The 121,896-nt window shown below is 38.9% G+C and overlaps 3 protein-coding genes across 14 annotated transcripts in view; 1 reads left to right on the top strand and 2 right to left on the bottom strand.

The window, feature by feature from the left end:
- Positions 1-4,291: 4,291 nt before the first annotated feature.
- Positions 4,292-60,542, bottom strand: LOC131438289 (dnaJ homolog subfamily C member 13). Of its 3 annotated transcripts, none has more exons than XM_058608186.1 (18): positions 60,445-60,542; positions 59,534-59,949; positions 59,322-59,462; positions 58,924-59,088; positions 57,660-58,255; positions 57,334-57,586; positions 56,478-57,275; positions 38,793-39,349; positions 38,567-38,735; positions 37,378-38,505; positions 37,116-37,313; positions 31,206-32,524; positions 30,231-31,143; positions 29,617-30,162; positions 29,439-29,561; positions 29,106-29,364; positions 28,916-29,039; positions 4,292-4,507 (listed from the first exon to the last, which is right to left on the bottom strand). In XM_058608186.1, the coding sequence occupies exons 2-18, from the start codon at positions 59,726-59,728 to the stop codon at positions 4,429-4,431; spliced, it is 7,563 nt and encodes a 2,520-aa protein (XP_058464169.1). In that variant the 5' UTR covers positions 59,729-59,949; positions 60,445-60,542; the 3' UTR covers positions 4,292-4,428. The 3 variants fall into 3 exon arrangements, with proteins under 3 accessions (XP_058464169.1, XP_058464171.1, XP_058464170.1); XM_058608187.1 differs by lacking the exon at positions 4,292-4,507 and adding an exon at positions 28,515-28,748; XM_058608188.1 differs by lacking the exon at positions 58,924-59,088.
- Positions 60,543-83,090: 22,548 nt separating this feature from the next.
- On the top strand, positions 83,091-84,614 carry LOC131437973 (cyclin-dependent kinase 5 homolog). 2 transcript variants are annotated; one of them, XM_058607686.1, is made up of 4 exons: positions 83,091-83,244; positions 83,308-83,508; positions 83,565-84,117; positions 84,175-84,614. In XM_058607686.1, exons 2-4 carry the CDS (start codon positions 83,341-83,343, stop codon positions 84,321-84,323), a joined length of 870 nt encoding a protein of 289 aa, XP_058463669.1. In that variant the 5' UTR covers positions 83,091-83,244; positions 83,308-83,340; the 3' UTR covers positions 84,324-84,614. The 2 variants fall into 2 exon arrangements, with proteins under 2 accessions (XP_058463669.1, XP_058463671.1); XM_058607688.1 differs by having other exon boundaries at positions 83,099-83,244; positions 83,311-83,508.
- Positions 84,615-92,065: 7,451 nt separating this feature from the next.
- LOC131438489 (G protein alpha o subunit) overlaps positions 92,066-121,896 on the bottom strand; it is a 146,905-nt gene continuing 117,074 nt past the window's right edge. For all 9 annotated transcript variants that reach the window (XM_058608561.1, XM_058608562.1, XM_058608564.1 and 6 more), the window contains exons 6-9: positions 106,117-106,245; positions 105,924-106,053; positions 96,182-96,335; positions 92,066-96,118 (exon numbers count right to left, since the gene is read on the bottom strand). In XM_058608561.1, the coding sequence (XP_058464544.1) occupies positions 95,931-96,118; positions 96,182-96,335; positions 105,924-106,053; positions 106,117-106,245 (601 nt within the window). In that variant the 3' untranslated portion in view covers positions 92,066-95,930. The remainder of the gene's footprint in view (positions 96,119-96,181; positions 96,336-105,923; positions 106,054-106,116; positions 106,246-121,896) is intronic.

Here is a 121,896-nt window from a genome sequence, read left to right as displayed (position 1 = left end):
AAAACTAACGTTAATCTAGAATGGAGCCATAAATCAAATAAACATAGATTTCCCATTGTACGGAGCCATTAACAGCGCTTCTAGTGAGAAACGGTTGTACTTTTTTCCATTAGCTGCAGTCAAGGGGCAAATCACTCTAAACTCTAGACAATCTAATACTAATAAACTCATGTAATTCCAAAATAATTCTCTCTAATCTCATTTAATCCCAATTAGTCTAGATAAGTTTGGGTAATTTAAAACTAATCCAACCTAGTTTTGCCTAATCTTGTTTGAAGTGTATCTGTCATTCGAGCTCCCACGCAGAGATGCCATTTATACAGATTTATCTGTATTATACAGATTTTTACATGCGCATACAGATTTAATACAGAGTACAGATTTTATACAGATTTCTCAAATTAAATACAGATTTGTACAGATACCACAAAAAGTAAGAAAGAAATAATGAAACTTTTCCGTCTGAGCGTGTTTGGTTGCCCATATTAAAATGAAAATTTTTTTCGTGCAGCTGTTTAATGAAGAACATTTATATCATAATTTGAAACCAATTTGAACTGATGTTCAAGGAAGTCATGGCGTCATGAACCTTTATTGTCAGACTGAAAAGTTGTATGACCTGACTTGACGTTGCGTATTGGACGTTTGAATTCCATGTTTTAATTCCAAGTCATCATTTTCAAAGGAGAAAAGTATATGGATTTACAATTCAATTGTGGTTGATAACAAAAAATATTAAATTTCGTCGTTGAATGTTCTTGTCAGTGCGGCAAGGACTTACGATATAAAGGAATGCTCCTTGCATCTGCCATTCTATAACAACAATCTAATGGAATAACATCTTTAAACATCATTTTATTTCCGAAATTTTCTTTCATTAGTGAATACAGATAAATACAGATTTTTTATACAAAGCAATACTGATGAATCTATGAAAATATCTGGCATCTCTGCTCCCACGTTTACAGCTTCTTATGTCAAAATAATGCTTTTCCAGATCTCGGCTAAACTTCTCTAATCCCATTCTAATCCAGCGAGATCCCTGCTAAACTTTTCTACTCCCGGTAAAACTTGTTTGAGTTCAGACAAAGTTTAGAGTGATTTGCCCCTTGGCTGCAGTCATAAATAAAATAAACCTAGATTCCCCAGTGTAATAGTAGTGTAGTTGAGCAACTCGTGACACCAAATGCGCCGTCTGGTTTAGAATGGGTGCGTAAATGCTCCTAAAATGCATGCAAAAAGTTGTCTGCGCATTTAACACAACCACAGTAGGGTAACAGAGGTATTTTGGCCCACCTTAGGATTGATTTTATTTTGGCCCACTTTATAAAAATATCCACCAAATATTGTAATATCTTTAAAAACCCCTTCCGCAATAGGTAATTTAATGTGATTAGCTTCAAATTGATGCAAAATGGGTTACTTAACATCGATAAAATCCGAAGAAATCGATAAAGTTAGTTAGGTGGACCAAAATATATGAAATGGCCAAAACACCTCTGTTACCCTAGCTAATGGAAAAAAGTACAACCGTTTCTCACTAGAAGCGCTGTTAGTGTCTCCGTACAATGGGAAATCTATGTTTATTTGATTTATGCTGCAGTGGTTGTGTTGAATGCGCAGGTAAATTTATACATGCATTTTAGGAGCATGTATAAACGACGGCGCTTCTGGTGTCACGGGTTGCTCAACTACAGTGCTATTACACTGGGAAATCTAGGTTTATTTTATTTATGATGGAGCATACATGGTTCAATACCATTTTTCAAATGCCCGGGAATAACAAATAAAGTATCCAAAATAAATGGTACTCGATCGATAAACATTTTAGTACTCGAGAAATCAACATCACGCAACGTTTCTGTTTAAAAATAATGTTGGTCCGAAAAAACCTTAACTTACCCAATTTCACACATTTCTGAAGATTTTTCACGTTTAATCGTAGTTTACACTAAAAAAAGTAGTTGTAATCACTATGAAATCCATTTTATTCTACTCAGAGTTTACTTTTATTGCTGATATCTATTTGTACTATTGAATAAACAAAAAAACTTGTTTTAAAACATCTAGTGGTGTAATGATGCCTGTTCTTGCTCTGCGTGATACATTTTTGCAAAATTTTAAGTTTTCTTTAATTTTCATCTGTATCTCATTAGTAGTGATGTGTATAAAATTTAGATATCTTGCTTTTCACCAGAGCTGTTCTAAATGGACTAACTTTAGATATAGGTTATATTTGTAGTGATTTGAATTTATGAACTTAGCAGTTGAAATAAATGTTAAAATATTATCTCAAAATGATTAGTATTTCAACTTTCGCTTTTGTTTGTTGACATCATATATTTTGTTTTGTTTTTAAGAGTGAAATGATTTTTTTCCAAAATAATGTGGAGGGTTGTTATCAGAGATATCCATCTCCTCTGTGTGACGAAGAACAAGCGAAATTTCTCCCCTCGCACTGACAACTTCAACGAGAGCTCTTCTCTTTTACATATATAAACCATTGTTGTATAAAGTGTGCACGCATCATGAGTGCGCGTGTTTATTTTCTTTTACCTCTAGCGCTGAATCGCACCAAAGTTCTAGAATAGAGCTGTCAAATTCTCTGCGGTGGACGCAATATATTCACAGAGGTGAGCACTCTGGTGTATGGTTTGCGTAGAAGAAGCGTGGGCACGCAAAATCAGCAAAATAAAACAATTTATCGTTTAATTTTCGTTTTTCCTTGTAAGTTTTTCATAGCAAGGCCAGATCTACTCTCTATTAATTGAAGTTCACAGAAGTGTTCGCTCACCATCACGCGCCAGTGATCACTTGGGTGTATTTAGGTGAGAGCAGTTCACAGAAGTGTTCGCTCACCATCACGCGCCAGTGATCACTTGGGTGTATTTAGGTGAGAGCACGTGAGAGCGATTCATGCGAAGAGAATGTGGTTCTCTCGCACCAGCTTCTTTCAACACAAGCACACACTCAAAGTCTGTCTAATGGACACTGAGAAGAAGTGCGCTTTCATTTTTGTGTGATGCCCACCAACTGCATCCTCAGTGTAGGAATAAATACCACAATCAAGCCCTGGTATATTAATTTTTATAGTATCCAATGATTCAGTGCCCTTTCCGTCCGGTCAAGATAGCGATATCCTTGATCATTTTTTTTGTAAAGAGAACGTGTTATGTAATGTTAAGCAGTTCATAATATTTTAATTATCAATGTTTACGCTTGGATTTTTTAAAAGCTAAAAGAAAAATAGATAAACATATAAGTTTACTTATAAACCGCATGCACAATTTCATTTTAATTTCATTACCGAGCGAAAAAATGCTCTGGTTTATAAGAAATTAAACTGATACGTTGTATCTTTATACAAATAAGATCATAGAAGCACACAACAACGTGAACCGAATACACAATTGCTAAATTAAAAAAAGATCATTGTTAAATTGTTGTTAAATAAAGAGAAAAAAAAGATCATAGATAAAACAAGTTTTTTTTTTCTTACCATAAAGGTAAAAAAGAATTAGGGTTACCACTTGCACGGGTGGGCAGGTAACAATCAAAAAAAATTATGTAATTCAGGCACGATTCGAATTTTTGTGTTGAACATTAAGACGTTACTGAGTTCTACATCATTTTTGCGAATCAAAGTAACGGTAAGTAAAAGTTTTCCTCAGCTCATTCAGGTTTTTGCTTGCCGGGCAAGAGAAACTAACATGGTGGTAACCCTAAGCAGATTTGAATCAACATAGATAAGCAATAAACAGGTGATTTATTTCAACAATAAAATCAGCTGGAAAAAATATTTTTTACGTTTGGTTAGACCAAAATTTTGATCCACATCAGACAGAGATAATTTTCAATGTGACGGAAGAAATTTCTTATTTTTTTTTTAGTACCGAAGCAATATATTTACTCCGATTTTATCGCCATCCTCTTATTGTAGGTTGAGTAATCAGTAATCATCAGTATAATGCGTATAATGCGAAAGCTCGACTATAAATTACCCGACTAGAAGTATTTATCTCATACAAAATATACAAATTTTAGAATTTGAAAAAAATATCCTACTTACCATATATACAATCCTTTCGCCTGATTCGTTTCCTGTCTCCTGAACCTTTATAAGGTAGACAAATCGTACTGGCATAGTAAATAATTCGTTCCGATGATGATCAGATTCGTTTCTATGTTCTGCATGGTTTTCGTGTACCTTCAAATCAGCGACTATGCTTCTTTTAGGTTTGAAATATCTCGTGCGTTTTTGATCATGATCGGCTGCTTTATCAGACTCTAGTGTGATGGTGTTTAACTGATGATATATTCCGTTTGATTTTCGTGAACTGAGCATATTTGCATTGATTCCTCCTATCAATTGCTGAATTTTTATCACCAAACTGTTGCTATCGCGGCAAATCAATTTAATATGGAAGGTTAAGTCAGAATTTTGCACGAGCTTTGATTCTTGTTTAACAGCATTCTCTGAACAGCCTTTGTAGCATAATTCCAGTGACTAATGAGATAATTAGAAAAAAGGAATTAATTCCATATTATAATGACCGTGACTTCAATCATTTTTAAATATAACAAAGCATCTTTATGAATGATAGACCGTTGAAAAATGAGTAACATAACAAATTTGGTGGAGAAAAGGGAAAACTAAACCGTTAGTGGTTTATGCGAGGAAAACGTGCACATCATTTCCGCAGGAATGATTAAATCAATTTTCTCCTATTCAAATCAAAGCCTGTTCTGGCTTAAAATATACCTTGTACTTTGAGTTTATGATTTAGTAAAAAATGTATTTGCAAATTTTCGCGGTGGAGCTCTAACTGAAGAAATAATTTCCCTCATTTTATTACCAGGTTTGTGAATCAGTAGAATTGAACCCTGATATTGCACATCCGCTCAAAACCAAACTAAAAACGGTTTGGTCTGGATTTGGTATTCAGCAATCAATTAAAAACATTCAGTTAATTTGAAACAATCTGGAACATACGAAATCTCGTGTTCACATTGCGATAAAAAAATACATTGGATAAACGAAAACACTAGGCATCCATTTCAAAGAGCTCTAAATTTATTAGTTGCTAAAGACAATGCAAATTATTATACACAACAAATATAGTGAAAATAATCACTACATCAAAATGTCCCCGCTTTGATACCTCCCCCCTCCCTATTTTACCAAATTTAGTTCCAAATTAAAGGGCTTGTGGTCCCCTAAAAATTTCTGAACTTTGTTTGGATCCAACTTCCGATTCCGGAATATTGGGGTAAAATGTGCAAATTGATGAAAATATGTGTACAAACTTCTCTCGGAGAAGGCTAATCAGTTCAGTAAACACAAATTTAGATTCAAATGACAGGTATTGTGGTACCATGCAAAGTTCCTGAGTTTTATTTGAATCCGACCAATGTAGCAAATATTCTTCATGTAGCTAATTCATTCATTGATCTTCGTCGCGAATATGCTTCTATTACTTACGAGACGGACCAACAACGTTGAACTATTCACTGCACGAAAGAGAGAAGGGTGAAAATGAATAAGCAATAATCGTAGAGAACCCGAATATACTAATACATTCTTCGCTGCTAGAATACATCGTGCATGTTCATTTTATACATTCGTTTGTCATTCGTTCATTTGCTTTACTCTTCGAATTGGTTCGAATTAGGTTTTGCACGAACATGACATAACCTTACAAAAATGAACAGAATGAACTTTTTTTGACAGTCGACGTGTACTTGTTTACAGTTTAAAAGTTCATCAGAAGTTCATCGTTCGAATGTAAAAATTGCTCACACTCAACAGATGCATACATATATCGCTCCTTGATGCTGGAAACACATGCAGGGCAATCTTTTTAGTTATTTTCACTGTGAAATACGTTTTTAACAGGCACTTTTTCGTCATTTTTTTCAATTTTAACTTGCAGTTGCAAAACAAAACAAGTACACGGCAACTGTCAAAGATGAACTTCATTCATTCATCAGTTCATTTGTGTCGTCATCGTGCAAAACCTAATAGCGTCACTGCGATGATTGTTGGTTCCCATTCATCGCGAAGCATTCTTCATCTAATAAATTCATCATATCTCGTGAGGTAGCAGCAATGGGAGAGTGCTGGGATATGGTTCAGCACATACACATGGGAGACTATGGTAACGTCTTAATTTGCTTGTTTCAAAGACGCACGAACGATCATCGCGAATTAGGTTTTGACGATGATCGCTGTATGAATATTCGTTCCATATTAGCGTTAAGTCATTCGGGGGTATGTTTAATGCGAATAACAACTACAAGGAATAGATCTTCGTGCAAGCAACGAAGCAGCGTCGGTTTCGTTCGCACCCGAATATACGGACAAGTCCGAATACCAAAACGATTATCGAACAAAGACGAAGGGAAGCGAACGATGATCATTGGCGTTCGTTGCATTTTTGATATTCGAGCAATATTGAATCCGACTCCCGGTTCCGGAATTATGCGGTAAATTGTGCAAATATATGAAAATAAGTGCCCAACTTTACTTGGAGACGGCTGAACCGGTTTTTACAAACTTAAATTAAAATTAAAGGTCTTATGGTCCCATAATTCTTTTTTAATTTTGTTTGGATCCGACTTCCGGTTCCGGAATTGTGGGGTAAAATGTGCAAATTTATGATTAATTAATTAATGTGTACTAACTTCTCTCGAAGATGCCTGAACCAATTTTTACAATATTAGATTCAAATGAAGATCTTGTGGTTCTATACAAAATTCCTGAATTTCATCTTGATTCGACTTGCGGTTCCGTAATTACAGGGTGATTGATGTAAAAATTCCAATTTCTTTATTCTTACTCACTTTTGTCAGAAATGGCGTGGCCGATTTTTACAAACTGAGAATCAAATGAATAGTCATATGGTTCTACATAGAACTTCTGAATTTCTTCTTAATCCAACTTCCAGTTCCGGAACTACAGGATTAAGAGTGTTGAACATTTCAAGCAGTTTTAAAGAGCTGAAAAAACAAAAACACTGAAAATGGGGTTGATAGGCCTTGTCAGTTGACGACCAAACGTACCCATTTTGTCTATACCAATTCCCGGCTACCGGTTCCGGAATTGCCTGAAACAGTGGTCACAATCTCCAAAATGGAAAGAACTCACTTTTCTCAACGATGGCTTGAACGATTTTTACAATTGAATGTTATCAAATGAAAAGTCTTATAATTTCATACGGAAATCTTGAATTCCATCCGGATCTGACTTCCAGTTCCGGAGTTACAATGTTATGAAACAAGGTCCGAAATTTCAAACCGTCTCATAAAGCAAACCGGTACGCACATGCGTTGGTACGAAAGAAGAAAACAAAACACCGCCTCTACGAACGAAGCACGCTGTACGCGGTATATGCATCGGAATTGCATAAGAAATTTTTACAGCCGGTAGTACAGTAATATCGTACTGGTGGTGTAATGATGTTAATGAAAACTGAAAATAATATTCACATATATGCTGTGACCAAAATTAATTAAAAATCCAATCTCAATACATGGTAACTATACCATATATTTATATAGTTGACGAGATAAAAAAGCACGAAATTTTCAAAACAGATTGAAAAACTATTTGAACTTTTTTGGCCTGGCCGATTGATGACTGTGAAAACTTACTGTCGTCTCCAAGTAAAGTTGGGTACGAATGTTCCTGGATGCCTGTTTCAGAAACAATTATTCGAAATGTCCAATATGAAACATGCATCGATTTCTCGAGAAACGTTAATGAGAATGGCACCATTACACCACTAGGTGGATGAAACAGGTTTTTATTAAATAATATAATTTTTGGGAACACTGCTTAAGCTCTAAGATGCTGAGTGAATTTTCTAATTTTATTTTACTATTTGCTTTAAAACTAGGATAATTTCTTTAACTGTGGTAATGTCGCATTTGATAGTTTTTTTGGCTGAGACAAGTTGCGTCCACTACCAGGTTTATATTCATCATATTATATGAATTCCAGAGGAGCTAAAGCCATTAATAGCAAGTTTATTTCTATTTATTTCCTCTCATACACAACTTAGTTGTTTGTAGCGTTGGTTCATCACACTGTAAAGCGTAGTGTGATATCCTTCATATTTTTTTATATTTCTCAAGCACTGAAGATTACGAGTCGTTTTTAGGTTTTGCAAAGCAAATAGCTTTTGGTAAGGCTTGTTGAGATTCCACTCAAGTCTCCGAGTTTCAAATGCACGATGATGTAACTATTGCATCTTCATCCTATTAGACAGGACCTCATAATATGATGATGATGCAATTGGGTTTTCACTCGCTGTTGAAAATTCGGATGCTGGAAATTGACAGTCATCAACTATCTCGGCCGAGTTGGCTAGAGCTGAAACTACTAGTAAAAGATTTAGCTTTTGTACTGCCTACTAGTTGGAGAAAGCACAGGATTCGTTATAAGGCTGCATCCAAACATGCAAACTACTGGCGCAGCTTGCAAACTTGCGCTCAGACAACAGCATGTGCAGTATTCTGGCCAGAGCTCTGACTAGAAATTGCAAACTCAACTATCACACTATTATAGCTACTATTCAGCGTGCTGAGTGTTATTCGTGTGACTTGCGTGAATGCGATTACGGTACTTCATATCATGTGAAATGCAACTGTCCCGTATTGACGCAACTACGTATCCGGGCTTTTGGTTCTCCATACATGGCTTAATTTGTATATCGAGAGCTAAAATTGAAGGATATACTATCGTTTCTCACCCAATGTGGTTTAACCATTCTTTTAACCTTTAAAGGTTTTAGCAGATTGTTTGGCATCCTCTATGGGGTGCCGAATTTACTTATGCTTATGGGGTGTCGAATTTACTTATGCTCAAACATATTGCGAATCGTTCAGCATTCATCTGTGAGTGCAGAATGGTGTTGCTTTTGTAAAATCTCTAAATCCTCTCGGGGGTTGGAGGTTTTATTGAAAGTGCATTTTGGTACCTACAGATCGTTCAACATTCTTTCTAGGATGCAGAACGATTTTTTTTCTTTTTGATTTGACCTGTCTTTCCACCTCACCCACTTCACAATTCCCTTCCATGTTCCTTTTATTCTTCCCTTCCCATCAGGAAAATGATAAGAAACCACGGCCAGGTACAAATCTCCAAATAACTAGGCCAATTAGTTCTGATTCCTGACCTATACCATTATATCTCCAGAACCAGAAGTGACAGCGATTTGATCTTCGAACCTCAATCCACAATTCAACAGCTAAGCGTGTTAAAATCTGCTCAACCATCTCTGAGACAAGTCAGTAATAAAAAACAACGCATTTTGTCTGTTCGTTGTTGTAAATGATAAACACACATTTTTTTCAATTCGAAAACAGAATATTTAGTATTGGATAATACAGAAATGTTATTTTTAAATAAATTGAAGAGTAATATTGTTTACATTTCAGTGAAATAAAATAGTCAGATTACCAAGAAAAAATGATGGCACGTTTTACACCCAATATATAAATCGGCAAACAGAAATGTAGTATTTTAGCTATTATAATAAATAGATTGTCAACTTTAGATGACTTTAGCCAAGTTATTTTTACCATTGTCATGTTTTGTTTGGCTATGCATTGAGCCGCACATGTCCCAATACGATTGAGATGTAAATCCTCCTGTTCGTGGTGCAATAACAGTTTGTCGCAATTAATGTTATTAGAAAAAAACACCGTGATGCATAGAACCTGCACGTATTTCAGGATAATCACTTGCATTATGGACAAAATATTGGTATTTAACTATTTGTTTTTCATCATCAAACTCACTATCATCACTACTGTTAACACTACACTGAATATTGCATATTTAGAGTAATGATTTCGCTATCACACTGCGTATGACCGGTGAACTAGAACGAATTGTAAATTTTGGATCAACCCGCTCTTATTGTTTTCATTTACTTCTAATCATCAATCTGAAATAGAAACTTTCTGGAGGTTTTGAATTGCAGAACAGTCAGACTGATCACCAAAACTGTTTCAAGACACAATTACTACCGATATTCACACGTTTGATCTATCACAAAAGGTTAATTGATTCCTAATTTTACTATACACTACGTACACATTTTATCACTCACATAGCCGTGATCGTTAAAGAACTCGATCGACCGTCGAGAATTGATTTGAAAGCTATCTTCCACGAACAAACACATATCCTATAATGCCCTTTTTATTCCAATCAGGGTTTTCGAAGGTTCTGGATATTACTCCGATGTTTTCCAATCAAATTGATCGCTTGTGTTATTTCTTCTTTGCTTACTTATATGTTACAGAGAATATATTACAAATGGTAATACCCATCACATTAACATCTATTCACGTAGTATGAAAAGTCTAGCCATCCAGATAGTTACAAAATAAATACTAGCACTCAAGCAGAAAGAATGTAGAGGAACAATTTATTCCAACAATTAATTCAAAAATTGAAATTCAACTTCAACTCTTTTCTTTTGTCCGTCTATAGAGCACCAAATTTGCTCAATTCACTGTCACTAGAAAGTTATCTAAAAGTATCTTCTAGTCATTAGATAGCATGATCACAATGTATTCATAATTCATTATGCTAAACTCCATTCAACATACGCTATGAAATTAATATGCACCTCCAACGGTTAACCTTAAAACAATCGTTAAAAATATCGTGCAACCTTACACAAAGTACTCAGTGTGTTTTGTTTTAAGCCTTTTGACCCGGTCACTTTGATTTCGCGCTCGAGACTGACTTGCTGACTTGATTGTAGCGAGTGTGTGACCAATAGAATATCCGGTTCTGAATAGATTGGTAACTGATACAACTGTAAATCCTGGATACACATCGAAATGACTATACGATGTGATGGTCACAGTACAATAGGAAATACAGTAGCGAGCGAAAAATGACGCGGTTCGTTTTTCTACACATCACATCTACGTATCTATCAGTAAAATGATTGCTGTAAATAGTTCTGCAAAACATGTTTATTTTTAAGAAAAAGTTTTCTAATATAGTAGTTTGACGGAATTTAAAAATAGCGCTGATACAAAAAATTTTAATGAAATGAAAACTTAAGGCTCATTCCAAAGTACGGATTCAATACATTCTACTTTATTTAGATTGAATGCGTTATCCTTTACATCAATAGGGTAACAGTACCCATTTCAGTTTCTTCATTCATCTCATCGATTAAATCCATTAGTTAGAGCGAGATCTACTATCATTGTCAATGCATTGGTTAAACAGATAAAAAGAAAAATGGTGCAACAACAATTAGGGTAAAACCGGTATTTTGGCCCGCTTTAAGAAGTAGTTGCCAATATCGTGAAAATAGTGTTTTAATTCAATACAATATGGTCCAATTACAAACAGAGATTACTAATACATATCTTTTCTACTATATGAAGCATGTTGTGACATAATACTAACGAGATTATGTTTCTAATTGTCGATTCCAAATATCATGGTTTTTGTTTATTTCCGCCACCCCAATTGTATTTTGACCCATGACGAAAATATATTTTCACCAGAGCAAATATAGATCAACTATATTTTTTGGCCCACTTTTTAAAATGCTCTTTTCACTTAACATAAGTTGAATAGATCACTTTGAAATTAACCTATAGCTAGATTGTAAAGCTAACACATGCATCAATAAGTCCCGAGACTAACAATGGAAACAACATTTTTTTGCAAATTTTTTTTTATTCATCAACATAATCACCTTTTAGGGTGATACAATGGTTCCAACGTTTTTCCAATTTTTCAATACCATGTTTATAAGAAAAATTATCTTTCGCTTCAAAATAAGCTTCAGTTTCAGCGATGACCTCCTCATTTGAGCCAAATCTTTTTCCCTGGAGCATTTTTTTAAGATCAGCAAAGAGCCAGTAGTCAATGGGGGCTAAATCTGGCGAGTATGGGGAGTGGGGAAGCAGATCAAAGCCCAATTCGTTCAATTTCGCCATTGTTTTCATCGACTTGTGGCAGGGTGCATTGTCTTGATGAAAAAGGATTCTTTATTCTCTGCATGTGCGGTCGTTTTTTGCGATTTCCTCCTTCAAACGCACCAGTAAGGCCATATAATAATCACTGTTGATCGATTTACCTTTTTCGGGGTAGTCAATGAAAATCACGTCATGCGTATCCCAAAAAACTGACGCCATGACTTTGCCAGCTGACTGCTGCGTTTTCGGACGCTTCGGACGGCTTTCGCCAGCTGTGCGCCATTCAGATGACTGCCGCTTCGACTCTGGAGTGTAGTGATGTATCCATATTTCGTCCATGGTCACGTAACGACGCAAGAAATCTTTTTTGTTACGAGTAAATAGCGATAAACTGCTTTCTGAATCATCGACTCGTTGCTGTTTTTGTTCTATCGAAAGCAATCACGGTACCCACTTGGAAAAAAAACCTTTTTCATGCTCAATTTTTCATGAAGGATAGTAAATACACTTCCATATGATATCTGTGTCATCTCAGCAATCTCACGGAGCTTATCCTTACGATCTTTCATTATAATTTTTGTCACTTCACTCACATTTTCCGGTGTAACGGCTTCCAAAGGTCTACCCGAACGTTCCGTGTCATTTGTGTCGGTACGACCACGTTTAAACTCAGCGAACCCCCGACAAATCGTTGCTTTTGATGGACAAGAGTCCGGATAACATTTTGCAATCCATTGTTTCGCTTGTACGGTGTTTTTACCCATTAAAAAACAATGTTTTATCAAAACACGAAACTCGGTTTTTTCCATTTTTTAAACAAACTACAAAACGACTTTACTCCAACCTCGATAACTCAGCTGTTTCTGGTCGGATCGACTTAAAATTTTGACCCGTTTCAAGCAAATGTTAGTACTCTAGAAAGACGTGGTTACTGGTTTACTATGAACGCCACCTCTGCTTTAGTCTCGGGAGTTATTGATCCATGTGTTATTCTAGCTTTCAATAGAACAATGTCATCTCCAATTCAAATTACTTTGCTCAAAGCGTAATTTTTCAATCTGTCTGCTTAAATGATATCCCTATATGATATGATATCCCTATATGATATTGCAATGTACGAAGTGAAGTAAAAATAGCTGGACTCCGATGTTTAAAAAGTCTTTTTACTGTATTATATGTGGCGTTTCTGGTGACGTTAAACATGTGTTTCGGCAACGATACTCTGAAGAAATCAATTGTTTATCAGTGGCCGGAACGTTTCAGAAGTGACCGTCAGTCTGTGAATGATGATGAGAGTTTGTTATAAAAACATTTGGTCCCTGTTGGGGGGACATTGGTCTCTCAGCCCAAAGCGATAATAACCCACCAATCAATAATAATAACGGTTCATTTAAAAGAGAGGTAAAGTAAAACAAGCCGTGCACTCACCTTTTTCAGCAGATCGCCGTTCTTGCGAGTCACCAATCCGGGTTGCTTTTCGGTCGCCTCGATGATCTCCGCCTCGGCAAATGTGGAGCACGTAAGCAGTCCATCAACGGTGGTTCGTCGTCACAATGCCAAAGTTGTTCCGAGATCGCCGCGCAGCAGGCCGGAGGACCTCTTGGGAGTCACCAATCCACCTTTCCTTATTGTTCAATTGTTCCTTTCTGTGAGGGTTTAATCCCACTGACTGGCGATGTAACTTTACTCCAGCCTGACCGTCTGCTCTCTCCTTCAACTACCGTCGTCTTCCCCTATGAATAAAGGACTCCTCCTGGAGATTCGCGAAGTTCCGCCCGAAGTATCACACAGGCTAAGGGCGATGGACCACTCCACTCGTGATTCTTCCGCCGTGCTGTCGTGCTTCCGTGAAATCGATTCGCCTCCCGAAATCTCCACCTCGAGCACTTCGTTCCGTTTAGCAAACGTGCGACACACGAGCACGGATTTCTCCGGGTGACAATTATTGGCAGAGACCGACCTCACTCCCGACTAAACGGTTTCAATCACTCCGGGGGCCAAGAAGGGTCCCACGCGGTCTCTCTTTATTTTCCTCACCGACGGGTCTCTGCCCGAACGACACGTCCACCGCGTGCGTGTTCACCCAAACAACTGACTTGTCATTTTTTCCCTCCGTCCGGCCGGTGTACTCAAAATAATCATCTGTACCGTTTCGCTCTTCAAGCGAGTAATTTACTATTGTCTCTGCTTTAATGCAGAGTGTTTCGTACACGCTTAACACAAACCCCTCATGAACCTTAAGTTACTAACTTAACTGTAACACAACATTGCCGTTACAGAAAAATTTCTCATGAATCGGCGAAAGCTCGAATCATGAGACATTTATGAGCCAACATCACAAAGAAGTCCCCCGGAGACTATACATCGCATTATGAACGTGATGCTTAAGACAATCAACGCTCGTAACATGTTCCTGTAAGGAACAAGCTTCACAAAACTAAATGACACAAATCCACAAATCTAAATAATACCGCCAGCGAATTCTGGCTAATTCGCGATCACCGCCAACTAACTTATGGCTATCAGTCTCCGGGTAAGTCCTTATACACAAAACACGAAAGTCCTGTTGTAACGGCAGAACATTCAATAAACTCTTAACCTATTTTAGTGCTAAATAGGTTTGAATTAACAATAAAGATATAACTAAACAATGTATTTGTGATAGCTTATTTGGTTTGTAACAAATGGTTGACTGTCGTAGAGGAAAAGAGGTATTTAGTCCCTCGATCGTTATGAGCCCAATGCAAGGGTTTTACCGCGCCCAGAATCGCGTTACTTTTGTACGGATTGTCATAACGACCCCTATTACAACTGTCTACCCGATCCGATTTACGAATCCTGACTGCTCTGGATCTTGCATGACGTCGACACCAATCCAGGAATGGGTAGTTTCTTCCGATCTCGTGTTTTCGTGAAACTTTGTAGCTGGTGTAACTCATAGCTGTTTAAACGACTGTCAGTTTCTCCCGATCTGACCAAACGGCAGGCCTGTGTAGGCTTTAATACTCTCACGATATCCTTCTGTGCGGTTGTATTTACTCCTTATGAACTAAAATTCGCAGCTTGCTAGAAACATGTGCGCTTTGCTTCGTCCTTTTGCAATTATCGTGGTTCCCGATGTTTGCTCCCATGCAATTCCACCTTGCGCCTGTTAGCTGTGTTGTTGCCATTGTCCTGGTTTGCTCGGACTGCTACTTGGTTCTTCCTTTCTCATGATTCGTAACCGATGTGTCTTTCCACAAAACTGCATCCATCGATACGCGTTTTCTCGTTCCGCCAACGGGTTGCCTGCAAAAGGCTCGTCTCGTGGTACTTGGTTGCGTTTCCTCTCGTTTCGCTAACGGTCTGCCTGAAGAAGGCTTGTTTCGTGATACTTGGTTGCGTTTTCTCTCGTTTCGCTAACGGACTGCCTGAAGAAGGCTTGTTTCGTGATACTTGGTTGCGTTTTCTCTCGTTTCGCTAACGGTCTGCCTGAAGAAGGCTTGTTTCGTGATACTTGGTTGCGTTTTCTCTCGTTTCGCTAACGGACTGCCTGAAGAAGGCTTGTTTCGTGATACTTGGTTGCGTTTTCTCTCGTTTCGCTAACGGACTGCCTGCCAAGGCTATTTTCGTCGTACTTGGGTGATTTTTGTGTACGTGGGTTGTCGACATAATTCAAGCTGTTGCTTAGCTTGAATCCGTTTTCTCGCTTAACGGTAACGTGTGGACATCCTCAGTCTTTTCTGGGAGGAAGTCCGATCCCGTCCCTGACGTCTCGACAGCAACTTGCTGCGACTGTCAGTTGTCTTGGGCCTTCCCCGACCAATCTATCCACCCTATGACTCTCTTTCCTCAATCCTATGACTTGAATTGACCAGACTCCTGAGTCTATGTTTCGACCATCCGTTTTCTCCCGTTACGGTAACGGCCGGCCTGCTGAAGGCTTTCTGGTTTCTCGAATCACTCTATGCGTTTTTCTCTCGGCTCGCTACCGGCATGCCTGCAAAGGCTCTGCTTCGCTGAATCGACGAAGGTTCCGATGTGCGTTTTTCTCACGGTCCGCTACCGGCACGCTTTAAAAAAGGCTTTTATGCTTCAATGATCGTACAACTTGGGTGCGTTTTCTCACGATACGCTAATGGTAAGCCTGGCGGGGCTTGCATTACTGCAAGTTGTCCTAACAAGGTGGGGAGGTAGTCTAACCGTTGTTGCTCGCCGCACCCTGATGAAGTGTGATTTATCCCGAACACTTGCGGTGTTTTTGGAGCTTCCAAACTCTTAGTTAACAGACTTGGTCTGCATATATAGCTGTATAAGTTTCCACTAATCTGCCTTGATGTCCTTCGCGTGATACCTGCCCTTCTTTCCAGTTACTACGTCTTCCAGAATGTATAGGTTCACGCCGAGAATCTCCTTCACTATTGCCGGAACGAATTTTGGATCCAGCTTTCTGTTCACATGATCTGCCTTTGAGGAGAGTCCGAACGTTCTGCGCCACACCAAATCTCCGACTTTGAACGATATCATGCGTGTGCGGAGGTTATAACGTTGTTTTGTCCTTTCGTGGTTGTTCTTGATACGTTGCAGTACGAAGTCCTGCATGCGTTGTATGGTTGATAGCCGCAAATCCTGTGCTACTTTTGGATCGTCTGGAGTGTTCAAGTTCTGCTGTGTGTATAGATCTGTATGCAGTATCAAATCTCTTCCGAAATTGGTGAAGTGTGGACTGATTCCGGTTGCTTCATGCTTTGCACTATTTACCGCGGCCGTGATGGCTGGAAGCTGACTATCCCAATCGCGATGATCTCCTTCCAGTAAGGCTCTAATGCAGGTGATTAGCACGCGGTTCACTCGTTCTGCATTGTTGACCATGGGACAGTACTATGCTGTCTTCATGTGAACGATCTTGTGCTTGACTAGAAGAGATTGGAACACCAAAGATTCAAACTGTTTCCCATTGTCCAACAAAACTATCCTTGGTCGCGAATACTTTAGAAAGACCTCTTGTTCCAGAAATTGTGACATCTTTGCTGCATCTGCGGCTTTCATCGGATGTGCGATAACGTACTTTGTAATCCAGTCAACTATGACTAGCATAACTGTGTTTCCTTGTTTTGAACGTGGGAACGGACCGACGAAGTCTATGGAAATTAGTTCCCATGGTAGCTTTGCTGGTTTCAGGTTTCCCATTTGGGGCATCATCTTCCTCGTCTGCTTGCGCGTTCCATCGAAACTTGTTCTTCGTCTTTGTGAGTTCCGTTAATGGTACAGCTAGACGTGAAAAATCCGAAATGAAACGTCGGTACCAATTGCACAAACCTAGAAACCGTTGTACCTCTTTTCTGCTTGTTGGGATGGGAAACTTCACGACACTGCTTATTTTCTCTTCGTCGACCTTCTCGATTTCTCTTCTAACATCACAGAATTCAGATGACGTGCGTCCAAACAAACTCGATATTTTCCCGTTTTCTTTTTCACGGCTACGAGTGGGTTGTTCCATGGGGAGAAGCGCGCTTCTTCGATGACGTCTAATGATAGCATCCTGTCAATCTCGCGGTTTACCTCCTCCAGCACATATGGTGACATCGGGTAATGGCGTTGCTTGCGTGGTGGTGCGTCTCCTACTTCAATACGGTGTTCATACAGTGTTGTTCTTCCCAGTTTTCCTTCCTCTGCCAACGGAAACTTCGCAATTGTTGTTTGAAGACGTCTTTGTTGGTCTCTGCTGAGAGTTTTCATGGACTCATTTTCTTTTGCTTTCGCCTCATTTGTCTCTGCTTCAATGGTGCAACACGTTGCCTTGATTCCGAATTTGTTCCAGAAGTTCATGCCCAAAATTACGCAATCCGGTATCGTCGGAACTAACAACAATTGGATGGTTTCATTGCGACCGTTGAAAACTATGGGAACACGAATGAAATGTGAGATTTTGTGTTGCGTTCCATCCGCCGTTTTGATGCCACCTTCTACCATTCCTTTGCGCAAATTCAGTTGCTCGGCGATTTCTACGTTTACTCCTCCTAACAGTGAACAGTTTGCACCACTGTCCAAAAGCGCTATCATTTCCTTGCCCAGGATATTAATAGTCGCATGTGGGCGGTTGTCTAATCCGGGAATGATTATTGTATTCAAGAGTCCAAAATTGGTGATGTCTGAGGGGTTCTCGACATAATGCGGAGACTCAACACCCTCTATTATAGATTCCCCGCTGTAGCGTTTCCCGCGTCAGTTCGACACGTTATACAGCTTCGCAAGGAGTATCCTTTCCGCCCGCATCTTTAGCAAAAGAGAATTGCTTGAGGTTTCGGACAATCCATGAATCGATGTCCATCTTCATCGCAGTTCCAGCAGATTAATCCATTCCGTTTCTGATCTGGAGCCACTTCTCCGCTTTCTGGTTGCACCTGTCGCTCTCGCCTAATCGACTCGCCTGTAGAGCTTTGTGTGTTTAGATGCTGGTACCTTACCGGCGGTTGATACTGACGACCTTGCGTTTTCAGCTTTTCCTGCGCCAGCCGTGGATGGATTATCGATTGTCTCGCAGCTGGTTGGTTGAGTGACGAACCTTCTGAACTCGATGATGACCTCCAAGCCGGTTTCGCGCTTCTGTTGAACATGTTCAACTTGATTGCATTAACTTGCTCCATTAGTTGATCTATTTTCAGCTGCCAGTATTCGTCTTCTCCCTCTGTTCCTTCCATTCCATCCTCCACTGATGAATCTTGTGCTCGAGACGACATTTCTGTTGCGTTTTGCTCCATCTCAATGGCATGAACTCTGCCATAACGTGATTGAAACTGTGTTGGTGGCGCCGGTTTCGCTACAACCCCAGGTGTCGCGAAGCTTGGTTCTAATAGTGAACTGTGTGGAATTGGAATCCTCCGCTGTCTATTGAGAAGCATCCTTGTTTCGTCGAAGCTGGTGCAGATTTCTACCATTTCCTGCAACGTACGAGGCCTCGCGGCTGTTACGATCGCCGCATAATCGGCGTTCATATTCTTTTTCACGATGAAAAACTTCTCCTCTTCACTCATTGCCGGTGTCACGAAACGGAACAGTGCTGCAATATCACGATAATACTTGGCGAAAGACTCGTTCTGTCCTTGAAAACGGAAACAGGCTTCTAATCGGAGAATCTGTGCGTAACCGCTTGGTAAAAATTCCTTTCTGATCTCTTGCTTGAACGCCTCCCATGAAACTAATGATCGTTGTGCCATTGCTCGCGCATACCAATCCAATGCGTCTTCCTGCAGAAGATGTTCGATCGACGCCAACAGTGTATTGTCGTTCATTCCTTCTGATCTGGCAAACGTCTCGACTCTATCCAGAAAAATGTTCAGTGATGTCGTATCTTTTTCACCCCGGAACTTGAATGGCCAGTTGTGTACTGCCTTCAGCATGCGTCTGTCCTCGCTTCGTTCGTTGGATGGTCCCGCTTCTCGGCGTAGTAAATGATGCAACAAATCGTCCCGCAATTGGTTGTATTTTTCCCATACGTTACGTGTTCCGGTAGCCGCTCGATTGTTACCCACAGGTGTAGGATTGACACCATCATTCTGCAAATTTGAATGAAGATTTTCTCCTCTCCTGCTCGTGTTAAAAGAATCTGGAACCATCGATGGGAATTCCAATGGCGGTGGGGTGTAGTGTGATAGCAGTAAATTGCTTCGCCTTCCGCTGCCTAATGTTGATTGCTGTCCATCAAATCCCGAGCTTAGTGATGTATCCCCTCCGCTCTGCCTTGCTGGAGAACTGGTTGCCGGTAATGTGGAGAGTTGTCCACTGCCTTTGCTGTGCTCCTTCTCAACTTCTCCTGACGTGGATCTAGCCTCCTGTCCGGGCTGCTTTCCGGTCCTTTCCGGTGCTGGTTGGCGCTTATCTATCGGCACTACACTTGCTACCTCATTCACTGGATCTGTCATTACCTTTTGCACATCATCGAATAACACTTTGACAAACGATACGAGCGATTTGTGCGCGTCCACGAGAAACATCGGTGGTTTTATTATTGCCAACCTGTTTCTGTAATGTAACAGTCGCGACCGTATTTGACAGAGGTTTTGTTTGTCGGAGCTGCGAATGGCTGGCTCAACGACTTTTTGAATTTCATAGATTGCCTGCTGGCAAGCTTCTATGTTGACCGTCGGACTCATTACATGATCCGAGCAGTCATGAATTATGTTTTGTTTGCGGTCATCTGCTACCGCCGCCCGCAAACGTTGAACTTTTACTCTATGGGTCATTGCACCCAGATTAACCATGTGGCGTAATGCCATTTCATAGTTGATTTCCTCATCATTCAAATGAGTGAAATCCATTTTGCTTATATATTAAGTATCACGGAACCAAACCCAATCTTAAAATATCACAAATCTTACTTGAACGTTAAACTAACAAATTTTGGCTCAAATACACAAATCAAAAAATTTTCGTGTGGGATTTTTAGTTGGGCGCCAGTGTTATAAAAACATTTGGTCCCTGTTGGGGGGACATTGGTCTCTCAGCCCAAAGCGATAATAACCCACCAATCAATAATAATAACGGTTCATTTAAAAGAGAGGTAAAGTAAAACAAGCCGTGCACTCACCTTTTTCAGCAGATCGCCGTTCTTGCGAGTCACCAATCCGGGTTGCTTTTCGGTCGCCTCGATGATCTCCGCCTCGGCAAATGTGGAGCACGTAAGCAGTCCATCAACGGTGGTTCGTCGTCACAATGCCAAAGTTGTTCCGAGATCGCCGCGCAGCAGGCCGGAGGACCTCTTGGGAGTCACCAATCCACCTTTCCTTATTGTTCAATTGTTCCTTTCTGTGAGGGTTTAATCCCACTGACTGGCGATGTAACTTTACTCCAGCCTGACCGTCTGCTCTCTCCTTCAACTACCGTCGTCTTCCCCAATGAATAAAGGATTCCTCCTGGAGATTCGCGAAGTTCCGCCCGAAGTATCACACAGGCTAAGGGCGATGGACCACTCCACTCGTGATTCTTCCGCCGTGCTGTCGTGCTTCCGTGAAATCGATTCGCCTCCCGAAATCTCCACCTCGAGCACTTCGTTCCGTTTAGCAAACGTGCGACACACGAGCACGGATTTCTCCGGGTGACAATTATTGGCAGAGACCGACCTCACTCCCGACTAAACGGTTTCAATCACTCCGGGGGCCAAGAAGGGTCCCACGCGGTCTCTCTTTATTTTCCTCACCGACGGGTCTCTGCCCGAACGACACGTCCACCGCGTGCGTGTTCACCCAAACAACTGACTTGTCATTTTTTCCCTCCGTCCGGCCGGTGTACTCAAAATAATCATCTGTACCGTTTCGCTCTTCAAGCGAGTAATTTACTATTAGGTTTTGCACGATGACGACACAAATGAACTGCCGATGAATCAAGTTCATCTTTGACAGTTGCAGTGTACTTGTTTTGTTTTGCGACTGCATGTTAAAAATTGAAAAATGACGAAAAAGTGCCTGTTAAAACGGAATCTACAGAGAAAATAAATAAAAAGATTGCCCTGTATGTGTTTCCAGCTTCAAGGAGTGATATATGTATGAATCAGTTGAGTGTGAAGCGACTTGCAATTTTTACATTCCAACGATGAACTTATAAACTGTAAACAAGTACACGTCGACTGTCAAAAAAAGTTCATTTTGTGAGGTTATGGCATGCTCGTGCAAAACCTAATTGTCTCTGCTTTAATGCAGAGTGTTTCGTACACGCTTAACACAAACCCCTCATGAACCTTAAGTTACTAACTTAACTGTAACAAGTTTTCAGTCGAAAAAGAAGGCGATGCTCACAGTTCTCATTGATTACAAGGGTGTTGTGTATCATGAACTTGTTCCATACACGCTCTTTGAACATAACTCATGGCTTGAGTTGTGATCACTCAAATTTATAAACTGGAACAATATGTCAAAATTTGAGTATGGAATTAAGTAAAATTTGCTCAGGCCACGAGTTTCCTCGCATTTATTCATACAATCAATTATGCTAAGTGAGAAGTACAACGTAAGTATACCAACATCGTTCAATTTCGACTCCAAACCGATCAAAAGGAAACGGTTTTGAATCACTTTTCTGGGCTTTCCATTTAAAAGAAAGAAGAATGACTTTGTATATAAACATTTACAAATAAGAATGTTTTTATTTTGAGTGCAAAGAATTCATGTTTTGAGATAAACTCACTCAAATTTAAAAAAAAATATTTTTTCCGTATTTTGAGTAGAAAATACTCAAATTTTGAAAGCATCGTCTCTTAACTCAAACATGAGTAGATAGGTGGTAGCTCAAGTTTAGAGTACGTGCACTTTTGATGCAAGTGGTGTGTCACTCAATTTTACGTTATGTTGAATAAGGGTGTAGTACCAGACCTCCAACAAAGAGTATTATTTGGGTGCTATGAGAAGTTTGCGTTCTGCAATTCACCGAAAAGGACCAGATTTGTGGGCAAACAACTCATGGATCTTGTACCACGATACCGCACCATCACACAATGCCCTCGTTACCCATGAACATTTGGCTAAAAACGAAACGAGTACCATTCAGTAACCACCGAATTCACCTGATTGGGCTCCCGGCGACTTTTTTCTATTCGGTCGACTCAAAAAACTGCTCCGTGGAGCGCGTTTCAGCACCCTACACTGAAATGAAAATCTTATTTATATTCATTAGATTTGTCATATGAATCATATGCAGAATATAATTCATAGAAATTATATGGAAACTTATAATCTTTATTTAATGTGTACGTCAAATCTAAATGGACGTTATCATAATGAAAGTTATAAAAATATCCCATATAATTTATATTGAAATTAGATGAAAGTCGTGAATAGTTGTGTCCTCGATATTCATCAACTGCTCCAGACCATTTTTCAGGAAGTTTCGCATCTCAATGTAATTTTAAATCGCTGACAAGACAGCTCATCCAACTTCGTTCAAGGATATGCGTTAACGGACCATGAAATATATATCCGGTACATTTCATTACTCTATCTGTTTAGTAAGATTCAGTTTTTTTATTTTCAGTCTCGGGATCTCACTTCTCTTTCGCAAATATCATCCCTTACCGAATGGAATACTAGTATAGCTTGAATCCTCAAAGAAAAGTAGTAGTTGGCAATTATCTGCTATCCGTATGACCTCCATTGAAAGTTATATATATATATATATATATATATATATATATATATATATAAATTTTATAAAACTAGTCATAATTATATGAACCTATATAAATAAATTCGAAGTGAATATAATATGCGCTTCATAAATTGTTCCAATGTATGTTGTGCGGATATCTAGTAATGGTTATAAGACGCGCCAATAAATTTCACTTAGACTGGAAATTTCATTCGTTATATGGAAATCTTGTAAAAATAACGTTAAGAAGGGTTTTGTGTTTCATAAGATTATCTCATATATTTGACATGATGTTGAACACATCTTGTAACTATTATTGGAAATGCTAATAGTGCAAAATCATTAGAATATCATATAATCTGAAAAAGAAAATTTAGCTCAGTGTAGATGATATTATGGGAAATTCGCAGATGGCTCTGATGACTATACCGAAAACTGAACTGTCGATGGGGAATACTTTGAAGAGGACAATTTCGATTTTGATAAATAATCTTGTATTTTTAATTTTCCGAATGAATTCCGGGAACTTTTTAAACAAGGGAGTATAAATTTTTTTATACTCCACGTCTATAAATCAGCTGGATCAAGATCGAAGGAAAACTCACTCTCCATTCACTACACCGTTGGTGCTAGTAAAGACTTTAGAGAACTTCTTCTTCCAAAATCGCATTTCCTTGAACCAATTCCGAATATCGAGCTCTGTAACATTGTTGTTGACAATCAATCACCTTACACAATATCGAAAGTCTTATAGTAAAAACGATTTTTTCTTAAAACTTGGAAGATATTTTGAACATTAGATTAGTAATTGTTAATTAAACAATTATGTTTTGCTTTTATTTTCATAGTCCTTTTTTAAGATGTAATATCTTTTGAAAAATGATTGAGAAAATTCAACTTCATCTTAGTTTTTCGTCATCCGTAGGTATCAACTGACTGCCATATTTGAATAAATCATTTTTTGTAAAAATATCTGCCAAATGTTGAAATATCATTGACAAATCCTTCCGCAAAAGGTAATTTAAAGTGATTAGATTCAAATTGATGCAACATTGGTTACTTAACATCGATTAAATCCATAAAGTTTGTTAGGTGGACCAAAATATATGAAGTGGCCAAAATACCTCTGTTACCCGACATAATTTCAAAATAATTTTTTTTTTTTATTTTGATTGCTTATTGGAGCTGAAGCGAAGATTTTGGAATTAATTCGTTGGCTGTATATCGACTATTGAGCAGAATAATAACGTGGCTCGACTAATTAGATAACGATTGGTAACCCTTTTTGAAACATATATTACATTATTCATTAGAGTTAATAAATATCAGGATTGGATTTGGATTTTCGGTTAACATAAGAAATAACTGATTCTCGTTAATTGCAACTTATTTTACGAAAATTGTGCGAATCGTTACGGGACGAGTTGGTTTACAGAATTTTATTTCAAAATATACAGTATTTACGTTAAATTTGAATAGTCTTTTAGTACGAAAAAATGCTGTAATAGATGCTCGTTTGACTTAAAGAAAACGAACAAGTTTATTTAGGCTTCATCTAACGTAATTTATAAATTGAAAGAGTGTTCAGCGAAATTTAGGTGAAATTTTCACGTTTTTTCATCGCTCTAAATTACAGTTTGTAATTCGGATTCGTATTAAATTCATGAGCTCCATATGGAACTTTAAGATTTTTCCTTTGAATCTTACTTACCTTACCTAGCAGCATATGCTTGATGCAGTATGTAGCGTATGCTTGATACAGTAAAGGACACGCCATGACTAGGCGTGTCCTTTACTGTATCAAGCATACGTCTCCATCTAACTAGGCCCATGGCTGCTCGTCGCCAGCCACTCAAGGCACGAAAACTTTGTAGATCGATCCACCTTGCGATCCGGGTCGGACTCAAGAACCATTTTCACGGAACTATCGTCCGGCCTCCTAATCACTCCGTCCGGGTCTTATCACTCCGCCATAGATGGTCACCTATTTTTTGAAAACACTAAGAGTGCGTTGGTTCTCTGCCAACATAGTCCAGGTCTCGTGACCATAGAGAACATCTAGTCTAATAGCGTTTTGTAGATGGTCAATTTTGTGCAGTGGAAAAACCTCATTTGAGCCAAATCTTTTTCCCTGGTGCATTTTTTAAGATCAGCAAAGAGCCAGTGGTCACTGGAGGCTAAATCTATCGAGTATGGGGGGTGGGGAAGCAGATCAAAGCCCAATTCGTTCAATTTCGCCATTGTTTTCATCGACTTGTGGCAGGGTGCATTGTCTTGATGAAAAAGGTTTTTTTCTCTGCATGTGCGGTCGTTTTTTTTGCGATTTCCTCCTTCAAACGCACCAGTAAGTCAATATAATAATCACTGTTGATCGATTTACCTTTTTCGAGGTAGTCAATGAAAATCACGCCATGCGTATCCCAAAAAACTGACGCCATGACTTTGCCAGCTGACTGCTGCGTTTTCGGACGCTTCGGACGGCTTTCGCCAGCTGTGCGCCATTCAGATGACTGCCGCTTCGACTCTGGAGTGTAGTGATGTATCCATGTTTCGTCCATGGTCACGTAACGACGCAAGAAATCTTTTTTGTTGCGATTAAATAGCGATAAACTGCTTTCTGAATCATCGACTCGTTGCTGTTTTTGTTCCATCGAAAGCAATCGCGGCACCCACTTGGAAAAAACCTTTTCCATGCTCAATTTTTCATGAAGGATAGTAAATACACTTCCATATGATATCTGTGTCATCTCAGCAATCTCACGGAGCTTCACTTTACGATCTTTCATTATAATTTTTGTCACTTCACTCACATTTTCCGGTGTGACGGCTTCCAAAGGTCTACCCGAGCGTTCCGCGTCATTTGTGTCGGTACGACCACGTTTAAACTCGGCGAACCACCGACAAATCGTTGCTTTTGATGGACAAGAGTCCGGATAACATTTTTCAATCCATTGTTTCGCTTGCACGGTGTTTTTACCCATTAAAAAACAATGTTTTATCAAAACACGAAACTCGGTTTTTTCCATTTTTTAAACAAACTACAGGGTGATTTTTTAAGAGCTTGAGAACTTTTTTAAACAATAAAACGCATAAAATTTGTAAAATCTCATCGGTTCTTTATTTTAAACGTTAGATTGGTACATGACATTTACTTTTTGAAGATAATTTCATTTAAATGTTGACCGCGGCTGCGTCTTAGGTGGTCCATTCGGAAAATCCGCTTTTTTATCGACAAATTTTGTTCAGCGATGAGGCTCATTTCTGGTTGAATGGCTACGTAAATAAGCAAAATTGCCGCATTTGGAGTGAAGAGCAACCAGAAGCCGTTCAAAAACTGCCCATGCATCCCGAAAAATGCACTGTTTGGTGTGGTTTGTACGCTGGTGGAATCATTGGACCGTATTTTTTCAAAGATGCTGTTGGACGCAACGTTACAGTGAATGGCGATCGCTATCGTTCGATGCTAACAAACTTTTTGTTGCCAAAAATGGAAGAACTGAACTTGGTTGACATGTGGTTTCAACAAGATGGCGCTACATGCCACACAGCTCGCGATTCTATGGCCATTTTGAGGGAAAACTTCGGAGAACAATTCATCTCAAGAAATGGACCGGTAAGTTGGCCACCAAGATCATGCGATTTGACGCCTTTAGACTATTTTTTGTGGGGCTACGTCAAGTCTAAAGTCTACAGAAATAAGCCAGTAACTATTCCAGCTTTGGAAGACAACATTTCCGAAGAAATTCGGGCTATTCCGGCCGAAATGCTCGAAAAAGTTGCCCAAAATTGGACTTTCCGAATGGACCACCTAAGACGCAGCCGCGGTCAACATTTAAATGAAATTATCTTCAAAAAGTAAATGTCATGTACCAATCTAACGTTTAAAATAAAGAACCGATGAGATTTTGCAAATTTTATGCGTTTTATTGTTTAAAAAAGTTCTCAAGCTCTTAAAAAATCACCCGTTACAAAACGACTTTACTCCAACCTCGATAACTCAGCTGTTTCTGGTCGGATCGACTTAAAATTTTGACCCGTTTCTAGAAAGACGTGGTTACTGGTTTACTACGAGCGCCATCTCTGCTTCAGTCTCGGGACTTATTGATCCATGTGTTATGATATGTGCTACTAACACAAGCGTACCGCCCACAACCACCGAATACTCTTACGAATTCCTCGGAGATGGCTTCTTCGAAAGGTTAAAAACGGACATAATGCGAATCCAACTTCCGGTTGTAAAATGATATGATGATTAGTGAAACATCGAAATCTGGTGTGTTTAAAATAAAATTTTAAGAAAATCGAAAATTTTCCAAATGTCTGAGAGTTGACTGTTCGGGATAACACCAGATCTCGACGTTTAATGCATATCTAAGATAAAACCGGATAACTTTGAATATTAGAGTAAAAAAAGGCGTAACTTCTGAAAACGCTTAAAAAACCGCGTAAAAAGTGTATTGAGTGTAATAATTACTTCGTACCGAAACGGCCATGCAAGCTATTTAAATAATGTAGAACGTAGAATGAAGCCTAACCCGTGAGCTTTCTGGAAATATGTTAATAAGCATAGAAAAAAATTTGGTTGGCCATAGCAAATGCAATTCGTAGATCATATTGGTTCGTGTACTCGGGAAATTTTCCAACTGAAAGACAGACCAAATAATTATAGTAAAGTATGGACAATTCGAAGAAAACTGTTAAACATAACTTTGGAATTAACAAACTTCGGAAAGGTTCGCAAGTATTTTCTCTTGCGATTTTCTATCCCAGCAGGAAATAGAACGCACGGCGATTAATTTTCCTGTATCTAATTATGCTTTGCACTCTATCGATATAAACGTGTCCAAGGTCATGTCAAACGGTTTCAGACGGACGTTATCTACACCGATCTTTACTTTGTCTTCGATAAAATTCACCATGACATCACAATTGCAAAATCGGATCGACTTGGTTTGGGTACAATTATATATAAGGAATCGACATCGGGTTTAATTTCCTTTGATGACTTCAATCATAACTCGAGAATCGTCGTTACCATGTTATCGTTGACAACTGCTCGTGTAACATATCGGCTATATTGTCGCTAAAGCGTCTCGCTGCCGTAGAATCGAAAGAATCTAAACAACGAAGATTGGTTCGTTTCACTATTTCGGTGGATATCGTTGAACAATCCTCGCCAACTACCGAGCTATGAAAGTTATGGGTTACTGATTGAACCTCGATACGCTACAAGTACGACGGGATGGGGAAGTCAAAGTCTTGGCATTACATTCCTTTGTGGAATTTGGCATTTCTGTTGAAACAGACTTTGCAGCAGATTCGTATTCTATTGTATTAAAAAAGGGTCGACTTTCGATTAAGACAACTATCATCAACGCAATGTAGGTCTAATAATGATTGTGATATTTAGTGCGCATTCAATAAATAGTAGAAAAATGTTCTAATTTGTAATGATGTTTATCTCTCTTGTAGTTATTGGACTTCACCATATAAATTACATTTTAAAAATATCACATTATAATAAAAATTCATTATCTTAGTTTTTAATATAGTGTACAGTTTACATCTTTAGAAGCTATTTTCTGAAGTTTGTTAATTACGAAGTAATGTTTAACAGTTTTCTCCGAATGGTGCATACTTTACTATAATCATTTGTTCTGTCTTCCTGCTACCTAAAAATATTATATCAGTTCATTTGCAAAACACAAAGTACTAAATAAAACGAGAGCTAGTGGAATAAAAGACTGGCGACTTCTTCTTTCAAGGTAAAACTGGCTTTCCTAATGAAGATTTTGAAAAGTGTGCACGATGAATGATTCCGGTTTTCTGTGGAACTTACGAATCGTTGCTACTGCTACGCACAAACAGTGGGTCGTCGCGATCCATCGGGGGCGGTGAAGTCAGTACTTCAACATTCTTGACTGGCCCCTGTGTCAAATATCCAGCAGTGGTAGTTGGAGCCCCTGAAATATGATACGAAATATAGGAGGATATTTGAAAATTCGGAAAGTGAAGTGATAGCTACTGACCTGTGAGATAGCCTCTCACATTGGTATCGGTAATGAATAGATCATGCTTTTGATCTCGGTACTCTGCCCACACTGGATTTTGATTCAAGATATGGGCTACCCGGTCTCCATAGGTTAAGTTCGATGTCATAGCTTTTAAAGCTGCAACGATTTGTGCTTTCACCATCGCTGGACTTGTTGTAGAATCAATTCGACTTTCAAGAAGACCCAGAAGAAATGGTATTAGCTGACACTCCAATGATTGGCGAATCAACGAATCCTAGCAAACATAAAGGATGTATATTAACAAGAATGTTGTCTACTTCGTGCACGTTTTGCTTAACATTGACCTACATGTTGACATTTAAAAAGTCGACTCAATGTTTCCGATGCTGTAGCTAAAAGCTCTCGATGACCTTCCATACACGACTTTAGTGCTGGTATACAGTCAGTTTGAGAAATGGCACTAACACAGATCTAATCAGATGAAATATGTTAATATTTAGAACTCAAAATTACAAGAATCGAATACCTCTGAAAGGGATAACTGATGCAATACTGTAAGTGCGCTTTTTGGTTGAACAGACAGCTGTCGAAAGAATTTCGGTATATGCCCTAACACCGGTACCGAATCTGAAAGATTTGGTTGGGCATTCAAAAGCAGCACTAGCGCAGTTGTCGAAATATCAAGAATATTTTTATCGACACCATTCCTGCTAATATTATCTACTATGAAATCCAACAAATCTGAAAGGAACTGTTTTGGTTTGCGCAACGTCCACCCTGGATTTGATATGTACAGCCGCAGGTACACACCGGATACAACCAATTCGTTGGAAATGATATCGGGTAAAACTTCGGGGTCACGCCAAAGCGTTTTCGGATTATGTTTCTGCTGAACATAGAAACTGTCCGCCATGTCGTGCACTGCATCTGAAACACTACTTCGTATCCGATCGTTCCAGATCAGTTCCGGATGCTCGTGAGTTGATTCGAACATTTGAACTGCCACAGACGGTGAATCGACCATAGCGTCCAGAAATACTGACGGTAAATACTTGCATACCGTGATACGAATCTGCAATGGATAAGAGAGTTTTTTATTGCGAACTAAATAAACGTTCAGGTAAATTAATGCATATATACCTTCGGTCCACTCAATTTATCCGCGTTCATTTTCGCTAATAGTTCGGCACAGCATTCCCGAATCTGAGGATTGTTGGAATTACAAAACAAATCCAATAAATAGATTACCGTTCCTTTCGAATGTCCCTCTTTGATCATTTTCGGTACGTTCAACAGCCCTGAAAGTGTATCCAACACTTTCTGTTGCATATCTCTTAGATCCTTATCTCTCAATGCTACCAAATATAGGCCAAATATCTCACAGGCAGATATTTCCGTCACGCATTCTTTGTTGCGTGAGACTAAGCACACCACTTCTAGCGCCAATGATTTCAGTATTTTATCCCTGTCACACAAGTTTGAAGAAAGAAACCCGAACAACATTTCAAAATGACCAATACATTGGATTTCAACGTTGCTGTTCGATTTAATGACAGAGATGAGCGCTTTCAAAGCCATTACAATGTGATTAATCGCGTTGGGGTTTGATGCAAAATCATAAATCTTTGTCGAGTCCTCAGCGTTCGACGAATCTGACTTTGCTAATTGACTTCGTTGTTTTGCCCGGCTGTACTCACTTAGCACGGCGCTGATATCCTGCTGTTTTGTATGCTGACCGGCAGTGCTACGGTGGTTGGGGTTATTGTTGTTGTTGTTGTTGTTGTGGTTATTATAGTTCACATTATTGTTCGTTGAGTTGGCCTTGGTAGGGACCAGAGGTTTCCATGTTTTCGTTGGAATTAGAATGCCTTGACTGTTGACGTTTGTTATTGTTGGTGGTGGGATCGGTCGAATATTCTTGGTTGTCAGATAATTGTAAGCTTGCTTAAGAAACTCGAGCAGATCGATCACAAATGTTATTGGATTGACGATGGGGAATGTTGGCATTTCATTGTAGATTCGAATGAAAATTCCTCCAATTTTCAACTCGTCTCTGGCGAAAAATGAAAGAAAAAACAATTAATAATAGTTGATAACGAGAATAAATCGTCTTACTTATGAGCATCAAACGAAAAAATTTTCACGAGTTCGTGAACATCGGCTATATTTTCAAACTGCTCCTTCGTTGCGTTGGATCGCTGAAACTCAAGAAAGTCCAAAAGTTGCGCTCGTGTACCGTTGTCCCAAATGAGATACGGGTTGCGAGTATTTGAATTTATCAGTTTCAATACTTCAGTTTCGTGATCGGTTACCATTTTATTGGCCACATACACCGTCAGCAGTCTATCCAACATATTTTTTACTATTACGTTTGTTGGTGTTGCGCTAGATATTTTATATTTTCTGTTGTTAATGCCCTTCTCGCACTCAACCGGTTCATCTGACTCTGTTACGTTTCCTACAATCTGAGACTCGGTTTTCTCCTGTAATGAGCGATCAATAATAGCAACCGACTGAATCAAGCTCGAATTATTCTGTATTAAGTTTGATGCATTTTGTGTGTACGGTTGCGTTTGTGTGAGAGATTGGCTTCGGACGGCCGTCGGTTGGTGTGGAGAATCACTACGGGAGGTAGGATTGGATTTCGGAACAGTTTTTACTGCACTGTGCTTAGAATCATCCAATAGTGTCATATGATACCCGGCCAACGCTACACAAGCCAGTAATGATAGTTTCGCTAAATTATTACACAGTTGCTGATTGTTTGACTTTTCATCTGTTTTTACTCCACTTTCGTCCAGAGTATAATCGTAATCGAACATGAAAATCATTAAAGACCATATCACACCATTTCGCACGAGGTTACACTGCAGATCGTAGTTGTTGGCAGCTAAACTGGTTACCAAGCATACCGAAAGAGAGTGTTTAAAGTAAACAACCCTACACACATCGACTATTAACTGAGGTAGCTCGAGAATTTTCTTCCGACAATTCTCGAAGCGACAGGCAACTTCGAAGCAACAGGTAATATTCGATATAACTTGATAATGCAAGGAGTCTTTCTGTGAATCGGCACCCATAATAGAGACGCATCGCGAGTAAGCCTCTAGGAGTGCTTCGATACCTTCCTCTCGACGAAGCTCTTCTGCGTTCAGGGCTGAACAATGCACGGTGTGATAGCACAGTTCTGATGCGGCACTTAACAATGGTACCGTTTTCGAAAACAATTGCTCGTCTTTTGTTTCCAGCCGAATCGTTTTAATAAGCTGTGGATATCCGGCGTATTTGTACGGCTGAAGTACGTCAGAGTATCGCTCAAAGAGGATGCTTTGCGTCTGAAGGATGAGAACTATGTTCCCTGGGTTGGGACCATCATTGATGCTTCGGCGCGAGCACAGGAACTCATATGCACGATTGACCCGTTCGAAAATTTCCTGGAAATAGTTATCAATATTATATTCTTTGTTTTTTTATTCATTTGTTTATGTTTATTTTAATCGAAGCAGTAAAAAAAATCTGTAAAATTGCTCTCCAACGGGCATAAAACCACCTTATCTTTTGTATCAACAAATTATGATCTTCCAAATAACATGCTTTTTTAATCTAACTGTGGTTGAATATGCATCACATGCGGCCAAAGAGCTTGTTTCAACTATAATTAGTTCTAAAAGAGGGAATCCGAAGAAAAGAATTGGGTCAAAGTTTACGGCGATGAATCAAGTTGTAACAATTGCTACAAAGTCTGGAGTAATCGATAAGTTGCCCCAAAAGTTGCGATGCAAACGTCGCGACGAGCAGATAACAAATCGATATCAATTAGTTTGCATCAATCATGGTATCAATTCTAAAGCAAATAAAATTGCTTCAATGCGTTGGATACCGTTTACCGTGTACGAAGCAATCGGAATTAGAAAAAATAACATTTTCATTTTGCGGCAGTTGGTGGGGCAATGAGAGCGCAAGTCAGTCCAATGCCGATGGCTAGTCTATGCGGACCACATGAACATCAATGGATGGGTTGGTGTACAAGACGTTATTGAAATGTTGTGGTGGTGTAACGTCCTCGTGTAATCCTATCAAATTGTATTATCGTGTTCAGATTTTTGTCAGTAAACATTTAAAAGTTTCTCATTGTATCCACTTCGGTCTTGGCCCTGCTGTCTTATATCGCCTTTTATGCCTGAAGCTATGAAATGATTATTGCTTGGTGAGTTGGTGTGAACGTTTATTTATATCGTATGGAAGATAAAGATGAAAATGAATTTCAAAATTTGAAATCTAAGCAAATTTTCTTAGTATACATACAACTTACAAAACACTAACTTCGAAGAAAGAACACGGAAGATACGAAACACAATATACACTACCTATTGATCGAATAAATTCTACAAATACATACACTTATGAGAAGGTCTCGTAACTTCGACCAAAGTTGATTCTGCAATCATCACCATGTTGATCGAACAAAACATTGCACTCCTTATGATCATATTCGATGATGTTTGCAATATCGACTAATCTCCTAACCAGTGCAATAATTTCATCTCAGAGAGAAAATCACAGTGAAAGGTACAGTGTACTTATTGGCCGTCACTTAGTTAATTTCATATTTCTTTTTTTTATAGAAATCCGAATCGCATTCGTTTAAATAACATTTATTTTTATGGACTCGGATAACTCGTATCGCTAAGATGCCTAAGTTCGACTCCTCTGGTAGAAGGTAAAAGTTTAGATACGAGAAGCCTTCTGCTTACTTACTAAAATTTAAACAGATTTCTTTGAAAATTCAATTTCTTGCTTTTTTAATATTGATGTAAAATACTTACCAATTTCTGCGGATGATCAACTAAACACAACTTTTTTAGCGTAAATATTTCAAATAACAACTTATATCAAACAATAGGGGGTCGATTTCTAGACCTCGTCGACCCCTATAGTCAGTTTTCGTTTACGTCGCCCCCGCAAAAAAGATATCGACCCCCAGGGGTTTATATCGACCACTTTGGGAATTCCTACTCTACATGTTGTCCAGAATTACATGCTATAAGAACGAAGAAGACTACTCATTGAATTTTACGTACTTACGTACTTGAAGAAAAATGCTATTCTACAATCGAAAACACTGAAGCCTAAAACCAAAATTTCATGTTATACTTGGTGTTTGGATGAAATGGTCCGCGTGAATCGTAACTCTTTAGGGACACATTTAGACACATTGTCAATGTTAGAGCAAAATTGAGGACAACTGAAACTTTCTCGATCCAAACATGTGATCAGCCCTGTACAATTATGTATCGATGCGAATTTATCACCCCTATTCTGAACGTCGATCGATTTGAAATATTCCGATCGAATGTGCAATTTCCATTCTGCATTCCGTTCGAATTGGGTATGAACTCGAATATCATTCGTTCAAGTTGTTCTATTTTCGAACATTACTCTATCGACTTGCGTACTATTACTTCTGTTCGGTTTAGAATCGTTCTAATTCGTTTATACAAGTGTGACGGTTTCGCTTACTAAGAAATGAATAATTTAAATAATATAGAACGTGTAAGTAGTGTTGACAGCTTTGATGGTTAGTGTTCGAAATTTCAAGTGATCTCGACCTAGAGTCGATCGAATAATACAAGCCGAACGGAATAAAGAATGCAAAATTCGAACTCAAACGAAAGTGTAGATTTGTTCGTATCACAAATCCGTCGGATTGCAGAATCGGGGTGTATATCGGACAAGTGTGAAAACAACAATCGCAACACATGGAAGAATAGTTGCACCCGCATCGGATCGGATCGGAAAAGATAGAATAATTCTTAGCGACTCATAGGATATCAAATTACCCTTATTCCTGATAATTATAAGCCTCCTTTTCGAACTAACTTCATCAGTTCAGCAGAACGAATGAATTAATTTAAGATTCATCCTGAACGTCATAAGTCAGTTCGAACTGGTGGCCAATTCCAGGCGCAAGACGACTAGCTTGAAATCACCCGATGACCGATTGTCTTATTCAAGAGTATTCAGTCAAAAGCAAATTTGCAATTGGTCTAGTGTAAAATTAATCGATGATAGGTAAGTCGACGTTCGTTGATATTCAGTTTATGAAAAATACTTTTACTCTGTAACGTTGATTAGAGCTTTCCCTGAGAGATAACTCCATTCTTTGAAAAGATCGGCCACAAAATTTGGCTAACTCCTAAATTACCAAACCTGCATCGATCAGAAAAAAAGTCGGAAACACGTTTTCGTTCGACACGTCAGCAAAGACATTGCACTGAACTGCTCTGCACTGATGGGTCAAAGACGAAACGTAAAAATATGAAATATAATTATCAGTTTGGTTATCGTTTCTACCACATCAAGATACAATCAGGATACAACGAGAAAGCGAAAGAGAAAAACAGAAATCTCGAACCAGCTTCTGATGGAAAAACGGAGTGAACATAAACTTGCGATGCGACATGTAGTGATTGCTTGCGGATAATATGACTATAATTGAACTGCGTGGCACCCGAGCACAGCTGAACATGCTCGGGTCTTCTGTTCAATTCTGCTGTTGCTTTGTGTGTTTCACATGCACATACACACTTAAATTTTTTAGCTGAGTCTCGGCAAAAAAATGCCGAGATTCGCACAGCCGAGTAATCAGCAATCATCTCGGCAAAAATAAAATTACTGAGCGTCTCGGCATCCTAAAATTTGACAAACGTCAAATATTGCCGAAATCGTCAGCATAAGATTTACTGTTTGCTCAGTGAAACGTTCACTGAATATTCGGCAATCCAATAAAACGAAAAAATGAAAAAAATAAATTACCGAATCATCAGTAATTAAAAATCTAGTCAATTAATTTTGTTTGTATTTTCTCAACATTATAAACACGCCATTCAGGATAAAAAATTCATTTTATTACAACTTAAAGGAGGCTTACAAATTTGTTGCCAGTAGTGCTTAAAGCCTACCTGAAAACATGTAGCATAAATAAAAAGCGGCGTTTCCAGATGCGGCCACCTCGAGTCGAGCTGGAAATATGAAAATAAAAATATATATTGATTTTTGGCTTACAAAAATGTTCAATATTTAATGATGCATATACGGTATTGTTCAAAAAATAAACTTACTTTGATCTATTGAATTATTCCATGCATTGGGTTATTTTTTCGCATACCCTTCAAAGTTTTGTCTCGAGAACGCTTTGAGCCCCGTGTTGGGTGTTTTTCCCTTATAATCGCGAGTGCTCTGATAAAGTCGCTTTTTATAAAGCGAAACATGTCACTATATTTATTCAATATTTTTACTTGCAAGTGGTTCTACGCTTCTTCGAAGATTATCCATTTTTTCACTCGAGAATTTTCTTAGAAAATAATCGCACAATGCGAAGCGAAAATGTAACGCGGCAATAAATGACAGCTGTCGTGCTGAATCTCGGAAACAGCTAGCGCATATTCCGAAATCTCGGCAAACGTCTCTGCTGATGTCGGCATATCTGTTGTTTACTGATAAATTCAGCAAGCAATTATGCCAAATTTCAGCAAAGTGAAGCATTTTACCGAAATATCAGTGAATGCATTTAACGAAGCTCAGAAACATGCGTATTGATTACTGAGCAATCAGCAAATTTACGTGTTGCTGATCAGTTTCGGCATTTTATTATGCCGAGCTCAAGAAATGGTTTTAAGTGTGTAGTACATTAATCGGCAAGACGATTTCCTCGCATAGAAGTTAACTAAGGGTCTGTGTCCCGTCGTCTCTGCGGTAGCTTTATCGCTTTTTTCATTTCGTTGTTGTATTCGGATATTATTTTCCCAATCTGTTTTCTTCGTTAGATACTAATCAAATTTAGCCCGAAAGTTTAAAAATTAATTTGAAGAGTAGAGTAATAATGCCTTTCTTAGATTTCTGAGATATTTTTCTGGAATTTGACCATTCTGTCTCAAATCAACAACTAACACACACACACACACACACACACACACACACACACACACACACACACACACACACACACATACCATATGTACTTACCCTTCCTTTCGGGTTTTTATCAGGATGATACATTTGAGCTAATCGGTAGTAGCTTTTCCGGATGATCGATTCATCTGGTTGAGGGATCTTCTTCAGATCAATACCGAGATCTTCATACGCCTTCGTTGCAGTCATTTGTGATGGTTTCTTCTCCACTTCCTTCCGCCAGGCATCTAGTGTGTGTTTCAACAGTTGTACCTTTCAAATAAAGAAAATATCTAACGATGAGAATCGTGTCATTGACATTTTTTTTATAACTTACGGGATCTGGTATTGGCCAGTTCGGGAATTTTCTCGTATCACAAAGATGTCGCAAGTAGAAAATATGACAGAATAGCTCATTCTCGAGTTGAGGATAGCTTATCGCCGGGATGGCTAGGTACGGATATCGTGCCATCGAGTGCCCTTTCAACTTGGGTGTGAAGTCGGCGAGGTGCGCAGAAATTTTTTCAATTAACATGCGACGCATCTCTGAGCTCCAAATAACCTCTGGAGTATCAAACTCTCCGAGGAAAGTTTCGGCAAACTTTTCGGCACTATGGTTCTCCAGAAAACATACCATAGCTTCGGGAAGAAGTTGACCCAGAATGCTACGATGCATAATACCTGACTGCGAACTGGTTTCTTCACTACGAAACGCTTGTTTCATATGAGTCATTTTCAGAAATCTTGCGATCGGAAGGATGTTACTACCAGTGTACATCAACATAAAATAAAATACTCCGGTGAGGTAAACTTTGGACATTTCCGGATTGTCTTCCATAATTTGACAAAGAAGTGATGCAACGCGTTCAAGCAAACCCGGATCATGCGTCAAACAAACTTGTACGATATGAGGCAAACAGATGAACTCAGATAGCTTTCGGGAAAGTCGTGGGCCCGGAATGAGAACCGCCTCACCATCTCGCGCCCGACTGGGAAAGAAGCTAGTACACTTGATGAGTATATCCAGCACATGCTGAGCTAATTCTGTTTCGTTGTACAGTGGCGAACCCTTAGCCATTAAACACCATTTTAATTGTGGAATTTGCTGCAAAGAACGCCATCCATCCATACCAACTGCCCAGCAGCGAGTTCTGGGTGTTAGCAAACCTTTGCTCCACAGCTCTTTGAGCTCAGAGAATGTCACTGGGCCGCATCGTTCAGGCTTTTCGTTCTCTCTTTCCACATTGTAATACCAGTCCTTCTCTTCATGTAGTTTCATATTAGGACCAGCCTCGATTACATTCGTTTTCGTATTTGGCATTGCTCGGCCAGTGTGTAAGTGGGCCAGTGTTACCAAATCAACCAGACAGTTAACATGATCAACCAGTGGACGGCAGTTTGATTTGTGAAGCACTAGATTCTTGATTAACCCAATCAGAGCATCGCGAAGGGCTGGCGAAAGGCACTGAATAGACAGAAGAATAGAAGCATTAATGGAAACTAAATGAAATGAACATTTGTCTTACTCGATCTAGCATTTGTAATATGTACGTTATATCACTAAAATAACCGATCTCTTCGTAATACCGTTTGTAGACTTTTGCTAAAGCCTGCAACGAAGTGACCGTCAGCTGATCGTCGTTCAACCTGTTTCGGCATAAAACTCTCCGGTAAAGGGCATTGAACAATTCGATACTGAAATAAACGTTTTAATCAATGATGATTCACTCAATTTAACTTACTTGAACTTACGGATTTTTCACCAAATTTTGAGGCCAATCATCCCTCTCCAACAACAGCCGAATGTAATAATCTCCAATTTTTATTTCATCTGCCAGGCACTGATAATGAACCTCAAACTCCTCGTAGTTCCATGCTACCAGCATACTTCCAGCCAGATCTTTATCGGCATTAAATTGTCGGATTTCGTTCTCCAGAGCCGCCCTCAGTTCCTCACGAGTCTTGAGATTCCAGATCAGATTTGGCATAGCGTGATTCTTGTTGAACTGATAGAAAAAGAGCGGTAGATTGATCACTTCATCGCCGACTTTTTTACGTTGCCGTCTATTTCGCAATACGATTGGTCGGTTTTTCTGAGATTGCTGAATTTTCTCCTGCCGATCTATCAGATTTAAACCCCAATGTTTGATTCCTTCGAGGTGTTTTTCGATCAGATAATTTAGACGTTTGTTTTTATTGGAATGTAGCACAGCCAGTTTTAGATTATCCCGAAAGTTGAGTTTGTCCTCCTCGATGTCTTCTTTCGGCACTGGATCTTCACTTTCTAAAAACGACAATAAGCCAGCAGGCTGAAATAGAAAATTATATCTGTTTACAATTGCACATAAATTTATTTATTAATACTCTTTATTCAATATAACACTTTAACCCTAGGGTCATTCACAGTTTGAATGAAAAGATTATTCACAATTAATTTAACATTGTCAGTTGGAATAAAATGTTTGAAAAACAATTTAAAAAACTTATCTCTGGAAAGCTATCGAAACCCTAAACCTTAAGTTTTCGAGAATTTTTAAAAGAATTTTAAAACCTTTCATTTGCATCTTAGTTTGTAAATATTGATAGAGAAATTTCCGAGAAAATTGAATGCGCATTTTTTCATAGATTTGCCCATATTGCCAGAACCGGAAATCGGATCGGGATAAAATTCAATGGCGATATATGGGACCATAAGACCTTTCATTTGAATCTGAGAAATGTCACACACACACACACATACACACATACACACACACACACACACACACACACACACACACACACACACACACACACACACACACACCATGGGGCAGCAGGGACTATGTCCAAGGTATTTTTTTTTTTTTCATAGATTTGCCCATATTGCCAGAACCGGAAATCGGATCGGGATAAAATTCAATGGCGATATATGGGACCATAAGACCTTTCATTTGAATCTGAGAAATGTCACACACACACACATACACACATACACACACATACACACACACACACACACACCATGGGGCAGCAGGGACTATGTCCAAGGACTTGACGACCCCTCCCCCGGCAACTGCGAGTTGTAGGGTTTGCCTAGGATGCGGTGGGGTTTGGCTGTGGGCTCTGCTAATCCCCTACAAAAAGCTGCATGTATCCGCAAGCAAGTCCTACCAAAGCGATCGTGTGCCGCTCAAAGTGCACAAGCCCAACGGGAGTGCCGACTCGGCACGTTAGGACTAACGCCAGTGAGGTCCTAACTATGGCATACTGGCTACCATACCATCCATGGATACGATACGGTAGATCGGAATATATAGAGAAACTAGGGCTGACAGCTGCGGTATTCTACTCCTTCAGTAAAGCAGGGTGGAACCGGCTTGAAATGGCGAGTAGGCTAATGCCGCAGCTGCCTTCCGTCCCATAAAACCGTGGCAGGCCTTATGGCACGCCGTCTCACTTTCAGCCACCCGGTTGGGATGACTGGGTGGAAGTAGGTTCAGATGCCCTTTTTCCTGATTTGCGCTGATCCGGCTCTGAGCGTAAAGCCAACCCTCGCATGGCCTCACTGCACCGCATAGGTAACCATGGGATCATGATAGCGACTACTTTCGGCTGGGTTTGACGGTAGCCATAAGGGGGACCCATATAAAACATGAGTTCTACATCAACAACAACATCGGCGTCGAGTAAGGAGGTAAACCCTTTCGCAAGAGGGGGTTTGAGGAGATCTCCATCCAGAACGGGTGCGAGAGAGGAGAGCGAGGCAGTAGCTGAGGAGACGAGTGACAGCAATGTCCATGTCAAACCAGCGAACCAGCCTGAGTCCCAGGAGCAAGGGAAGGAAATAATCAAGCCGAGTATGACAGCGGTCATAGATCAACTCGACGCGATTATTGAATTCGCGCAGGAGAAATCCAACATCAGCAAGGAGCTGAAGGCGAACTTGCTGAAGCTACGTAAAGCCGTGAACGTAGCTATAAGGGACCAAGAGGCATTGATAGTGCGGCTAGAGGGTGGCGGAAAGTCGGAGAAGTGTTCTCAAACAGAGCCCTTCACCTTCGATACCGACAAAAAACAGGAGGCGGTCGACTATGCGCTCCGGCTCACGATTGAGCGGAATAAACAGCGCCGGAAACGCGCCAGGGATTCTCCAGGCAGTAAACGCCTGACTCCCAAGGCCAAAAGGAGCAAAGACCATGGCGGAAATGATGGGGCGAAGGAACGTGGCGAGGGGCTCAACCCAAACCTCGGCACTCGAACCCCGGATCCGAGCCATGTAAGCGAACCCGGCGAGAATCCATGGGTGAAGGTCGCGAAGAAGAAAAAGGTCCCAAAAGAGGCCGGGCCCATTCCCGCGAGGAAGGCTAGGGACAAAGGAGAGGCTTTGTTGGTTAAGGCCGACAAAGAAAAGTACGCCGATGTGCTCAAGGCCATGCGGAGCGAGGCAAAGCTAGCCGAGCTTGGCAAAGAGGTTCGCAGCATCCGTCGTACGAAGACGGGAGAGATGCTGCTCGAGCTTAAAAAGGGAGCTCAGGGCGGAACGGAGCTTGTTGCGCTTGCCCAACAAGTCCTGGGCGATACGGCCGAAGTTAGAGCCCTACGTAACGAGGTTGCACTCCAGTGCAAACTGTTGGACGAAATCGCCACCGCAGAAGAACTTGCCATGGCCATCAAGGAGCAAGGAGGCGTGGATGTCTCACGGGAATCCATCCGCATGAGGAAAGGACCACAGGGCACCCAGATAGCTACATTTAAGCTATCGGCCACGGATGCCAATAAGGTCCTCAAAGTGGGCAGGCTAAAGGTCGGATGGTCGGTATGCCCAGTGACCGCTTACCAACCGCCGGTGGTCGACGTGTGCTTCAGGTGTTTCGAACCTGGCCACAAGTCGTGGAACTGCAAAGGCCCAGACCGGAGCAACCTCTGCAAGCGTTGCGGCGGCGAGGGGCACAAGGCGTATGCATGCGAAAGAACGCCACGTTGCATGCTATGCGCGAGCAAGAAGAAGGCCACAAACCACGTCATGGGCGGACCTACTTGCTCAACAAGTGGAGGGAGTAAAACAGCATGCAAGTAGTACAGCTGAACCTAAATCACTGTGCAGCTGGCCAGCAATTGCTGCACCAGTCAGTGACGGAATGGGGCATTGATGTCGCGATTCTTTCGGATCCCTATCACACACCGGTAGATAACGGGAACTGGGTGTCTGACGAAGCCAAGACGGTGGCGATCTTGACGACTGGTCGATACCCAGTGCAAGAGGTGGTGAAAACACAAGCGGAGGGAGTAGCCATAGCTAAGGTAAACGGAGTTTACTATTGTAGCTGCTACGCACCACCGAGATGGTCAATAGACCAGTTCACTCGGATGGTCGACATGTTGACCGCAGACCTGGTGGGTCGGAAGCCGGTGGTGATAGCCGGAGACTTCAACGCGTGGGCAACGGCTTGGGGCAGCCGCTTCACCAATAGGAGAGGACAGACGTTATTGGAGGCCCTCGCCAAGTTGGACGTCGTGTTAGCGAATGATGGACTGAAAAGTACCTTCCAGCGGAATGGAGTCGAGTCGTTTATCGACCTGACTTTCTGTAGTCCCGGCCTAGCTGGAGATCTTAATTGGAGAGTTGATGATGGCTACACCCAAAGCGACCATCTAGCCATTCGCTACACGATCGGCCAATTGGCGAGAAGCACAAGGAGGAGAAATACTCCCAAAACTCTAGCGTGGAAGGTGGCTAACTTCGACCGCGAAACGTTTTGCGCTGCCCTCGAATTAGAGGAGCACAACGCGAACCTGAGAGGGGACGAGTTGGTCGCTATCTTGTCACGGGCGTGTGACGCGACCATGCCTAGAAAGGCTCAACCGAGGACCAATAGACCACCGGTCTACTGGTGGAACGAGTAAATTGCACGCCTTCGCGCATCCTGCCTCAGGGCTAGAAGAAGGATGCAAAGAGCTCGATCAGCGGAGATGAGGATGGAGAGGAACACGGCGTTCAAAGCGGCGAAGCTAGCACTAAACAAGGCCATCAGCGCAAGCAAAAGAGCCTGTTTCGACAAGCTATGCGAGGGAGCCAACTCCAACCCATGGGGCGATGCCTACAGGATGGTGATGGCCAAAACGAGAGGGGCGCTAGCACCCCCTGAACGTAGTCCGGCGAGGTTGAAGGAAATCATAACGGTTCTCTTTCCCCACCACGACACGTCCCCCTGGCAGCCAGCTCCGCTACCAGCGAATGAAGTCGTAAAGGTGACGAACGAGGAGTTGCTCACTGCGGCGAGATCGCTCGATACAAAGAAAGCCCCGGGGCCAGACGGTATCCCGAACGTGGCTCTAAAGGCGGCTATAATGACAAAACTGGACACGTTCAGGGAGGTCATACAGAGATGTCTGGACGAGCGTATGTTCCCAGACATTTGGAAAAGACAAAGGTTGGTACTATTACCGAAACCTGGGAAACCCCCAGGGGATCCTTCGGCGTATAGACCAATCTGTCTGATAGACACTGTGGGTAAGCTCCTTGAGAAAATCATCCTCAACAGGCTAGCCCCCTTCATAGAGGAGGCAGGAGGACTGTCCAGTCAACAGTACGGGTTCCGCAGAGGCAGGTCGACGGTGGACGCCATAACATCGGTGGTAACCACGGCGGAGGTAGTTATACAGCGCAAACGACGAGGGATCCGCTACTGTGCGGTAGTAACGCTAGACGTCAAGAACGCGTTCAATAGTGCTTGCTGGGCAGACATTGCTGATTCCCTACTTCGACTAGGAGTACCGGAAGGGCTGCACAAGATTCTGGAAAGCTACTTCCAGAACCGAGTATTGCTCTACGAGACCGACGAAGGCACACGTAGCACTCCAATCACGGCTGGAGTACCACAGGGATCTATCTTGGGCCCGATCCTGTGGAATATAATGTACGATGGAGTACTGAGGTTGAGGCTCCCTCCGGGTGTCAAGATAGTCGGGTTCGCGGACGACGTCACGCTGACAGTCTACGGCGAATCCATCGAAGAGGTCGAACTGAGTGCATCACACTCAATTTGCTTGGTGGAGGACTGGCTGCGTAGCAGGAAACTGCAACTCGCGCACCACAAAACAGAGGTGATGGTGGTAAACAACCGCAAATCGGAACAGGAGGCGCTGGTACATGCCGGAGATTGCGTGATCCCCTCCAAGAGATCACTGAAGCAATTGGGTGTGATGCTTGACGACAAACTCAGTTTCAGCAAGCACGTTGAATACGCCTGCAAGCGCGCATCAACAGCGATCGCGGCGCTCTCCCGTTTGATGGCCAACAGCTCGCCTGTGCGCTCCAGTAAACGAAGGTTACTGGCAGGAGTGGCAGTTTCGATCCTCAGGTACGGCAGCCCGGTATGGGCGTCGGCACTAAATGTGGAACGCAACGCACAGATGCTGGAGAGTACGCATAGACTGATGTGTCTTCGCGTAATCAGTGCATACCGCACTGTATCGAGGGATGCGGCCTGCGTGGTTGCAAGCATGATGCCTATCGGTCTGATAGTGAAGGAAGACGCGGAGCGCTACAGCATGCGAGGAGACAGGAACGCCCGTAGGGCCTTCAAAGCCGCTTCTCTACGCAGATGGCAACAAGAGTGGGACAGCTCAACCAAGGGCAGGTGGACACATCGGCTCATACCTAGGGTCTCGAGCTGATTAGATAGACCTCACGGAGAAGTGAACTTCGGCCTGACGCAATTCCTCACAGGCCACGGGTGCTTCAGATGGTACCTCCACAGGTTCGGCCACGCGCATCCCCTGTATGTCCTGGCTGCCCAGACGAGATCGAGACGGCTGAACACGTCTTGTTCGCATGTTCCCGTTTCGCGGCTCAAAGGAGTGAGCTACTGGAGGCATGCGGCAGGGACACCACACCGAAAACCTGATCCAGAGAATGTGCCACTGCGTAGAGAACTGGAACGCAGTGTCGACCGCGGCATCCCAAATTGCGGGCATATTGCAGCGGAAATGGAGTGCGGATCAACGCGTACCGTAGTAGGCTCAAGAGGGATCAGCGAATAAACGTCGGTCCGGGAGAACCTTCTTCGTCGGGAAGCTCTTCGTCGGAGTAGTCTAGATCCATCGTCGGGGACTAGACGAGTAGTACGTAAAACTGCTAGGATCGTCGGGGCGCCAGTGAACCGGAAGCTATCCTCCAACCGGAATCACTGGATCGACCCAGGCATCCTCTCGGTCGGGCGTTGACGGGTATCGAAAGCGTCGGTTTCGGGAGGGCCTCCTTCGTCGGGGAACTCTCCGTCGGTGTAGGCTACATCCTTCGGCGGGGGCTAGTCGAGTAGCCGCCACAACACCGATTCGAGTCGTCGAGGCGCCAGCGAACCGGAAGCCATGCTCCAACCGGAATCGCGGGACCGACCTCGGCACTCCATCGGGTGTCCCGTGTGGTGTAAGAGACTCGGTGTCGGGAGATTCTCCTTCGCCGGGGAAATCTCCGTCGGAGTAGTCTAGATCCTTCGTCGGGGACTAGACGAGTAAATCGTGGTGTAATACCGCTAGGATCGTCAGGGCACCAGTGAACCGGAAGCTATCCTCCAACCGGAATCACTGGACCGACCCAGGCATCCTCTCGGTCGGGCGTTGACGGGAATCGAAAGCGTCGGTTTCGGGAGGGCCTCCTTCGTCGGGGAACTCTCCGTCGGTGTAGGCTAGATCCTTCGGCGGGGGCTAGTCGAGTAGCCGCCACAACACCGATTCGAGTCGTCGAGGCGCCAGCGAACCGGAAGCCATGCTCCAACCGGAATCGCGGGACCGACCTCGGCACTCCATCGGGTGTCCCGTGTGGCGTAAGAGACTCGGTGTCGGGAGATTCTCCTTCGCCGGGGAAATCTCCGTCGGAGTAGTCTAGATCCTTTGTCGGGGACTAGATAAGTAGATCGTCGCGTGATACCGATAGGATCGTCCGAGCGCCAGTGAACCGGAAGCCACGCTCCAACCGGAATCATTGGATCGACTTAGGCATCCTTTCGGTCGGGTCGTAGACGCGTACCGTAAGCGTCGGTTCGGGAGGACTTCCCTCGTCGGGGAACCCTCCGTCGGTGTAGACTAGATCTTTCGGCGGAGACTAGTCGAGTAGTTCCGCGACGTAGCATCAGTTTTGGGTCGTCGAGGCGCCAGTGAACTGGAAGTTACCCTCCAGCCGGCATCACTGGACCGACCTCGTCATCCAACTGGTCGATCCCTCGAGAGCAGGATGCTGATCCCCATTCTGCATAAAACTGGGGAGGGTGCTGTGAGCACCAATAGCCTTCCACCCCGAAGTAATACCTAGCGGTGGTGCCGGGGAGGTAGGGTTGGAGATCCAAGGTGTTTTAGTGGGTAGTTCCAATCAACAGTTGGGTAGTCCTGTGGAGAGTCCCACACTCCGTGCGTAAATGCATTTCACCTTGTAAAAAAAAAAAAACACACACACACACACACACCACAAGGGGCAGCAGGGACTTTTTCCAAGGGCTTGACGACCCCTCCCTCGGCAACTGCGAGTTGCGGGGCTTGTCTAGGATGTGGTGGGGTTTGGCAGTGGTCTCTGTTGAACTTCTATAAAAAGCTGCATGTATCCGCAGACAAGCCCTTCCTAACGACCGTGTGCCGCTCAAAGCACACAAGCCCTGCGGGAGTGCCCATCGACACATCAGGATTAATATCAGTGAAATTCTGATTATGGTATACTGGTCATGGCGTACATCAACGGACAGGATTTTTTTCGGTTTATGGATAGGATATGACGACTTTGGGCTGACAGTCGTGCTGTTCTGCTCCCTCAGTAAGGAAGGGTGATATCGACTTGAAATGGCGAGTAGGATAACAGTACGGCTGCCTCCGTCCCGGTAAAACCTTGGCAGGAATTCGGATACGTTCGATACCCGTACATCAAGCATGATGAGTACTAGGCTCGGATGTAACATTCCCGACTTACGCCGATCCGGCTCTGAACGCGGTTCTCACGAGGGGCCGTGTCAAGCCTAGCATGACCTCACTGCTTGCATAGATAACCATGGGATCACAGAAGGCAACTAGTTACTTCGGGTGGAGATAGCGGTCCGAAGGGGGGACCCTGGAAAATGGAAGAGAGCATTAATCAAAAGGAAGTTGGAACGATGAATCCGTTCGCCAAAGGCGGTTTATCGAGATCTCCGCCCCTGCAAAACCAAACCAGTCTCGTGATAAGGAGCAACAGAAGTTGCAGCAGCAGTCACAGCAGCAGCAGCCGCAACAGCAGCAGCCGCAACAGCAGCAGCCGCAACAGCAGCAGCCGCAACAGCAGCAGCCGCAACAGCAGCAGCCGCAACAGCAGCAGCCGCAACAGCAACAGCCGCAACAGCAGCAGCCGCAACAACAGCAGCCGCAACAACAGCAGCAACAGATGCACCAGCCAAAGCAGAATGTGTTGAACAAAACAATGCAGAAGCCGAGAGTACTAGAAGCGAAAAGTTTAGTGGATGAGCTCCATAGTTTCATGGACGCAAAGAACAACATCCACAAAGAAATTAAGGAGATGGTCCACAGAATTCGGAAGGCGGTAGTATCGGCCGTCAAAGAGTACGAAACGATAGTAGAACGAGCAAACACAGCGGAACGTATATTAACATCCACTAAAGTTGCCGCTATCATGAGTTCTCTGAAGCAGGGAGGCACCAGTGCAGCTCCGGTGAGCTCAACGAAACAAGGGAAAGAGGGGGTTGCTGGGGTGGATAATGTCTCTGCTTCCATTACTCCAAAGAGGCCAAGAACATCTCCAGGAGACGAGAGACCAGGCGATTCCAAGAGACCCATACGCTTAGACGAGGACTCCGCTGATGAGGCGGATGAGCAAAAGGAAGGATAGAATACTGTTGCTGGCCGGAAAACAGAGAAAAAAAAGAGTCAGCAAAAGCGAAAGGAGCGGAGAAAATTGGAGCAGAAGGAGAAAGAAAAGTCTGTGCCTCGTCAAAGGACTATGACGTACGCAGCAATCCTCAAGAAGGTCAGAGAGAACCCGGAGGCGCACGCAAAAAGGAGAAATGCTTTTCGAGTTGAAAAAGGACCCTACGTTCGACAGCTCGACCATGAAGAAGCTCTAGACTAAATCGTTGGGTGAAGGAGCTCTATGCCCGGAAACGATGATTATATGCAAGGACCTAGACGAGGTCACCTCAGCAGAGGAGCTAAGCGGTGCACTTAAGACACAGTGCAACCTGGGCGACGTGCAAATTATGATCCGTCTAAGAAAAGCATATAGTGGCACACAGACCGCGTTGATTCGTCTACCAACAATTGCTGCTAACACACACACACACACACACACACACACACACACACACACACACACACACACACACACACACACACACACACACACACACGGACATTTGCTGAGTTCGCCGAACTGAGTGGAATGGTATATGCGGGCCTCGTTTCAAAAGTCGGTTTTTAGTGATATTATAGCCTTTCTTTATAGAATCATGATTCAGGTCCAGAGTCTTAGTTTTACCTTTTGAAACTGTATTTTGAAACATTAAAATCTGAAACTAAATTCCAAACCTTAAATTATGTTCAGAATTTATATGGATCAGAATTCAAGTTTTGAATTTAGTTTCGAGTTCTGTTCCTTACACAGGCTTTACTTCAATAAGAAGATCAGTTTTTGGTATTGTTGGTGGAAGGTCATCACCACAACTTCCAGTCCCGTCTAACGCACAAAAAGAAATGTTCGATCTTTGTCTGGATGGACCACGAGTTTCTTTCACTGATGACCTCATGATCTATCATACCATCCGCAGCTCAGAAGATGCGGCATTTCTTCAACGGCAATTGGAAATCTTTGCGAATTGGTGCAAAATTAATCATATGATAGTGTAGATCGATACTTAGTGGACTGTAAGCTTTATTGAGAACGGGAAAATTCTTTCTATTGGTCGCCTAAAAAAACACGCGTCTGTTTCTCTAGACAATGCAATTACAAGTGCGTCATTTATTTTGATAGAAAATATAGAAGCGAAAAATACATGTGTATGTGTTTCTGTTTTTCACCCGCAGTAGGGATGTGCAATCCATCGAACATTCTCCCCGGCGTTGAAATAATTATTTCAAACCTTCTTCTGGTCGAGGGGCAGCAAGCATACTTCCGTTACAGCGCGCTTAAACTCTCCTCCATTAGCTATTCTCACAGTAACAACGCGCGTCACGCTGTCATTTCCAGGATGCACAGCGACGATCCTTCCAAGAGGCCATTGAAACGGTGGTGCATTCTGGTCCACGAGTAGTACCAATGAACCCACATTTATCTCGTTCGTCTTATGCCATTTCGATCGATTCTGGAGCTCTGGCAGATACTCCGCAGTCCACCGTTTCCAGAAGTGCTGCAACATTGTCTGCACCAGCTGCCATCTCGAAAGAGTGTTTTCCTTTAGATGCAAGTAAGATGGTTCAGCTACTGCTTGCATCTCACGGCCGACTAAGAAGTGAGCAGGTGTTATAGCTGTATAGTCGCTGGGGTCGTCTGAGGACGGTGCTAAAGGCCGAGAATTTAACACAGCTTCAATTTGAGTCAACGTAGTGTACAGTTCCTCGTATGTCAGCCTTCGATCACTGACAATCCGTTTGAGATGATATTTAACCTGCTTTACTCCAGCTTCCCAAATACCTCCGAAGTGCGGGCTGCGCGGTGGTATGAAAGACCAATCGATGCCTTTGTTAGTACAATATGACGTTATCTTTCGGGTAGCAGACTGGTTCTGAAACAAAAGCCACAACTCATGTAGCTCAGTTTTAGCTCCTACAAAGTTAGTAGCATTATCGGAGTAGATTGATCTCGGACATCCGCGTCTACTGATGAAACGTCTCAGAGCAGCAAGGAATGCATCCGTCGTTAAATCGGAAACAAGTTCCAAATGTATGGCACGAGTCTGCATACATACAAACAAGCTCACGTAGGCTTTCGTATACTGAGGTTTACGGGTGGTAGAGAGTGACTTCACCCAGAACGGTCCAGCATAATCTACGCCGGTGTTAGCGAACACAGGCGCCGGTCGTATACGATATGACGGCAAATCACCCATCAATTGTGTTGTCTTCAAGGGATTCGCCTTAAAACATGTTATGCAATTCCGAATCACCTTACGAATTGTGGTTTTCACGTTTAATGGCCAGTAGCGTTGTCTTATTATTGCTAGCAAACCTTTCTGACCGATGTGTAGATTCTCTAAGTGCATGTGTCGAACAAGTGATTCAGTGATCGGATGTCTGGCTGGTAACAACATCTGGTGGCGACTATCGTACGGCACAAACGCTCGCTTGATTCGTCCTCCAACTCGCAGAATTCCATCTTGCGGATCAAGGAAGGCTTTCAATCCGTTGAGACGATGTTTCGTATTGACACCATCTGTCAATGCTAATATTTCTTGCTGGAATGTTTCGCGTTGTACCAGTCGTACTATTAACAATAGGGCCTTCTGCATTTCTTCAGCAGTAAGTAAACCCTTCAAAACTGTCTTCCTCTTGGATATAATATACATCGTAAAGCGTACTAGGTAGGCGACACTGCGTACGATCTTATTAAAACTGCTTACCTTGTCAAAAATCGACATTCGTTTAGAAGAATCGGTTATCGTCAGCATTATCCCAGCTCGCAATTCTGGTAATTGATCATCAGTAATTTCGGTGCTCTCGATTGTTACGGTATTTGAACAATTGAATGATAGCGGACCCATCCACCACATCTTTGAGTCGACTAAAAGCTTTGGCTGTTCTCCCCGAGATAACAAATCAGCGGGATTCGAATGAGAAGGAATGTAATTCCAGATACAATTCGAAGTTAATCGTTGAATTTCGCTTACTCGATTTGAAACGTAAGTGTGTAGCATGTGTGGAGATTTTTTAATCCAAGCAAGTACTATTTTTGAGTCACTCCAGAGATGTACCAACTCGAAATCTAATTCACTAGCATCTAAGAGCTTATCGATCAGTCTGGCGAGCAGCAGAGCAGCAAGTAGTTCTGCACGAGGGGTTGTGATGGCCTTCATTTTTGTTCCTTTCTTTGGTAGTATGCGTGACTTACTACAAATTAATTTCATTTGGACAGAACCGTTTGTCTGAATCGTGCGTACGTAAAGGCACGCTCCATATGCCAAATCGGAGGCATCCGCGAACCCGTGCAATTCCAACCTTGTAACATCTTTGCAAGAGACCCATCTTGGCAATTTCATCTCATTCAGGATAGTCATTTCGTTTCGAAAGTTTCGCCACTTTTTGCCTATGGTAAGAGGAACTGGATCGTCCCAATCAATCTGCAGCTCACCTACTTCCCGTAAAATCAGCTTCGCGGTTGTAATTACTGGACCAAAAAGGCCCAGCGGGTCAAATATTTTAGCCAGCTGGCTTAATAGCTTCCTACGGGTAACATCGTTTGAATTGTCATAATCTGGAACGGTAACAGAAAACCAATCTTCCATTGGATTCCACGTCATGCCCAAAGTTTTTACTATTATTTTCGGATTGTCGTCAGCGACTTCGAAATCATTTCCTCGAAGTTCTTCAGGAACATCTCGAACAATTTCTGGATGGTTAGCGCACCACTTGTGAGCACTGAAGCAGCCCTTTGCCAGAAGGTCCTTCACATCACGTTGAAGTTGACATGCCTTTGATAATGTATCAGCTCCTGTCAGAATATCGTCCATGTACGTTCCCTTATCGATTACCATGGCGGCTTCCGAGAACTCGTCCTTGTGATCAATTGAAACTTGCTTCAGCGCCATTGTTGCTTGAAACGGCGATGAGCCCAAACCATATGTAACTGTTTGCAGCTCTCGAATCGTTAACGGATCGTTCTCGTTGTATCTCCAAAAGATGCGTTGATACTTCGTGTCCTGTGGGTGGATTCTTACTTGCCGAAACATCTTCGGAATATCCAGTGTGAAAACGTATTGAAATCCTCGAAAACGTAGTAGAATTGCGAACAGGTCGTTTTGTATGGTTGGTCCAGTCATTAGAATGTCGTTAATCGAAACGCCTGTTGAAGTCCTTGCAGATCCATCAAATACGACTCTTAATTTCGTTGTCGTACTGGATGGCCTAAGCACGCAATGATGTGGCAAATAATAGACTGATCCCGGATACTCGTCAATCGGCTCGTGTATTTCTCGCATGTGCCCAAGTTGCTCGTATTCTCGAATGAATTGTGAGTACTGCTCCTTCAACTCCGGTTGTCTATATAGCTTCCGCTCCAGATTCAGAAAGCGTTTCAGTGCCATCTCGCGCGAGTCTCCTAATTCATCTTTGCGTTCGTTGAATGGATGCTGTACAACGTACCTCCCCTCCTCAGTTCGGTAGTGTGTTTGCTGAAAATGCCTTAAACACATATCGTCATTCGCCTTAGGCATGATACGGATTTCGTCGCAAGCTTCCACCTTGTAGAAACTTCTCAGTAACTCAACAAGCGATTCGTCATCAGACACCTGACAAAAGGTGCGGGCAATTATCGGCGCGTTGAGTTCGATTACTCCTCCGGCAACCCAGCCAAATTTCGTGTTCCTCAATGTCGGAAGATTCGCACCGAGTTCGAGTACACCATCTTCTAATAATTTCCAAAAGTATTCGGCCCCGATAAGCATATCGACACGTCCTCGTTTGTTGAATTTTGGGTCAGCTAGAACATTTTTGCTTGAAAGGGGCCATTCCGATATTTCAAACGATTTCACCGGTAAATCGCCAGTAATCCGAGGAGTTACCAACACATCTAAATCGATACTAAAGTCTCCGTGACAAGACTTTATTTTGGTTCGCAGCATACGGTAAATGCGGGTCATTTTACCATTTAGACCACTAACTGTAACGTCTGTGGGCATCAGTTTCAGCGAGAGAAGGTTTGCGAATCGTTCCGTAATGAAATTCATCTGGGAAGCGGAATCTAACAGCACACGACACAGATAAGGAGTGTTACCAAAACCGTGAACTAATATCACGGCAGTCGAAAGAAGAATTTGTTTCTTGGAATTTACGTCTGTTGAACACAAGGTAGTCGCCGATTCCATTTGCGATCTGTTTGTGGGATTCGAATCAAGCTGTACAATCGGCTCTGCGGAAATTTCTGGTGGTTTCGTCGAGGTGTTATTCGCAACCTTGTTCGGAATGTCTACCGCATGAAGCGAGGTGTGATGTTTCTTGCCACACTCTCGACAAGAACGCGACGAAGAACATGAGCTGGTACGGTGACCTCTTCCTAAGCAATTGAAGCAGGCACCGCATTTTTTAAGCACTTCATATTTTTCACTTACACTTTTGTTTTTAAAGGCTTCGCATTTCCAAAGTTCGTGGTTTGCCTTACACAATTGACACTTACGTTCATCTTTCAGTTCACTTGTTATAAGCGTATGACTTCTTGTCATCGTTTTTTGTTTTACACTCTCCGACGACGGCTTCACATTCGTTTCGAGCTTTTCATAAATTCGACACTGCTCTTGTAAAAACTCCAGTATCGCTTCATATGTTGAAAGTACATTTTTCTTTTGACGGGCTTCCCATGCTACTCGTAGCTTTTTGTCCATTTTTCCTGCTATGAGATTTACCAGCATCTGCTCACCGAGTCCCTTTGCTGGCAAGTCCTGGTGCTTCAAGGCTTCCACATTCTTTATGCAAGTATCAAGCATTTTTCTCATGTTGATAGCGTTTTCCAGATTAATCTTTGGCAAATTGAGCAGGTTTTCGACGTGCTTGTCAACGACGACGCGTTTGTCTTCGTATCTTTGAGTGAGCATCAACCATGCTGCGTCGTAGTCATTGTTATTGACTAAATCTTCATCGATAATGCCAGCTGCTTGTCCGACAAGACTATTTCGCAGGTGGAACAGTTTGAGTGCTGGTTCCTCTTGTTCATGACGATTCATTACAGTAATAAACATTGCTTTAAAAGAGTACCATTTTTCGTAAGACCCGTCAAAGGTCGGTAATGGGACTTGCAGCGGTTGTACATAGGGCTGAACTGGAATCGCAGGTTGCAGGTGAGCAGGATTGGAGGGCCCCATCGCGGGCGGAACAGTAGCGACTTCTGTTTTCAATGTCGCATCCATCAGCATGCCCAGCCACACAGCAACATCATTATGCAGTGACTCGAATTCAACGTAGCTCTCAGTTTCTTCGTTTATGCGTTCTTCAGAAAGCGGCAGTTCGTAAATTTGATTCTGGATGCTATTACAGTCATTGTAACAGTTATCCACAGTTTTCTGCTGAACTTGGAGGTAATGAATGTTTCTAATGTTTGGATTCGGATCACTTGCACTGCTCTTCAAGGCATTTTTCACTCGATTCAACTTTCCGAAAACTGCCGCTCTCTGATTGACCAGTCCTTGCAATCTATCTTCCATCTTTTTTACTTCTTCTCTTTTCCTTTTCAACACTTTCTGCTCGCCAGCAGGAGTTGGCAAGATCTGTACGGGTGTTCTAGGTGTCTTTTGCGACTTAGAACTCGGTGACGACATTTTTTTTGCACACTACATCACTTTATTTTTTGTCCGCCATTTGGCGAAATTTAGTCACGTAACCTTTTCCGAACAATTCAAGAGTTTGCTTAATTTTGCATCAGATTATCGCAATTTCGCGTTTCGGAACGCGGATGCGTCGGGCAGATAAGAGTAAAAATACTCTTTCACTTTTTTGTAATGACCACCACAGTGAACTGGTAGCGCGTCATTAACATTCGCTCGGCAACAGCACGAACCAATGCTCAGTTCGTATAATTTCACACGGAATCGCGAAACTTTTCACGAGAATCGCGTCGATTTCTCTGGTTTTCCCGGATCCGGCTCGAAGGACCTTTTGTAGATCGATACTTAGTGGACTGTAAGCTTTATTGAGAACGGGAAAATTCTTTCTATTGGTCGCCTAAAAAAACACGCGTCTGTTTCTCTAGACAATGCAATTACAAGTGCGTCATTTATTTTGATAGAAAATATAGAAGCGAAAAATACATGTGTATGTGTTTCTGTTTTTCACCCGCAGTAGGGATGTGCAATCCATCGAACAGATAGTGAATCCCGAAAAGTGCTCTATCATTACGTTCACAAGAAACAAGTTACCGTTCAATTTCGAATATTATCTTGAAGGATTCATGATTAGTAGATCGACATGCGTCAAAGATCTTTGTGTCTTTCTCGATGAGCAGTTATCGTTCAAACAGCACATTAACTACATTGTTGCGAAAGCTTCTCGCTGTTTGGGATTCATATTTAGAATGGCTAAGCACTTCAATGATATTTATTGCCTGAAGATTCTATACTGTACACTCGTTCGTTCTACTTTGGAATATTGCACAGTAGTTCGGAACCCTCTTTACCTCAATGGAGCTCATAGAATAGAATCTATACAACGTAGATTCGTACGTTTTGTTCTTCGACGATTACCTAGGAGTCAATTGCCGACCTATGAAAGTCGCGGATTGCTGGTTGGTCTTGACACACTAAAAGTACGATGAGATCTGTCGCGTGCTTTGATGATAGCTGATATTTTGAATGATAGGATTGACTGCCCCGCTTTGCTTCGTGAAGTGTTCGTCCCCGTGCTCTCCGTAACAACGCATTTCTTCAACTACCTCTACGTCTCCCCAACCATGGAATAAACGGTGCCGTTATAGGCTTGCAAAGATCGTTCAATCATGTATCATCTGGATATGACTTCAACCTTCCACGCAAAACAATTCAAGCTAAATTTTTACTTAGTATTAGAAATTATCATTAAGACTACAATGTGTCTGTTGATTTTACAATAATAATAATAATAATAATAATAATAATAATAAAAGTACTCGTCCAGTTGAGCATCGGGAAAGGCTTTTTTACCCAAGCAAGTCTAATGAGTGTTTCTCATTGTTTAAAAAAGTTTGAGAAAATTAAATTTTTGAGTTATGTATGGTTATTTCATACTGTTGAAAGTCTAATCATGATTTACTGATCATATTTCTGATGGCATGGCGAAAGAATTATGTTGCTGTGTTTGGTACAACTCAAGATATTCGCGATTAAGCTCTACCCATTCATCTACAGGTCGAATTTTGAAAAGAAGTAAGAAATTTCAAGATTACACCGTATCTGGTAGACTCCCGCATTTCTGATATCTGGCATAAACAATTTCGTATAGGAATTTTCTTCGAAGCTATGCGTTTTTAAAACGATTTTTCGAAGGTGTGCATTAAAAATACTTCAGTGTATATTAAACCAGTTAATTAACGAGACCAACATGCCTCTGACTACATCAAAACCGTCGTTAAAAAACACAAGCAACGGGATGAATATTTCCAATGGCATGGATAAAAAGAAAGTTGATATCATTAGTAGAACTCGAGAAATTTGTGATCAGAAACTTATCACCGTTTCGCAGTAATTTTGAGAAGACTCAATCAAGAAATGCCGATAGAAAAGATTCATAACAAAAATGGCTAAAGTTACTTACGAAAATCCTTCTTAGTAAGCTCATCGCATCCTTACTATCCGTGATCCACAGTCCTACCAAATGCCGTGATAGTTGTCTATGTGTAGCCATGGTTGAATCATGCGATGGAGTGTACAGTGCAACTAGCAAGTGGTGACAGAGAGCTGCTTCATCTAGAGCCAAGGTTTGCATCTGATTGGAGATAGATATATCACCTTCCTCGATAAGTGCTCTCATGACCAGCCCACTTCCTTTGACGATTGCCAACGATGGATGCTGAAAGAGTTTATATAGCGTACGACCCCGACTAGCAACCATCTCTAAAAGCATATCAAATTGTTTTCCATCCGTCGTTTCACTGTACGGAACACACAGAGCAAAGGTTAAAAAATCCAACATCGCTGACAACACTAACGCTCCGGATCCCAAATTAACATGTTTAGACCACATGTCTAGCAGCTGTTCTAGAAAGCTTTTGGAGTGTAGCAGAGAAGATTTGTTCAACTGTTCTTGCTTCAGTTCATATTCCGCATGCATTGGATGCATAAGGGAGTTTATCATGTCGATCGCAGCATAAGTCACAGCTAAATTGTTACGCTTGAGAGCATGTACCACGCGCAGACCGATAGTTTCACGAAAGCCTGGTAAGTTAGTGAAGGCGGCAAATCCGACTTTGCTAGCTAACAAGCGACGCAATACGTGAAAGGATGCCTCAAGTTCTACATTATTTAACTGATTCAAATCTTCCTTCGAACCTCCTCCGACCAACTGCTGAAGAGCTCCAGTTATAAGGCGCTCTTTGTTTTCGGAGAATAAGCTCTGTAAATAAGTAAATGATATTCGGTAAACTGAGTTTTCAGACGACAAAATCACCAACCTCTTGAGTAACACTGTAGTTTAATCCACTGTACGGTATGTTAGCATTAAACCTTTCCAGAATATCGAACCGCTTCACTGGGTACTGATAACAACTGATAATGTATCGAAGCAAATTTGCTTCGGTCTCTTCATCGACTGGAGCCGTTAAAGGTCCGACACGTTTACCTCTAGGAGTTTTTGAAATTCGCACATGGACATCTTGATTACCGCACGAACGTACCGAATCAAGTAACGTAGCAAGCAAGGAATCCCTGGAATGAATCGAAAAATTACAATATGATAGCTAGAAGACTTCGATTGCATACACTACAATAAACTACTCACCGATCATTTGTCAGATAAGATCTGGTCAAACCATTTTTGTATTCAATAGAAAATTTTTGAATGTTCTCATCGTGACGAATTAGAGCAAAAATTTCAATTAAAGGTCTTAGTGTGCAGACACTATAAGTCTGTGGATCCCGCTCCAATATGGTCGTATCTGTCAGACAAAGTATTCGACGCATCGGTTCCGAGTGACGAGGCGTGATTTTTTGAACAATGAACTCCGACAGTGAAGTTTGATGCTGATCACCACTGAATGATCCGAACCTATCTCGCTCGAACTGATCCAACGATATTTGATTCTTCAACACCTTTATCTCAATGCCCAGATATTGTTGGGCATTGTTCACAATCATCTGCACTACATCATGATGGTTGGAAACCCGGAACAGATGCAACCTGTTGTGACCTCCGTAGGCAAGTACAATGCCATCGCTATAGTCCTGAATTCCTATTATGCTATCGATGTCTTTGTAGTTATAACTGGCTAACACTGTGTTTGTTGTGGGATCAAGTTGATCCAATGAACTAGGGGTGACTTCCAGCACTGCTGGTAACGTTGTGCCCGACCAGTGGTGCTTGAATGCGTCAAATTTCTGGAAAGAGTTTAAAATTTTTTAAATGATTCATTCAAGAGGTTCAACATTCTTTCAATAACACCACGTTTTTAAACATCTTACACACATCGTAATTTTCATAATGAAACACGCATGAATCTAGTGAACTTATTGATGAAAGCAAAAATTAACAAACAAATTATTTGTCTTTCGATATTAAGTAAAATCATCATCAACTAAGTTTACAATTTATCCCGACGAGCAACAGACTGAAAATCATAAGTCCTTTCGTGTATTTGACCTCGACTTTATTTATCTTGAACCTACGTTACCTCATAGCGGATTCAAGTAACAATGAACTGATACGATTTGTGGGTTCCCCGTCAAAAGTATACTAATTGCGTGCACTTGTGGTTTACTTATGCATCAATAAACCTTTTTCTTGTTGTTAGCACTACATATAAATTTAATGATTGTTTTATATATGATAATATGTTAGTTAATGAATACTAAATTGGTGTTAATATTCCAATTGCTTAAATTTTGCAACTGATAATTGATTGAGATATTTTACTAAAATAAACATACTACCCTAGCCAGCAAGCAAACTAGTGAACGTGCAACACTAGATAGCCAGAGTTCTCTGCACTCGGAAAAGTGGAATAGAAGTAACAACAAAAAAAAGAACAAAAGCTGCACACACTCACATATGATTCGAGCTCACAACACGGCAAACATTCGCTGATACCCGGTTGCAGCAGCAGTGACGACACTAGAATTCTAATCCAACTATTTAGCCTAACATTAGCAGCAGAAAACCGCAAGGGAGGTGTGGCACTCTGATAGGACTCAGTAGGACATTCTACATCATCCTGGAACAGAAAGCGAAACGAAAGTTAGCATTTTGGTTCTGCAAGCCATCATAAATATGGTGTTCAGAAACGAATTAAATATCTGCGATTTTGTCTCACTAATCGCTAGGCTAAATAATTGAAGTTGGAACTGCAAATGGTATTCATGCATTTAAATGTTTCACAGAGAAGAAACGGGGCAAAAACCTTCGTCAGAACAAAAACAAGTTGCCGTAAAGTTTTTCTACACTTACCAGAATTTGCTTTGGTTTTTCGGAGAACTCTTTATAGTATTTCATCAATGACGTGAGAATTTCATTTCGATATTCAGAAGACAGCTTGATGGTGTCGATCTTTTTATCTTTTCGTAGATTCAGCACAAATTCAGATGTGGTCTGAAAATTAATGTTTTGTTGTTAGGTATTTAACTTTTGAATATTGAATATTTTTTTCTTTATATACTCACATTTGTAGTTTTATTTGGCAACGCACTGACCACCTCACTATAATGCCACCGATTAGTAAGATCAAACTTATCCAAGTTGTAGGTTGAAACGCCGCCGGATCCGATCGAAAGAATTCTCTTGTATTTACCTTTCCATGAATGTTTCGTCACTAAAAAGCATTCTAAATCAACATAATCTCTTGCTGCTGTAGCCATAGTTCAAACGCTTTGTTATATACTGATTATCAGCGTTTGTGACTCATAAATTCGATTAGTCTCCCCTTCTAGTGTTTTTATTTACGCGCTGATATAGCGCTATTCTACTGCAGGAATGACTTTTCGCCAGCTTTGTCTTATACATCCAATATGTACCGTTTCTTGGTAACAATTGCTTCAGATGCTTATACGATTAACACTGGAAGTTTGCTCATAATGTGCTGAAAAGTTGAGAATAATCACAAAAACTTGCTTTAAAAATTGCAAACGTATCACATTTTCAGAGATAAAATAGACTACGCTATAAACGCTGCAAAGGATATAATACTAGTAAAGGCTTGTATGTATTTAAACATAAGACGTCCGCCCCGTTTGGAGTCCGATCATTTACTCTTCCAGACAGCAAATTTATTGAATTTTCAAAAAATAAACAAAGTTACTTTCAAGAACAAACAATCATTTTATACACTTGAATAATGCATCGTTAGAAATATGTAGACGGAAACGATTTCATCAATTTTCAATAATATCCGTCCACAAAAGGGGAGTGTAAAATCTCCACTAGCAGCATAAAATAGAAATGTTGAAACGTCAAAGTCCATAAAAAAATTGTTCTTTCTTTTCGTGCGCTGATATCACATGCTTAATTTGTGTACGCATTTGATAGTTGTTCTGTTTAACAATAAATATCAACTATTTTTACAGCAATATCTCACCGAAACGCTAGAAAATTATAAAATCTTTATTCACTATACTCATACACTGGTTCTGAAGATGAGAGGGAATCTTTTTTTTTATTTAATCTTCGATGACAGATGACATGCAAACACGCTCGTTCAATGTTACTCTAAAGTGAGTACAATTTCACTCACTTTCGTTAAAAGTGGAACTACTCTATAGTGAGCAAAGCTTGTTTACTCACTTTTGAGTAAATATGGTATTTGTCAAATTCTGAGTAACATTTACTCAGTGCTACAAATGGTAAAATTAGCTCGAGTGAGTAAATATTACTCAATATCAAGCGAATTGAATAAGGGATTCGAATAAGGAATGCTTTGCTGACTTACTTCCAACGAATGAAGGAAGCCGTTACCTGTTCATCGCTCATTGGAAAGGATCCGTCTGCCTTCCTCCGTTCCACCTCCGACAGAGGGAAAAGTTCCGCCTTCCGACAAAGGGAAAAGTTCAGTGCACGTAAATTTTCACACAACGTTTTCAAAGCTCTGTGAGTAAAACTTGTTGTCAATTTAGAAACTGAGTCGAAGTTACTCATTCTTATAAATCAATATTACTCACTTTTTGACATTTGAACCAAATAAGCAAAAGTGAGTACAAATGACTCACTTGAGAGTAATATTGAATGAGCGTGAAAGCATGAAGGTTTGTTCACTTGCTGCTAGTTGCATTATAGGGTGACACATATTTTGGGTTTGAAAATCAACATCATACACGCAGAAAAAAATATTGTGAAACTAAGTACATTCCGGTTAATTCTAATGAATTTTTGAGGATATAGTGATGATTAGTGCTCCTATACCCAGAGATCAGTGGTGACATTGCTATGACTCCAACTTAACTGTCAAAAGCGGTTCCAATCTGCATGTTTACAATTGCCTTCTTGATCGTATTTCAATATCAGTGAGGAGTATTGATACCAAATACTTTATGCTGTTTTTTCACTGAATTTAACAGCTGAATGCATTTAATTTTTGGATGCAAGTGTGATACTTCACAAGTAAACAAACTCGAACGTTAAAATTGTAACTCGCACACAAATAAAGAAGCATGCAATGCTTTTGTGTTATGTATACCAATGGTGGCGCTGTGCCAGGCACATTCAAGTGGGCGAGTTCGTAGCAACTTAAACAGTGATGCTCGAGAAGGATATTTTTGTCGTGAATACGACTTACTTTACTATGGGGCGCCTTTTCAAAATTAGCCATATGGAAGAATGGACAGAACTTAATCGTGAATATCTCGACTTGTATTAATGGTAGCAACATAATTCTTTCACCATTTCATCAAAAATATGATCAGGAATTTAGGATAATATTTTGAACAGTGTGAGATAACCACAAACAACTCAAAATTTAGGTTTTTCTTAAAATTTGAAAACAATGCAGAAAACTCTTTACTTTCGCTTGGGTTTTTCGCGCAAGGACGACGATTTTGAGGTAGTCAGGCACATATCTTCAACTGAATGCGTATAAAAGGGGAACCGTGGTGAAAATCGATCATTCACAATACCAACGATTGCCTTCTAGATGACATCGCTGTAAAATGTGTGAACTGTGATGGCGACCATCCATCTACTAGCAAATCGTGTCCCAAACGTGCTGAGTTCAAAAAAATTCGACAACAGGCGTCCCATAAACAATCAACGCGCAAGAATGTTCCACAGAAGGATGAAGTTAATTTCCCACGGCTCCCACCGAAGAGGGATATTCCGAATTTGCCGCCACTTCCTCGCAGCAATCCAAAAGATACAGCCGCTGGATCACAAAAAGAATCTTCCTCAAAAATCCCTCCTGGATGGGGCAATAATCAACCACAAGCAAAGAATGACTCTGGTGATTTATTCTCTGCTGAACAACTGATCGTCATTTTTGAAACAATGACAACAAAACTACGAAACTGCAGAACGCGGTTGGATCAAATCAACGCCTTAGGCAAATTCATCATCGAATATGCAATATAATGAGTTGGTTGTAGTAAATTGGAATGCTTGCTCACTCAGGAGCAAAACTGCTGAGTTATCCGACTTTCTTCAAGAGAAGAATGCCGATATTGCTATTTTAACTGAAACTCATCTTAAACCTGAAATTTCTATTTTTATTTCCAATTACAGGATTCACAGGCTCGACAGGACAACTACCAGAGGAGGGGGAGTTGCCATTGCCGTTAAACGATCCATTCAGCACAGGCTTCTGTCAGCCTTTAAATTGCAACTCATTGAAGCCATCGGAATTGAGATTACAACGACGATGGGACCCATCATCATCATTGCAGCGTACTGCCCCAAACAAACCAATCTTCGAGATGGTACGTGTGCATCATTGAAGCGAGATCTGGCTATGCTCACTCGACGACAGAACAAATTCATCATTGCTGGGGACCTGAATGCACGGCATGAGCTGTGGGGAAATAGAAGACAGAATCGAAACGGATTCGTACTTGCCGAAGATTACGAAGCTGGACAATACAACATCCTCGCTCCGGATCAACCAACGCGACTTTCCAGATCGGGAGTTCATTCCATTTTGGATATATTCATCAGCAACATCGCCGTAGACAGCTCACCGGTTGTCTTCAACGAGCTCTCTTCCGACCACTTTCCAGTAATATTGACGTTGGGATCTTCACCAGAAACAGTGCCTATTCAACCTCGGAGGAACTATTATCGCACCGATTGGGTCCAATTTCAACAAATCGCCGACCAACATATTAATATCGATCTGCCACTTGATTCCCCGATGGAAATCGATGCGGCCCTATCTTCCTTCCAGCATTCAATCACAGTCGCTCGTGATAGGACAGTTCCAGTACAACATATGCCGAGTTCCTCTCTTCAAATCGACAGTGTCACCAAGAAACTCATCCGACTTCGAAATATCTACCGGAGGCAGTATCAACGTACTGGCATCCTAGATAAGAAGACTTCTTATAACAACTTAACTAGGATAATCCAGGAAAGGATATCTGAGCTTCGCAACAGGAACTTCCAGCAAAAGCTTCGAGAAATTCTCCCACATTCAAAGCCCTTCTGGTCCTTAACGAAGGTGCTTAAGAAAAAACCGAAGCCTATTCCTCCTCTGATGTCACCCCAGGACGCAGCTGAAGGAATACCTTTAATCACACCAGTAGAGAAGGCAAATGCGCTAGGCCAGCAGTTTGTGTGTTCTCACAATTTAGGACTCAACATTGTTAGTCCATATGAAAGAGCTGTTGCTGATAGCGTAGCTGAGGTTGACCAATCAGACAGCTTGGTTCCTGAGGAAAGTAGAGTCACTGCGAATGAGCTGATGGCTTTTGTGAAAAAATCCAAAAATATGAAGGCCCCCGGTTTCGACAACACATTCAACATTGAGCTGAAACATTTGAGTATTCGCTCATTTGTCTTCTTAGCTAAAATTTTCAACAGGTGCTGGGAGCTTGGTTACTTCCCTTCAAAGTGGAAGTTAGCTAAAGTTATCCCAGTTTTGAAACCGGGGAAAGATCCTTCCTTTTCCAAGAGCTATCGGCCCATCAGCTTACTCTCTGCCCTATCCAAGCTGTTTGAAAAGTCAATACAGAGGCGAATTCTTGCTTTCGCAGATGAACAGGATATATTTCTGGAAGAACAGTTTGGGTTCCGGAAAGGAAGATCCACCATCCACCAACTCACAAGGGTTAACAACGTCATCCAGCAAAACAAATCAGTGTCCAAAACGACTGCCATGGCAATATTGGATATTGAAAAGGCATTCGATAATGTGTGGTACGATGGCCTGGTGTTTAAATTGCATAGGTATAATTTTCCCATGTATCTTATTAAAGTTATCAAAAATTATCTTGCAGATAGAGCATTCCAGGTTTCTCTGAATAATGCACTTTCAGAAAGATTTACTAATCCTGCTGGTGTACCCCAAGGAAGTATCCTAGGTCCCATCCTATACAACATTTTTACATCAGACATCCCACCTCTTCCGGGTGGTGGTGTTCTGTCACAATTTGCTGATGATACTGCCATCCTTTACAAAGGTCGTGTTATTTATGCTCTGAAGAATAAACTACAGACAGGTCTGGACGCTCTAACTGAATATTTTACAAGCTGGAAAATTGTGATCAATGCAGCAAAAACTCAGGTCATCTTGTTTCCACATTCAAGATCTCCAAAACTTGTTCCATCAGACGAATGCAGAATACGATTCGGTGATGAGGTCATTCAATGGTCCGATGAAGTTATCTATCTAGGACTCACCTTTGACAGACATCTGATATTCAGGTCACATGTTGACAAAATCGTTCAAAAATGCAGCATACTCATTAGGTCTCTGTATCCGCTTATTTGTAGAACATCTAAACTGTGCCTGAAGAATCAGATGGCTGTCTATAAACAAATCATCTACCCCGCAATTGAATACGCAGTCCCTGTTTGGCGGGGCTGTGCACGAACTCACAAACTTAGGCTTCAGCGCATTCAAAGTAAGATCTTAAAGATGATTCTAAATCTACCCCCTTGGACAAGGACTAGTGAAGTACATGAGATGGCTTCCCTGGATATACTAGAACAAAAATTCGAACAATACTGCACGAAATTTGAAGAGAGGTGCTCAATCTCTGAAATACAAATAATTCAAAATTTGTACGTATTAGGTTAGGGATAGTTATAAGTAGGTAGATATTTTATTAATAATTAAAATAAATATTATGATTAAACATTAGTATGTAAAACAAGAGTAACTAAAACACCTATTATTAATAACGAATCGTATGAACAACAAAGATGAAAGACCAAAGGGTCAAAACACTTGTACTGTAAAATGTTGATGTAATACACAAAAATAAGATTAATAAAGAGATATTTATGCAAAAAAAAAATGAAAATCGATCATTTCTTCTCGTGCGTTCGATGGAAGCAGACGTCGTAGGAGTTAAACCATCAATCAGCAGCGACAGAGAGGGCACCTTCTGCGTGGTTAGAATCTCAAACGCTCAGGTTGCAACTCTCATTTGCTTTTCGGTAGTCGTAACGAGAAATTCAAGTTTCAGATGTTAGTTCCGCAATATAGGTTTAGAATTCAGAGCCTGCGTGCTGAAACTGGATTCTGGAACTGTATTCCGGAACTGATGTGAGTTTCGAAATTGCAGTTCTAGAATTGGAACTAGATTCTGAGTCTGTTTAGTTCTTGAACTCAGGGTCCAGTTCTTTATTCCAGACTTCTTCTATTCGGCTCTTTTTGGAACCATAATAATACTCTAAAATATTTATGCGAAAATTTACTTTACTGTACTCTATACAACCCATTCTGGTAGTCATGACGAAAAATCGTCTTCAAGTTTCAGAGCTTAGTTCCGGAATATGGGTTTAGAATTCATAGTCTGCGTGCTGAACTAACTCAACTCGTCACTCTTCATCACGAACGCTTTCATAAAAAGTTCTTTTTAGAGCCACCATTATTTCATTACAAGAACTATACTGCTTATTTTATAATATTTAATTGCGTTTCAGTTTAATGTAACTAATCTGTAATTTAGTCTAGGCGCATCGTTAAAATTTCGAGTAATGAAAGCGGGGAAAGTTGCACAATTCAAACAATCGATCAACTACCAATTCGAATTCGGAAGCATGAATAAAGCGTGTCATATTCGTATTCACGACATCCAGTTATGTCTCTTACATAACACACCCATACTTTTTATCATCATCAAGGGGTCGCTATATTCGTGGTAACTGGTGGTAAATCGCGCACAGACACTTTTTATTTCGGTTTTTCTCCGGAGTGCTTGGTCGTGTCGTGAATTCTACGTGAATTTTCGGTGGGAAAGATTCATTCTTGAAAATGGTGAAAAGAGAGTCCGTAAAGTGTAAGTAGTTTGAAAGTTCGCGATAAATATTTTTCAATTGCCAACAACTACAAACTACATAGAAAAAATATTGCTCCTATAAAAATGTCTAACTTTGCTTTTGAAAGGTTTAAAAAAATCATTAATTTAACCAGAAAAACTTTTAGAGTAAGTGGAAATTGATATACTGCACGACAAATAGCACGCGTGCTGTATCTGTTACGACGCGATGGAACCGTACAACAGGCTGGAATCATTGATGCGAGCCGTTATGATATGTGCTGGTTTCATCGACAGTGTGTAGGGCAGTTTGTCTAAAATTCATGCTATTCCTTCAAATATCCACTGTGAATATAAAGGACGACTTTGATAGCACCAAGCAGAGATATTAATATGATATTTTCAATAATATTTTTCTGAAATAAATGTTTATTTTTTCATGGTAAAAATTCTATTGATTTAAGGCCATCGTCCAAGCAAATACAAATAATAATACTCCTGAGTCCCATATAAACGAATCGCCAATGTTTGGTTCACAGCATGAACAAGTAAGCCTATCCAATATCTCTAATTGCGATAGTGTGAAAATTTGAAAGAAGATCGTTTCTGTCAACGTTTTATGCTAGTTGCTGAAACGTAAAGAGTTTCTCAAGTTCCACTATGGTTGATAAAAAGACGTCTGCTATAGTTCACGGTTCACGAAAAAGTGAAGTTTTCTTTAATGCTCCTGTATAGGGTAACAGAGGTATTTTGGCCAGTTCATATATTTTGGCCCACCTAACAAACTTTATGGATTTAGTCGATGTTAAGTAACCCATGTTGCATCAATTTGAAGCTAATCACATTAAATTACCTAATGCGGAAGTTTTTTCAAAGATATTACAACATTTTGTGGATATTTTTACAAAGTGGGCCAAAATAAAATCAATCCTAAAGTGGGCCAAAATACCTCTGTTACCCTACTCAGTTCACAGTATATAATGTTATGTATTTACATGTTCGAAAATAGGTACACTAATAAAATACCCGGTGGATGTATCGGTGGATCATCGGGCCGATTATCGGACCGATTGAGCACGATATAGGGCCGATTGTAGCGCTTCGATCGGCCTGTCATCGGACAATTCTGCACCATTTGCATCAATCGCGTCGACCTAAAAAAACTTTATGTTTACATTATGTATCGCTAGAGAAACAGAGCGAAGGAATATCAAACAAGGCATTTTCGAGCCGACGTCTCTAGTGATGGGCAATACGGCTCATTTCAATGAGCGGCTCTGAACCGAACGCTCTTTCGTAAGAGCCGGTTCAATTGAACGGCTCATTGGCTCTTTTTCAATAAACGTCAATGTGGAGATGCGGTTCGAGAGAGTGAGTGTGAGAGCCACGGACATGCATGAGCGGTATGGGAGATCTAAAATTGTGTTAAATAGAGGTGTCCGTGTGCGAGGAAGCGGGATATTGAAATAAATTAGATGAAATTCCATTTGGAAATAAATCTATTTTCTTCTACTATCACGACAGAATTCTTTGAAAATTCGCTGCTGAATAAATGTTCCTATGTATTTTTGACAGCTTCATTAGAAAACATCATCGTTTAACCAACAACGCAATCAAATTTTGGCGTACACAGGTACACAGATTTCCAAGTTGAAACGCAGATTTTAAAATGGCAACTCTGCTTGAGAGCCGCGGTTCAATTTTGAAGAGCCGTGGTTCGTTCGCTCATTGCTACGAGTCGGTTCAAATGAACGGCTCGTGAGCGCTCGCCCATCACTAGACGTCTCCCCTATAGGGTGTGCAAGAGTGTTAAACATTCTTTTGTCTCGATCATGGAGGCTTTAACCTTTAGGTCATTCGCCTCTTAGGGCCAGAAAAACTCTGGCCCTATGTTTGAGGTTGGAAATCCAACCCCGATATATCTCATCACCTGAGTATTGGATATCCGCTCTCTGCTTTGGTATATCTTCACTCTTTTGTTCTACCGATACACTATGTATGCTCGTGCACGATGCGTCCGATGTCCGAATTTACTGGGTAGTGGGAAATACAACCCAGTAAATCCGAACATCGGACGCATCGTGCAAGAAAGCTTTTGATTGCGTTTCGAGCTTGCATAGTGTACCCACTTAGAAAAAAACGTTCAACGGTGGTCCTTCATTGGTCCAATACGTTGGATCATTGGTCCAATGAGAGTCCAATCAATCGTTCAACGGGAGTCCAACACGGGACCTTCGTTTGCCGATTTTGAAACAGACCGTTGAACCGAATGCCATTTTTTTGGTTCAACAAACCCGGCAGACAGAGGTCCATTGTTGAGCCATTTTTAACATGAGGAGTTGGAGCCCCGTTGGACTAGTTTTACTTCAGAATTTCTGAAGTTTTTTCCACTTATTTGTTTAAACTAACAATACATACCTGCACAATACTTCTACTTCACGTAGAATAACAACAAATTTTCTTTCTATGGAACGGTAACACTTAATTTTCACACTATTTTTGCAAGAGAAAAAACAACAACAAACCGTTCCAGCAAATTGAACGAATATTTCGTGCAATATATCGTTCAACAAGCGCTCAAAAATCAACAAAATTGAACGGCCTGCTGATAGGGTATCGGTAGAACAAAAGAGTGAAGATATACCAAAGCAGAGAGCGGATGTCTGATTACTCAGGTGATGAGATATATCGGGGTATGATTTCCAACCTCGAACATAGGGTCAGAGTTTTTCTGGCCCTAAGAGGCGAATGACCTAAAGGTTAAAGCCTCTATGATCGAAACAAAACACCCTATCGGGAAGATGTCGGCTCGAAAATGCCTTGTTTGATATTCCTTCGCTCTGTTTCTCTAGCGATGCATAATGTAAACATAAAGCTTTTTTTATGTCGACGCGGTTGATGCAAATGGTGCAGAATTGTCCGACGACGGGCCGATTGAAGCGCTACGATCGGCCCTATATCGTGCTCAATCGGTCCGATAATCGGACCGATGATCGGACTTATGCGGGTCTACAAATTTCACTGGAAAGATGTATTCGAGAGGGTGGACACTTCAGTCACAGACTAACAGACATGACAGTATGAGTAAATTCTTATATAAATAATTTTTCGTGATGCACTAGTTCCACCTATATTGTACTGCGCGAACTATTTACTATCTGTACACCCCTTGTGTTACGTAAAAGTTTTTTTACTAGTTGGTTTCCCCTCGTTTGTCAACACCGATCAGCTGCTTGCAGGGATGCCTGATTTCATCAAAATATTTGAAAATGAATCGTCACAATAAATTAAATATATATATATATATATATATATATATATATATATATATATATATATATATATATATATATATATATATATATATATATATATATATATATATATATATATATGTATATATATATATATATATATATATATATATATATATATATATATATATATATATATATATATATATATATATATATATTACGTTGATAATATATTTAACTTTTTCGCGATGTTAGAAGGTAACCATGTATTTTTCTCAACGTTGCTCATCTAGATTATTTTTTATTGTGTTGGTAATTTTCACCCGAAATTAAGTGGCGGCAGACAAGAAGCAAGTAAATATTGTAACAAAACGGGTTCGATTTTGTATTGCGTTGGAGGATGAGAAGTAGGCACAATTATGTATATAGTTTTGGCAATATGTATTAAATCTGTATCCTGCATGAAATTCGCATGGACGTATACAAATCAATACATTACAGGTAATTCTGTATGAATGGCAACTCTGTTGATAAATGAAAAAAATAAACACAGTCTAGATGACAGATAGGATGTTTTTGATATGGTAACGTGGCGCCATCATGACACATGTGAGTACTGTCCCAAATAAAGGAATATTCGAAATGACCGTTAAAATGATTGAAGAATCTAACTTGAGTGTCCTGTCTGTTAGTCTGTGCTTCAGTCGCCGCCCTTTAAATGTTAAGTTATATATAAATGAAAGCTTATTCTATACAATACTATTTATACAATGAAAAAGGTTTACAATATTCAGTGAAACAAATTATGGTTAATATCTCGAAAGATATAAAATTCTATCATCCGTAAATAAATTCCGAGTCGGCTTTTCGATGGCGAATTCTTTTTGAACGCCGTAGACACACGTCCGACAAGTTTGCCGTGTTCGCGTTTCGCTTTCTGTTCCCGGCCTTTGCCTGAACCTCAGAGAATCCCCTGAATGGTTCTTCGTCCGTGCTGTATCCAGCTTGCGTTGTCTCGTCTCCTGGGTCGTCTTCTTGAGCGCCGGGCATGACCCACACGTTTGACCTCGGCTGTGAATCGTTGTGGCACCAACTTTTAAGCTGTGCGCGGTGCGCCATTGTTTTGACGTTTCCAATTGCTATCTGGAATGTATTAATAGAGAATCGTTTTAAGAATATAGCTTTTATCCATCTGTTGAGTAAGTTTGGGTTATGGTTTTTGTACCATATTAAATCTCCCTCGGTCAGATTATTCAACCAATCATGTGATTGTTTGTAATGTTTTAACGAATCATCTTCGTTTACTTCATCATTAGGGATGTTTGGTACTAACAAATGTCGTTTATAAGACTTTTTTGGATTTAATAAATCCAAGATTGTCTTAGGTTTAAAACAAAAAACTCGTTCACTGGGAAGTTGCCCGTGACTTGTCACAATATTGTTCCTATAATTCATCAGAAATAAATTAATCTGATCCTCCAACTCAACTTCAACCAATTCTGGTTCTAATAAAAACTTTTTCAGTACATCTTTTGTTGTCCTTACCAGCCTTTCGGCTTGTCCATTACTAGATGGATTATAAGGAGGACTCTTTAGAACCTTTATTCCCTGTTTTTCAAGAAAGGTCGTAAAAGAGTATGAGTTGAATTGTGGACCCCCGTCCGACACTAAAACGTCAGGTAAACCAAATCTAGCAAAATAAGCTACCAATTTCTTTATTACTTTTGCACAATCCGTGCCTTTCCTCATCCATTCAATTTCTAACCACTTTGAATAAGAATCTACAATTAATAAAAATGTGTGTTGAGAAAAATGGAAGAAGTCAATATGGATTCGACTGAAGGGTCTTGTAGTTGGTGTCCAATTAGACAAAATCTTTGTTTTTGGAACCACCCTCATGCTACCGCATACCTCACAAGTAGCAACATACTGTTCAATATCTTTGTTTATCCCGAACCAATAAACCTGTCTTCTTGTTAATTGTTTCATCTTAACTACTCCTGCGTGATTGGCGTGCAAAAGCCTAAGTATCCCGCTTTGCATTTGCTGTGGAATCACCACCCTGTCTCGATACAATATGCATCCGTCTATAATTTCCAGATCATTATGATTGGAGAAAACGTCCATAAAGCGTTTGTCTAACTTTTGCGGCCATCCATCACGCAGAAACTTCATTATCTGTTGTAAAAACAGGTCGTCATTTGTCCCTTTGGCAATCATGACAAAATCGATTGGGAAATCGTTACTAAAGTTTATACCGACGACACGACCTGCCACTCGTCTATCAAAACTGTATCGTAAATTTTACTACCCCTCAGTAACTGGAAATGTCAAATCGAAAACGCTAGTGAATTTTTTTAAACTGGCAGCACAAGTTGATATATTTATTGATTTTGAATAACAGTCACCATAACCTTGGTTACTGCATATCGAAGGCAAGATGAATATAAACAAAATAAATTTCAGATCGGTTATTATATTACGGAACATTTTAGTGGATTTACCTGACTCGAGCGGAATGTAAAAATTGAGGAGTATGAGTTATGTCTTTTACAAAGCCAAGTTCAAAATTCAGGTCTTGACTTGGAACCGTTGTGTGAGAAGGAAGACATGGAAATGAACGACAACGAGCTGAGCGAAGCTAGTGCTCTGCGGTACCTGTATAACGTACGGTAAAATGATTTCTTTGTGGAATTCCACTAGTAATCCTCGAATAGTGGCCAACAAAGTGAAATACTGTTTCCACTGCTGCGCAATCAACCGACACAAAACAATTTTGACACCGGCATATTACACCGAATCCTACTGCCCAGAAAAGCTAGCAGTTGAAGTGTACGGATGAGTCGCTGGAAGCAGATCATTGTCCTCGTTCGTTGGTTTCATCCATAGTTTCGATTAAATTCCGAAAATCGAGTCCATTTAAATGCATTTCTGCTTAATTTGGACAAAGTTTAACACTAATAGAACTATTCCACCGCTTTCAAAACATGTTTATTTGTTTTGGGGTTCCTTGGTAACTAGTCCATAGCAACTTAAACAGTGTTGCTCGAGAAGATTATTTTTATCATTTATAGGGGGTCGCTAGATTTGTGGTAACTGGCGGTGAATCGTTAGCGAACAGTTTTAATGCTGATTTTTCTTCGGAGTGTCTGGTCGTGTCGTCGTTTATACTCTTTACAAATTCTTTATCAAGTTCATCGGGCACCTTCAGCTCCAAAGGGAATCGCGAACAAAAATCCGCATTGCCCATTTGGGAAGAAGGTCTGTAACGAATTTCGAAGTTATAAATTGAAAGTTCCAGTATGTATCTTTGCAGCCTCGTAACAAATATAGAATTCTTGCCCTCTTTACCGAAAATCCCTATTAATGGCTTATGGTCGGTATAAACTACGAACCTTTGTCCGTACAAATATTTGTGGAATTTTTTAATTGTGCAAACTAGTGCCAAAGCCTCCAAATGAAGAATTGGGTATCTTTTTTGCGCGTCATTTAACGTAAAAGATGTAAAACTTATAGGTTTTTCTTGCCCATCTACTAGGTGTGCAATAACACCACCCAGACCATAGCCTGATGCATCTGTAACTACTATTATTTCTTTCTTTGGGTCATAAAATTCTAAAATATTGGCAGAAATCAAAGATTGTTTACTATCATGAAAAGCTTTTTGACAATTGTCATCCCAAATGAACTTAACATTCTTTCTCAATAAATTATACAGGTAAAATAGCTTGGAATATGAGATACAAATCTGTTGTAATAATTTATTAATCCTAAATAGGATTTTAGTTCATTAACATTTTTAGGCACCTTTGCTTTCTGAATTGTAGAAAGTTTTTAAGGACTGGGCAATAAACCATTTCCCCCAATAATGTGTCCAAGATAGTTTAATTCAGAAACAAAAAAATTACATTTCTCTAGATTTACCTTAATGTTTGCATTTGCAAGCCTTTCCAATACTAAAAACAATTTATAGCGACAATCGTCCAGGTCTTTACCTGCTATTAAAACATCATCAAGATAAACGAAAACACCTTCAATTCCGCCCAAAATCTGCTCCATTATTTGCTGGAAAATCGCAGCACTTGAAGAGGCCCCTTGAGGCAGACGATTATATGTGTATAGACCTTTAATTGTGTTGATGACCATATATTTTTTTGATCTTTCAGTTTATGCAACTTGAGTATATGCTCCGTGAAGATCAAGAGAGCAAAATACTCTGCTATTTGCCAATTTAGCAAATAAATCACTCGCCACAGGCAAAGGGTAAGTATTTGGTATTAATGCTTTATTTATCGACACTTTACAGTCTATAACTAGTCTTATTTGACCATTCTTTTTAATTACTACAATAACTGGCGAAGCCCACTCACTGGTCTTTACCGGAGTTATCACATTTTCTTTTTCTAATTTCTCTAGGTATAATAAAACATCATCTCTTAGCCTGAAGGGAACATCATAGGCTTTTTGAAAATTGGCGCTTCATTTTTCAAAACTAAATCCGCCTCAAACCTTTTGATGGGTGTGGAGAAATCTTTTTTAAAAACGGCAGAAAACTTATCTTTGATTTCTTTCACTATATTACCATTTGGCTCATACGTTTTATATACTTGCTCATCTGTTGTAACATTTGAAAACCATTGCCTCCACTTAGGATAAAAAAATATCCAACCAATTTCTGCCAAACAAGGGCGTAAATTTGAAATCTGTATCTAAAACAAATAGTTTCAAATTAATTTCCAATCCATTAAGTTTAACCAAAACTATTGTTTCCCCTTCAATTTTGAGTTTTGAACCATTTACTACAAGTAAATTTTTGTTGCATTTGCTTAATTGTTTTTTGAATAAATAAAAATATTGGCTTTTGCCCATAATAGAAACAGTAGAACAGCAGTCAATTTCCATATTGATCAGTTGATCATCTAACCAAACATTAATCAAACAAGGTTCACTTACATTACTCATTGACGCAACACACATACACTGTAATTCACCTGCATTCCAATCGTCGTCACTGTCATCGTCAGTTAAAGTGGTCGTCATCCTACCCATCAAGGTGTTCAGCTGCTTCTCCGCACTCGTACCAGGTTTCGCTACATCCACAAACTTTACTCCACAGACTACATTCGAAAAATCAGGTCTGCGTCTATCATTGTTGTAACGGTTGTTGTTGTAGTTTGTTTTTCGTGTGTTTGGTCTAGATTCGTGATTCTGTCTCATGTTGTTCTGTGTGTACGTGTTTGGTCTATCTCTACCATAAGGCTGAAACCCTAATCGTTCTTTAATAGGTTTTTTCACTAAATTAATCTTTTCAAGAGTGTTTTGATTTTGTGCTCTGTTGTAAATGTTCATCAGTTGTTCCATACGCAAACCAGAAGAACGGTGCAAAACAAACTTGTTTGTCTTGATTTTACGTTTCGTCTTAGACTCATCAGTGCGTAGCAGTTTATGTTGAGCTGCTACCTCCGACCTGACGGTTCAACATAAACCGCTAGGCAGACGTAAAGTTAATGCTATTTGCAAAACACTTTTTTGATATTACACCTAAGTGTAATATCAAAACTGACGTCCCGAACAAAACAAGTTTCGGCTTACTAGCCGTACAGATTGTCGTTTTTAGGACTCAGAAATGGCAAAAAGCATTTGGACGAAAAGAATCGAATCGAAAACGATATGTATGTTCGAAACATTTCCCCCAGTCTGCTTTTGAAAATACAAATGATTTTACAATACAATACAAAATTAATTGAGTAATTTGCAGCCTGAAGTCATTTGCCATTCCGGTGCTTTCAGCGAAAAACGAACAACAACATGAAGAACATGAAGAACCCACGATTGTGAATTTCCATCGGTAGGCGCATATTTATGTTTGTGTGTTTAACTGTTTAATTATTTATAATTAGTTTCAAAACAGATTCGATACAGTCGATGGGTATAGAATTTCTTGCAATCGAAGTGAACAGGGCTTTGCGGTAAGCGATTTAATAAAATATATCCATATACAAATTTCAAAGGAAAAAAACTGAACTTTTAAAAAAGCTCTGAATGCTGTAGAAAATAACTATAAGTGTACTCCTTTGTTCAAAACAGTAGTACAAGGTGAGATGAAAAAACTGCAACCAACTTCAGACTGCTGTCATTTCTAAACCGCTCGTCCCACAGCTGTCAGATTTATTCTAGTGACAGCTCATTATATTATTTACAAGCGCACAAAAGCATTTTGGTGGGAATTTTTCAGAAAAAAAGTTATTTGTGATGGAATTCAAGTGTGATAGTGTGATTGCTTTGCATTTGGCTGGAAAACCACAAGTGGCTATCGTTAGAGCCCTCCAGCATTTAAAAGTGAATAAATCTTTTGTGTCTCGTACCATCGCTCGTTACCGTGATACTGGTAGCGTAGCCCGACGTCAAGGAAGTGGACGAAAAAAAACAGCAACATCGGCAGAAATGGTTCGAAAAGTGAAGAAGCGAATTGAACGAAATCCGCGTCGCAGTGGCCGAAAAATGGCTCGTGAGCTGAACATATCGCAATATGCCATTCGGCAAATATTGAAAAATGAGCTTGGACTAAAGCCATTGAAGTTCCAAAAAGTGCAAGATCTTACTGATGCGCAAAAAAAAGTTAGACTCGAAAAAGCTAAAGAGTTGCTTCGCTTGGCCGAAAGTGGTGAACTGCCGAATTTGGTTTTCTCCGATGAGAAACCATTCGTTATCCAGCAGTTTGTAAACAAACAAAATGATCGTGTTTACTTGCCAGAGAGGTCAGCTGAAAATTTGCAACTTCGGTTGGCCACCAGAACTCAAAAGCCGGCCATGGTGATGGTGTGGGCCGCCATAACAGCCGATGGTCGCTCGCCGCTCGTATTCATCGACCGTGGGGTCAAAATAAATGCGCAAATCTATCGCGAAAATATTTTGGAGGGAGTTCTGAAGCCCTGGGCACGCAAACATTTCGGCCGCAGACCTTGGACATTCCAACAGGACTCAGCACCATCGCACTCAGCACGCGCCACCCAAGAATGGTTAAGAAATGAGGTTCCTCGCTTCATTTCCACCGCACAATGGCCACCAAAATCTCCGGATGCCAATCCGTTGGACTATTGTGCCTGGGGTATTTTGGAAAGCAAGGTTGGCACTAAAAAATACCAAAGTGTCGATCATCTCAAGCAAGCGCTTCGCCGAGAATGGGACAAAATACCGCAGAGCCACTTTCGGGCAGCGTGTGATGGTTTCATTGGCCGTTTGAAGGCCATAGTTCGTGCCAAAGGTGGCCAATTCGAACAAATCTAAACCGATTCTCAAATTTGATGTTATTTCCGACATTTTTTGCTTTCATTCAATAAAATTTAAAAAAAAAATGAAAAAATTATGGCGTTTTACTTTGTTGCAGTTTTTTCATCTCACCTTGTATGTAAATTATAAGACTTCTTATTATATTATAATAAAAACATTGTTTGCAGATACTGAATCAAACAAATTTGTAGTCGAAGTAAAGCAAAACAATATCTGATACATTTGTTAACGGAAAGTATATACTCGTAACACTAGCACAAAAGATGAAAAATGAACACAAACACATACACACAAATACAAATATCAATACAATCGAATATACAATGCACCTTTCTATTAATTACTACATGAATTACCTTAAGTACATTGCTGTAATTAGTAATAAACAGGAAACTAGTGGTGAACCATGTCTCGTTTTTGTACATCTTCATTTCACTCCAGTTTTAACTGTAGTAGTCGTTCACCTAGGTGTAGGATCTATTTATTCCGTGCGGCTCCTTGTTTTGAAATATTGAGACGCATGGTATGCAACAAAAAACGCGCGTTACAATGATTCATGATTCATTCAACCACGCGGCTCCTCCTATAACTAATGTGCAAACGCAGTGTTAAAAATATTTACCAGTTCGTTTCAACCTGAAATATTCATGGTGGCTGAACAATTCTGGATTATTGTTTAACTTAGATTTCGCTTGTAATCTTGATTATCGGATAAAAACTGTTTGTTTATTTATTTTATCACATACTTCTATATCAAAAATACCACGAACATTCAAATATATGTGGTATATATGTTCTTATAGTTGAAGAATATACAAACTGTTGCAAATCAGATTAACGAAAACCTGCTAAATAATTAATTGATTATTATTACATTGAAATTGATGCAATACAACCTATGAGTACATGTGAAGAAATCCTGAAAAGAAATGAAGTAGCGATTAACTACGATATCCGATAAGCTATCTAATTAGTATAAAAATGACTCGTCAATCATCATAACACAAATTATACCCACTATATCCGACTTATTGTGAATAATGTTTTAGATCTTTGGCAGAAAATATTAACATACCACTAGGAATATGTGCAAATTCAGGTATGCTCATGTATTTTTTCTTCAATTTATTGAAAACGTTCCCTTATTAAGTTTGTTGTTGCTCATTTCCACTATCATGAATGAAGTTGATTATCGAAAATTGTTTGAAATGGAACAATTGAAGACCAAATATTATCTATTGAACTGAATACCGAAAAAAGAAGAAGAAATTCCAAAAACTTAGCACTCGAAGAAAACATTCCTTGAGTGAGACGAGTAAGCAAATTCGCAATGTTAAGTTGCAACTGAAGAGAAAAGCTATGATGAACTTATGCGACAAAAAGATTTTAAAACAGATTAAATCACACCCCATTCTTCTTGAATCATTGAAAAACGTAGAAAGAAATAAGTACGATAGAAGATATAAAGAGAGTAGAAAATTTGCTCAACGGCAAAAACTGGTTTCGAGTGCCGGATATAGGAAGTTGAGGGCAAGTGAGGTTATTTGTCTTCCTCATCCAATAACAGTCAGTGGTTGGCAACGTAGCATGTTGCTGAAACCGGGGTTTAATGATGAAGTTTTAAGACAAATGGAATTTGTAGGCATGTCGAATCAAGAAAAATAAGTGTTTTATTACTTGATGGTATGACCATCAAACCTAAATTAGACTATTATGTTGTCGGGAATATATTCCATGGACTTCCAGATGACGGCAAGTATAAAGAATGTGAAGGAAATTGTTCAACTGAACTTGCTAGTGAAGCAATCACATTAATGATAAGAAGTATCTATGGGAATCACAAAAAAGTGAGTTACTGTTATCGTATTATTTGATTGATTTATCTATATACTTTGTATAAAGGTGATCGGAGTTTTCTTCGCGAGTAAAACTCTCGGAAGTATAAAACAAAAGGACATTTTTATTGAAGCAGTGAAAAGATTGCGGTGTATCGGTTTTCATTTCGAAGCTGTTGTTATGGACCAGCATGCAACCAATATTAAAACAGCAGATGAGTTGGGTATAACAATCGATCAGAAATTTTTTGTTGTTGATGATATTCCGGTAGTTTTGTTTTGAGACAATCCTCACTTGATAAAATCAATGCGAAACAATTTTTTTTTCTAAAAACCTACTTTTCAATGGCAACATAGTGTCATTTAAATATATACGAGAACTATACTATCGAGATATCGAGAATGTCCCACGAGACGTACCAGGGCTGACAAAAAAGGCAATAATGCTCAATACATTTGCGAACATTCATGTAAGAACTGCTACTAGAACTTTCAGTAGAACAACAGTGAAAGCATTGAAATTATATCCAAACTTAGGATATTTACCTCAGGAATCCTCTCACACGGCAGACTTCCTAGAATTGATGAACACGTTGTTTGACGTCTTTAACTCGCGATTTGAAAATGACACTATAAAGGTAAGCTTCCTTGCAGCTACGAAAATATGTTAAGCTGATTACCTATTTTCGAAAAATTACAGTAAGTTTTGCAATGAGGTGATAGTTGACAGTATACAAAATATGTTTGGAAATAGAATATTTTTTTTAAAAATTAAGGATATAGCAATCCTCATATCTCGCTACGATTTCAGGCAGCTGCAAAAGTCATTTCAATGCTGTACGCATCTCAAAGAAAGTCTCCATGCGTCAAAGGGTATATACACAATATGACAGCTGTAAAATTTTGGTGGGAAAATCTGAGTTCCAAGTATGCATTTCCCACTATAAGCCTGATTAAAATTAATTAAGATCCGTTAGAGAACGAATTCGCACGAGTGCGACGTTCTTGTGGATGCAATGATTCACCAACGACAAGTTCTTAGCTGCGATCAAATATAGTTGTGTGGAGAGAATGTTAGATACCGAAATTGCAATCTGTTTACCTCAAAATGTTCCAGACCTAATTAACGAAAGTTTTAAAGCAATAGACACATCAAATGATCCACTATATATTGAAACTGAGTCATGAACAAAAGTTCTAAATTACAATCATTCGCCGGATTTAAGTGAAATGAATGCGCTGGTTTATGTCGATGGATTTGCTCTGTCGAAATTGGAAGAAAGATGTAAGAAGCAACTAATTCTATCTCAAAGCGATTGGGAAGTTTTGGATAAAAATTATACTTTTATCAAACTCAAACAACATCCAAATGCGATAAAGTTCGTTTTCCCTAACAGTATGGCTCTGGTTATTGGAATAAAATTAATGTCGGCCATGAAACAACACTTTTTTGAATTTTTCCGCGAAAACAGAAGAGGAGTTTAGAGAAAACTAAAAAGCTTTGTCAGCTACGATAGCCGTAATATGAAAATTTGTTTCTTCTGTCATAACAAATTTGTGGACACCCTGCTTAATACATTAATAAAAGGGCAAGTAACGAAAATTCTGTCCAAAACCGAGAAAAAGCAACGCATCGCAGGATATTTCCGTCAATGTGGAAAGGCCCGAAGAATGAACGTATCGGGGAATAAACTAACTTCCATTAACGTGCAGAAATATGCTAAAATTACAAAACCTGACGATACGCAAATTGTTATAAAGTAATCTAATGTGATTAAACCACATTGTATTATCCTGAAACAGAGATGAAGAACATTTTCAACAAGAATAAAAAATTTAGCGAAAGGTAATGTGCCAAATTACAAAACGAGAAATTTGTGCTCTGGTCAGATGTGGTCATGATTTTGAATGACGATCAAATGTATGAAATGGCACGCTTCTTAGAGCAAAAATTATGTTCCCAAGAAGAGCTTGGAATATTCATATTTCTATTCTACTTAAATTTAGTATTATGTATTTCAGTATACAGAATTTATAGATGCTGTTCTATTATTAGAGTGGGCTCTTCGTATTTTCATTGATCAGTTCAAATTCTGTCATTAAGGAAGAAGCTTTACAACATATCAAACTGCAGGAACAGGAATTCAGTAAATAAAACTCAACTCTATCTATAAATATATAAGCTCATACACCACACACATATGCACTATATATATATATATATATATATATATATATATATATATATATATATATATATATATATATATATATATATATATATATATATATATATATATATATATATATATATATATATATATATATATATATATATATATATATATATATATATTTATATATATATATATATATATATATGTGTGTGTGTGTGTGCGTGTGTGTATATAATCTTATTTATATAGCTTCCAGCATAATCGAAAATAGATTTTTCGGTACTACTGATCTATGAACAATTTCAAAAATCAAGTATAAATAACGCAAATTGTCGGAGACTTGAAAAGAACCGCAAACAATTAGAAGTCGTTCGTTCTTCAGATCCACGATTCACTTCAACTCAATTTATTGTAGGACTGCTCAATCGCTCCCACTGTGTCTTTTACGATACAAACAATCAACGAGAGTTCTCAAGTCATATGTATGGCTAATTTAAATAATCACCCCGATTCTGTATTTTGTTCGAATCGATTGTTCCGATCGATACAAAAGCATACAATATAATTTCCATACAAAAGCATCACTCGATCGAGTTAGAGAATGCAAATTTTTACATTCGTTCGACAAAATCCGATTCGATCGAAATACAGAATAGGGGTGGATATTCCAAAGTACTTATCTTTGTTTTATGAGTTGCTGCATGCATTAGAATGATCATATTTGATAGTTTTATAAAACTCATTTCTTTATTTTTCAAACCTAGAAGATTAACAATTAACCTATCTCATTCCATACATTTTCGCGTTGTACGAGAATGTCTTCGTAAACGTAATCTCTACAATACTTTGAAACGCAACCCTAGAAGATCAACTGATCGTTTCCGCATAGTGAGACAACATTTGCAATTCACATTGAGGGCATTGCCTACATACATGACGCATCTCAGGAGTAGTTGGTGATTGAAACCCAAATTGTTATGTTTTTGAGCGAGTTTATTAGTCAATTTTTTCCAATGCTATCTTTATTGATACAATTTATTTTTCGTAGACTTTTGTTGCTTTTTCCTATCGACAGCGTTTTGGTGAATATCAAGAATTGGTTCATCATAACCAAAAGTTCAAATCACAGCGATTACTGAGGCTACTGTAATAATGTAATTTTACGAATTTATATAGGGTGATTTTTTAAGAGCTTGAGAACTTTTTTAAACAATAAAACGCATAAAATTTGCAAAATCTCATCGGTTCTTTATTTTAAACGTTAGATTGGTACATGGCATTTACTTTTTGAAGATAATTTCATTTAAATGTTGACCGCGGCTGCGTCTTAGGTGGTCCATTCGGAAAGTCCAATTTTGGGCAACTTTTTCGAGCATTTCGGCCGGAATAGCCCGAATTTCTTCGGAAATGTTGTCTTCCAAAGCTGGAATAGTTACTGGCTTATTTCTGTAGACTTTAGACTTGACGTAGCCCCACAAAAAATAGTCTAAAGGCGTCAAATCGCATGATCTTGGTGGCCAACTTACCGGTCCATTTCTTGAGATGAATTGTTCTCCGAAGTTTTCCCTCAAAATGGCCATAGAATCGCGAGCTGTGTGGCATGTAGCGCCATCTTGTTGAAACCACATGTCAACCAAGTTCAGTTCTTCCATTTTTGGCAACAAAAAGTTTGTTAGCATCGAACGATAGCGATCGCCATTCACTGTAACGTTGCGTCCAACAGCATCTTTGAAAAAATACGGTCCAATGATTCCACCAGCGTACAAACCACACCAAACAGTGCATTTTTCGGGATGCATGGGCAGTTCTTGAACGGCTTCTGGTTGCTCTTCACTCCAAATGCGGCAATTTTGCTTATTTACGTAGCCATTCAACCAGAAATGAGCCTCATCGCTGAACAAAATTTGTCGATAAAAAAGCGGATTTTCCGAATGGACCACCTAAGACGCAGCCGCGGTCAACATTTAAATGAAATTATCTTCAAAAAGTAAATGTCATGTACCAATCTAACGTTTAAAATAAAGAACCGATGAGATTTTGCAAATTTTATGCGTTCTATTGTTTAAAAAAGTTCTCAAGCTCTTAAAAAATCACCCTTTATTTGCTAACGTGGGTAAGTGTAAGTTAAATGCACTGAATCTACAATTTAGTACTTTGCCGACACCGTGTAAGGTACAAGTTATGAGTAAATTGATTTGAGTCTTTCAGTACTTCTCTGGTATAGTGCATAACAAATAAAACACGCCGGTTTGTAGTTTGACATTAAATAAATATTAAATGTTTTCCTTTTCCATTAAATAGATCTAATGTTTCTTAGTCAAAACATTGAAAACTACACAAATATTTTATGTTCTTATGTGCTGGATCTAACACATTTATTGTGAACTAGGATTGCGTACATTTATAGTTTCGTATGTGTAACTTATCGAGTTGATGAATCCAAGTGAACGTTTTTCTATTTAATTTTAACATAGAAGTAAACAGGCATCAAGAACAAAAGCTACGAAATGCAGAAATATGAAAAGCTGGAGAAGATAGGCGAAGGCACATATGGAACAGTCTTCAAAGGTAAAAATCGGGACACTTTAGAAATAGTAGCACTTAAACGAGTTCGTCTTGATGAGGATGATGAAGGAGTTCCTAGCTCGGCGTTGCGAGAAATTTGTCTGCTGAAGGTACCAGTCTTAATCATCTGTTGTTAGTTCTAACATTCTGACACGATCTTTTTCAGGAGTTAAAACATAAAAACATTGTGCGACTGTATGACGTGTTGCATTCTGATAAAAAGCTAACGCTTGTGTTCGAGCATTGCGACCAAGATTTAAAAAAATATTTCGATAGTTTGAACGGTGAGATCGATCCGGATGTAGTGAAAAGCTTCATGTATCAACTTTTGAGAGGCTTAGCATTCTGTCACAGTCATAACGTACTGCATCGGGATTTGAAACCGCAAAATTTACTTATTAACAAGAATGGAGAACTGAAACTGGCCGATTTTGGACTAGCGCGGGCTTTTGGCATTCCAGTGAAGTGTTATTCAGCGGAAGTGGTCACGCTGTGGTACCGGCCACCAGATGTATTATTCGGAGCGAAGTTGTACACTACCAGCATTGATATGTGGTCGGCTGGTTGTATATTTGCTGAGTTGGCGAATGCTGGACGACCACTTTTTCCGGGATCTGATGTTGACGATCAATTGAAACGTATTTTCAAACTACTAGGAACTCCTACAGAAGACACATGGCCTGGCATTACTCAACTATCAGACTATAAACCATTCCCTCGTAAGTATGAATGTTTGTTATCCATCGTTAATTTTTCAATATCAAATATATCTGCAGTTTATCCCCCAACTACATCCTGGAGCCAAGTTGTTCCACGGTTAAACACGAAGGGTCGTGATTTGTTGCAGAAATTGCTCATTTGTCGGCCAACCCTACGACTGAGTGCCGAACAAGCTATGGCACATCCTTATTTTACAGAAAACTGAAACCAGTTATAATAACTGAAATTGGTACTCGTAAATTCAAAAAAGCGGCAACTATAAAGCTAGTACAGGTGGAATTCGATGCATTACTGTCAGAATTGCCTTGAATTTGATTGATGAGTGCGTATCCTGATTAGCACTGCGGTTCATGTGGATTGAATTTAAGTTTCAACGTTAGTCCCTTCGCAGCTGTCATTTCAAAAATAGTGATGTTTCATTATTCATTTATTTAGTGAATGATTATGTAACGATATGCTGAAATTGTCTGGATAATAAAAATTATTCAATACAGTATTTATCAAACAAATGTAGATTTTACTCGATATTCTATTAAAATCGTCAAAATATCGGAAAAGTGTTCGTTGATCTAATTTATATGCATTTCGAATATTTGCAGAGTAATAATGTGAACTCAGATAATTATTTCCCTTTTATATCTGCTATTTATGATTCCGTCCCTCCCAAAATTCATATCTGGAACAATCATGAATTCTGCCAAATTTAAACGATATTCAGATAAATTTATCACATGTATTAATTGAATTCAGTACTTTGATTAAGTTAATCTTATAAATCTCAAGCACTCTCACATATATTTTTTTTGAATAACCGATGGATTCGCAGTAAAAGACTGATTAAATTATCAAACGGAATGTGGAGAAGCTCATTGAAATGTTATTTTTGTTTTCTGTTATAAGTCGAATTTATTCTACGTTCTAAAATCTATGTATCAGTTTATGCTAACAAAACTAGTGAAACATGTACTCAAAGCCTTCATCTGTTCCAGCGCATTTATCACGACTTCATTTTGTGATTTTCTCACGTAAATATCTGTACTGTAAGTATTGCGTCTTAGTAAATGTTATTATTTAGTTGTGATAAACAAAGAGAAATTGATTAGAGATTCTACTAAATGCCCATCCCAAGAAGGTGATTTAATAAGTAATTTATCGATTATACGTGAGTTTCTATTACGTTGAAAAATAGACAGATTTAATGATAATTCAAGTTTGCCACTCATACACCTCAATCATGTTATCTCTCAATAACATTTGAATGCATTGCAACAGTGGAAATCATATCTATGGATTATGTTTGGATGTTGAAGATTCACTTATATGGAATTTTCTGAAAACTATGAGTTATTGATGAGCCTGTCGTGTGTTCATTTTTGTTTTCGTGTGTCCATACAGGACTTTTCTATAATTTGACTTGACGACATGGAACATAATATATATATATATACCGAAAAATAGGAAACATATATGCTGTTCATTTGGTGCCCGTACCCAATTAAGCATGTGGTTCGAATGCTAGTGGAGCACGTGGATCAAGTAGACTCATGAAATTTTCACGCAAAATAGCTCGTTGCGCTATGTTACTAATGATCTAGTATTCATATTTTACTCTCCAGTGGAAAAGTTTTGAACAACTCGCTACGCGACAAACAATCATTGAAGATCTAGCATGCATTGATTGGAAAAATTCCAATTTTATGCAAAACAATTTCCTAGATTTTCTCCATTTTCTCGATAGATTTTCCATATTATTCATATGCTATATTATAGAAAAAGTCGAGACGGATAACAAAAGAATTGTGTTAATCCGTGCAGCCATTTTTGGAAGAAGCCCGTACATACATTTTGGAACTTTGCTTTCTAAAAAGTATCAAAAATAGAAATAATTTAAATACGGAGGTTACACTCCCTATGGATGCGCTTACTATCAACTCGAAAACAACTAAATCAGACAGAGATAAACCGAAGCTTTATATAAGACTTCCGGTGGAACCCTCAACGAGTGAAAATTCGAGTATTTCGCGAGAAAGAAAGGATTTTCATCCGTACTTCGGTGACTCCACGTTGTCACATAGCGAGAGTTTCATTTGTAGTCCAGTGAAAAGAATGTCCATTGGACTATATACGAAAACTAACTGACAAATATAGCTAAATCGCTGTGCCATCAATCGGCGTCATCTCAAGTAAGATGACGCCACCAGAAGTGAAGAAGAAGAAGAAGCTTTATATACACGCTGAGAAGATACGGGATGGAAAATCCAAAGCCATCGAGAAGAATGGTGCACTACCGGGGCAAGGTATAAAGGCTTGTGTGTTTAGCGATTAAACAAACCACGAGATTGCAAACTGCAAGCAATTCAAAGCGCTCGATATCGATGATAGATGGAAGACAATTAAGCAGAAACAGCAGTGCAGAAGCTGTTTAGTGCCATATCGGAAATGGCCCTATCGTACTAAAACGGAGTGCGAAGTTAACACAAACTTCTACATTCTGAGAACTTTTCGAGCAAAGCAGATCCGATAAGCGTCTCCGGTAACAAGAATACACCAGAATCTACATCGTACGATGTCGTATTCGCTATTTCGGTACTTGCCAGTAACGATACATGAAAAGGGTAAACAAGTTCACACGTATGCGTTTCTCGATACCGGGTCCAACTCAACCTTACTGGAGTGTAATATTGCGTCCGTCTTGGGAATCAAAGGACCTACGGACAGCTTCTGTCTAAGTTGGACTGGAAATATTACCAGAGAGGAAAATGAGTCGCAGCTTATCAGCGTAGTAATTCACGGAAATGGAACGAAGTTCAAGCTTCACAACGTGAGAACAGTACAGAATTTGCAGTTACCGTCTCAAACGTTGGACTACGTAGAACTGTCCGGTAGTTTTCCTCATCTGAAAGGCCTCGAGAGCTATACCAAAGCAGTTCCTGGGGTAATCATCGGAATCGAGCATATCCGGCTATAGAAAGCATTACGAACGAGAGAGGATAATAACAACGAGGCAGTGGCGACTAAAACCCGCATGGGCTGGTGTATATTCGAAAAGAGCTCCTAGGGTAGTAACGTAACGTTATGGAGCAGCTGAATGTACACATAGACAACGTATGTCAAATCGTGGTCTGCATCAGTGGATAAAACAATTTTTCACTGTTGAAGAGTCAAGCGTGACAGTAAAGCCGGAGGCTGAAGAAGACAAACGAGCCGCATGGAAACTTCCCGAGGGCGGCGAGAGCCATTACGGATAACCACTAAGTGGAAGATTTTTTAGACAGTGTAGAAAAACCGTATAGGAGGCTATTCGACTAGTCAATGAGGTGAAATATATTTATGGGCAGGCAGGGTTCGAGATCCGAAATTTCAGCTAAAATTCGGACGAAGTTCTGACAGATATCGGTTAAACAGTTACGCGACAGCAAGTATCGATGAACCTGAAAAACCCAATACAGAACGCGTGTTGCGCCTGGTCTGGATACCGAAGGAAGATGTCTTTACATTCGCTTTAAGTAACCTGAAGGAGAAAATCAACACGTTAGTTGAAAGCGGAAGTGTGCCAACTAAGTGCCAAGTCTTGCATGACTCTGTTCGACCTGATGGGATTGATTACACACTTTGTTGTACATGGCAAAGCTCTTATGCAGCAAATATGAAGAAGTGGAACGGATTGAGATGACCTGATCTCAGTCGAATTGCGAGTTGGTTGGAGGACTATTTTTGCCGACAGATGAAGAAACTGAACGTTGTCAGCGTGCCTCGTTGCTTCTTCAGTTCCATGCTTAAAGATGTGGAAGCTCATCTCTTCGTAGACGCAAGCGAACTAGCTTGTGCGGCTGTTCTATATCTTCGATTCTGCAGTGGAGACGGGCTAGATGTGTGTTGGTAGCGGCAAAAAACTAAAGTTTCTCCGTTGAAACCGCTATCTATCTCACGTTTTGAGTTACAAGCGGTGATGATCGGAACGAGATTGATGGATTCTGTACTTAAATCACTAGACATCAAAATTACTAATCGCTTCATTTGGGAGAACTCTACTATCGTGCTTTGTTGGTTGCGATGCGATAGCCGACGATACCACCAGATCGTAGCCTTTCGTGTAGGAGAGATTCTCACTACAACCATATGAGTGGCACTATGTACCTTCGAGAATGATTTCGAATTTAAAAATTCTATAATAAAAAAACGGTTAGATAGATTTCAATGATTATACACAGTGGCGTACCGAGGAAATTTGGCGCCCGGGGCAAAATAAGAGTTTTGCCGCTCCCATCGTTGGATTCCGCAAAGATCTTCGGAGAGCAAAATAAAAGGTCCCAAAGATGACTTTGCCACCCCCTTCAAATGTTGCGCCCAGGGCGAATGCCCCCTTATCTGCTAAGTGCCAAATTTATCTGCTAAGTGCGAACTCAACACAGTTTCGTGAAAAGAGTTTGTTTGATGATACTATCCTGAATCACCACTGTGTGGAGCTCTCAGTCACCGATTAAATTTTTTTAGGTTGCTATAACACATGGATCAATAAGTCCCGAGACTAACAATGGAAACAACATTTTTTTTGCAAATTTTTTTTTATTCATCAACATAATCACCTTTTAGGGTGATACAATGGTTCCAACGTTTTTCCAATTTTTCAATACCATGTTTATAAAAAAATTATCTTCCGTTTCAAAATAAGCTTCAGTTTCAGCGATGATCTCCTCATTTGAGCCAAATCTTTTTCCCTGGAGCATTTTTTTAAGATCAGCAAAGAGCCAGTAGTCACTGGGGGCTAAATCTGGCGAGTATGGAGGTGGGGAAGCAGATCAAAGCCCAATTCGTTCAATTTAAAATGCTTTCTGAATCATCGACTCGTTGCTGTTTTTGTTCCATCGAAAGCAATCGCGGCACCCACTTGGAAAAAACCTTTTTCATGCTCAATTTTGCATGAAGGATAGTAAATACACTTCAATATGATATCTGTGTCATCTCAGCAATCTGACGGAGCTTCCCTTTACGATCTTTCGGTTTTTTCCATTTTTTAAACAAACTACAAAACGACTTTACTCCAACCTCGATAACTCAGCTGTTTCTGGTCGGATCGACTTAAAATTTTGACCCGTTTCAAGCAAAGGTTAGTAATCTAGGAAGACGTGGTTACTGGTTTACTACGAGCACCATCTCTGCTTTAGTCTCGGGACTTATTGATCGATGTGTTATCTGCCATTGATATTCTATCAAATTTTCTGCTTGATACCTGAATATTTATAAAAGTTACACTGTATTGAGTACAGCTGCGGTTGTGCGTGCCGTCGATTTTGTACAAATTTCAAAATGGAATTGAATTTACAATGAGTTTACATTGAAAACGGTTTCAATGGTGCGACGACATTGCAAATGTTAGAAGAGTATTTTTACAACGATACTCTGAAGAAAACAGTCGTTCATCAGTGGCACGAACGTTCCAGAAGTGACCGTAAGTCTGTGAATGATGATGAGAGAAGCGGTAGGCCATCGACATCGAAAACCGACGAATGCATCAACAAAATTAATGAATGGATGACGTAGACCGCAAATTGTTTATTAGAGAGATGACAGAGTTGGACATTGCTTTTGGATCCGTTCAAGACATTTTGGTTATTTATTTGGGCCTTAGACGTGTCGCTGCAAAGCTGGTGCAAATTTAATGCATAAAGGGAGCGCGTTGACGTCGCAGAAGACATGATTTTCAAGGCCGAACGTTCAACATTAATCAAACGAATTATTACTGGAGACAATATATGGATTCACGAGTATGACACGCAATCCAGATATCAAGCGAGTGAATGGTGCACACCGAATGAACCACGTCAAAACCAAAAAACACGTCGTTTTCAGTCGAAAAAGAAGGCGGTGCTCACAGTTTTCATTGATTACAAGGGTGTTGTGTATCAAAAATTCCTTCCACAAGGCCGGACCGTCAACAAGGAGTATTATTTGGGCATTATGAGACGTTTGCTTGAAGCAATTCGCCGAAAAAAAAACACATTTGTGGGCAAACAACTCCTGGATCTTGCACCACGATAACGCACCGTTACACAATGCCATCGTTATCCGTGAACATTTGGTTAAAAACGAATACCATTCAGCAGCCACCGAATTTACCTGATTTGGCTCCCTGCGTCATTTTCCTGTTCGGTCAACTCAAGAAACCGCTCCGTGGAACGCGTTTCAGCACCCAAAATGAGATTTTGGAAAAATCGCGGATGGCTCTGATGGCCATTTCGAAAACTGAGTATAAAAAATGTTTCGAGGATTCGACTCAGCGCTGGCATAAATGTGTTTAGAAGAAATTAGCTTACGTTTTATTTCCGGTGCTTCCGGAATCTACACTTTCGTTCGAGTTCGAATTTTGCATTTTTTTATTCCGTTCGACTTGTTTGATTCGATCGACTCTCGTTCGGGAACACTTGAAATTTCGAACACTAACCATCAAAGCTGTCATCACTACTTACACGTTCTATGTTATTTATATTATTCATTTCTTAGTAAACGAAACCGTCACACTTGTATAAACAAATTAGAACGATTATAACCCGAACACCCGGTGGATGTTGTCGACTCGCATCGGTCCGATTATCGGACCGATTGAGCACGATATAGGGCCGATTGTAGCGCTTCGATCGGCCCGTCATCGGACAATTCTGCACCATTTGCATCAACCGCGCTGACCTAAAAAAGCTTTATGTTTACATTATGTATCGCTAGAGAAACAGAGCGAAGGAATATCAAACAAGACATTTTCGAGCCGACGTCTTCCCGATAGGGTGAGAAAGATTGTTAAACATTTGTATCGATCATAGAGGCTTTAACCTTTAGGTCATTCGCCTCTTAGGGCCAGAAAAACTCTGACCCTATGTTCGAGGTTGGAAATCCAACCACAGACTAACAGACATGACAGTATGAGTAAATTCTAATAAAAAATATTTTTCGTGATGCACTAGTTCCACCTATATTGTACTGCGCGAACTATTTACTATCTGTACACCCCTTGTGTTATGTAAAAGTTTTTTTACTAGTTGGTTTCCCCTCGTTTGTCAACACCGATCAGCTGCTTGCAGGGATGCCTGATTTCATCAAAATATTTGAAAATGAATCGTCACAATGATTTATTGGATTACGTTGATAATATATTTAACTTTTTCTTGATGTTGGAGGGTAACCATTTATTCGACTCAAATTTGTTCATCTAGACTATTTTTTATTGTGTTGGTAGTTTTCACCCGAAATTAAGTGGCGGCAGACCAGAAGCAAGTAAATATTGTAACAAAACGGGTTCGATTTTTTATTGAGTTGGAGGATGAGAAGTAGGCGCAATTATGTATATAGTTTAGGCAATATCAAAGATAAACTCAAGATAGAGTAGTCTGCGATTTCTTAGGTATCATTTGAATAGGACCCCTCGATGAGCTCGGTTCACTGTCAATTTGAGTATTTTGAAGCAAAACAACAAGTGTCTGATCACTAGATGCGTCGTAACTATGACAATGATTGTTTATGTTTGGAAAAATATCCAACCCCGATATATCTCATCACCTGAGTAATCAGACATCCGCTCTCTGCTTTGGTATATCTTCACTCTGTTGTTCTACCGATACACTATGCAAGCTCGAAACGCAATCAAAAGCTTTCTTGCACGATGCGTCCGATGTTCGGATTTACTGGGCATAAGTAATACTTAAGCAAGTCGATCGAGTAATGTTCGAAAATTTATCAACTCGAAAGAATGATATTCTAGTTCATACCCAACTCGACCGGAATGCAGAATGGAAATTGGACATTCGATCGGAATATTTCGAACCGATCGACGTACAGAATAGGGGTGAATACCATATGGAATGCAATAAGTGAAACAGCATTTCCATCAATTCGAAACAGAAACAACAAAATTCTTGATTTTTTTAAATAGAGAAACAATTTTTTTTCAAGATAGTGTTTTGACTTTAGTGGCTAAAACGCATTTATTTGTTTCCGATTTTTTACATCACACATAAAATTACATACACATTAAGTTAAATATATATTTTACTTTTTGGTTTGTTATCAGTAAAGTGTTATGTTTTTGTAATTTCTATTGTTTTCCTCTCATTCAGAGTGATGCTTTCATGCTGATTTGTTTGGAAACTATTTTATCTCTTATACATGATTTGTTTTGTTGCTATGTGTTTTCGTTATTTTCATAATATTTTTAGTTTGCTTCTTCAGCAAATGTATAACTAATGATCGATTCATTTTGGTTTGTGAGTTTTTAGTCGCTTTGTGAACAGAAACTTCGCAGAAAGAAAAACTATGCATGATTTGCTTTTCTTTTACAATTTATTTTCATTACAGGCTATTTAATGATGATGAATGTCTAGATCTGTTGCTTTTGCTGATTTTAACTATGAACCTTTTCTTCTTAGGTTTATAACAACGGTTTTTTTTCTTTTAGTAATAGTTCAGTTATCTTGACTACAAGGGAAATTTTGTCCGCCATTTTCGGGAAAACGATTGTTTTGTGTTTTTGTTGGATTTTGATAATGTATCGACAACTTGGGGTTCACGATCTTTTTGTTAGACTAATCTTCTTAAGGATCTGAATAATGTAATGCATTTGCTTTACTACCACAGTAACTAGGGTTACTATGCAGCACTGACTTCTAACCACCGCTGACCTAACTTTTTTCATCCATAACATATTGTTTTCTCTTTGATTTGCAGATGCCGTAATTTGATATATGTTTGTTGTTGTCATTTGGAGGTTTGAAGTTCTTGTTTAGCTTGTTTGTTTGTTTTTATTCGAACCTACTCTAAATTTTGCTTTCAATAGTTTTCTCTTATTTATTTTATTTCTTGTAAAGGTTGGCTTAATTAAGCTACTGAACTATTTCTCGTTCTGCTTACTACTTAGGTTTATTTTTTGTTTTCAAAAAATATGATAATATTTTGTAAGCGGATATATTTCGTCAAATATATTCTAACTTTACTCTTCAATTGGTAGTAATAATAGCATTTATATTTGGAAATTATGCCGTGAATGGTATTTTTTATTAATTAGCTAAATGCGCAAGTTTACTATCATAAATCATTCTGATAGCAGATGTTGTAATAATGAACTGTATTCTATTCTCTCACAATAAAATTATGCTTCATAAAAACGATAGTGTGGAACGCAAAAGCATCAATCGACATCTGTTTGTTGTGTGTTTATGGGTCTAGTCTTTATAATTTTATTTTTTAAACAAACGATGCAATAGTCGATTAACTGCGTCAATTTCCGTCTTCACGCCGCAATATAAGATTTGGTTACAAATTCAGCTGTGGTGACTAGAATTTATTTTTGGATTATCAGCAATTTTAGTAAGTTTATTAGAAAAAAGCAAGCGTTTGAAGTGAATTAAATTTCAGTTTAACTCTCAACTTTAACTGAGAATCGATAGAAACTTTCCTGTCGCGCGGTGTTCATCGTAGATTTTGTATGCGTGCATATCATTTGAGAATACTGTTTACGACATAAGGAAGATAGTAATAAATCATTGCAAATATTTTGACCTTTTTCACTAATCAGTAGGAGCTGTACAAGTAGATTGTAGGGATTTTACGTTTTATATTGGACTGTTCAAAATGATAAGTATTAGCAGTATACTGAAAATATTGTGATACTAAATTTAAATATCGGACAATTGTCAAAATCAGTTATAAATTCAAATTTATGATTTTCTAACGCAGTGACACAGTTTAGAAAAAATAGATATTTCATCTTATGTTTGTTTTTTTTTTCTTACACATTTGTCCTTTGTACGAAGTAATTCTCTTATAAAATATTGTTTGGTCGTTTTGTTGTGTATCGGTGTTTGTTTATTTTGTTGCGGTCGTACTAAACAGTGTGTCAACTAGATGTAGACGAAAACCGATACTTACTGGGATTCACAGGGTATGTTCATATTTTATTAGAAAAGATTGTTCAATAATTTATTCCCTTTGGTTTACTATCAATCTTTCAATTTTAAATCGATTAATACATGTTTGTTTTGAAGAAGATGTACAAAATCTAGTTCAAATATACATTTTTCTACAAAATTGGCACAAATGATGTCTAGGAGTTCTGTTTTTCTTTTTTTAAATTTTAAATGTGTTCGATACGTTCTGTCTACGTTGTATCTATCTCATTTTTCTAAACTGCATAAAATTAGTCCAGTAACGGCAAAAAATCATTCTAGTTTTTGAATTCAGAATACTTTCATAAAATTCGAATTTTAATTCAGAAAATTGTGGATTTCAACCAAAAGAGACGTGTCGAGAGCTAATAAAAATATACAACTGAGGATTACAATCGATTGAAATTTGTTCTGCAAATAGAAAATTGACATACGAAAGAAATCTTTAAGTAATAGTGAGCTTGAATATAGGTTTTACGAGCAGCCTCTGTTATCAATCATGGTGATATCGATTTTTTTTTGTCAGAAAAGCTACAAATAATATCTGCTTCAGAAACACACTTCGATTGCTAGAAGATCTATTTCAGAGTTATTTTTTGCTTCTTGTTAATTTCTTGTCAAACTCTGTATATCAATCAGCTTTTTATTTCGTATTTATTAACAAAATAAAGGAAAACAGGAATGTATAGTGTAAAAATAGATAAACATTATTCAATTAATGCTATTTGTTATGCTTCCTGAATGGCATCTATTGTTGCGATAGATTTTGTGCGCGTAAAATATAAATAGTATGATTAATTGTAATTGAATGCGTTCTAGAAAAATAATGAATAGAAAAAAAAGCATATTCAAATGTAATCACAATTTGTAAAAAATAGTGTGCGTTGATTAGCATTTTGCACGAGATTTTCGTTAGTTTTCATTGAAGCGCATTTTACTGGTAAACTTCAAATTAATTGTGTATTTACATGCTATGAGCAATTAAGCAGCTTGGTTTAATTCATGGCATACTGCTTACGCGGATTTTGAACCAAACTAGTATGACACATGAACTGTTATCGCGTGACTTGTTTTTTTTTAAATAATATAATTTAGATATCTCTATATTTACTACGAGTGCTAAATATTTTGTGCTAGAATAAATGTAGTTGTACTTTTTGAACCAAAAATCTAAAATAGATTACAATATGAACAAATAAATAAAAAATATTTCTATGATGTATAAATAGATTTTTTTCGGGTGAAGTTTGGAAATACGAATAAAAATCATTCAGCAAAGGAGTACGAAAGATCTGAATATAAACTATACAATTTGTCAAGTTCCAAATATGAGCGCTTAAGTGTAAATCGCCTTGAAGCTGCTTTTGTGTGTAGTTTTCACGTGCCTAAATTTAAATTTATCTCTAACAAACTGTGAAACGGAAGTTTTCACCTGTCCCTCGAGACCGTTCTGTGTAGAAAAAAATATTCGTTCATGTTATCTGAAATTGTTCGTCTGGCTATGTATGTACGCATTTTGTTGTTTTGTAGCAATGTTCGAAAGAAATAGTATAATATGCACTATTTTTCGTAATGAACACCGATATTCATACTTGTTCTTTTCTCTGTAGTCCTATCCCAATTTTTTGCGACTCAAACCACTCAAATCTCATGTATGCTATCTTCGAGCAAATTTTTGTTTCAAATATCTAGCCGTCCCCAATCATGTGGTTGCCTACACCCTTCCTAATATAAACTTTTCTTCCTTGTTTTACTTTTTAATATTTATAGTCAAATTTGTAATAATTACTGTTTCTCCCGGCCTATGGTACCCCATTTATGATAATAGTAATAGTACACAAACGGAAAACAAAAACAAAAATGTCCCGCTTTTCGTTCCCTTTCTAGTACAAACCACATCCTCTCAGATTATTGGCTATGATAACATCAGTAACGGCGTCGAACACAAACTGGATATTGTTGGTATCCGTGGCACAAGTCATGTGACAGTAGATTTCCTTGGATGTAGATTTATTTTTAGCCTCGAACTGCGCCTGGATGTACGCCGCCGCTTCACCGTACTCTTGACCACCTAAAGCCAGTTTTGTTTGATTAGTATTAATGTTTAGTAAGCTTTCCAACGGTTTTTACTTACCAGTGTACTCGGGGAAACAGATCGTCAACGGACTTTTCCGAATTTTCTCTTCAAAGAGATCCTTCTTGTTCAAAAATAAAATAATTGAGGTATCCGTGAACCATTTGTTGTTGCAAATCGAGTCGAATAGTTTCAACGATTCCTGCATGCGGTTCTGTAATTATATTGTTGGTTATAGAAATGGAATATGTTAGTTGGGTAGTTAATTGGATGGTAACGATATATAAAAGATTTTTTTATATGTGCTAAAATATGGTAAATTTAATCTTCCGCAAATTGTGGAGCTGTTATAAACTCATGAAGTTCTCGTGAGTCTGAATTTCTTGAAGTTCCGATTATTGATTAACAGTTTGAGTTCAGAATTAGTATCGATTAAATACAACCATCGTATAGATTTCCAATCTTGAGTTAACTTGAGTTATTTTAAATTTCAACTTTCTTTATTCATTTCAATCCCAATACGAAGATAAAATATATTAAATGTCTGATGTTGCAAAACGCGAAAGCTGTTTTTTGTTGTCGTTGAGCATTGAATTGTTTACGTCCGTATCGACCATAAGACGAACACAAACTTTCAAACACATAAAAATATATCATTCTCAGGCCCGTACCCAGGATTTCGTTTCGGGAGGGGCCCAAGGTAAAAAAATAATGTTACTGAAGACTGCTTATGTACCTAATTCTCGGTGTACCTTGTACCTTTTCCACTCTATCTGTTATTGTATTACATTTCTTTATGTTTGCTGTCTTGTTATTTCTGCAACACATGCCTTTGATCTTCTAAATAATTATATATCTGTCCTTGATTTCGGGAGGGGCCCAGGCCCCTTGGGCCCCCCCTCTGGGTACGTGACTGAATCATTCTTGTTTTCACTTGAAGGAATTCGAACGCGACTCGTTTGTCACAAAATATTGAAATATCAGTAAAATAATTGAAATAATTGCTAAGCCAAGAAGAAACCACTCTAATCCTTGTGATTAATCGTATGTGATACGCTAGAATGTATTTTAACTTCGAGCGGTACGTATATTCGAACATCGTTCGTAAGAATGAGATATCCCATTCTAGTTCATAGACGAGAATCCGTGGTTTGGATTCGTCAGTTTAATGACCGTTTATTCGATTTCACACAACTTTCTGTGCTAATGTAAAGATAAATTGCAATCAAATAATAAATTTGTTTTTTATAAAACATTTAGAAAGCATAGTAGGCATAATAAAAGGCTTGTTTTTTTTCTGGCAAGTCCTCGAATATATGCGCGCTTCCAAGTTTAGAAACATCAAGTTTTACTATATTTATTTGGTACTTGGAAAATACTAGATGGATAAACATGCTTTAATTTATATTTAATGCATGATTTTACCAATGTAATAAATTTGTAGATTATCGGACAAAAATAATTGTAATTATCAGTTACATGGTCTCCTTTCAGACTGACTACTGTGCAAAGCTCATATTTTCACAGTAAACATATGAAATTAGGTTTCTATCATGACGTCAAAAATAAACTCAGATTCATCTTGGACAGTTCAGAGGGATTGTTCACGTAGATTGCACATAATGTTTCCCTACTGTTGAACCAAGCTGCTTTGCTTAGAATCTTTCTTTTTTTTTGTAAGTAGTCACAGTGGCAGCAGTCCCTTGCTTCGGTTCTACACTGGACCCTTGATAGGATTTGCTTCTATGAGCTTCTATTTTAAATCAACACACAGACGTTCCTAGGCTATGGTGCCCACTTGGTCACTGTTTTGTTTGTGCTTATTCAAAAAGATTATATAACATTGTCCTTATAATGTGTGGTTGTGTTTTATAGTTTAGTTGTTGTTTTTGTAATGAAAATGGTCGTAGATCTGGTTTTGACATAATGTAAATTGTGGTATGTGGTTCTTGTAATGTGTGATGTGCAATGTGTATGGAGTGTAGTGGTAATAATTGTAATAGTAATGCAATAACGTAATAATGGTTATAGTAATAACAAAAATAATAATCTTTTAAATGGGTTTACCTGTTGGGTACTTGATAGATTTTTACATACTTATCTAAACTCTTTGCGTTTCTTTTTTTATATTTCTGGTATTCTGCATCACTACCGCAGAAAAAGTAGTTCGAAAATTGTTCAATACTGTTGCTATAGCGACCGTCATCCTACTTTTATCTCTACTATTGGTCGATCGTTAGTCCTGAGCTAAAACGGTGGCCTTTATTACCGTTCTTGCATACACTTCCTCTTACACTTCACTCACAGATCATCTCACCCATCAGGTCTCACATGAAAACGACACAACCTCACAAAATGAACTGGATGAACATCGTTTGACAGCTATCAGTGGTTTTCTCATTTGTTCAGTCTGTATTATTTTATTCTATTCTACAATATTCTTTCACAGTATTCCATGGTACACAAACCTCCAATAAACGTCAAAGATGGCCTGCATTTACCTTCGTTCAATGTCATCGTGTGGTAGTATGAAAATAAAACATAAAACAGAGCTCAGTTAAGCCCTACCGGCCTCTCCAAACCCCGGATGTTTGGAGCGTAATGCAATCAACATCTTATTCAAGTCGTTCCGTATTTCATTCATTGAATTCAATAATTATGCTAAAGCTGTAACATATATCTATATTAAATTCTAACTGTAATTGATTGTATCTGATGATGTTTGCAATACCGTCAAGCCCACCAACCACGGGAGGGTTCTTTGATGATTAGAATCTTTCTAGCCCAATACCGGCGTAGCCGATATTTTTTTTTTGTTTTCAAAAAATATGATAATATTTTGTAAGCGGATATATTTCGTCAAATATATTCTAACTTTACTCTTCAATTGGTAGTAATAATAGCATTTATATTTGGAAATTATGCCGTGAATGGTATTTTTTATTAATAAGCTAAATGCGCAAGTTTACTATCATAAATCATTCTGATAGCAGATGTTGTAATAATGAACTGTATTCTATTCTCTCACAATAAAATTATGCTTCATAAAAACGATAGTGTGGAACGCAAAAGCATCAATCGACATCTGTTTGTTGTGTGTTTATGGGTCTAGTCTTTATAATTTTATTTTTTAAACAAACGATGCAATAGTCGATTAACTGCGTCAATTTCCGTCTTCACGCCGCAATATAAGATTTGGTTACAAATTCAGCTGTGGTGACTAGAATTTATTTTTGGATTATCAGCAATTTTAGTAAGTTTATTAGAAAAAAGCAAGCGTTTGAAGTGAATTAAATTTCAGTTTAACTCTCAACTTTAACTGAGAATCGATAGAAACTTTCCTGTCGCGCGGTGTTCATCGTAGATTTTGTATGCGTGCATATCATTTGAGAATACTGTTTACGACATAAGGAAGATAGTAATAAATCATTGCAAATATTTTGACCTTTTTCACTAATCAGTAGGAGCTGTACAAGTAGATTGTAGGGATTTTACGTTTTATATTGGACTGTTCAAAATGATAAGTATTAGCAGTATACTGAAAATATTGTGATACTAAATTTAAATATCGGACAATTGTCAAAATCAGTTATAAATTCAAATTTATGATTTTCTAACGCAGTGACACAGTTTAGAAAAAATAGATATTTCATCTTATGTTTGTTTTTTTTTCTTACACATTTGTCCTTTGTACGAAGTAATTCTCTTATAAAATATTGTTTGGTCGTTTTGTTGTGTATCGGTGTTTGTTTATTTTGTTGCGGTCGTACTAAACAGTGTGTCAACTAGATGTAGACGAAAACCGATACTTACTGGGATTCACAGGGTATGTTCATATTTTATTAGAAAAGATTGTTCAATAATTTATTCCCTTTGGTTTACTATCAATCTTTCAATTTTAAATCGATTAATACATGTTTGTTTTGAAGAAGATGTACAAAATCTAGTTCAAATATACATTTTTCTACAAAATTGGCACAAATGATGTCTAGGAGTTCTGTTTTTCTTTTTTTAAATTTTAAATGTGTTCGATACGTTCTGTCTACGTTGTATCTATCTCATTTTTCTAAACTGCATAAAATTAGTCCAGTAACGGCAAAAAATCATTCTAGTTTTTGAATTCAGAATACTTTCATAAAATTCGAATTTTAATTCAGAAAATTGTGGATTTCAACCAAAAGAGACGTGTCGAGAGCTAATAAAAATATACAACTGAGGATTACAATCGATTGAAATTTGTTCTGCAAATAGAAAATTGACATACGAAAGAAATCTTTAAGTAATAGTGAGCTTGAATATAGGTTTTACGAGCAGCCTCTGTTATCAATCATGGTGATATCGATTTTTTTTTGTCAGAAAAGCTACAAATAATATCTGCTTCAGAAACACACTTCGATTGCTAGAAGATCTATTTCAGAGTTATTTTTTGCCTCTTGTTAATTTCTTGTCAAACTCTGTATATCAATCAGCTTTTTATTTCGTATTTATTAACAAAATAAAGGAAAACAGGAATGTATTGATGATTAGAATTTTTCTAGCCCAATACCGGCGTAGCCGATATTTTTTTTTTGCTTAAGAATTCTCATTTGTGCACGGAAATAAATTCGTTACTGCGGCCATGATTAAAAAATCATGTAACCAATCATTTTAACTTTTCATGAAGTCATGACAATTGTTCATGATTTTATGATCTGAAGGATTCAAATCATGAGCAATAAGTTTTCTCCGATGAAAATAAATCATGGTCAGAAAATGCGTTACTTGAGGAATGTATTTCATTTAAAACTCATAACCCCAAACTTTAAATCTTCATACTAAAGAGATTAATAGAAAGGCAAGAAGTAGACATTGAAAAACAATCACTACTTAGAATATTTATTTGGTTCTGAAAAAACATTTCATTTAATAATTAGAAATTGTGGTTTGTATCCATCGGCTGACAGAGAATAATGAACGTACTAAGCACTGCTACACCTTTCAGTTGACAAACATAAACGTTACATATTATTCTCTTTGTATTCTTATATATTTAATTTTGCTGTTATTAGGATATCGTTTCGAGAGCTGGTGTAAACCGAAAAGTAAATTCGACTGTAATCTTCAGGTTAGCTATCAGAATTTTAAATCTGAATTGCTACCCGTACGAGCCGGTGTTCCGCAGGGTTCGAGCGTAGCTCTAATCTTGTATAACATTTTCACTTCTGATCTTTCAAATCTACCCGTTGGTTGTCAGAAATCGCTATTCTGTGGCGACACAAGTCTGTTAGCCACAGGTAAAAATCTAAGAGTGATCTGCAGTCGCCTACAAAGAAGTTTAAATATTTTCAGTGATTATCTGTCAAAATGGAAAATTAAACCAAATGCAGTAAAAACGCAATTAATTATCTTTCCTCACAAGCCAAGAGCTTCTTTTCTTAAACCAAACAATAATCACAATCTCAAATTAAATGGCTTGGAATTGACATGGTCTGATCAAGCTAAATACTTAGGTTTAACGTATGACAAAAAACTCACTTTCAAGGACCACATTGAAGGAATCCAGGCAAAGTGTAATAAATATATTAAATGTTTATATTCTCTTATAAACAGGCTGCTCGGCCATCCATGGTAGTTGACCATCAATGTTAACTTCCCTCTCTGAGCAGCCTAGATAGCCGTGTAGTGTCGGTAGCGGTTTCCCAACTGCTAAGAATAACGCTACGGTCCACCTGTACCGGTGGTATAAGTCCACCAAACAGGTAAGCCGTGTGGCATCCGGCGGGATTATTTTTTACCAAGAATTGATCCACTGGTTTCCTATTCCATGTCGTAAAAGGCCACAAAAATAGGAACTCCTAAGTCAAGGTGTATTTCCGTGCCGATGGCTGAATGGCTGCAGGAGGTTAAACATTGCAGTCGTGAACGGAATATCTTGGGTTTTTCCCTTACTGGATACACGCAATGCTTAGCAATCAACTTCTTTGATCATCGCTTCGGCAGGCCAGAGATTAGAAAGCTGAGTGTCTGTGGGTGTCCTCAAGGTGGTGTAATATCCCCACTTTTATGGAACCTAGTCGCTGATGGTTTGTTAAGGAAACTAAATAACCTTGGATTTCCGACTTATGGTTTTGCCGACGATTATCATATATTGATGACCGGTATAAGCATTAACACTCTCTTTGATTTAATGCAGCAAGCCCTGCGATCTGTTGAACAATGGTGTTGTCAGGTTTGGATTATCTGTAAATCCGGGCAAAACATCAATGGTGCTTTTCACTCATCGTAGGATAATTACAGGAGCTCGTCCGTTGCAGTTCTTTGGTTCAGGGGTCACTGTGGTCGATCAAGTTAAATACGTCGGGGTTATTCTTGACTCAAAACTGAATTGGTCTGCTCACATTGATTTCAGGATTAAAAGAGCTTGCATGGGGGGACGAGTATAGCGTGATGGGTAAGTCGATGCCTTTCACGCCTTCCGCCTTGGTTCTATTCCCAACCCCGCACATAGGGTCAGAAAGTTTTTCTGGCCCGAAGAGGCGAATGACAATAATGTTAAAACCTCTATAATTGAAACAAAAAAAAAAAAAAAAGCTTGCATGGCTTTCGGCCAATGCAGACGAGCTTTTGGAAAATCATGGGGACTCAAACCCAGATATATTCATTGGATCTACACAACTATCGTTAGACCTATTTTAGCATATGGATGTCTTGTATGGTGGCAGAAAGGAGAAGTCGCGACAGTTCAGTCAAAGCTAAATCATCTCCAAAGGATGGTCCTAATGGCGATGACAGGAGCATTCACGACAACTCCTACTGCTGCTCTAGAGGCGCTACTGTGCATTAAACCACTACATGTGTTCCTAAAACAAGAAGCATTATCTTGTGCATACCGTCTTAGGGTTACAGGGCTTTGGAACAGTAACCCATTAGAATATGCTACCAGTCACACTCGCTTGTGGTCTCAAATGGTTCCGTGGGATGAGTATTTACTCGCTCCTAGTGACCTAACTCTCACATGCAGTTTTCCTTTTAAAACATTCAATGTGAGCTATCCTCTTCGTTAGGAATGATTGTCTGGTTGTCTGGAACGACAACTTGATGAACACATAGTTTGTTTTACGGACGGTTCTCTGTTGAATGGTCGTGCTGGTGCTGGTATCTACTGTCGTGAAATAGGCTGGAGCAGTCTCATTCACTTGGTAGATACTGTACTGTGTTCCAAGCAGAAATCTACGCAATTCTGTGTGGAGTACAATCGGCACTTCAGCAGAGGATCTGTGGTAAACGTATTTATTTTTGTTCCGACAGTCAGGCAGCCTTAAAAGCACTCAGTTCGAATGACTCACGGTCGAATCTAGTGATCGCATGTCGAACTCAAATTGAAGACCTCAGCATTTCAAATGCTGTTTACTTCATATGGGTACCCGGCCATTCTGGTATTACTGGAAATGAATGGGCTGATGAGTTGGCTAGAGCTGGTGCAACGAATGATTTCGTTGGTCCTGAACCAGCTTTACCACTTTCAACTAGTTGGATAAAGCACAAGATACGTTCTTGGGCTGCATCCAAACATGCCAGCTACTGGCGCAGCTTGCAAACTTGCGCTCATTTCTCCAAGCAACATTGCAGTATTCTGGTCAGAGCTCTGACTGGACATTGCAAACTCAATTATCACATGGCTACTATTCAACGTGCTGAGTATTATTCGTGTGATTTGTGTGAATGCGATTATGGTACTTCATATCATCTGATATGTAACTGTCCCGCATTGACGCAGCTACGTATCCGGGTTTTTGGTTCTCCATACATGGTTGAGTCTGTGTATGCGGAGCTAAAATTGAAGGATATTCTCTCGTTTCTCACCCAATGTGGTAAGGAGCTATAGTCAGAAGGGTTCATCGTTCTTCCTGGAGTGAATGAATCCCTTCTGTATTCACCTTAAATAGGGTTTGGCAGATTGTTTGGCATCATCTGGGGGGTACCGCATTTACTTCTGCTCGTACATACTGCGAGTCGTTCTGCATTCTTCCGGGAGTGCAGAATGGTGTCGCTTTTGTAAGATCTCTAAATCCTCTCGGGGGTTGGAGGTTTTATTAACAGCAGACTGTTCGGGACCTCGTAGAGGTTCAGAATTTCCTTCTGCTTCCACTAAATGTGATCCTCAGCAGATTGTTCAGCATCCCTTAGGGGTGCAGAATTTACTTCTGCTTTTATGTGTTTTTGTGTCGTCAATTTTTCCCATCCTCCTAGTCCAACCCCTACCATTTCCTTTCAATCCTTCCCTCTTATATATCGGGAAAATGATGCTAAAAACAAATTGATGGCAAGGCACAAATCTCCAAATATCAAGGGGAACGTGCCATTTGAGCCAATTTGTTCTGATTCCTGATTCCTGATTCCTCACAAGCCAAGAGCTTCTTTTCTTAAACCAAACAATAATCACAATCTCAAATTAAATGGCTTGGAATTGACATGGTCTGATCAAGCTAAATACTTAGGTTTAACGTATGACAAAAAACTCACTTTCAAGGACCACATTGAAGGAATCCAGGCAAAGTGTAATAAATATATTAAATGTTTATATTCTCTTATAAACAGAAATTCTAAGCTCTGTCTAAAAAACAAATTGTTAATTTATAAACAAATTTTCAGAGCAGCCATGCTTTATGCAGTACCGATTTGGTCAAGTTGTTGTTCCACCAGGAAGAAAACGCTTCAAAGGATTCAGAATAAAATTCTGAAAATGATTTTGAAGCGTCCTCCCTGGTTTAGTACAAATGAGTTACACAGACTCACAAATATAGAACCATTAGATGTAATGTCACATAATATTATAAGCAAATTCCGACAAAAATTGATGCAATCTTCAATTGAATCGATTCGCTCTCTGTATTAGTTAGTAAGTTAGTAATAAGTTCCTTTTCCCCATTACACAATACAAGTAGGTTCAAAATTTTCCCTACACAAAAATCTCAGAATTGCGGAAGCAAATAATGTCCTCATGGTAATAACCAAATCATATATATAATAGGGCTGAAAAGTCACCACTTGTGGCTCAACACCCAATTTAAATCTTAATAATTTAATTTTAACTCATATTCCAATAAATAATTATTTAAAAAAATCGAATCTAATGAAAGTCAGAAAAATTACCTTGTTTAACCACTTTTTTAAATTTGTTTCAGAATCAATATCATGGTGATGATTACTTTTCAAATGACGATGATTCTTTACAAATAAATTTTAAGAAAAATCATGTAATTGGTTGAATACTTATTTAATTTAAAACACTTTAAACTGAGTAACTGTTTTACATCAAATGATTTTATGAATGAAGAGTAATAAATAAATGAAGCGATATTTATTTATTTAAATATGTACATAAATTTTAATTTGGAAAACACCTTCTAGATTGAGGACTAACATTCAAGAGTATTTTAACAATCGTTTCAAGCACTCATTCGTGGATCGGGAAAAAGACAAACATTTACTTGATTGCGCTTACAAGCTTTGTTTTAGACATCCACCAACTGTTGGGAACTAGTTCAACGCGACGTTGATCTTTAAAAAGCTGATTACCAAACCCCACAGATTCCCCACTAGTTATATTGATCTGCCGGTTTCAATGCCCCAATCAAAAGCAAGTGACCAACTAGGGAAAGAGCTATTTTCGTACGTTTGAATAGTCGAATCTCAGATTTTGATGCTATTGCATCTATGATTTTAGGATGTTGCATAATGCGTTGCAAATGTGTGGGATTTTTTTAATCTGTCACAGGTCAGTTGACTGTTATATAAATAGATCGTAGAATCAAACACTCACCGTGGTTTCATCCTCGTGTAACACTTGGTCGTACTCTGACATGGCCACACAAAAGATGATAGCGGTAACATCTTCGAAGCAATGGATCCACTTCTTTCTCTCGGATCGCTGTCCCCCGACGTCGAATAATCTGAAAGTGTTGAACAGAACCAAATGATCTTCTTTGTTTTAAGATGGTAATTGGAATACTCACTTGAAGTTCAGATTTTTAAATGAGAAATGCACTTCAACGATACCGGTTGTTTTGACACGCGTCCTTAGAATATCCTGCTCGGTTGGTTGGTAATCTTTCGCGCCTAATCGATCCAGGTCATCCAGGAAACTGTTAGAGAAGGGAAAAAATAATAAAACAATTCTTTGTTAGATTACACCCAACGACACTTCGAATAATTGAAACAACAAACGAGGTTTCTTATAGCAATCGTCAAACTGATGTCGATTAACAAATGTCAATCGTTAGTTGTAGTAATTTTATTCTGTTCGTCATTACTTTGATTCATTTCAGCTGGATTCGAATACGTTGTGCTTCACATCACATTAACCTACTGTCAGTTGTAACGATATGTAAAACATAGAATGCCTTGGCATCATACATTCATGCGCTACATACACGCGTGCCTTATTACAACAGTATGGTATATACACAGCGATGCAGCAACAGAAAATGCACCACCCGACAGCTGCAGTGAATTCTGTTAAGACATCTTTTTTTCGCGAAGTCATTTTCTGGTGCGATGTGGCGCAAAAGAGAGCCTGATTCTTCATTGCGTACTAATATATTAACGGCAAAACATTGCCACCATAAGCATGGATTTGAGCTCAGTCGTTAAAGCTAATGTTTCGACATGTGATGTAGATGTACCTTCACTGGACGTGGATATTCTCGTGTCTCGAACGGCATAATAAGTCAGTCAAGCCAGACTTAGTCGTGGCTTACATCATGCTCGATTACAAATTATGAAGTTATATAGAATTAAATGCCAAGGGATAGCAGGCCTCGAAAGCAACCGTCAAAGATACGATGAGCAGTTTAATCTATTATTATAAATTATTCTTGATGACAGTAATTGATTGAAAATAATGTCTACAATGTAAGAAAAACAATGGTTAATGTCTTATTATTTTAAGTGATGAATTAGTGTGATTGAGAAAGTCAAGTCACTTAAACATTATACAAGTATCGAGTGGTATTTAGTACGAGAGATGATAATACATTTTAGCCTTGGTTGTCTCATCAATTTGGATGATCATTGATTACTCTACTCAAGCTACTACTAATTCAATCACACCCGAAGTTATCAAAGACGTATTCGTCAAGCAAATCAAGCAAAGCAACTGCACTACAAACAGTCTCATTCTATTTGTCCTAAATATTAGAACAAATATTTACCACTGTTGTGGAGTATTTCCCTGAGAAAATTGCCACATTAACACTGCCCAAGGTCATCATATGATAATTTGTGTGTGTGTGTGTGTGTGTAAATTCAACCATTTCATTTAAATTTGGTCTTGGCTCGGTTAATGATTTCCAGCGAAATTCACATTTAAAATTTTGCTGCTGGTTTATGCTATTTATTTATTTATACACATGAATGAAAAACATAGAAGCTTCCTCCTTTTTTCTACTGAAAAATATGACTAATAGCTTTATCAGACCACTCTTATAAGGTGAGTATTACTTTTGTTCATAATTAAAATGTCACGAAAATTTAGAGATGATTGAAATTATCTAACCATTAGGACATCTTTCTGTATGTTTAGGTTATTCTTTAGTACAAGTGACACTACAGTTCATCTCTGACAGCTGCCGTGTGTTTGTTTTGTTTTGCGACTGCAAATTAAAAATTAAAAAATGACGAAAAAGTTCCTGTTAAAAATGTGTTTCATAGTGAAAGGAACTAAAAAGATTGCCCTGTATGCGTTTCCAGCATCAAGGAGCGATATTTGTATAAATCTGTTTAGTGTGAGGCGACTTGCAATTTTAAAATTCAAATGATGAACCTCTGATGAACTTTTAAACTGTAAACAAATACACGGCTACTGTCGAAAAAAGTTCATTCTGTTCGATTCTGTGAGGTTATGTTATGTTCGTGCAAAACCAAATTCTTTCCTTTGTCTTAAAGCCTATTAGGTTTTTTACCGTCACTGCTAACCTCAATCGGATGAACACATTTTGACAGTTCAGCAGTACTGTTTGTAAACAGAAATTTCTTTTGTTTGTTTATTGACAAATTGGATCAGACCATCTACGGTCCGTATCGCCTAAATAAAGTTTTAAAACATTTGTTCACGATTGAATACGGTTTGTTTTTGATATTTATTAAATAAAAGTGACTAGTTGCAAAGTGTAAAGATGATCGTTTTAGATGTGCTCTTCGATTTTTGTTTAAGCTTGTTTGTAAACAGTACCGCTGAACTGTCAAGGATGAATACTTGTTCATTTGTGTCGTCACGATAAAAAACCTAATCTCAACGTTCACTACTATTAGATTTTTTATAGCGACGGCATAAATGAACAAGCATTTATGCTTGACAGTTCAGCGGTACTGTTTACAAACAAGCTTAAACAAAAACCGAAGAGCACATCTTAAACAATCATCTTTACATTCTGCAACTAGTCACTTTCATTTAATAAATCTCAAAAACAAATCGCATCCAATCGTGAACAAATGTTTTAAAACTCTATTTAGGCGATATGGACCGTAAATGGTCTCATCGAATTTGTCAATAGACAAACAAAAAAATCTCTGTTTACAAACAGTACTAGATTTTTCATCGTCACTGCTAACCTCAACCGAATGAACGAATTTTGACAGTTCAGCAGTTGCAAAGTGTAAAGACGTGCTCTTTGATTTTCGTTTAAGATTGTTTGTGAACAGTACCGCTGAACTGTCAAGGATGAATGTTTGTTCATTTGTGACGTCACGATAAAAAACCTAACTGCTAAACTGTCAAAATGTGTTCATTCGATTGAGGTTAGCAGTACCGGTAAAAAACATAATTTTGAACCACCAACTCGGACAAGAGAGAGAGAGAGAAAGAGATGTGACCAGAGGTCCTTACTAAAAAAACCTGTTTTAATCCACCTACTGGTGGAAAGATGCTTTTCTCTTACTAATCATGTTCTCATACATTACAGTGGAATTCTTTAAAATACCTTCTTTGACACCTTGTATTTTCGGAACCGGACGTTGTATCCGGAAAAAAATCAACAGCAATCTAAGGGACCATGAATTCTTTCATTTGTATCTAAGAACCTCTCAACCATCTCTGAGGGATCGTTGTGAGCTCAATTTTGGATCACAAATTACATTACTTTCGGAATCGGGAACAGGGGACCGGTATAGTCCATGATGGTTTGTTTGACCATCAACTTATAAAACCGATAAATTGCAACGATTTTGAGACAACTGGAACTGGAAGTCGGATCGAAATTCAATAATAATTTACGGTACCATGAAATTAATGCTGTAATGATGCCTTTCTCATATCGATCATATTCTCATATATACAAACTCCACCAGTTTTTATTCAAATTTTGACAATTATCTACGATTTTCACATCGTACTCTAAACGACGGTTTGATTTTTTTTTTGAATCCGTAATATGCAGTTGAATATGCAGTAATTTTTGGTAGGACTATAAGACTTTTTATTTGACCCTAAGATTGGGAATATCGGTTCTGCAATTTCTGAGAAAAATGAGTAATTTTGAGCATACGACTATTATCTCCGGTCATTAATCGAAAACCGGAAACCGGGATAGCCGCAATCGGTTTGTTTAGTTGCCTACTAATATTGGCTATCGATTTGTGTAGTTTTGATTTCAGTTTCGAAAAATTTTTACGTCTTTTGTTTCGCCGGTTTAAGTGACGGTATCAAATTTTTAACACATTTTACCATATAATTCCGGAACCGGAAGTCGGATCCGGATGAAATTTGGGAGTTTTTTTTTGGGGAATCGATCACGCCATCTCTGAGAAAAGTGAGTGCAAAAAAATGTTACATACATATATACACACATACAAACATTTTGCGTACTTGACGAACTAAGTCGAATGGTATATGACACTTGACCATCCGAGCCTCGGTTCAAAGGCGCTTTTCACAGTGATTGCATAACCTTTCTATATGAGAAAGGCAAAAAAATGAATATTTTTTTTGATAAAAATGGCATCATAGAATTGTCACTATTAACATGGTAGTGTAGACCGTAATAGTCTTTGGTCATTCGATACTTGTTTCTATTCTTTCATTATAATGGTTTCGTATATGAGATGACTACTGGAGCAGAGATGAATGAGTGGCAGTAATAATGAATACTAGATTGATACTGATACTAGAACAGCACAATTTCTAGATTCGAGAAATAAGGTGATTGTAGCTAAGTTTCGCACGGTTAATTAAAAAATAAAGAAGTGTTTTTTCGTCAATTGCGGACAATCAGTATTGTGGTACCAATCTGACTGTGTTATGGATGGCCAAAATAACTTTACTTGAAACCAACATGAACACCACGCGTATACTGGCTGACCTACATTTCAGATACAAAATGCCCAAAACCTGCACTTGGTAAACTGTGCGAAAGCAATGAACTGCTACCACAGGCTGCTTAGTGCACATTAGCAAAACAAATTCCGTAGAAAAAGCTAAGCTGCCTGGCCGGTTGTTATATCACAGATTGATTTAGTCGTAGTAGACCAGGATGATAAATAAAGGGTGGGAGCATATGCGTATGTGGTGGTGTGGTTGTCAATTTTTCGGCAAAATTAAAAAAATACAACAAAAAATGTGTCGTCACAACAAATTTTCATCACAGAAGTGTTCATATCTAAATGATGATTAAAAGTTCTAAAACGTGAGATAATACCACTGACAAAATGAAATGTTTTGTGCCAAAATGTGCATCCAATGGAAAAGAAACAGCTTCTACCTCCGTTTCGTTTCACCGGGCCCCGAAGGAAAACAATCAAAGAAATATTTGGTTGCGTTTCTGTCGTCTTCCTTCGTACACGAAAAGGCAAATTTTCATTTGCTCCAAGCATTTTAGTGATGATTCTTTCGAACGGAACTCAGAACTGCAACTAGCAATGGGACAAGTACATTTTCGTCGTATTTTAAGAAAAGGAGGTATGTATATTATTCTGTTCTTTTTCACGAAACCCAGATAATGTTTACGTTTTCAGTTCTTCCTACCATCCGAGTACCGGATCTTGTTTCGATGCGCACTAAGCGTGCTGAAAGAAGACATAAGAAATTATTGATTGCAGATCTTTTGAATGCATCGTGTAAGGAGAATAAAGAAACTAATATTCAATTATCCGTTAATGCATTACCACCTCCATCACAACCTTTTGCTGGTTTTGATGACTCAAATTTCAGTCATACTTTTGAAAGATTTCCATTGACAATTTACGGTAGTGAAAAAAGTGAAGAGTTTACATTCACCAATGAAGAAACGGACACTAGTGAGCTTCTACATGAGTATCCTTCAAACACTAGCATCACCTCCATTGCATCATTCTGTTCGCCCCAAAAATCTGATCACACATATTCAGTGAAAGCGCCCGATCAATCAGAAAAGGAGAGTAGGGACTATTCGCAGCATCCAACAAACCGTTTACAAGCCCAGCTAGCAATGCAACGTACAGAAATATTCCAGCTTCAGAAACAACTGAAGGAACTGAATACGAGCTATTATCAGGAACAAAAAAGTCATCATCTTTCTATGAAAGCAGTTCGCCTGGAAGTACATGAAAAGAATAAGGCGATCCTAGATCTTCGTCAAGCTTGCGATTCGCTTCAAGAAATGAAAGAGGAAGAAATTATAAGGCGAATTAGGCTTGAGCTGAGTAAAGTATTTACTGTGAATCAAATCGATTTATTGATGGGACGCAAGCAAAAAGTTCATTGGTCGTCCGAAGAAATCGCGCTATCGTTTACAATTAGGTACACTCTTCAAGATGATTTTTAAATTTTTTGTAGAAATTTACTATCTATTTTCAGATACCATGGAATAAATGTATGGAATCTACTTAAAAAAGAATTGAAAATACCTCTACCGTGTATTCAAACGCTTCGTAAGTGGAGTAGTAGAATTCGTATGGACATCGGATTATTGGATGACGTTTTGAAACTGATGAAGGTTGCTGCAGGAAAAATGAGCTCAGTGGAAAAAATAACAGTTTTATTATTTGATGAAATGTCCGTTGAAGAAACTGTTGAGTACGATTCTAGAAACGATCGTATCGTAGGTCCATACAAAAACTTGCAAGTTATAATGGCCCGCGGTTTGTTTGCAAACTGGAAGCAACCAATATTTGCTGCTTTTGATACAAAAATGACTCGTGAAATACTGAATAATGCGATAATTGAGTTACATAAACTAGGATATACAGTTGTAGGATGTGTATCTGACTGCAGTGGATCAAATCAAGGCCTCTGGAGAGAATGTGGTATTGATATAATGAGAGATCATACACATACGTCGATCAAACATCCTATCAACGGTGAAGACATATATTTTTTTCCGGATGTTCCTCATTTACTCAAACTGATACGAAATTGGTTGTTAGATCACGGTTTTGTTTATAATGGTAATTAAACAATGAATTTCCCCGAAAAACATTACAATGAGTATTCATTTATGAAAACCAATCAATTAATTATCTTTAATTTTAGGTAAATTAATTACTAGAGGGTTACTGGATAAACTCATATCTAAGGCGACTGATACGAATCCATCCGTCTCGCATACGTCAGATTATAATTCTCTGTTTAAACTGTCTATGCGCCATGTTCATTGCATCGGAACAGAGAGGCAGAATGTCAGACTCGCTGTCGAGCTTCTTAGCCACACTACCGCCGTTAATGTCAGACGACATTTCCCACAGCATGAAGATGCTTCATTACTATCAAACGTAATCGATCTTATCGATTCGTGGTTTAATACAATGAACTCGTATAGTTTAAATGAGTCCATAATTTCTAAGAAATGTTTTGGGGAAGCTATTCAAGAACAACAAAAAATACTGAATAATATGGCATATTTTATATCTTCAATGAGAGTGTTAAAATCTCATAAACAAGCACAACGATCTGTTCAGGTAGAGACAAACTATTCGATTTATATGTAACTCTAATCATTTTATATTCAAGCAGGTTTTTCAAAAAGCAGTGCTAATGTCGATCAACTCAATTAAATGTCTTTTTAGCGATATGAAATATCGGTATGGAATACGTTTCATCATGACCTACAAAGTCAATCAAGATTGTTTGGAAAATTTGTTTGGACAAATACGTCAAAATGGAGGACCAAATAATCATCCATCACCGTTGGACGCATTAAACCGCTTAAGACTCATAATATTAGGGAGAGGCTTAAAGTATCAACTTAGTAATAATCAAAATTCCCAGGAAATACGCATTCAAGAAGATTTCGCCATTTGTCGAATATTCAAAGAAGCTCGTATTTTTTCAGAAAATGGGGAATCAGACGATGTCGATATTTCAAGTTATCTTCATAATTGCAGCCAAGTAGAAAAAACTAAACATCGTACACTCGAAGAAGAAGATGGGTTTACATATGCTATGGGTTTCGTAGCTCGTTCGCTCAAACATACCCATCCTCAGATTGGATCATACACGTACAAAATAGAAGAATCACAAGGCGAATCGATTGTGAATGGCTTCAAAAACTCTTACGTAACTGATCTGTCCCACGGTGGGCTGACACAACCAACAGAAAACTGGCTAGAATTAGCAAGAAATATGGATTCAGTATTTAACAATTTACACGACTCTCAAAATTCAGTATTTCGGCAAAAGAAAAATGTTAGGCAAGTTAGTGCTAAAGTTTTGCAAGCAAGATTTCCCAATGTTAATAACCAGGTCATCAAGCAGTTTACTAAAACTAAGATTAACATTCGTGTAAGAAATTTGAAACGTAATATCAAAGAACAAAAGTTTCTTAAATCAAAAATGAATCGAAAGCAAACGGATAAACGAAGTGCAGTGGTTCGTAAAAATATAGAAAAATTGAAACATTTTCGAACCTAATGACAAAACAATTTAAAATAAATGCTTTATATGATGCAAAACGAACTGTTTCAAATTTTAAAAATGAGCAATTGGTATTTTTCAATTCCTCTTCGAAAACTTACTTCAATCCTTAAAATTATATGACGTCATATCATTTGGCTCTTTTCTCGCCGTTCACTAACACAGCTAAAAATTCGTTACGCTCCCACCCTTTATTTATCATCCTGGTAGTAGACTGCGATGTAGCACTTGCTGTTCAAGCGTTCAAGGAATCGTGATTAAGAACGTGTTTTTCTCATGTGAACTTCGAACCAGTCCCGTGTTATTATAAATTAGGGTTAGGGTTAAAGTTCATTCATGGTTACTTGTCTTTTACTTTCTTAATCACACTTTGAATAGAAGATTTTGTATATCTCGAACACTACACCACTTCACTGGAGATTGTTTATGTTTACGGAAAAAATACGGCACTAATTTTGGAATAATGATAACACTCTAGTTTCTCGAGGAATACTAAAATTAGCGCCGGCAAGTCGACGGTTTAGAGTTTAGTCTAGCAAGCCAGACGTCGTATGCTCAAGTCCTGACCCGGAATTAATCTTAGAGTCAGTAGGGTGATCAGACGTACAATTATGAGTCGGCAGCGAAGTCTGTTGAAACAGAAGACCAAGTTCTACATTGGAATGTAGTTCACTGGTTTCGCTTAAGCCATACTGTTCTATAGTAGAACAATACACGATTCGTATAATAATATTTAGAAGAACCTAATTACCAACATCCCAAATAATAGTTGTTTGTTGATCTTTTTTCGGTGAGAATTGAAACATTGTTCTTAACGTTTTTTGTTCAGCATAACGTTTCGGCTTACTACTACTCTTCAGCCATCGTCGGACGCATTCAACAAAACTTTTACAATATTCAATCACTCCATTCTATCATTCGTTCATGGAGTGATTGAATATTGTAAAAGTTTTGTTGAATGCGTCCGACGATGGCTGAAGAGTAGTAAGCCGAAACGTTATGCTGAACAAAAAACGTTAAGAACAGTGTTTCAATTCTCACCGAAAAAAAATCAACAAACAACCATAATTGAACAAAGTTGCGGTGACCAGAACAAAAAAAGAATCCCAAATAATAGTTTACTGATGCGATGGTGACTGGTAGTCTGATGCAAATTAAAATAACATTATTTAGCCTTAACATTCGTAAATCAGTATTCTGGTCGATATAAAATGTAATTAATAGAAATTTAGAAAGTTTTGTTTCAATTTAAGATGAAGAAGAAGTCCCTGCCCTTTTGCTCAGAGTGGGGAATGTGCCCGTTGTATCAATTTGGTCGTGATACAGTTCGATTGGGAGTCTGGGTTTACCTGATGCTCAAAAGAGCCTGAGTTTATGGTAAACACAGACAATAAATAATCGAAAGTAACAAAATGGAAACATGTACTAAAAGTAATAGCTAAACAATTAAGCTTGAGCGACCACCCCTGGTTGCTACTCCGTTACTGATCGGGATTAGCTGAAATTGTACAGGGAGTTTCTAGATGATCCGACCTGGGACTGGTAAGTCATCCTTCAATGTACATCTTCTGGTAATCCCAGAATTCATTGATCAGTACCGGCGCCGGCCAGACCCAAACGTAGATCGTTAAGGAATGGGAAGGGATGTTAGTCCAAATTTCAGTATTATTCGCGAGCTACTCAGTATGTTCCGGTTTCAAGATGCTCGGATGCACCACTAAACTCACTGACTTCCCGAGTGAATGTTTCAAAGTCAAAGCAAAGTCTTGGCCTTACATTCCTTTCGTGGAATTTGGCCTTTCTGTTTCATTGACTTCGCAGCCGATTCTTAATGTGCAGAATCATTGCATGGCTAGTACTATGGATCCTACTGACACTAAGAATCCTTCCAGGTCGGGGCTAGAACATACGACAGCTGGCTTGTAAGACCAGCGTCCTATGCATTGAACCGCCAACCCGGGCAAACTATATCCTATATTGAAGTCCCGGGAAGTGTTGATTCATAACTCTTATTCGAGGAAACTGAAGAAAAATTTGCAATACTATCGCGTAAAGAATAAAAACTTCCCTATTTTTTATAAATGAAATTACAAAATAAACGAGTGAATAGGATTTAGACAAAACAGTTGATTCATTGCATTGACATATTCTAAGCAGTTGTTATAAATCATTTTAAATCACCAAATAGAGGTCAACAGATTCCAAGCGCTTCTTGATTTTTTATGATTTTCGCTTTATTATTTTAATTATTTATTAAAATTTTTAATTGGTTATATTGGTTGATCTGGGCAGCCGGCTACCGAGAAAACTATTAATTTATTGTTTGAAATATTAATATTTTTACTATGTATTCAATATACCGATATATGTTATCTCTGTTATTAACTTTGTAATATAAACGGATTGATTTTTATCATTCAATTTATAATCCTGAAAGACAATCAATACCATGGAAGAAGAAAACATTCGAAATAAAACTTTTTTCCAAAGCTAGACGGAAATTGATAGGTTGAATGAAGAGATGATTTAGTAAAATAGAGTAATCAGGAATGAAACATTGAAAAAATATCTGATAACTGAAAGGAAAAAGAAACTCCTGCAATTGTCACCTTTTACGACATGGAAGCAGGAACCCAGTGGATCTATTCTTGGTTCATTTTTTTTCCGGCGGATTGCACACTAAGTACTATCAATCTCCTAGTGGACCCCAGTCCCTCTAAAAGTAATAGCTAAACACTTAAGAGTAAAAGTATAACTTCGTAATCCAATATCACTAAACGTTAGCTTCATGTTCACATTTCCTTATCCGTTGAACCATTCTGAGTGGCAAAACACACATAATTTAAATAAAGTTCACTAACCCTTGACCTTTCCATTACACTTACTTTCATATCACATCAACGATGAGAGGAACAAACGGAATGAAGCGGGAGCGCTTTAAAAAAACCTGTTTTAATCCACCTAGTGGTGTAATGATGCCTTTCTCATATCAATCAAACTACCATTTATAATACTGTGGTATTCTTCAAAATTATTTTTCTTCGATTCTTAAAAGAATAATCGAAATAGATTTGTTTGACCGTCTACTGATAAAAACTATCAATTGGAATAGATTTGAAGTCGATTTAGAAAACTTTTTACGGTTTTTCGCTCTTTTCAGTGATGGTATAAAATTTTTAACACACTTTACCCTATATTTCCGGATCCGGAAGTCGGATCCTGATGAAATTCAGGAATTACGTATGGGACCACAGGACCTTTCATTTGAACCTAAGTTTTTGAAAATCGGTCGCGCCATCTATGAGAAAAGTTAGAACACATATTTTCATTTTTTTGCACATTTTACCCCATAAAGTTAGCGCAAAAAACTTTAAATACACACATACGCACATACACACACACACACACACAGACATTTCGCGTACTCGACGAACTGAGTCGAATGGTATATGACACTCGGCCCTCCGGGCCTCGGTTCAAACGTCGGTTTTCACAGTGATTGCATAACTTTTCAATATGAGAAATGCAAAAAAAAAATTTCTTCGACTCTTAAAAGAATAACCGAAATCGGTTTGTTTGACCGTCTACTGATAAAAACAATCAAATTGGAAAAGATTTGAGGTCGATTTAGAAAATTTTTTTAAGGTTTTTCCCCATTTTCAGTGATGGTGTACAATTTTTAACACACTTTACCCGATATTTCCGGATCCGGAATTCAGATCCGCATGAAATTCAGGAATAACGCATGGGACCACAGGACCTTTCATTTGAACCTAGGTTTGTGAAAATCGGTCGCGCCATCTATGAGAAAAGTTAAAACACATATTTTCTTTTTTTTTGCATATTTTACCCTATAACTCTCGAACCGGAAGTCGGATCCAAATAATATTCAGGAATTTTGTATGGGACCACAAGACCTTTCATTTGAATCTAAGTTTGTGAAAATCGGTTCAGCCATCTCCGAGAAAAGTTAGTGCAAAACACGTTTCATACACACATACGCACATACACACACACACACACACACAGACATTTTGCGTACTCGACGAACTGAGTCGAATGGTATATGACACTCGGCCCTCCGGGCCTCGTTTCAAAAGTCGGTTTTCACAGTGATTGCATAACCTTTCTATATGAGAAAGGCCAAACAAGTACACAGCAGAAAAAGAGAGGATGAACATAATTATTCAGTACAATCAAAAACACTTTACAAACTATATCTTAGGAATATCAGGACCTAAACGCAAATAAAGGATGGATGTATGTGTGAAAGTGTATATTTGCGTAAATGTGAGTATTTATGGGTATGTGTGTATGTGTATGTTAACGGATCAGGATCACAAATACCTCCTGGAATTGAACCCCAGAATGAAAGACATAATTTGAACTCTGGACATCACTTGATGAATCAGCATATAGCTCCCAATTGGTTAAATAACGAAACAATTAATAATAAAACGTCTCAACTACCTTGGACATATTATAAGAAGTTTAAGAAACGGAATTCTAAAGAGAGCTCTGGAATACAAAATACCAATTCCAAAGAAGAGAGGTCGACCGGCTTACTCGATAAGAAATAACATGTTCGATGACATAGATAGGAGTGGAATTCCTCTACAGAATTGGCATGAAACAGCAATAAATAAACAAAAAATTAAGGAATTGGCAAACTCATTGTTTGAAAAACTGGTCGAGACAGAATACGAAATCAGTGATGATTCAGAAGAATATAGATAGGACGAATCACTACTACCATCAGACTTCGCAGGCTTCAGCTTCAGGGCTACCATGTTAAAAATACGCTAAAGGACTGTGACCGAATTCAGTAAGTATAATTATAATTAACATATTTGGTAAACATTCCAGCAACACATATCCTAATTTACACATGGGGAAAGGATCAATGCACAATTCCGGGCTTACGCCAGTGTTCAGTTGGTCAATATAGACTAGTTCGTCAGGCGTGGAATTGATATTGTATATCCTGGATCCATAAATGGTCCCGGTTCAGAATTTGCGCTATTCAGCTGCCCGCCCGGTAAACCCACAAAAAAATTAAGATGAGGCAAAAGTCGTATGAATTTGTGAATATCACTAATATCTGATAATTTGTCAAAATGTCTATTTGACTTTAGATGAAATTTATTAACATCCGAGAGGGATGTTGTACTCATTATTTGAGTCAATGTAAGCAAAAACTTGTCATTTCATTATGTTTAACAAAATACGCGGCTCTTAACATTTTTCTGTATGGGTCACTATGTTTTATATATTCTTCATAAAAATGTGCAATTGCAATTGAGATTGCATAGCTTCTGTAAATCAAAAATATAAAAAGTGCATGGTTTCGCATTATTTTTATTTTATTTCATTTGCAAACTGGTGGTGTAAAATGCAGTTCGCCTTTAAAAGCGGTAACCGGTATGAAGCTGATTTATCAAGTCGTTGTAAAAACACTGACCTTTTTTCCGCTTGATAATTATTGATTGTATAATTTATATTAAACCACTCCACGCGATCTGGATGTGCTTCCTTGCTTACCATACCACAAAACCGACAACATGTAAAATTCCTGCGGGTGACCTTAATGTAAAAGTGAAAGGTGCCGTTACTGTATGTTGGAAAGATACTGGTTTTTCAAATAAAATTAAAGCAAAATACTGACACACAACATCCACAACAACAACACTTTACCGTCTAAATATGAATAAGTGGTGTACACCGAAGATATCTACACAGAATAAATCTCACTAGGTGATACAATCAGGCGAAATAGTTGTGTTATATTTATTAAAGGTGCCACTCTATGAAACGGTTCCGTAAAATCGATTTTTTGTATTTCCCTCATCGATAATTATATTACCGGAGAACGTCGTTGCAAAGTTTCAAAGTCGAAGAAATTTCTTTGATTTTGCTTTAACTAAGCCATGTCTTTGAAGCTCATTTTCTCAAAACCACGTTTCAAAAGCCCGTACGAAATATAATAATGAATAAATCGCCAGTTTTCGAAAAGTCGAACATAAAAGAACATGAGCCTCAAAAATGTTTGAAAAAATTTTTCAAGCTGTTTTTTTTTTTAAAAAACAACAGAAAAAACATAGATTTTCATATTTAAATTATACATTTATGTGTTGTTAACTTTCGAAATTTTTTTTAAGACTCACGCACTTACTATAAGAATCCTGATTAATTTGATAGATCATTCGTATGTATCAAACTTCAACTTCGAACGACGTCGAGTGAGCTGGAAGACGATTTTTACACAACTAATTTCGGGAAATGCTCAATATGCCCCAATTCTGATATACTTCATACATACATATTTCATTTTCATTTCTTTCTATCCAATAAAAAAATGTAAGAATGGGAGCAGAAAAGTGGTGCTCACAAATACAACCACCATTTCTGATCTCTTCCAGGCATCAATGCATTGACTCAAATGGTCTAATGGGTTAGAGTGCTTGCTTTTCTCGGATGCAAGAAGGGTGGGTGTACCAATAGTCATCTCATTAGTCGAGTTGAGTTTCAACAAATGATATACATGGAGTAGCTGATATTAATAGTAGCACTTTTTTTGAATTTTACTTCATATTGCACTTGGCTTGCAGACTTTTTCTGAAGGACTAAGCGATGCTATGGAAAATTAGAGTTGAATGTCACCCGTCGATTCTCTGTTAAGTAATTTATGAAGCAGTATAATAAAAAGCATCTGACACATTTTAATTTCTTCTATTTTGGGTCTAGTGGTGAATATTTTCAGATATAATAATTTACGTGGATCATAATTCTAAAGAAATCTTGTAAATAGTTAGAAAAATTATTGAAAGGGAGTCTGATGGAGAGGGAAGCAAAATGACGACACCTCTTATTAGTTTTGATGCAGCCAATCTCTTGAAAATTCAAATACAATTACTAACGTACTTTGCTTACCAGAGTCGACAAATTTCCCTTTCTCTTTCATCACGAATAAATCAGCGACTAACAGACGGTGATCACATTTCTATTAAGATGGTTATAATATAATAGAAGATATAGGAAAAAAGCCCCGAACAGAACGAGCCTGGAGTTGAAATGCTGATTATCTAAGAGTACACGTAAGTCTTGTCTGGTGCAGAGAACTTTTATAATTTGAAATATTACTTTATTTGTATTCAGTATTTATTAGCTTGACAGTTGGTGTAATTACCTTTCAATTTTGTATCATAAAGTAATCGAGTCGATATATATTATGACTAATACCGTTTTCGTTTATTGATCAGAGCAGCCCGAAAGCTGACCCAGAGTCGCCCAAACAACGTTTAATATGTTTGTTTTAGCAACCTGAGGTCGCTCTAGAGCGGACTCCAATCGCGTAGTTTCGCTCTGAAAAATTTTTCGGGTCGCACCACGCATCCAGCCGAGTTTGTTTATTTTATCTTTTTTTCATGAGTTGTTGTTTAGGGCGCGTAAAACGTGTTCGTTTTACTCGGAGTCAGAGTAGCCCGCGTCTAGGTTCAAAAACGAAAACGGTATAAGTTTATGGCTTTTGGAGTACAGCAGTTGATGATTTTGTATCCAACGGCTCGCTATTTGCAAACTAATAATTTCAGCGAGTAATATAGGTTTTGGTGATACAGCATTGTGTATACAAAATTAGGTTAGCATTTTTCACGTTGCCTTAGACCTTTCGCCATACTGGTTAGCTTGCAGTGAAATCTATACACCTTTTTGTACCAATAGTCATCTCATTAGTAGAGCCGTCATGTTATTTCGCGGAATACTCGATTTTCAACAAATTGTGAAAAAATCGAATACAATGGTTTTGTTTCGGATCTAATGTCGTTTTCGTTTTTAAATTGCACTACACTGGTGTAGCGAAAGCTGCACTGAAACCGTTCGTTTTTACCAATTGCACTACACCAGTGCTACACTT

The sequence above is a fragment of the Malaya genurostris genome, chromosome 3 (assembly GCF_030247185.1).
Source record: "Malaya genurostris strain Urasoe2022 chromosome 3, Malgen_1.1, whole genome shotgun sequence".
Lineage (NCBI taxonomy): Eukaryota > Metazoa > Arthropoda > Insecta > Diptera > Culicidae > Malaya > Malaya genurostris.
The sequence above is the reverse complement of the archived record's forward strand: the minus strand, read 5'-3'. Positions and strand labels throughout refer to the sequence as shown.

Coding starts and splice junctions, on each gene's coding strand:
- LOC131438289 (XM_058608186.1), bottom strand. CDS start 59,728: ATGGCTACAGCAGCAAGAGATTATGTTGATTTAGAATGCTTTTTAGTG. Junction 59,089..59,321: donor AAAAACCAAAGCAAATTCTG/GTAAGTGTAGAA, acceptor TTTCTGTTCCAG/GATGATGTAGAATGTCCTAC. Junction 57,276..57,333: donor ACTACAGTGTTACTCAAGAG/GTTGGTGATTTT, acceptor ACTTATTTACAG/AGCTTATTCTCCGAAAACAA.
- LOC131437973 (XM_058607686.1), top strand. CDS start 83,341: ATGCAGAAATATGAAAAGCTGGAGAAGATAGGCGAAGGCACATATGGA. Junction 83,509..83,564: donor GAGAAATTTGTCTGCTGAAG/GTACCAGTCTTA, acceptor GATCTTTTTCAG/GAGTTAAAACATAAAAACAT. Junction 84,118..84,174: donor AGACTATAAACCATTCCCTC/GTAAGTATGAAT, acceptor ATATATCTGCAG/TTTATCCCCCAACTACATCC.